The 121,734-nt window shown below is 37.5% G+C and overlaps 4 protein-coding genes across 9 annotated transcripts; 3 read left to right on the top strand and 1 right to left on the bottom strand.

Moving 5' to 3' along the window:
* Positions 1-24,147: 24,147 nt before the first annotated feature.
* cited4b (Cbp/p300-interacting transactivator, with Glu/Asp-rich carboxy-terminal domain, 4b) lies at positions 24,148-26,514 on the top strand. Its single transcript, XM_079895779.1, has 2 exons — positions 24,148-24,311; positions 25,056-26,514. Exon 2 carries the CDS (start codon positions 25,064-25,066, stop codon positions 25,829-25,831), a length of 768 nt encoding a protein of 255 aa, XP_079751905.1. The 5' UTR covers positions 24,148-24,311; positions 25,056-25,063; the 3' UTR covers positions 25,832-26,514.
* Positions 26,515-34,487: 7,973 nt separating this feature from the next.
* Positions 34,488-50,992, bottom strand: LOC307172787 (polycomb protein SCMH1). Of its 6 annotated transcripts, none has more exons than XM_079895391.1 (16): positions 50,888-50,992; positions 49,464-49,510; positions 48,372-48,452; positions 47,250-47,320; positions 46,908-47,142; positions 46,173-46,261; positions 45,743-45,989; positions 43,319-43,563; positions 41,114-41,284; positions 40,899-41,025; positions 40,594-40,794; positions 39,934-40,101; positions 39,708-39,839; positions 38,382-38,522; positions 37,881-38,023; positions 34,488-35,691 (listed from the first exon to the last, which is right to left on the bottom strand). In XM_079895391.1, the coding sequence occupies exons 2-16, from the start codon at positions 49,486-49,488 to the stop codon at positions 35,569-35,571; spliced, it is 2,199 nt and encodes a 732-aa protein (XP_079751517.1). In that variant the 5' UTR covers positions 49,489-49,510; positions 50,888-50,992; the 3' UTR covers positions 34,488-35,568. The 6 variants fall into 6 exon arrangements, with proteins under 6 accessions (XP_079751517.1, XP_079751519.1, XP_079751518.1 ...); XM_079895393.1 differs by having other exon boundaries at positions 48,372-48,449; positions 50,888-50,979; XM_079895392.1 differs by lacking the exon at positions 50,888-50,992 and adding an exon at positions 50,122-50,219.
* A 1,812-nt stretch (positions 50,993-52,804) lies between these two features.
* On the top strand, positions 52,805-70,031 carry LOC307172533 (mitogen-activated protein kinase kinase kinase 5). Its single transcript, XM_079894980.1, has 28 exons — positions 52,805-53,229; positions 53,325-53,464; positions 53,898-54,085; positions 54,188-54,356; positions 54,835-54,941; positions 55,047-55,217; positions 55,796-55,908; positions 56,351-56,510; positions 56,763-56,913; positions 57,274-57,378; positions 57,623-57,672; positions 58,654-58,749; positions 59,172-59,262; positions 60,615-60,748; positions 61,326-61,453; positions 63,159-63,295; positions 63,418-63,523; positions 63,620-63,777; positions 64,131-64,326; positions 65,085-65,247; positions 65,367-65,535; positions 65,671-65,853; positions 65,973-66,078; positions 66,194-66,437; positions 67,206-67,324; positions 67,789-67,874; positions 68,022-68,098; positions 68,670-70,031. Exons 1-28 carry the CDS (start codon positions 52,899-52,901, stop codon positions 68,764-68,766), a joined length of 3,975 nt encoding a protein of 1,324 aa, XP_079751106.1. The 5' UTR covers positions 52,805-52,898; the 3' UTR covers positions 68,767-70,031.
* An 8,511-nt stretch (positions 70,032-78,542) lies between these two features.
* map7d1a (MAP7 domain containing 1a) lies at positions 78,543-116,507 on the top strand. The gene is given in 19 exon segments (XM_079894447.1): positions 78,543-78,981; positions 93,088-93,300; positions 97,918-97,986; positions 98,864-98,884; positions 100,967-101,142; positions 101,464-101,560; positions 103,333-103,437; positions 105,546-105,668; positions 105,883-106,022; positions 106,460-106,581; positions 107,133-107,371; positions 107,530-107,812; positions 109,394-109,574; positions 110,800-110,904; positions 112,785-112,835; positions 112,963-113,023; positions 114,297-114,348; positions 114,436-114,659; positions 116,471-116,507. Coding segments are annotated over 19 exon segments (2,334 nt in total). The 5' UTR covers positions 78,543-78,920; the 3' UTR covers positions 116,482-116,507.
* The last annotated feature ends 5,227 nt before the right edge of the window (positions 116,508-121,734 follow it).

The following is a 121,734-nucleotide window of genomic DNA, read 5'->3' as shown; positions in this document are numbered from 1 at the left end:
GTAAACACAGTTCTGCCTCCTGTACAGTGTTTATGTATTCTAGTCAACATCTCATGACCTTCCGTTCATGTCCTCTAAGACAAAGGCAGGGTTTATATCAGTCTTTCTCAGCTGACCTTTTTGTTGTTTTCCTGTTTGAGTCCTATGAGTATTTAAGTGGACCAAACAAATGGAGGGGTACACATCCCTATTCTTGGATAACAAGAGATAGTCATTGTTTCTCATGACGTTAGCATCTGATTTAGGTAGCTACGGCGGTCTAAATCGAGGAGAGAAACAAACATCTCATTCTGCTCCTCAACCATAATTATCCTTCATAATAGAGATGAGTCTATTAGTCACAGACATTCAGCAGGATTTTACATAACACAGCCAACAGGAAGCACAAAACAACCACTACGGCGGCATTTTAGAGTTTAAAATAATAGTTGTACTTCGAGACTGAGGCACTAGACCATTAGATTGGATGTTCTCGGAAAAACTAAAAAAATAAAAACAGAGAGAGTGGACACAGCGGCTATTATGTAAATTATGTTTGAGCATCTGTGAATATGTCTGGTCTTTCCCTGGAGGAACTCATATAATACTGAAGGAAGGTCACAAAAGAAAGAAGTAAAGTGTTTGAAAGCAGCAGCATAAGCCCAGGGTGTCGCCTGACTCCTTCATGATGTCTCAAATGCACAGCACGTGTGGGCGGAACGATAACCCCCGGTCTAAGTGAATTACAAAAACAAAGAGACGCATGTTCGCTGCCGTGTGTGCTCCCTCTCTTCCTGGTGGATGTCTGTTTTGGTGTTTTAATTGAATTTGCTTCTTGCTTGCGTCCAATGTGACGAAGAAGAAAAGGACGGAATTGTGATCTAATGTTCTTGCCAGTTATGTTGGCAATGATACGGTCGCGCGTTACGTGCTATGCTGTAAATCAACCAGACATTCAGAACATATGGACATCAGCCTGCTCAATCACAGACTTCACATGCAATTTCTTCATCTATATTGTAGATGGGGAGCGTCAAAACTAGGAGGAAGAGGAGGGTGTGAAACTTGTGAGAAAATACATGGCTTTTTACAATATGAATGAAAATGAGCCCAAAACAGGGCAATATCAAAATCTGTAGAAATTTGGCATTCAGTATAGATGATTGGACCTGAAAAATCAGAAAGCATCACCGCAGGTTTTGGGTCTGTGAAACTGAAAAATTCTTGAAAATTTTATTATTTTATTTATTTGATAAAAAATACAGTAAAAACTGTAATATTGTGAAATAGTATTACTTCAGTGTCACACGATCCTTCAGAAATCATTCCAAAGCTGATTTGGTGCTCAAGAAACATTTCTTATCATCAACGTTGAAAACAGTTGTGCATATTTTTGTGGAAACTATTGCAATACATTTTTTTCAGGCTGCTTTGATTTAAGTTGAAAAGAACAGAATTTATGTTTAAAATAGAAATCTTCTGTAAATTGTAATCATCTTTACAACACTTTAGATCAATTTAATGTTTTTTTAAAGAAAATCTTGCTGAGCCGCAAACTTTCCAATGGAATATACAGTATATATGAAAAAAAACTAAATTCTATTTTTCACCAAAATGTTATCATTGTAAAATCTATCATTATTCATACAGGTCTTATATCAGACATTATCAAGCTAAAATGTTGACAGAAAATGTGCAAATATTCAGATCGGTCCATGACCAAATTGTCATGGTGAGATTGCAGCTCTATGGAACCACATTTGTGACAAAACCAATGTAATTTTGTCCACAGAGGAACTGGGTCTGAGTGACTAGCTCAAAGCCAAAGGGGTGAAGAAGAGGGGACAAGATGTATCAAAAAGCAATACTACCCAGGCCATTAAAGAAATAGTTCACCTAAAAAGGAAAACACATTTACTTGTTTTAAGCCTGTATGCTGCATGTTAGTTTTTCTGTGGAAAACAAAAATGGTTTGCATACAGATTTGGAGTTATATAAGAGTGTATAAATGTTGACAGAAGTTTTATTTTTACTCCAACTACTCCAATCTTATACATGTTCCTAAGAACATTTGTTATTAAAACTGGTTCTTCATAATGTAATTATACAAATTCAGCAGGTGGATTCGAAAGTGCATGGTGCATATAAAAAAAAAAACCTGAGGTTCAACGATGACACAGCTAGTCTCTTCTCTCCCAGTCCAGTTGTTTCAAGTGTAAACAGGAAGCGTGTGGCACTTTGTGCAATAGGGGGGGAAGGGCAGGCCAGAAAAACAGAGAAAGCCAGAGCGCAGTCTTTCACGGCTGGCTGAACAGCAAATGAAGTGTCCAACTAAAACACAATAAAAAAATGTGGTTTCACTTTTCTACAAGCATTCAATTGAGCTGTGAAGAAAACAGTATCATACAAAGCGTAAATCTTTAGATCATAGGCAGCTAACACTGTCATATTAACATTTGTTTGATTTGTGGAGTTTAAATGAACAGTGGGTTAATGCTACTGTTTTCTTGACGCAAGACAGCTTTGGGGAGTGACAGATAGAGAGAGGAGGAAGGCCTGACAAAAGATAACATGAGAGAGGAGAGGAGGGGGTGCAGGGAAGAAAAGGGCAGAATGAGAGAGAAAAGTAAGTGGTATGCAGGGAGTGCAACTTGAGCAGAGTTGGGGGTGGGTGGAAGTGAGTTTGGAAGCAGATGAGCAGAAGGAGCTTCTTTTGTTGGGGGGAAAACGCTGACTGACAACAGGCTACTGCCTACGTCTCACTGACTCATTTGTTTATGCGTTTATTGATCGTAAACCTTGTTAAGACTCCGGATGAGCACGAGTTGGACACCTATTCCTCTATTAGCATAAAACTGTGGTCAAGGTATTCACAAAATTAGGTATACTAGTGATGCCATCACTATTATTATTACTCATACTTTGGCTTAATGATCTGAGCAAACTTGCAGTCATATTAGCGAAATTTCAGCGAAATCTTGTGTGCAAAAACAGGTCCACTGTCAGTAAGCACTCCTCACACAGAAGTCGCTTTCAAATCAAGCAGGTTTTAGTTGGTCAACGCAGTGATTTTCGTTTGACTAACTTGAACACGAGCGAAATCTGCGCGGGGAAATCTTTCGCCCTCATGTGAAACTCCCGATTATGTGGATTCACTTTGGAGTGGCTGGTTTTTGCTGTAAATGTGATGGGCATATTTAAAGTCATGATGACACGGAAGTAGCGGCGAACTTTTCTTAGGTATTGTGACATACAGATTATCAGTGCAACAAATTATCAGTAAGAAAAAAATGCAGGACATGGACTTGAGCTGCGTTCACACTGCTAGCAATGTCATATGTTGGAGGTCAGCACGGCGAGTACCATATGTACACAGGAACAAATCAAATTAAGCTATAGGAAAGTTCTTGATCGCTAAAATGAACTTCTCCTCCATCTTGTCGTGACACTCCAGTACAGGATGTAGTGACGGATCACCTGCGCTCCACTGACTTCACTCTTATTGGCCACTTTGTCACGTCGTCTACATACTGTCGTCAACGTTCACTGTTGCTTGCATCGCCGGAAATTGCCAACTCTCTATTGAAATGTAATGTTTCTTTGTCAGTGTGGTGTGAACGGGGCTTTGGTTCTTTAATTCAGTTCTTAATTGGACTTTGAGATGTGGCTGTTTCACAGGAAATTGCATTCAAAATTAGGAGGTCAAAGGAATTTTTAAAAATGAAACATGCACAGACATTCTAAATAAAACTAAAACTAAAAAAAAACTAAATAGGCTTAATTTTTATTTCATGCCGACTAAATGAACAGATCAGGTTGAATGGGCACAGTAACATATCACTATTCTGAACGTCTAAGTTCGTAATTTGAGACAGCAATTTCACTACAACTTGTGAGGGAAGAAAAGTAGTGTATTGGTACCATCAATAAATAAATGAGATCAAAGTTTGCAAACATTTAATCAATAGAAATAAGAGGGAATACAGTCAGGCCAGTAGTTTGGTATGACAAATAAAATGAATATTTCCTCAAACACAGTTCGAAAAGTCTTTTCCTTGTCCTTATATAAAGTCTGATCCTTCCAAAAAAAAAATTGAAGTAGAAGCTGTAATGTGACAGAAGAAAGAAAAATCTACTACCCGAGTAGTTTTAAATTCTGTCTCACTCGAGTTATAAGTGTATGGTGTGTTGTATTCTCTTAAATAGACACTGTTGGCTCACCATTCTATTGTCCAAGGTCAACTCAGGAAGTACGCATCAACGGGAAGCACAAAAAAATTAAATAACAGTTCCTCGAAATGAAAGTATTTACCTGGAAAAGAACTTAAACTCTTCAATCCTCTATTCATTTTTTTTTATGTTCACACTCTAAATCAATATTATTCTCCTCTCTCTCCTTTGCAAAATGGCTTCTTCCTTCGTTCCTAATTATTTCACTCATCAAGGAGAAATGCCCTATAGTGGATAATAGTAATTACACACACACACACACACCCCCAAATTAAGTCTGTTAACTATCTTTAACGTGCATACACAAAAATTGGGCACCCTGCTGATGATGACATTTATATAATGTGCACTAAGCATGAATAATAGCAGAAAATGGAAAAGTATGCTTACAAATGAAAAACCGAAGCATACTTGTACAACTTTGGTTGGTGCTTTGCACATGAATGTTACCTCAAATTGACCAGCCTAGCAAGGATAGATTTATAGAAACTTGAGCCATATCTAGGGACCAGAATATTATATAATCACCCACAACACCATAGCAATCATCTAATACCACCTTAGCAACCTCTCCAAAACAGCTTAGCATCGTGGTGGCGAGTTTACTGGCACATTTCCCACATTTTCTGCAGAATCTCAAATTACTACTGCGATTATGACATGCAAAAAGTGCTGACACTAAAGAGAACATAGAGAACAGCTCCTCTGGTTAGATTATCTCATGTTAACTAGGCTAGGTCTTTACAGGCCAGTGAGGAGTCTCCACTAACAATGACGCATGTAACAATGATGAGAGGCAATGTTACACATGTACATATCATCATACATGGCACGAAAACCCCATCTTCTGGGATGTTTTCAAACTCTAAAACATATCGAACTAAGCTGCATGTGTTTGTTGTTATCTAAGTGAATCCAGTCATTAGCATGACATTAACAGTCTGACCTCTGACACTGACCAGTGATTTGTTGTTCTCATGGGCTGAATGCATACGAGAACTGTGAATAACAGGCGTTGGTGGCGCAACAATAGCACACACTCACACGCACATTCACACAAAGAAGCAGACTCCTTTGTTTGGAGCCAAGGTGATGTCCCAGGTGCAAATGATAGTTGTGTGTGTGACTTCTGTTGTAATTGCTGCCTGTCGGATTCTGCAGGAGTGTATTGTGGGTGTGATGGTGGCCACAAGAATCCGTTTACAGAATTCCAGACATGCAAATTCCAAGGAGTTACTGGAATATCAGTATGTATGAAATGTGGATATGGTACCAAAATTGATCGACACATAGAGAGAAAAAATAATTCAAATACACGGTGAGAGATTTAGGGCAGTGACAAGAAGAGGAAAAAAAAAAAAAAACGTGAATCTGTGAAACCAAGAGAGAATCCAAAAATAGGTTTCTGGGCAGAATCCAGAGCTCCTTTGCATGAATACTTAACACTATTGTCAGGGAAAGAGAAAAATACAATGAACAAGTCTTTAACTAGTGAGGTCCGAACAATGCGCTAGTGAGAAGGACACATATGCTACACAGACTAACTCCTCAAAGCTTAAATGGTCATGAATAATTAGGGCATTCTCTTACAGAGCAGATGTCTTTTTTTGGACCGCACGTTTTCTAAGCAGCAACCCATAGATTATACAACGACGCAGAGAGGAATTGAAGAGACTGGACCGAAAGGACTGACCCTTCAACAATGAACGCTGACCATTACAACCACTGGGTTTGTGTGTGTCTCTCTCACCCTTGAGGGTTTGGGGGGCAAGTATCTTTCAGCTCAGCATTCATTGTATCAGTGAGTCCATAAATTATTCACCAGCTCTCAAATATTGATATGGAAATCACCATCCACACAAGTGACGGCCCACATATAGACAGAGCGTGCTCCCATTCACTGTCTCTCTCTCATCTGGCATCGCTACCTCTCGATTTATTCATGCAGCTCAAATGCTGTCCATTTAACACGTTTATGCTCGGCTTTACGGTCAAAGAGAATTACACAATCACTAAAATTATAACATTAATCTTTCTCAATCTATTTTCAGTACACCTGAAAAGCACTTCAGAACACATCCGCCTCAATTTTCTCCACCGATTTTATTAAAACAGATCATAATGTTAGTTTAACACAGCAATGCAGCTACAAACAGAGGAGAAAATGTGTTCGTACAACAGTTTTCTGTTGTGGAGTTCATTGTCATAAGGCACAGTGTGATTTACTGTACTGTGTAGTGACACGACTGATTCCAGATTCCAAACGGAACAAGGGTACATCAATACATCATTTCACAGGAAGTGGAGAGGAATATGTACCCATCAGTCATTGTATACCACCCCAGTACTAAGTGAAGTGTAGTACACTGTAAAAAGTGAACAGTTGGATCAACTTAAAAAAATTACTTCATTTGGTAACACCTAAAGAAATTAAGTTTTCTCAAATTAAATTATCACGTTTTTCATGATAAAACTTAATTTCTTTAGGTGTTACCAATTGAAGTAATTTTTTAAAGTTGATCCAACTATTCACTTTTTACAGTGTACTAAAATCAGTAAATGTTTAGCCATTAATCACATACTCTCTGAGTAGGTAAATTTTTTTAATAAGTAGGCTACTTCGCGACCATTAAAAAGTGTGATCTTCTTCTGAGTCCACATTTTCTGCTGTGGAGCTCACGAGCTTGGCTAAAGTGTGCATCAAAGGCACATATCGGCCACAAATAGGACACCCTTCTGAAACCTAAAATGACAAATGGGACACCCTACGGTCTTGTGGAATTAACGGACACGCGCAGACGGCGGCCATTGTTAGTCCGCAAGAACGCAAGTGCGCACGAAGTGTGCCATTTGGGACAGGGCCATCGTATGAATGTGCAGTATGAATGTAATTTGGATGTACTACATTCATCATGTTGTCACTGCTATTCACCCTCTCCCGTGGCCTCATGGGATAGAAAAGTGTCCATTTGATGTAAACTTCAGAATTTCGCTGCAAGTATAGGTCATATGTACTTCACATGCTGTTCACTATAACATGGTCTTCATATTCATATTAATAAAAACAATAACAACTTCATATTCATATTAATAATAACAAGCATTTACCACTAAATTCGGGAGTTTTGAGTATGACAAATTAAACTTAATATTATATTTATTTACTGTCACCATACCTGAAACTCGCGCGACTCTCTTTGCGTCCATGTTTGATGATGACGTTGCAGGTTGTTCAGGATGAACGCATGGTGAAGTGAACTTCGACAGACGATGTGAATGGGAACACCGCAAAACTGTGAATGGAAATAGTCACAGATTGGAAATAAGTGGGTGAAAGTGTGAAAATGGTGGTGCGTTCATACCACGTCAAAACAAATGAAAAAATATACATAAATTATGGTGATTTTGCACAAGTGTATCACAGATTACAGTAGCCTACCGTTGCTTTTACTAGGCTACTCCTCACACACGCAAAAAAAAAATCAAAATAATAAAAACACACAGCATAACTTGTGTGGTGTACCGTTTCACAAACAAATTAATCTTATGACTGATTGGTTCTTGCATTGTACAATTCAAAATGACTCACGGCGAACCAGTCCGACGATCCTTCAGTGATTGAACTTCCCTACGTCTCGTGGACTCATATGTGCGTCATTGCTTACGTTGCACAAGTGCCCACTCGTGCATAAGGTTTAAGTGGAAAGCACTAAGCCCTTGATCACTTGGAATTGATTTATTATTTAAACCAGTTTTTACTTATGAATTTGTTTTATTTACCAGTATAAGTTATATATAAAGTCCTATAGGTTTATGAGCTGTTGGAGAAATATAAAATGACACAAATGGAAAAAAAACATCAGTAGTATAAACTTTGACTTTGAACATAACGTAGCTACAAGTATTATGCGATTTAATTTCAACATAATTAATATATTATGCAATGTTATGCGATTAATCCTCAAAATAATTGATATATCATACACTAGCCTACAGTTAAGTGCGATCTGCTGTGACATCACAATCAAGTTGAATTGTGGACTATAGAGCTGCTTGAAGTGTACATCAGAGTAGACTCGCTCCCTCTGTCAAAATCGAAGACTAAATGGCCTATCCACATAAATTTCCCTTGCCCACTTAACAAAGTAAACTCATTTCAAAATGGTGGCAGGGATTCCACCAAGGGGAAGTGTTTAGGGAAGTTTGCGAGTGTATGTCTAAAAGCGAAGTGGAACACACCCCCGGGGTACGTTTCCCAAAAGCATCGTTGGCCAACTATGGTCGCAAGGTCCGTTGAATTGTGTGGGTAATAATGGCTTTGGGAAACTCACCCCAGCATGACTCTCTGAACTACATTCCATGCCCCTGTGCCAAATGGCACCCTAAACACTTGCGGTCTTCCTACAAGTCCGCACTTTCGTGATGTTACGCCGCTTTGACTGTTGGGAAGAAGTTTGCTGCGGAGCTCGCTTCAGTGAAAAAGGATGCATCGAGGGTGCATATTGACCCCACAGGGGGCGCTCACAAGCACCCTTCTGAAACCTCAAATGACAAATGGGACACCCTACAGCCTCATGGACTTAATGGACACAGGCACGCGGCAGCCATTGTAAGTCCACAAGCCCGAAAGTGCATATGAAGTGTGCCATTTGGGACAGAGCCCATCATGTCAGTGAATCATTACTCTTTCAATAAGCTAAAATTGATAAGTAGGTTGACTTTGGTAGAGCGACGTGTTGTTTACTGTATGGTAGTTTAGGATGAAAAGTTGACTGTGGTAATGTGTAGTGTAGTTTATTGAGTATTCAAAGACATGCACATATTGATTGAGGGAGACCTTTACAGCAGAGAGACGCAGACAAACAAATAGTGGAGTGTTTGTGAGGATTGACAAACATGTGTTTGTGCTGCAATGGGGAGGTATCACATGGGCCACGGCCTATGCATTACTGATTCTCCACACCATTCATCCAAACTGTGTGAAGGTCAACTGAGGAAATCATGTGACACTCAATATATTGATTTCGCCATCCAGTATTCTTCAGAAGGAAACTGGCTTGAGCACTCTAACAATGTACGGCTTAAGATCATTGACGCCATAAACCTCTGTGGTCTAACTTTTGGCTATGCCTTGCAATCAATTTTAGCAAATATTTTTGCATGCTTCCCTAATTGATTTTCTCGCCTGAATTATTGGTGATGGTATCGCTTGCGTAACAAACATGTGTGGAATGTAGTGTCAGATTAGTTCAAAATTCATCATTTTGAATCAGAGATGAACAACCCTTTAAGGAAGTCTCTCTCTCTCTTACGTCTCGTCTTGTTCAGCGAGAGGAAGTAACCGCCTCCTGTTTGTTTCCAAATCCTGTTGTGTGTGTGTGTGTGTGTGTGTGTGTGTTTATGAAAATTGAAACCTTGATGTTTCAGCCCACCCCTTTTGACTCAATGTCAGAATTTAAACATTCTGCGTTTCTTCCCTGTGCTGTGCTAGAATGAGTAATTGTGCAATATCACAGGAAATAATAACCATCAGGACAATGTAGGCCCTACACACGCAATAACAATACCAAAAAAAACAAACCGATGGCTTTGTCATGTAGCTGTGTCAATTTTTATGGCCAGACCAGAGGTTAAGTGAGCTACCAGCTACATCCTGTTCCCAAAAGCTCCAGGAAAGCCCAGCAGTACCAGCATGTCAACAAAGCTGCAGCTCATTTTGATGATAATGTCATCATTGTGCACATGGGGCTGAATGCTAATGAAGCATTATCCACTTTGATAGTGCTGAGGTAGATGTCTTTATCGGTTTCCATTGTCATATTCCACTGTCCATGCTGTCTTTGTCTTTTACTTTAGGCTCATGAACATAAAGACAATGTCTAGCATGTAAAAACCATTAAAGGTGACTAATTAAAAGGGCAATTAAAGAGGTGTTTTTCTTTTAACTTAATTGCTAGACAAATTTATTTTCTTTGAATCAAGAACCGGTCAAGTTAGGCAAACAGTTTCTGTTGAATGTACTTAACAAGATGTACAAGAAATGCATGATGATAGTCATGCTTTGCGGTTGGTCACAGTGTTCGTATTCACTTCCTGTGATGCAAGAGCACAAACTTCAATGACGAAGCATGTGAGAACATAGTGTGGGCATTTACATTAATGACTAAAGAGCCAGTCACACCATGGACGGTAGCTAAACTTATAACTCAAACTATAAACTTTTATAATCATTCTCATTCCGATAAGAAATCCACACTACAGCCATAACGATAATGACACAAAGGAACAATATTGTTGGAATTGTTGGATAAAAAACACCCGACCTCAAAGAGCTCGAGCTTTTAAAGCAGGAGACGATATAACTGCAACGCATGCTTATTATAAACAGAACATTATTGTCTGTTGGTGTATCGATGCACTTTTGTTGTTCAGTATTGCCATTATAGTTATCTTTACTTTTATTGTTGTTGGTGTAAACATGCATTAAGACCTGTCGTAAATGTGAACTCAAACATTTCTAGCGAAATATAAATATATTTAAGGTTAATTTTGTACATTGTTGCATTCCAAAATGTGTCGACGGCTATTCATAATGTAACGTAAGTGTGCGCTGAGCAGGTTAGTTAAACTGTCAATATGTTTATAGTAAGCTGCCTGAATGATAACACATTTTTAAAGTTGGCATGAAATGAAAATTCTATTTTCTAAATGCATCTTATTGATCTTATAATGAACGAATCATCCCTTGATGTGTTTCCTTTTTCTTTCTTTTTTTTTTGACCTTGTAATTCTTAATCAAAATGTCATAACTTGATCCTCTGGTGAAACGACAGTAGACTTCTCCAATTATTTAGTCTGCTTGAAGCCCAACCACAATCGACTACAACCCTGCATTCAGACCCGCCTTCATCGTTGAGTGCAACTCCCACTTCTCAAAATGCAATTAACAACTGATGGATGGAAGAATCTGCCCTACATTTTTTACCTTTTTCAATAAGCTGTTACAGATCTGTCGCTACTTCCGTTTCATCGTGAAGTAAAGTAACAATTATGAGCTCAGTGAGATAAATCCACCAGATATGTTGACAAAATTCTTAAACAATACTGAACTGAATTTAACACTTGTTTTAAGAGAATAGCTGCTCCAAAAAGTATTCAAACATGTATGCCTTTAAAACTGTCTGCATGTCATTGCTCTAGGTTCAAAATATCAAACCAATTTGCACCTGGAAAACAAAATCATTTCTCAAAACTAAATTGAGCTTTTTTCCATTAAACCAGTTGTTTCAGTTAACCGCCTGGTCCCAAGGTCATGCTTAGTGGATATATGAAGTCATTTTCCCTTCAAGTTCCCCACAGAGATGTCCTAGCAGAGTAACCACAGGTTAGTTGTGACCACAATGTTTGACATCTAGAAGTTCAGTCCAAATGCCCTTAGTCTTAATTTTGAACAATTTCTTTTATTTATTTTGAAACCTATTTTTGCAAAGAAAGTAAGTATGTCATACACATACTTGGTTTGATATATTGTTATTTAATGACATTCATACACAACAAGACTAAAATTACTGCAGTATGCCCTTCAGTGCTGTTAGATTCTCCAGCCTCCTGTCACTCCTCAGTACTGGAAGTGAAACCCTGCTGGTGGCACCGGCCATCTCCCCCATAGTTTCCTAGCAAAGGATGACAACAGTGGTGTGGGCGAGTAGAATAACAGGATACAAACTTTGCACTTGTGGGCAGCGGACAGGGTTGACTCGACATCCAACGTGAGCTTTGGCTTACATTCAGCTAAGATTTGGGTAACTTGTGGCACAAACACTTGCATGTTTTTGCAATCACACATACAGTCACACTGAGTAATGGTGGAAGGTTTGAGTGTTTTTCTTGTGTGTGTGTGATATTTTGTCTGGTTAGGGGATTTGCTATGTGTGGCATTGCAAAACAAGACAGGGATTTCTTAATACGTGTATGAGAGTGTGTAGGAGTGTATGTGCTTGTTTTTCATGAGGCTCAAGATCTTTGATTATTTTGTAGTTTTCTGATAACAACTGCTGTGACATCATCGGAGCAGATAGAACTGGCCACTATGACGTCATATCACGTTATATGACAGATATTTATCAAGAAACTATATTTTTTATACTTTATGGTTATAATATCTTATGTCAGGCACAAAAAATCCCTTTAAAATAGACGTAGCAAGGTTTCTTTACTCAATAAAACAACAATGGGTGCTCACATTTTCAGTGGCCTTGGATCCAGACGTATTTTTTTTCCATTTAAAAAAATTATATAATGTTAAAAAATGCCATCTCAGGTTGTTTGTTGGTCTGGTTGTTTGGTGTGTCTGTTTGGGTGTGTTTTGGTCTGCATGCATGTGCATGTACGAGGACTGATTGGCTCGCGGTCATGTGCTCATGCTCTGCAAACTCTGTTTGTGCGTTGGATTTATTTATAGCAGAAGAACTGTGCCCTTGACATGGCCATAACAAATTTGTTTGCAGACCATTTTTCATGTATGTGTGGCATAAGTTCACTAAAAGTTAATGTATGGCAGTTCAGATGACGTCACCCAATCTAACAATATGGCCGTATCATAAGTGTAGAATTACAAGAGAGAAAGACAAATACATCACATTGTAACAAAGTTAAGGGTCAGGGAAGGAAGAGGCGGGAATCGGTGAACATTCAAGAAATTTTAATCATAAAATAAACAAACAACAAAACGAAAGTAAAGCGGCAGCCCCTCACAGGCGACTGCCACATATGAACATAACAAAACACAACATAAATAGTCCAGGTCTGGTCCTCCAGCCTGATCTCACAGCAATTCGTACGAATTCTACGAGGTGGCTAATTCGTATGAATTCATACGACCTCACTCGTACGAATTAGTACAATTTTTGCTAAATCGTACATATTTTACGAATTGCCCAATTCCTATGAATTCATACGAATGACCTACCCCTGACCCCGCCCCTAAACCTACCCATCACGTGGGTTTAGACAAATCGTACAAATTGGTACGAGTAAGGTCGTACGAATTCATGCGAATTAAGGTCCTTGCACACTGAATCCGAAATTTTCGTATCCGTCATTCTGTGGCTCTAAACTGTCAAAACACCATTCAAACGCTTGTTACGGATGCGAAAAACGCAGAAAATCGAGCCTGATTCGTTTTTTTTTTTTGACGGACGAAAGTTTCGGAGGCAGTGTACAAGTGTGATTGACATAACGTGAGGTCGTATTTATTTTTTAACGTGTGAAAATTTCGGACGCGAATTTCGGACTCAGTGTGCAAGGGCCTTTAGCCACCTTTTTATCACTCGTACGAATGCGTACGAATTGGTCGTGACTCGTGAGATCATGTTGCGTCCTCTCTCCTCACCTCACCTTTATCCTCCCGGAGCTCCTCCATGAGACTCGAGGCCGCTGTGCCGCGGAGGTCAAGTCAGATCTTAGATGATGATTCTACATAAAAGAAACAAATGACTCAAATAAAGTGAAATGAAGATCTCATAAACTGGTCAAGTGAAGTCCATGTTACACAAAATAATTATTTAAAAATCTGTAAAATTCACACAGTGGCACCCTCTGACTTTGAATGGCTTAAAAATCATAAAAACAATCTGGGACAGTTCACATAAAACTGAAAATTCTGCAATTATTTACTCACCCAAATTGACCTTTTGTAAAACACACACACACACAAAAAGCCCTGCTCACACTTGTCATTTAATGGCAAAGAATGATGACTTTCTTTAAAAGGGGATGCAAACGTGTCATAAAATAATCCCATGCAGCTCGTGCTGTATATTGTTGTGAAGGCGAATGGTAGGGTTTGGCGAGAAACAAACAGAAAATGTTATTTATTATTCTATAGGCCCTTTATTTTATGTATTAATCAGAAATCTTGATCTCCTGTGTACATCCATGCGAGTGTGCAGCGCAACCAGGAAAAGCACACAAGCTCTTCAAAACTCATTTTGAGATATCAATTTTAATCACTGCTAATAAAACATGCGACGAAACATGCGGCCTACAGTATAAACCTCAAAAGACTGTTCGTGTGCTTTCTTCTCTCTGGTGAATGTCTCTGTTCTTCTCCGGTTGTCAGACAGTCAGAATGACAGTTTTTGTTTGAACGAGTTAAGCCAAATAATGTTGGCCTATATATTTAACTGTTCTTTTCTTTTTGTTGCTATTTGATACATTTTTTTTACAACTAATTTAATCATTTGTATCTTGATGTCATATTGTAATTCTTTAGCATTTACCAGGCAACCAAGGTATGGCAGGCGCGATACCCTGCCATGTGCAATTGAGGCCCCTGGTTGCACTGGCACCCCTCTGTCGGCTCATCCTGACATCTGTGAGTCAATTAGCTGTCTAAAGAGAAAACATCCCCCCTCTCCACCTTATACACACACACACACACACACACACACACACACACACACAGACATCGAGGGCAAGCATCGCTGTGAAGCCCGCCCCTGAGAGTCTGTGTGTGTGAACTAAGGCCGGTGTGCTCTCGTGGGGGAGGGGTGTATATTGGTGGGGGAGGGTAATGGGGTTGGGTGTCAAGAATGTGGCTCTTGGCTTGTTCTTTTGTATGTTGTGTGTTTTTGTGTGTTTTAGTGAAACAGTACAGAGATCTTACATTCTTACAACTTGTGCATGAATAAGCACAAGTAATAAGGTGGCAGGTGCCATTTGAGCCTATATTTTAAATGCATTTTTTATTTTTCCACAAATCCTAAATATGTACATTAGTTTCAGCCTTGAAAAGTGCATGCAACTTCATAGGGCCTATTTGATTACTTTGTGTGTCTTGATTGATCAGATTGATGTCTAGTTATGCATATTCCATATACTTACATAAATGTGATTGGATATAAATTCGTTCTACTTTTCCAATGCTATATGTATAACTGCACTCACTTCCGTGATGATGCTGCCGGATATTACATTTTCTGTTGATCACTCTCTTGGCTTCAATTAGTGTTTTAGTTTTGTGGTTTCTCCACCCATGTGTCTCATCCACATTTGGATTGTGTGGCTCCTAAACTTCCGAATGACATATTTCCATTTGGGGGGAGTAAAGTTTACATATGTGGCCTGAACCGAGACGCAATTGAAAATGCATCTGGTTTTGTCTCAAACTACCTCCTGAGGCATCTAGGATGGGTCTTATCCTGACCGAGTTTAAATACTCCCTAAGATCCTCTGGTTTTTCAAAATGAAGTGATCATTGCTCAAGCACACATACAACCTTCTGCACACATACATCTGAAAACACATGTATCTTTCTCTCGCAACTCTGTGTGTGGTTTCCAGCTAGTCTCTGATGCGTCCCACATTCTTCGCAGCGTCCCTGATGCCCTCTGCATCCTTAGGCTCTGCTATGGAAATACGCCTCAGTCTCCCCGCTAATTATTAAAGAAGCACCACCTCATTAACTGGGCTAGGGGATAATAAAAGATTCATGCAGCATTCTTAACGTCGCTGCTCGCTCAACTCATCTCCCTCTCCCTCTCTCTCTCTCTCTCTCTCTCTCTCTCTCTCTCTCTCTCTCTCTCTCTCTCTCTCTCTCTCTCTCTCTCTCTCTCTCTCTCTCCCACCTCGTCTCGTCTCCAGTGGATTCTCACGCAAGATACTTATCTGTTATCCATACAGGTTCCTCTCACTCTCTCAGTTTATTCAGGCTGCCAGCCATCTTTAACCGTGGCTTTATGCCAAATGCCTTCAGATCAGAGATTGGAGGAACGGTTGAGAAATAAAATGATTAACTGTTGACAGCATTCAAATATCTTAAATGTCAGTCAATTCATTCATTTTCAATTCAGTTGAAGTTAATTCATAATAGCAACTATTTAATCGTTAATCGTCAAAATAACTATTATAAGGGTTTCCCAGTCGTGTGGTGGTTTTCATTGCGATTACACAATGGGTAGATATGGCCGTTTTCAAATGTCAACAAACAATGGCTAAAGTAAAATGTCACCATTGTACTCCATTACATCTCATATGCAAATACCCTCCTTTACAGCTCAAAACTCCAGTAATGAAATTCCTGTGAAAAATACCCACAGTTTAATAATCCCTGAATGACACAAAAAAATTGGATATCATCAAACATTTAAAGATCACATCCAGCTCCTGCAGATACGACCATTTCTTGTCATTTTTGGGAAAAAAACATGACACTTACGAGATCGTGGCATTACTGAATGCGAATTGGAGTTTCCAAGGCAAGGAATCACTGCCTTGTTCCTCATAATGCACCATCTAAAGTCGCTCATATACTTTCTATTTCTTGTAATCGTGGTTCTCTTTTATGACACATTGAGCCTAGTTTCAATTTGTAATTCATATGACACTTTAAATCTGTTCCAAAAATTGTATTTTATTTGGCAATTTTTAGTATGACACAAACCCATTCCCTAACAATATTGTTTATGAAACAAGTGTTATTTGTAAAGTCTATTAAAGGGGTTTGTTGATGAATAAATCAAAGTAATAAGGCCCATTCTCAAGCTCCAACGGTTTATAAAAGTATATTTTATTTTATACCAAGTCAGTATTATACCCTGTGCCAAAAAAAAAAACAAAAAAAAAAACAGTTTGCCTTTGCATACATTAATTTGTATTACAGTATAATACTAATAAAGGATGTTTGCAGTTACTTTAATGCTTGGAGAGCGTTTATGGCTTGCTGCTGAGCTTTTGAATATTTTGGAATAAAAACAAACCTATATGACAGCACAATGGCATGTCATTGATCTCCCTACTGGCTTTTGCCCTGTATCCACAGAATGAGAACTGATGGATAGCCCTGTCTCCATAACCCATAAATAATCAAAACTGTCAGTACCTAGTAAACAGTGATTTACTAACCGTGGAAAGGGAATCTCAACACCATTTAACAGTTCACTGTATTTCTGAACAGGTACAGTATAGACCACCATTCTAGATAATTAACAATATTTTATTAATTTGTGTTTTTATCCTGCACTAGTTTGTGATGATCATTCTAGTTTCATTTTCAGGGCTTCTTTCAACAGGATGTGGCAGTCTCTAAAAGGGGTTTAGAGAAGTCAAAAGCTGCTCTTGCTCCCTGAAACAAGACCCTCCCGTGCAAAAGAGAAGGACTCTTCCTCCGAGGCTGTGTATCCACCCACTGTCCTCTCCCATGGCCCTGACTCACCATGTCCAGCAGCCTCCACTTCCCAGTGATGGGGCGTTTTGTTCACCAAGAGGAAGCACTGCATGTATTTATAGACATTTCTCGTATGAGAAGTCTGAACAATAACAAACCCCCACCCCCACAGCCACTTCACCACCTCAACACAAAATAAGGCTCGCAAGTGAGATAGAATCAAAGTTTAGTTTCGCTGTTCGATGATGACAGGAAAATAAAACTGAGAGCACTGCACTCTAGTTTACAAGGTGGTTTTGACATCTAACATAGAATTGGGAGATTTCAGTGTGACAGTAATCAGGGAAAAAACTGGGTTACAATGCAATGGTGCCTGCGTTCTCAGCTCAATTAATAGATTAAAAATATAATAAAACTCAGTTACATATATCAACAACTGTTTATATGTCTCTGAAGAACATTAATAATTAACAGTCGTTCAAACCCTTTCCATGAATATGGTGCACTCAGCTGCCTCGTGACTTTTTAAAGCATTCTAGACACAAACTCATTTATTTTATTAATTTTGTTATTTTTTGAGAACTGTTAGATTATTAACATAAAATTAACCTAGCATGAATAAAGCTATTTTTAAACATTAAATATCTGTATCCTTCCTCATTTTGTCCTGTCACATCTCAATTTTTATTTACTCATCCAAAATATATTCATCTGTCTCACTCACACACAATAAATATATACATATTAGAGGAACTTATTTTTCCCACAAAAATAACTTTCCTTACATGCTCTTTATTTATTCATTATTTACTATTGAATTTTGTTGTCTCTGTTAATAGCTTTGTTATATATATATATAAACAACATTAGGCAAACACAAGATTAGGCAACAAAAAAAAAAACATGTTGTTTAATAGTTTCAAGGACCATCTGGTTGTTGTACATTCAAGGCCGTGGGCACCCACAATGCCTTCTGTCTAATCCCGCTCCACTGTATACAGTGAGAGTCATAAACACTGAGTCACACACCTTTAGAACAACAACAAAATGGGACGTGTATTTACACAGGTTTAACAGCTGCTCCAGTCAGCTGTGCAGTTGAGAGGGTAAGATCATGCAAAAATGGTGCACACATCACAACTGAAACTTTGAAGATTGTTTTGCGTGAACAAAACTGGGTCTGCAGGTGCTGAAACCACCAGAACTGCAGTGGTTCACGAAGGCACTGATGTCTGCATGTAGCAAAATGTCAAGTAGGCTACAACTTTACTGATGAAGCAGTCAACAAAATAAAACATCTTTTCTTTAATTATCTGTAAATGCTCCAACAGACAGCTTGGTGATTATGGGCCAACCACTAAGCTTTAGAAGGTAACGCCTTTGATGGTTCTAGAGCACTGAGATGAACTCCTTCAATGGCCCGTGTCTGGAGTGGGTGGTAACACTCTTTATTTTGTTAAGTGTGTGTGTGTGTGTGTTAAGTCTTGGTGCTTCAGGAGAAGTTGATCTGTAGAATTAGACAAAGCATTATGGATATGCAGGGTCTTGGGGGAAGGGTTGGATGAGTGGGGGTGGGGAGAAGATTCTCTGAAGCCCAGCAGGTGTGTTTCTGTTTTGGTGAAACAGTAGAAGGTCCTGCTCCTGCTGTCATACAGTACAGTCTTGGGAAAATCTGAACTATGCCCTATAATTGTGGCATTGCAAGTTATGGGGACAAGTCACAATCACAATCACAAGATAAAGGTTTTGTTAGATTACAGCCATCATACCTTATGATGAGTCTTGTGTAAGACCCATGTAAAAAAAAAAAAACAAAAAAAAAAAAACATGTCATTGCGTATTTAATACTCTGACTGATTTAGCTGTTTTTAAAGACATTACCAAACATTGGAAGTCAACAACAAATCGCACAGCTAAATTATATTCTAACTGTTGCAACTCATAATTGCGTCATGTATTTACTGGGAGTGCACTTGTATAAGGCAGCCAGCACCCAAACCCTGACCTGATGTGACCTTGTTGACACATATTTCTTTCAAAACTTTATGCCGGGATACTGATGAAAATGAGTTCCCATCCCTTACTAAGAAACCTATTGAAAACAAGGTTGAAAACAACAGCTTTGCACCAATATCCAGCTGCTCAACTCTTGTGAGATAGAGAGAGCAAGAGGTCATTTTGGAGCTAAATAAACAAGGTAGATAGTGAAGTGTTTCTGTAACTGGGTTGGAGGGGGTTGGGGTGGCTGTAACAGAGTCTGATCTTCTCAGGGCAAAGCGTCTGAGTGACAAACAAAAAACTCTTCCATATGCTGTAGCATGCTGTAACATCTATGATTTATTCTTTTTACTTCCACAATGTGATGTACACTATACCGTTCATACATTTGGGGTTGGTAAGATGTTTTGGGAAGACAAAAAAAAAAAAAGAATTATGCTCACCAAGCCTGCATTTATTTGATAAATATAGTAAAAACAGTAATACTGTGAAATATTATTACAATTTAAAACTGTTTTCCATTTTATTATGTTTTAAAATTTTATTTATTACTGTGATGGACATGAATGTACACATGAATCTTTAGAAATCATTCTTATATCCTGATTTGGGACTCAAGAAACTGAAAAACATTTTCGGGATTCTTTGTCTGTGCTGAACATTTTCATTCATTCATTAATTCATTAATTCATTCATTAAAAAAAGAAAGAAAACATCTTACTGACTCCAAACTTTTGGATGGGTGTGTATTTCCAAATTAAACAAGCAATTTAATCCTGTAGGACAGGATTTCAGGAATTACCGTGAAAAGTTGGTGTTGCATACCAGAATATTAGAGTGAGCTACAACAGATATTTGTCTATTGGTTAGCAATATTGGTTATCCAATGGGCCAAAAGGCCTAAAGTGACATCAGCATATAAGGCAAAATCATTTCAGACGAAGAGAACTGTATGAATTTATTATATATAGATTAAAAATGATGATACCAAACTTTATTTATTTGGAATAATGTGGACTGACGAGTCATTCTGAATAAGCACAAGAATGTGAATTTAAAAAAGTAGGCTATGTAATAAGCCTACAGCTTAGCATCTCCACAACAAACAATAATTATTTGGTGAACATGTAAATGAAACCAGTCTGATAAAACTGTCAATTTTACATATACAATCTACAGTCTCGTTATCAACTGTATTTAGCCTCTCTTGAGTCCTCTAGCAGCGGCTCTTGGTGGCAGTTGGCTGGCCCCTCCTCCAGCTTCTTGCCTTTGCTAATCAGGTGTGGGGGAGGACGAGCCCGCGGCTGGCTGGCCAGACACACACACACACACACTGTATGAACAAGCCAGCAAACTAGGTGTATAAGCTGGGCGATAAACCACTAACTGTAGGGCAAGTCTTTAGGGCTGTGGTGCTGCTGATATCCACTGGCATGTCTAAGCTTAATCATATGTTTTGAATTGTTTGTGTGTCAATAGACATTAATCTCCCATGTCTACATCTACACCCTTGCAGAGCTGTGGCATTGTAGGTAAATACGCCGCCACAGCTGAGTTCTCAATGGACTGTGCGTCTGCCCCGAGGAGCGGATGAGGTCTAATGCACAGGTAATTGTGAATATGTGGTGTGATTATTCTCACTAAAATATTGATTCTAACCACAGCTGCTTTATTCCGTTGCAGAATCAGAACACCTGACTCCAGATAAATGATTATTAAAAACAGATCTTACACTGTACAAACAAACAAGCTTGGTGAAAGTCTTTGTGTATTCTTTATTTGGATCCCATTAGCAAAGTTGCCGCTAATTTGACTGGGGTGCAACTCCAAATACAAAAAAAAGACAACAAAAATTTCAAAAAGGAGTAATTAACATTAAAAAGTTAAGAGAAGATAACATGCCATGTGGTGTGACATGCTGTTTTCATGATTTTTATTACTTAAGGGGTACGTTTGCCCAACAATGATGTATTAGAAATGGAGAAGTTTTTCTTTTGTGTTTTTCGTGTATAGATGACAACATTGTCAAAATGATCCCCGTTCACACAGATCTGCAAAAACAAATAAAATGCTGTGTTATGCTGCCAGACAAGTAGTTGGTGATGTCACTTTGTGAAGAAACACTACACGCCTATAGACTGAAACACGTAATATGCATGTGCATGATGTCACTTTTTCACAAATCTTAGTTTTATAGTTTACACGGAGAAGATAACAGTGTCGTTTTCAAAAACGAGCACTTTGAAACCCGTTTTCAAAAGTTCGCATTTTCAGGCCCCCAAAACACGTTTCCCGTTTTTAGTTGAAAACGGTGTCGATTAACGACTTAAAGACTTGTATCAATTAATTAAATATTTATAATATATTGTCTTTTAAAATTCATTTGTCCTCCCTAAAAAAATCGTTCCTCCCTAAAAAAAGTAACTAATTACATTACTTAGTTACTTATTATGGAAAGCAATGCACTACGTTATTTTATTTTTTGCGTTACTTTTTCTTGCCTGGGCTGGACTGTTTGTTTTTAATAACAAAATAACAAAAGTTCTATTTTTGCAAATGTAAAGGCCCTTTCACATCAAAACTGAAATGACTCGGCAGAAGACTCTTACTTCGGGTCAACAGCACAGACATTAATAAAGTGAGATTAAATACATAAATTATGTATTAACATTTTAATTATTGCAGGATTGCGTTTCATTGTTTTTATTCATTTTGAGGAACACTGAATCTGTTTTTGTGGAAATGAGATGAGTAAATGCATGCTCACATTTAGTCTATAAACCATCATGTTCACACAGCGCACACAACGTCTGAACTTTCTCTCAACATGGGGACAGGAGAGCTGGCAGACAATAAATGGGAAAACTAAGTAACTTGCGTTACTTATTTCAAAAAGTAACTCAGATATTTTGTAATCAATTTAAAAGTAATGTGTTATTGTATTAGTTAACTAGAAAAAGTAATCTGATTACAATACGTAACTCACATTACTTGTAACAGCCCAGCACTGCATTTGTCGCACTACAGGACCATATAAAATGAGTGAAGGAAAAGCATGGTGGGAAACTTGAAAGACTTATTTTAACTTTTTTTTTTAAGCTCATGGACATGTCAGCTAAAAATGTATGGAATTTCCTGATGAAATAAGTGATTAAAATACCAAGGACCAAAACAATCAATATAAAACTACAAGAAAATAATATATAGAGCAAATAATTGATGTATTTCTTTGAGCGTGCCTCTATTTAGTAACTGTTTGAAAAGGTAGGCTATGTACTTTATGCTTCAGGTTGCAGAAGCTCGATACAGAGCAGTATTCTTCAAGGAGTTTGGATATGGTGATGCCAGATGATCCATAATCACATGACTAGCATTATAATCATGAGCAAGCCCAATATACTATAAACACAGTTTTCAGCTCTGCTTCAAGATGACCTTTAATTTCCAGATAAACTAGCTGGTCTTGCTGAAGATAATCTTGCTCAGTTCTGTACAAGCTGAATATTTTAGTTGGGCTAGGTGAAAAAAACAAAAAAACATTCTTATCATGATTACTTGTCTTGAGCTATGACGTAAAACTGATGTGACTTCTGTCACATACCTCCTAACACCACAAAATGTGTCTTTAACACTTTAGAAGTGCAGCAAGCTGTTGAAGGTGCTAACAGATTATCATACAAATTACACCCATGATCTTGGCAATAACACGAAACAAAGACACTGGAATTGAGATGTTAATTTGTCAAGAGATAATGCTCTTTAGAGGTGTGAGGTTCTGCTCTGACCAGTGTTGACCTCTGGGTAAACAGAGAGCTATTGTGACCAAACAGAGGATGTTGATTCCCTGTTCTCCCAAACAGACAAGCCCAGTGTTGTTGTGCTTGGAGCAAGTGACCAGGGCCTAGTTTGGGTCTTGCTACATTACAGTATCTTCATTAAGATCCTCAGAACCGAACAGGTAGGAAGCGATCCCACCATTAACCTTGTGATCTGCAACTTCCAATAAATTACATGCAGCCCAGGCCTGCATGCTCACCACCACCACCACTTCAGCCGGTGGCCCAGAATAGCACCAGCATTCCTTTCCCCTCCCCTCTCTCTCACCCAGCACACGGCACAGCAGAGCGCTGGGTCACATGGACTGCCACAGAGCCGCCAGATCACACACACTCACACTAATGTATAAGCACTCACACCGACCATAACAAAAACAGATCTGGAGAACAACATGTAAGGACTTTTACAGATAAACAATAAGATTATTTGTCCAAAACTCATGTTTGCATACCAGATATGTTTATCCAGATTCAGATGCAAGAAGCTTTAATTGCATTGCAACATTATGTACATAATATACATAAAATACACACACACACACACACTCATATATGTGTGAGTGTGTATATATTCAGCTTCAAGATTGTACATATCTATCTATCTATCTATCTATCTATCTATCTATCTATCTATCTATCTATCTATCTATCTATCTATCTATCTATCTACATACCTCAAGTCCCCTCTCTCTAGCTTTACTTAACATCACACAGATCAACTTCTTCTGAAGGGATTTCCTCTTCACTTTAAATCAGAAACAGAAAAACAACCCAAATCTGTGGACAGAAATTGGCCAGTGTTTGACAGAAACCGCTAGGGGTTTCTTTGCACACTGATATTAAGCAGCAGGGCCAATGGCAACAAAGGATAGAGAGTGAACGATAGCTCCACCTCTTCGCTTTTCTCATGTATATAAGCCCGTGGAGTTGACCCAGAAAACACACACTCGTTTGAAGATAGTGAGCAGCGTTCTTTTGTATGTAGGTCCGTTGGAGTATGAAGCTTCACCTTGTGGAATATAAAGTATAAATCTTCAGAGGCTTTTTAACAGATAAAGCTCAATTGTCCTGTCGCGGCGGAGTCACTGATCATAGAACACGGGGTAAGAGATTCAAAACGCTTGAGAAACTCACGGACTGTGTCTCAAAACACATGCTGCCTATCTAGAAAGCATTTTAGTCGTCAAAAGCGCGTGCAGCGTTTGCACGCGACCGTGGTGCCCAAAATGCTATCTAGGTAGGCAGCTCGCTAGATTTTGAGACGCCGCCAGTGCTTTAGAGCTCAGGGTGGCAGATCCATTGTTTGCTTGACTGCACGATGACTTTCTTTGGATTTATGCTTTGCTTTCTTTGATTTTTCTTTGTGTAAAGTACAGGGTTGTATTATAGAATGGGGCGTTTATTTATTTTTTTTCTTCTTCAAACAAAACTAATGGTTTTATTAAAATGCATTTTCAGTTATCCTCATTGTTTAGATCCAGTGTTTAAAAAAATACTTCGCATTTATTTAGATGGCAAATAGATAAGGCTATGTGTGTGGACGGTTTAGAACGGAGAATAATACCCCAGTCAATTTCAAAAGTGTTGTTTGGACGTGCACCATTGGATCTTAAGAGGTTGTAGTGTGTTGAGTGGGTAGTCAGGTGGGCTGGAGGGTTAAAAAAAGTCAAACACCTCTCCTACCTGTCCAATAAGAGGCTGAATAAGATTGCTGAATGTTAACAATTATGTGGCTAATTAAACTGCATACATATATTAATTTGTATCGATTTGGCTGAGTGTAAAATTACTTCTTTCTGTTGTCACCAGTTCAATTCTAAGTCTAATCTCATCTGTTTTAATAAAAGGAAACTCTATGGCAGAGCACATGATGATGCCCATGAACCACGGCCAGGGAAATGGGGGTCTGCATGGCTACCGGATGGGCATGAATGGAGGCCTGCAGGCAGGCCCTCAGCAGCACGCACCCCAGCCCGGCTTGAGAGCCATGCCCAACGGACAGATGATGCACTATGGAGCGGGGCCTCAGGGAAACATGGAGGCCGCCATGCGCCAGAGGGCCAACATGGTGGGGCCTATGAATGGACAGATGGGTCACCACCAAATGCAGTCGAACATGATGTACAACAACCAGGGGCAGCAGCAGCAGCAGCATCATGTTCAGCAGCAGCATCAACAACCGCAGCATCAGCAGCATCAACCACAGCACCACCACATGCATCAGGCGCAGCAGCAACAGCCTCCACCACAGCAACAACAACAACAGTACATGACCGGGGGTCTCACTTCCCAACAGCTCATGGCCAGCATGCACCTTCAGAAACTCAACACGCAGTATCATGGACACCCGCTGGGACACATGAACGGCAACCACATGGGGAATGTGGCACAGTTCCGCATGGGTCAGGCCCAGCTGAGCAACATGCAGCATGTAGCTGGCCCGGCTCTCAGTCTCAACGGCATGGACGCAGATTTGATCGACGAAGAGGTTTTGACATCGCTGGTTATGGAGCTAGGATTGGACAGGGTGCAGGAACTCCCCGAACTCTTCCTGGGACAGAACGAGTTTGACTTTATCTCAGACTTTGTGAGCAAACAACAGCCAAGCACTGTTAGCTGCTGAGACCGGACCGTATGGACGCTTGGAGGCGAGAGAGAAAGTTGCTCTTTTGATGTTTTTTTTTTTTTTTTTTTTTTTTTGTGACTGCCATCACCAAGACAAGAGGTGATCAGATGCCGCTTTGTCCACAGAAACGGGTGGTAAAGCTCCTGTCAGGACTACAGTTCTGTTTCTGGCTGGAATGCTGGGCAGCGTTCCGTGGATGAATGTAACAACGCTTCAGAACTGTGAACTTGGTGCAATGTAAAGACACTCAAACCTTATTTGTCTTCAATGCAGTTTTACATTTAAAAATGTATTTATTTATTGCTTATCAGATGTATTAACATAGAACAAAAGAACAGCCATGACATTAAGAGCCTGTGGTTTATGGAAACTTCCAGAATGGGATTGCTGAATTGTTGTTTATGATCATTTAGACCCAGAACTTTGTCCATCTGACTCAAACTGTAAGTCTAATGTTTTGTTGGACGGTAAAGTTTCAGTAAACCCAAACCACAGCTTGTTTACAATAGTGGTTAATGCCTGTCTTGATACAATGGTCTGTCTAAGCTTTAGAATTGCCTTAAATCAAGTTGCTTTTATTTATTTGTCTCCCACCCCACCCCTAACAGTCCAAGAGGGCTCAAACCTATGTGTGACTTGTAATAAAGATGGCCATGTTTTAACTCTGGCCTAATTTTTCATCAATCTCTTATCTTATTTGTGGAAATTGAAAAGATGCGAGTGAAGGATTCTAAGGAAATTGAGAAGTTACAGAATCTAAAACTTGGCTTAGCTTCATCTGGTTTAACATGTTACTTTTTTTTTTTTTGTTGTTTAATCTAAGATCTTTTCTAATTTTAAAGCAGTTCCTCTGCTAGTTATGTACCGATATCATTAAAGGGCTCATTGTTCCAAAACTTTATGCATTTCTTTAGTGGAACAGAAAAGATTTTTTGAGTGTCTGATAGGTGGGTTTTCCATCTCAAGTCAATAGGGTCCAATGTTGTTTTGGACCCCATTGAATTTCATTGTAAGGACAAAAACATCCTTCAAACTGTCTTTTGTGTTCTGAAAGGTTTGTGTTGTTAAGGTTTGTAAAAGACTGAAGGTGAGTTAACTATCCCTTTAACTGTTAAAACTGAAATGTGCAAAAGTGAGAGAAACCGTGACTATGACTCTTGTTTAAGAGCTGTTTGTCTAGGTTAGCGATAGTTCTAAGAATCGTTGGTGCACCACAGGTTCCACTTACCAACCTTTTTTGGTTTAAAACAAACTAGTTTCATGCTTCAAGTGGTTGAACTGCACTCAAATAACTACTGTCCATTTGTGCATATGCTTTATTAGGTCTTTTATCGGTCTGCTTTTAAAGCAAGAACTTTTTACCTACTTTCAGATGTAAAGGTGTGTATGGGGGAGGTAGTGGAAACTGTCCAGGTTAATCTGTGCTTACCTTGACATTACAAGGCTTTGTGTGAACCCTGGGTCTGTGCATTTTGTCCTGGGAACAGAGGGCAAAATGTTGTCCATTTACGGACATGCTGTGGTGAGGGGGTTCGGGCGGGGGGGAAGGGTGAAGATTGCAGTGACAAGCCGTTAACGCTCCACTGTCACTTCCTGTTCCTCCTCAGCGGAGGAAGGGCTTGAAGAAAGTAAATTGAGGTTACTTGGTAGTAGCACTTGTATTGGGTTCCTCTTTGATTGCTGTGTTATCAAAATAAGCCTTAATAATACAATCTACGAATGCCTGTGAAAGGTAATTTGCAAAGAATGAACAGACACCATTGGAGTGCTTCAGTGTTGGCTCCACCCTGTTTATTTTCAAAAACTACACTGTTTTTTAGTCTCTGGCTTGTTCTTGAGTTGCCCTTTTCCTTAGATGGTCTTTCCTTTAGATGATCTTGATGTGAATCCATTGTGCTTATAGTCCTGGACCAGTAAGCAGCTAAATTAGATGCCTAATGTTGTGCTTGTGGATTAACCTGTAGTGTGTTCAGACTGAAAAAGTACAGATTCTCATTCAGGATGTCATTCTTGTCTGATTTCTCACTGATTGAGTCTTTAGATCTGCATAACAGACTTCTTTCAAAGACAAAGAAAGCCGACCCTAAACTTTTGAATGGTCCTGCACATATTTTAATATTTATTGTTTCTCTTTTATTTTATTTAAGACTTAAATGTCGGAATGTTTAAGGCCTTTTTGAAACACTTAAAACGGGCACCTGTTTCGTAGAATGGCCTGTTTTGATGCTTGTACTGTACATGAGTACAATGTAAACAAGTTGTAAGGGTGACATGTGCCAAGTGACATTTAATCCAACATTTATTGACAGATACAGTTCAAAAGAAACTCTACTGCATGCTTTTGAACGGTGGGGGTTTTCAGTTCAAAGATGTTTCTGTAATCTCACCTCTTCTCTGGGGAATTCAGCTGTCTTCATGAACTTTACAATTTAAAAAGATAAATATAGGTGTATGAGCACAAGAGGGAGAGGGAAGGTGTGTGTGGCTACTTTTTTAGGGAATGGAACATGCAACTATTGTGTGAATGAGAACCGTATAGCAAAATCTCTGGGCGTCCTCCTCGGCCAGGCCCAAGATGGCACCACTGATCCGTCTGTTAGGAACTGGGTGTGACCGATTATTACTTTCAGTTCTTAGTGGATTATTTTGCACAGAGAAAAACGCGACAGAACAGCAATTTATCATAATTAACTTATAATTTTTTGAAAAATACTTGGAATGCTAAAGCCTTTTAGTATTACGCCATCATATTTTGTCAAACACTTGGTGTAAATCCACCTCTGAGAAACCAGACTAGACATACGCTAAGCAGGGTGTGACAGGAGACATTTACTGTTGACTGTTTTTTTGCTGTCTCTCTCTCTCTCTGAGGCCACCCACAATAATCTCTAAACACACACATGAACACACACCTACTGTTCTTTCTGAGTGAGCTCTCTGAACAACCTCAGATTCACTAGAATGAGCAAATGGCAAGGTCGTAAAACAAGAAATGTCTTGTTTAAAATGAAATAAAAAACACTTACTGAAATTGAGATGGGTAGTGTGGGAAATTCTTTAGGGTTTTACCCAGTAGCCATGAGGGATCCTGAAGACCACCCCCTCTTACAGCATGTCACAGAGTCAGCAATCTCTCTTTCTTACACAGGGCTTTCCTGACAACAGTTTGTGGCTAAGGTGTTTACTAATTCAATTCTTTTTCTATGATGTTGTTCCAAGAACAAAATATAGTCAGACATTTTATTAAAATATCTGCAAACAACATCTGACAGCACAGCAAGAGCAGCCTAATGGTTACATCAAACAGTAATTGAAGAAATGACGCTATACAACGCATTGCAGGTCAGTTAATGAGTAGTCAGCAGCTGAATGTGGGTAGCCGATCTGACGGATTCAGTTCATTCAGTTGATTCATCAGAACGATTCGAACTGGTAATTGTGTGTGTTCGTATTTGCGTGCAAAGCCTTGGAAGACATCTAAATACAAGTTATGCCCACCAACGAACTAGTTAGTTGAAGTTTAGAACTTTTATTTTGAATATCTTCTTTGACGTGGCATGGGATTCATATGCACAAATTTATCCTTTGCGGTTCCACTTGGCGTTATCACTTATAACACACTTCCTTAAAGGCCCACTGAAGTGCCTTGGTACGCACAGCTTTGTATGATGCCTAAGGCGGGACATATTGAATGGCTCCACCCCCTTTTCAAATAGCCAATAGCATTTAGGCCGTGTGTTTTAGCCAGCTGAAAATGACAGGCGCTCTGCTGAAAACACCTAGCTAGGGCGCTTGAGAGCGTTTTGGCAGCGCAGCATTTTTTTCAGTCGCTTTGCTTGTTATGATACGGAATATCCGCGAAAGTGTTACTAGTATCTTATTTCACACATATTTTGTTTCTGTGTTGATTCTAAATTAAAATGTCGATACAATGTACCGTATTTTCTCTGGCTCTTGTTTTCAATTATTTTGTTGTTGTCATCTGTTGACATTGTACAAGCAGAATGTGGCGGTTGGTCGGTGTGGTATTAGTCCCGCCTCTCCTCCACTGTGATTGGGCGGTTGGGTAAAAAGTGACAGTGATGAGCGCTGCGTTTTACCCAAAGTTGAACATTCTTCAACTCTCTGTGACTGGTAAAAAACGCCAAGCACTCAGCGCTTCAGCGTGAAAAAAACGCTCAGCGCCTCGTTACGCTCATGGCGTTTAAAAAACGCGGCGCTCCTATTGAAAACAATTGGTAAAATAAGCCAGCCGCGTGAAAAAAACACTTTGGTGGACACACGGCCTTAGTTTACCTCACAGACTGCAAGTCATTGACAGCACCGTGGAAGCGAATCTGAATGCTGATGATACGTTGGATTCAGTAATAGTAGAGGTGTGAATAAATTCTATCCATTTCATTCTTAACCAACATACAGTTGGAAAATTGAATAAAACTCGAGCATTTGAGCAACCGAACACACATCTCCAACCCATATTGTTCCGTGACATGTCAACGCTTGCTTTGGCCAGGTGGTATTTATTGCATAGGCAGTGGGATGCTTTAGATTCTAGAGAGCATTTGATTGGACAGAAGATGTGATGAGAAGCTTAAGTCCGCGGTGATGTCATAAAAATCTGTGATCCATTTTAGCGGAAGTGAGAATCTGTAAGTTTTAAATGCTTATATCTCCTAAATGCAAATTTTGTCATTGTTTTGGAACACACCAGCTTATTCACAACCTTAAGGCCAACATATTCATACTAAAAGCTACACTCTTAAGAAAAATGGTTCTAAACAGTACCAAATGGGGTTCTTCTGCTTGTAACAATAGCAATAGCAGAAGCCTTTTTGGTGCTAAATATAACCCTTTTTATAAGGTTCCATAAAGAACCATGCTTTGAAAGTGCTATATAGGACCTTAAATGGATAGTTCAAGTTGCGTTAGACAAAAGCGGCTGCTAAATGATTAAATGTAAATATAGTTCACCCAAAATTCTGTCATCATTTGGTACTCACCCTCCTGTACAACTGAAGGCCTATTCTTCCTTCCAGAAGATATGAAGAATGTAAACAGATTTGGTTTTTAATTATCAAAATATCTTCTTTTGTGTCCCACAGAAGAAAGAAAAAAATACAGATTTGAAAGGACATGAGTAAATGATGACAGACGTTTAATTTTTCTGTGAACATTGTTTTTCTAGAGTTCCTAATTTTGCTATATGGTTCTTTGGTTCTTTGGATTTAAAAAAAAGTTCTCAAGGTTACATTCAGCATATTAGTGCAAGTTATCATCTGTTAACAGAGAAAAGTGAAGGCCTCATGTTATCTGAAACAGGTTTTCTAAAGAACCACAGAACTTTAAAAGGTTATTTTATAGCACCAGGCTGCAAAAACCATTCAGATTATTTATATGCATGTGATCTAATGAGCCTATTAGCTTCAGATCACCATATCACAAAGAGAAATACAGGAAAAGAGAGATGGTTGAGACACGCATCAACATGTTTTCTCTTCTGTCAACTGACTGTCTTTCAAATAATAACATGTTTTTCGTAGTTCAATTGGTTTTACCCCCCGCCCCACGTGCCATTCATGTGTGAACGTATGCAAGAAATTGATTGTGATGGACCACACTTCCTGCTCTTGTTTCGCTTGACTGCCAGCTAGCAATCCTAATTTGATAAAGCTGGATAAGCTTCAGCTAGACCTAGTTACTTAAGAGAGCTACCATAACCACCTTTATGATCTGATCCATCACAGGTCTTTACACATATTAATATCTTAATTATACATGTGCAAATGATGATGCCACACATGTTTAGGCAGGCCGTGGCACCGAGAGTGTTTGACAGCTAAAATCGCTGGAGATTTCTCTCCTCTCTGCACCCATCGTTCCCCTCCCCTTCCACTGTTTATTGCCTTGGGCTTTTGAAGTTAAGGGCACTGTGTAAATTATTCATTTTCCTGTGTGAAGCATACCTCTCAGCCAGGCCAGCTTCAACAAGCTGATGTAGGAGTGGCAGTGTTTGTTGTTTGTTCAGTGTTGTGCGTGCATGTGTGTGTATGTAGGTGTGGCTTTAAGCTCTTGTGTTATCTTATCGGCGAGTTTTACCGATATCCCCCAGCTCTGAGACCATCAGGCTTTAACATAAACGACCAATGGGCAGATGGACACCACTGAACACGAGCTATCCAGGTGAGGTCATCAAAGTGTGTGCTCCGAATGTTTCCAGAGCACTGTGGCAGAATCACAAGCACATTGTTTTGGCAGGTCGAGAAGGAGCAGACTGAGAAGGCCATGTGGGTTTTGATATTGCCCGCTAGAGATTATCATCACGCTGACAAATGACGTACGACCAAACAACATTTCCGAAACATCAGTGAGCAACATGGTTTCTAAGATGCGCAACAGCACTAGGCAAGCTATAAAGCTGTAAAAACAGAGTGGGGGCTGGAAGTGGTCAAAACCCATATCACAGATGGTAGAAACTAACCCAGCACCCTCTGGCACACAACAGTGTGTCGGCGCTCTAAGCATTCAGAATATTCTAGGAGTCTGACAGACACATTTTTATATTTGTAGCATGTCTGGCTGAGAGAGCACCTGTCTGCTCTTCCGATTGAATACCACTGAATTTGCTGGATGCTCTTGAATTCTAAATCTACTTGCTCTGACCGCAAACACTGAAAATCAGTTTAAATTGACATGTTTCTTGACACATCTTGGCAGTCCTTTGAGGAGTTGATATGAGATGTTCAAGGAATGTATTGGATTCAATACAAATTAAGATACCACAGAAAAGAATTTCAACTTGTCTGTAGGCTTGATTAAAAAAACAAACATATTTGCAGTCAAGCACTTTCAATGGAAGTCTATGAGATGAACATTACAATTCATACCATTTCCAAAGTATAGCTACAAGAATTTATTGCATAAAGTGCAATTTTTTGGTTATGGAATTCAAATTTTTTGGTTATGGATTTCAATTATGAAATCAAATGGAAATTCTCTGACCAGCCCAACATAGCAACAGTGGCTCAACCAATGGTGTGAGTTTGGGTTAGGGCTACCTGTTTTTTCCAACCAATGAAGAATGAGGAGTGTTCAGGAAACCTGTTTGGAAAAAGTACAGGGCGTGAATGGCATAGAAATCACACCCTTTTCACATTTAAACATTGATCTGTTCAAAAACCTAGTAAGGTGGATTTTAAAGCACCTTAGACGCAAAGGCTAATTATGCTGCTTTCCAGATATCTCACATGGATCCTTCACAAAGAAAGCAATCCCAGAATGCAGTGAAATGGTGGATGAGGTGAGAGAAATGTAGATTACAATAAATTTAGTACTGATAACAAATTCAATTTAAATTAATATTTCAGTAACTTTTGGATTGCTTAATAGAATGGCGCAGTTAGCAACATGATAGTATCAGAGAGTCATGAACATGGAATATTCTTTTTTTAAGATATTGATGATACATGAAATCAGTTTTGAAAGTAGACCATGTAAAACACTTAATGATTAATGACAAGGTGGGTGTTTGCTTACAGTTAAACTCCATTTCTCCATAATATATTCATTGAAATAAGACCTTAATGACATCTAGATAGCACAGCCTGAGAAAAAACAGTTTTTTTGTGTGTGTGTGTGTGTTTTGAGGGCACAGAACACTCCAGCAACATTTAATCAAAGTACACAGAGTTTTGAAGATATGATGCAAACACATAATGACTAAAATCTGGACCGGTTGTAATCATGCAGACTGCACACTGAAACTCAGAAATGTTTCTATAGAATGTTGGTACAGCCAGTATGATAGAGAGGGGGTTTCCACACTACAAACTACAGAAGGATTTGTAAGTCACGACTCTGTTATTCGCGTATTGTACTGTGCACACATACCGATTTTGACTGAGGGATTTGGTCAACGTATTGCACCCTGAAAGGCGCCTTCCTGTTTTTTTGATATTGTGGTAAGATTTACAGTATGTGACATCCCCTCCACTCGGCACGTATAGTGCACCCATGTCTGTCAGTGAAAACCGCCACTAGCACTTTCATTATGTGCTGTGGTACTCAGAAATGGAGTAATTCTTGACAACTATTGCTTTAATTTTGGTTTGCTATATTATAACTTTACTGACTAAACATGACGTTCACATGGTTGAAACAAAACATTGTATATTTTATATTAAATCTCTTTAACAGAAATAGTATCTTTCTAAAATTGTTCCAATTGGAGACTCTGGTCTATATGCTCTTCAGCCAGAATGCTTAAAAATAGAACAAAAGAAACAGAAAAGAGCTGTTCTGCCCCCCTGTGGTTGATAAAGGTGTTGAACCAGCATCATACATGACACTTTCCACATACAGTACACAACACTTTCAACAAACTCTTAAACAATTAATTTTTTGTTCTTTTTGAACAAACAAACAGAAAAAAATCTAAGTGTAAGGTTCTAATAAAGCCACTTTTCTTTTGGGTTAAGATATGCAACGTGTGAACTAGCTACTTTTCATGCAAAGTTCCTTTTAGGTTATGTATACAAGTGTCACAGAATTAATTTGTACAGTGTCCCACAAAATATAATATAAACATAGTATGTACTCCATAGAAACTAACCACACATCATTACTCTGAGATCTGAGGCAAAAAAGACAAAAGAAACTGAGGAAAAGCTCCGTATTTTTATTTCAACTTACGGAGAATAACGCTGTCAACATATGCACTCTACCATGTTGTATAAAAAGTACAAGAAAGACAATGTAAACATCAACACAATATAAAATACAGGCAGAGTGTATAATAGCAGTAAAGGTGCAGTCACACTAGACTTCCTTTCATACGCATCTGAAAGTATGAATGCAAGTACATACTAAGAACTCTTGCGCTTTGTTTTTAACCGACAATTGGTATAGCAAAAACACATTTAACTAACGTATCTAAATGTCACAGATTGACCTTTTGGCTCAATGCAATGGAAAGAATAGAGACTTCAAAGCTGTACAGCTTGCAGGGTTCCCGCAAAGTGGACTAGATAATATAACAATTTTAATGTTTTGTTATCTGTCATTTACAATTGATTCAAACAGATGACATAGAGAGTGACATCATTTAATCTTGCCCATATTTGTTCTGAAGTCATTTGACATGCTCAAAAGTCTAGTGTGAACGCATCTTAATTCCTAAATGTGCTGTGTATAAAGTATGGAGGTTCAGTAATGGTTTCTGAGGTGTCAGTCCGGACGGATCCCTGGAATGATTGGGGATCTAGTGTTTATCTGGAGTTAATTGAAGAAAATCAGTCTTGTATAAAAAAAGCCATACAAAACACCCTATTTGATGTAGGGTGAAACAATATACAATTAAACGTATTTCATAAAAATCAAGGCCTAAAAATGGCCTGTATACTGTCCACTTCACTGCTTCAGTCAAGTCTAAACATGTGAAATGTTCCGGAACGGTACAAAAACAACCGTGAATGTAACGTGAGAACAACCGTGAGGATATCCGTCATAAAAACGGTCATGACAGTGCTATAATTCATAACAGAATGCATTTAAACCAGGAGAAAGGAAGTATCGAACAAAGGGGAGGGAAAAGAGATGGGCGGAGCTCGAAAGCTTGCCGACACCTGCAACAGTACTGGGGGGACGTAAGGATCCCAGCATGCAGTGCATCTTGAAATGTGCTTGGAAGGGGTAAAGGGTTGAGGATCAGAGAGAAAACCGTTCAAGTGCTATTAAGGTCAACGACCCTGTTTCAGTCTGTCAATGTGGAAGGTGAGTTTAAGAGCGGGACCCAACTTCAGCCCCATGTATTTCATCATGACGTCACTGCGGAGAAGGAGGAGAGCTTTGCCATCAATTTCCTGTAACAGAAGAGTATCACCCAGACAAGACAATGTTTAGCATTTTATTGCACAAACAATAAGACAGAATATGTGTAAAGGATATCGGACACAAAGGCCACTGTTGCCTTGGCTTTTGGCTTGCTTAGTTGGGGACATTTAATATTCAACAATATTATTGATCTGCCTTACTTAAGGTGGACGATGATGCAATTTTCTTCTAGAAACAAACTTTGTTGTATTATTTTCATGTTTTCACTGTGAAGCTGCTTTGATACAATCTGTATTGTAAAAAGCGCTATATAAATAAAGGTGACTTCTATCTACAATAAAAATGTTACGTATTGTCAAAATGTTTTCTTGTGACACTGTCAGAACTTTGTCAGAGGCTAAGATTCATCGTAAAATGATCAAATCGATCAGCATGCTACATCAAACCAACACAAGACTGCATCCCTTCAACGGATTAAATGTGTTTTGGATGGTGAAATTACTGAAACTGGAAAAAATGTCAGTGTGCGCAGACTTTAAGACTCAAGCTTGAGACTGCGAGTCTTCAACTGTCTAAAAATGGCATCATAGGAGGTAAAAGCTAAAACTAAAGACAAGAGACAGCACTTCAAGTAATCTCTTTATTCCAGGGTATCTGCAGAGTTTTTAAAATCATACTTTTTTTGAGAACTGAACAAAAAATAATACTAATTACAAACCCATAAAATCTAAAAATAAATTATTTATATCAAATTATTTTACTTAATTAAAAAGGCTGGGGCACACATTTAATGAGGATTTAATACTGCTTACCAGTAAAACAGGTTTAAAATACTTAAGACATGTTTTATTCAATCTAAATCCAAGTTTTTATATAATCTTTGAGAGCCTGTTTATAAAAAAGTCTCGCCATGAAAAGCCATGTCTTACAAGCCAAGCACTTCTACATAAATCAAACATATACAGTACAGTAGCCTTGTTTGAACCAGTTTTAAAATTAATTTTACACTCCTATGGCCAACTTTCTTTATCAAAAAAATAATAATCTATTGCCTTACAAATAAATAATACAATGCCTAAATAATGCAAATAAGTCACTGGAAAAACATTTCTTGCATATAAAGAATGCTATGGTTAAATAAAAATGGAATAGCCTCTGCACGTACAATAATGAAATTATTTGAATTAAACCATATTGGTTATGAAAACAATATGAGAAAAATAAAAGTGCTAGTTATTATTATTAATAATGCATTCATGTTTTTGAAAAAGAAACATCTAAAATTAATATTACTTTTTCAAATAAAATCATTGCTGTTTGAGCTGTGCGCTGAAGCTGAAGAGCTGAACGAACAACGGTAAACTGAAGCGCTTTGTTAGAGGGTTAATTAACTCAACGAAACACATCATATATGAGAATAATCATATTTATACATAATATCACAACTTAAATCTGCACAAAACGACGCAAATGCACAAGTTAACTTAAACTAAGTTACGTGCTAGTCAGAATGTGTAACTCCTGTTGTGAATGCACTCTTCCTATAACAACGCGCTGAAACCCAAAAAAGAAACGTTTTGTACAATACTGTTCTCTTTATAATGTTATGTAATATGAAAGTCCCAATCATAGTTATAAATGTCAATGTGCCAATAAACTGTGCCCTTAACAACGCGCTAAAACACGGACACGCAAAGAATTCAAAACCTTCTTTTACAGTAGTGTTCTCATTATAATTTTATGTAACCTATGTGACAGACTTGTGCCGCACATGTGCCACTTAACTGTATTTTCCTTTTCAAAGTGACTCCAATCATATTTCAAGCTATTCAAAACCATCATGGCGAACAGTGCACATCTGAAGTGTCTCAGCTGAAGGAAATAATACATTATTTATCGGCTTTTATATATTGGCCAAATTTTCTTAACGGAAGATATATCGTGCATCCCTAATCATAAGCAATCGCTTGGCTTAAATATGTGGTATTCATTGATTGCAAACTGCTCCGAACACGCAAAAGCACAGCATTTTGACTTTGAATGTGCAGTGGTCAAATTACTTTAAAATAAATTATTGCCTTTTGAAGTTTAAGAAATCACATTAGGCTGAACAGTGATTTTTGTTTTTCTGTCCAAAAATGTAAAACCTCTTAAAATGATAAAGATGTGATATACCACTGAATTTGATCAAACTGAATTCAAGACTTGCTTCACTTACATGTTTGCGGAAGAGGTCTGCGTGTGGTCCGAGCTGAGGGTCGATGTCTCTGATGAACTGCATGACGTCCTCCACCGTCCACAGGTTGGGGTCCTGTCCACTGGGTCGCGGGCTTTCTCTCGAGCTCAGAAAGCGTTCGGACCCTGGGCAGCAGTCAGAAGACAAATCAGTGAAAAATCAAGATCTTCTGAGATTTTGAAGTCCATAATTTGTTCACATAACTGCATTCCCGAATAAGGTTTACAGTGGGGTCCAAAAGTCTGAAACCACGACTGGACTGAAATATTAATACTTGTCCTACTTTTGCTAACAGCAGCACTCAAGCTGCATGAACTACGTAAACCATCCAGAAAGTTAGACTTTTTGTACAGAGGAGTCAGTGTCACAAATCTGCTTACATTTGATTAGTAACCTAGAAATAGTGTAGAAATAAAACTTTCCGTGTTTAAATTAGATTTAAGTCCATGCAAATGATCTTCAACGGTGGGCTAGTTTGTGTACCTGTTGAGCCCAGACGATGTAGTTTCCCCGGTGAGCTGCTATTCTGAGAGAGGGGACGCACTGACAAGCCATGTCCGGGAGACAAATGTGTTTTCTCCAAGACCTCCGAGCCGCCAACCCCATTCTCTATCAGGAAGGGTTCTGATCAAGCGCAAAAATGCACAAACGCACACCATTTAACACTTAGAAAAGGCCATAACACATATAGAGTTTACTGATACAGTTTTTCTTGATCGCTTTGGATCAATTCTCAAATCAGAATTTTTCTCTCTCAAAAAATAAGTTCAGATCTCTGAACAATTGGTTTCTTGTTCACATCAGATTTGAACTTCGGGCAAAGGGCATGTTTTGGCATGTGTTCGCAAAATAGTAAGTATGATTGTCTACAATTTGCAACTAATGAGTTGATTCTCAGTAAAATTGTTTCAGTAACATTCTTTCATCGTATGAGACATCACATGCAAAATTATAAATTCAATTATCAAAATCTGACATGGAATTTTTGTCATATCTGTTAAATTGGCAAATGGCTAGCCATTTTAATGAAACAGGAATTACAAACTTACCAATCATGCAATCAAGTTTGGAATCATATATGTATATATGGAGTTTGCCCAGCACAATCACTACCATTTTTGAACATGGGAGGAATGTCACAACCCTAAACAGCAGCACCTACAGCAGTACTGTATACAGTACATTTATTTTTTGTAGAAATGTGTTACATGTAAACTGAAAAATTCACAGTTGCTTGTTGTGGAGGAGCAATAGGAAGGTATGTAAGAATGTATGGTGGTGGTGGTGTTAGGACAAGACAATAGTGTGTAAAAATGAACAAGCAACTGTAAGTTTACATGTTTACATTTAACACATTTTAACAAAAATAAATGCACTGTATAAATACGTAACAAAAAAAAATCTATAGTACTGACTTTTCCCTGTAAAGTTTTACCTACTGTTGAAATCTGTATCTAAAAAGCTCTAAAAAGAGCTAGACAAAACAGACATCCTTGTGTAGTATATAGAAAGCAGTCAGTGTCATGATGAAAAACTAAACACCAGTGTGGCTCACGTGATGAGAAAAACACTTTTTATTTTGGTGGCATATGCTAATTTATTGACAATAACTAGGTTTTGATAAATGAATAAAATGTTTTGGGTGAGTTACTACATTTTGTAGACATGCAATGGAGTTCTGATGTTCCAGCAAACAGTTGTGACAATTGCACTTGGAGTTTAGAGAATGTTAAGACCGTTTTGGAAAATGTTCAAAGCGATGGAGAAAAACGGCAAACGCTGTTTTAGCAGTGGAACAGTGTGAAATACCTTCTGAGGAGATACGGTGGTTTTTAGCTATTTTGTGCGGTACAGGATTGCTATGGTAGGCGTCATGCTGAAGGAATCTCTTAGTGCCTCGACCAGGTCCAGAACTCAGACTTTCTGCAAAGTTTCTCCTCTCTACAACATATACAAGGCCCTCTTTTTATGTCTACACAACTGTAAGATCAAAAAGGCACAAAAGAGAGTAACGCTTGCACGCATGAGCGCTGACCTGTGTATGTCCGGCTGTCATAGTGAACTCCTCCCAGAGGGACGGGCTGATTGCCGAACAATGGGTCGCAGTGCAGGTTGTGACAGAGTTTCTCCAGGAAGCGCAGCAGATACGTCACACTGTTCACTGCCGGCAGTGTTAGAGTGTGGTGCTGCTGTTCAAAGTAGGCTGTAAAAGTCAATGGGCAAAATTCTGTGGTTATTATTAGTCTATGATCTCTAAACTAAAAACAAGAAGTAAGGCTGCAAGATGGATTTAAATACAACTGAAATCGCAATATGGCTTAGTGTGCTTATCGAATGCAAATGCTGCGATTTTATTAGATAAATATGTACTGCATGTTTCAGAGTTAAGTGCAGCACTGTGGGGTTTTTTCAGTGCGGCTCGGTTTGCAGTAAATGCTGTTCATCAGAGAACACATCTCTGCATGTGCTCTGATTTTGGGTTGTTTATGTGCTTTTGGGAAAGCACATAATGCTTGATGATTTAACATTTGAAAATGAAGGAGTTAGTACTGTAAATTAAAACATATATTATTTTGTTTACCATTTTAAATTGCAATCACAATTTTTATCAGAACATTCCGCCCTAACAAGAAGTCAAAATAGCACTTTAGAGGCTTTTAGTTAATTTCTATTAGGTTTGTGGGTGTGTGCTTACCTGATATGAGCTCTCCTCCATGACCTGGTTTGAGGCAGGAGAAGACTATGCTCTGGTTATGTGCACAGTCAACACAGGCCTGAACACACTGCTGCAGCACAGAGGAAGCTCGGCCAGGCCCAAAGTGATCTGGCAGGGACTGCATACGCCGTGCATCCAGATGGGGACCTACTTTTCCATACTTATTCAAGTACACACATACTGAGACACAAGGAAGTTGTTAGGAAAGACAGCATACAACAAGGACTGAAAATTTCTTTACCATGGCAAACTTTAAATTCAAATATTTAAGACACTTGCGGTACCTGTAGGGGCCTGTAGGGCGGCGCTGGGAATGGTGGCGTTGTCCAGTGGAACTGAGCTGGTGTCTGGCTCTGGAGTGCTACTGCTTGGGGAGGTGGGCATAAGATTGGGTACCAATCGGGGCTTTCTCTGTATACAAAGAATTAAGCACAGTCAGGATAAATTTGCATAAATAACACTGCCTTAGTTTTCGATTCTTCAGCAGACTAAGTCGCACCTTGCTGCCAGGTTTGGGGCCTCTCTTTTTTGGAATCTTGATGGGTTCTGTTGGGTTCTGCTGCACTTTCTGGGCCCAGCTGGCTGGCAGTTTGCCTCTGGGTTTGCTGATAGGTCTACCAGGACCTCCAATTGCTCCTTCAAGCCACGCTGTCCTTTTGGCCCAGCTTAGCTAGAAGACAACGTAAAAAAACAACACATTCAAACTTTCATTTAAAATATTTTGGTAAATATTTTGATCTAAACAAGATCAATTTCACTTTATCACTATCCCAGCAAAACAGATGGAAACTAAATGGATAGTATCTCATTGCATCTCATTCGCATAAAGCATATTTAGCAATCATTGGCCTTTTAAACTTACAGTAAGCATTGTGTTCCCCCCCCCCCCCCCATGCTGTTACTGGTGGATATGAGGATACTCGACAAAGAGGGCATTTTGGCATAATTTTGTGTGTTTCTGTCCGTTAAATCTCGAAAGAGAACTCAGTGTGGCCGGCGCGCTGTCTGAAGTGGCTTTCTGTGCGCATGAGTCGTGTGTGTCTGTCAGGAGATTCAGACAGTGTGCCAGTACAGATTTTGAGTCTTATCACGCTTGAATGGTTTAATAGCACTTTAATGCATTAAACAGTGTAAATATACATCTAAATGCCACTTCTATGACACTTCTGCATTGCAAAGGCAGATTTTGTTGAAGCTGATTTCATTTGATTGCTAACAACTCTATAGTGTCTTATTATTCTAACTAAATTTATGATTAAATGTAAGAATTTTATATAAAAGATGACATTTAATTAGGTTAGAAAAGCCCTTATAAAGGTAAAACTGCCATGAAAGGTAAACATCTATTTAAACTTATAGCTTTTTTGCAGTCACGTGATTTTGATGACCTGTGAAATTCAGAGCAGGAAGTGAAAAGCTGAATGGACGAGATGGAGGAGATTCCATACTGTGCTGGTTTAGTCACTATTACAAGAGAAATGTATATATGTATATTATATTGCGCTGCCTTTCTGCTAGTGAGTTTAGGGCAGTATTTTGATTTTCTATCGTGATTGTGAAAAATGTCACCATTGTAGGTCATTCATGCTGTGTCGAGAATTGCCATAGGAACTCACATCATTGTTCAGGGAGAAAACTGGACAATGTAATACGCTTTTTCGCCTTTTCTACGTGTAAAAACACTAAGAAAAGCAGGTTAAGGAGGTGACGGGAAGACGGCGGATAGCAAATCTAGTAATAATGTCACTGATTAATCCTCCTGCCTATAACTCAGTAAAATAATCACAGTGATGAGTGTTTTTGAAAGTTTTGTATTTTGTTTAGTTTAATAATTAACATTACATTTGTGAGTATGACTCTCACTCGCTGAATGTGACCATCTCTGATTCTCCTCCGTAGCCATATGGGAAAGTGAATGTTTACTATGACAACAATAAAACTTAAGTTACATTACACCTTCCCAAAAAAGAAATGGATTGACTTCTGTCAGCTTGTTGAACACATTTTTATTTGGACATTTCTACCGAATGATGGCTGAAGCAGCAGCGAGTGCCCAGGACGTGACACTGTATTCACGGTAACCAGATCAACATTGTGAAAGGAATTCTTCAAAACTTCAGTGAAAACATCAAATGATCATGCAATGCGATAAAATAGCTTCTCTTCCCTGCAAACGATACCATGAAAAATGTGAATATTTAACTTCAAGTCAAAAACAAAAAAGGTAATCCATATTAATTTCAGTATAAGCAGACACAAAACGCCACTAAAGGCGACAACTTTTTGGTAAACGGTAAAAGCTCCTTGTTGTTTCAAAGTTTGATCGATTTGAGCAACCATAAACGACGCAAAACATAGGCATTTTGAGTTTGTGATAGTGCTTCCCATGTAGAAAATTGCTTCCTGCCCTCCATCTACATTTTGCGCCGTCATGTGCAAACAAGATATTGGAAAATTTTATTTCTGTCACTGCTGCGAACTGTCCACTGGACAGAATATGAGAGAATATCAAAAGCTTTTCAGCTGTTCATGGCAGTCCTAAACCTGCCAAGGAACTAGAACAATAACACATTCAGCAAAACATTGTCTAATTATCGTTATCGACAAAATCCCAGAAGATATCTAGATATATTTTTTTGTCAATACCACAGACCTCTACTTTTGACTACTTTTCATATAATGATGACTCTAAATACTTTTATACCTTGCTTCCTGGTTTGGGGCCTCGTTTTTTGGGGATTTTAATAGATTCCAGTTCCTTTCCAGGCTGACTTGTCTGGGAACCAAGTGTTCCTTTCTGACCCCAGGGCCCGGATAGTTTGGTTTTCTTGCGGCCAGGCTTACGTTTCTTCTGGGGTGGGGGTCGGCCTGGCGTAGGAGGCATGCCTGTCCCCTCTAAGCCACTATCTGGTAGGGCACCAAGTGCACCTAGCGTCTTCGGTAACCCAACTGCAAAAAATAAAAAATAGAGAAAAGAAAAGAAAAGAGAAAAAGAAAATACTGATCATACTGGCCAATGCAACACATCATGCAGCAACAAACAGAGGCAGAAGATGAAGAGAGACCGGCTTTGTGTGCAGAGCTGACCCATTTTTCTTTGAGACATTTTAACAAAGAAACGAGTTGTGTTACACATTTTTGGTGCTGGTGGCCTCTGAGAGAGATGAAAAAAAAAATGCGAGAGAGTGCACAACATGAAAAGAGGAAGGGAGAGAGAGAGATTTTAAGAAACATGATGAGAGAAAGATTCAAACATCTGAATTAAGATTCTTGAAAACAAAAAAAGCAAAACAGATTGAAAAGTCTATAAACTACCCACATTAAAGATTTATCAGACTTAAATTGAGGGGGAAAAACAAACAAAAAAACACCAGAAAAATCTAATTAGCAAATTCAACTAAAAGAGAGCAAACACACACACAAACACTTCAGAGCTTTACAGACCTGTTACTGAGGCCATGATTGCAGTTTGCACTCATCCAATTCAGGGAAATGAAGACTACACGACCTCACAGAACTAGGGTCTGCTCTTGATCTTGCAGTGTGTGTCAATTTGTGGCATCACGTTCTCTCAGTCAATTCACTTCCTTCCTGCCCCTTAGTTTCGATCTTCACTCTAAAGCTTTAAAGTCTGCTCATAGTGACATGATGACCATCTTTCTAGTACTGTTAACCCTGAAAGTCATTTATACACAAAAACGGTGGAGTTTGTTTTGGCTCTATCCCAGGCTGATAAGTTTACACATTTTCCAAGTTTCCTTCAAGCATGAAGACATTCACAAATGAAAAACCATAACTTGCTTACCACGAAGAGCTGTGAAGTTTAGTATGTATTTAGAGGCCTGACAAGGCTTTTCCTCCTCTGCTAAACTAACTGGCCTTGCGTTGTCTCTTTAACCCTCTTCGCTCATCCCACTCAAACAGTCACACCAGCTCTTCAATGCGACGCCAGCTATTGGGCACAGGGTTTGCAGCCGTTCCAGCTGGGTGGATGCCAACCCCTTGTAAACCAAAACTCTCAAGTTCTCTCTGATTTTCTCTCTATCAAATGCCTTTATTACTTAAAGGAACACGTCACCCAAACATTTTAATCCAGACATCATTTCCTCACATTCATGTAGTTCCAAAGGAGGAATGACGACAGTGGAGAATGAGAGAGGACCAGACCTGGACTTTATGTTGTTGTTTTGTTTTAGTTTATGCGGTAGTCATAAGTGAGTGGCTGCCACTTTACTTGCGGTTTATGTTTATTTTGTGATTGAAGTTTTAAGTTGAACGTTTGCCGGTTACCACATTTGTTACAAACATAAATGTACATAATGTAAATTGCATAAAGTTATTTTCCAATATGTCACTGATTCAACTCACTAAAACCACTCTCATTTACAAGACAACAATAGGTAAGAGTCCCAAACTCACAGGTAAGACTGTAAAAGTTTTGTAAACTTTTGTAAAAACATTTTTTTTAACATTGTAAAAGAAGTCTAATAATATTGTGAAATATTTGTACAATTAATATTTTAATATATTTTAAAATATAATTTATTTCTCTGATGGCAGAAATACAGATTACTCCACTCTTCGGTGTCACATGATCCTCCAGAAATCAGGCTAATATGCTGATTAGTGCTCAAGAAACATTTCTTATTATTATCAATGTTGAAACAGTTGTGCTGCTTAATGTTTTTTGGGAAACTTTTGTGATACATTTTATTTCAGTATTCTTTGATTAATAGAAAGTAAAAAAAAAAAAAAAACTGAATTTGTTTGAAATAGAATATGTACAATGTAAAAAGTTTTAGTGACTTTTGATCATTTTAATGCATCCTTGCTGAATAAAAGTATTACTTTTTTTTTTTTTAAATAAAAAAACTGACCCCAAAAAGTTTAGAATGGTAGTGTAAATTGCATAAATGTGCTTTTCCATTACATCACTAATTCAATCTCTAAAACCCCTCTAAAACAATAGGTAATACTCTCACAAATGTGAGAGTGTATTTAGCACTGGCCTCTTTAAATTAGGTCTTTTGTTCCTCAACATCTTAATTCCATCCTTCTCTGTGCATGAATGCGAATGCAAACACTTGTCAGAATACTAGAGTCTGAATTCATTCTAAGTGATCCATACCTTTAGTGCCTGGCGGCTGCAGGTTGTCTCCAGTGAGCGTGCACCAGTTGACGGGGAAGATGTCTCTGGAATCGTAGCGGCAGTAGTAATCAAAAGCGCCCCGCCAGCCGTCAAAGGTGACCAGCACCTCCACACCCCGCAGCGCGCCCACTGTGGCAGGACAGATGAAGTGAGGATTCTTCCTGTCCACCGCTTCCAGCTTCATCCCCACCTCAAAACAGTTCTGCTCTGGGGCAGGTGGCTCTTGCTGGAGGGCCAAAGAGATGCAGGGAAATGTGAGTGAAAGAAAAACATTTCAGACAAAAAATGTGAAAGGCAAACGTATTCATTTAGCATCAAATAACCAGAACATTTTAAAATAATATCTGAACAAAAACAATGAACTTGACTTTGAACCAATTGTGTGTGTTTGTAGGTTTGCAACAGATACCTTGTGAAAGATTCGGGCTGGGGCCATTTCTGCTCCATTGAGTGTTTTTAATAAGAACATGGGCCATGATGATGCGTTCAGACGAAACCCTAGAGAACACAGAACATTTAGAGTCAAATATCACTCCAAATTGATCAAAACACATTTTTATGAAGGCAAGGAAGTTGCTGATTACTTGTGTTGCAAGACGAAACAGCACTTTGACAATCTTATTGTGCTCTGTTTAATTTTCTCTTTGGCATTATTAAAATCATGTAAAGTATTGTGCTTTAGCTAAACTCAAAAGATGGTGCTAATGGGGTAAAATTACTTATCTTCACTTGAATGATTTTTTAAAAAAATCTATCCGCTTGTTACTTCTGACGTCACATGTCACCGTTTCCGGGTCCAAGCGCTCTATCAGAAACCAAAAGTAAACGGTGTGCTGTAATACTACAGAAACGTCATGATCCTAACCTTTTTCTCCATACCAAAATCTCCATTGCATCTTGTACAGTGATGCATCTTTTCAGAATTGTTCAAATATTGTCCAGAGACTGTAGTGTACATTGTGAGTTTTAAAGAGCTATACATAAATATTGCTCATAAATGGCCGTTGGGATAGTATTCTCACTTGAGATGGAGTGGAGGTTTGGACCCGGACACAGTATTTGTTACGTCTTAATGACGTAGTCTTAACAAGCAGATTTCACTGTGAATAGAATCAAGGTTTTAAATTTGTGAGATTCTAGAGACCTAGTGGCGGCTGCAGCATGCCTCCGTTTTTCTCGCAATTGCCAATGGGCTGGATTTCAGCAGAGTCCACCAAGCGCCAGAAATCATTCTTGTTGTCGCTACCGTCCAGTCGCAGGCGGAGGCGAGAACCCGTCAGGCCCACCACTGTAGCAATGCAGGTCGATGTAGTGTTTCTAGGATCCTGAGCTTCCAACTTCATGCCAGCCTTAAACTCATTCACTGGAGGGGTAGTGCTCTGAGAATAAGGGTCATATTTTTATCTTAATGTGGTAGTATGACATTTAAAATAGGTCCAAAATAATGAAGTGTTCCACAGTTGCATGTGTGCATGAAAACACTCACTTGTCTGAAGCAGTGAGGAGGAGCAGCGACTGCTCCTGTCTCTTTCAGGTACTTCTCCCAACTGAAATGCCCTTAAAAATAGCGGTAAACATGTCAGCATCAAACAGCTCTTATAGGCTTTTGTCTTTAGTGTCTACCATTCCATTACATGACTAACAACATAATGGTTTACAGTGAGATATAATCTAAATCTGAATGATTAATGATTGCGATATGATAACGGCATTTTTCATTAAGAATAATAGGCTAATGAACTCACCATTCACGCAATCCGCCCCTGAATTGGCGCTAGTTTGAAAAGCGAAACTAAAATGCGCACGGGCGCGAAGCCAGCAGAACAGAGCTCCATTGGAATAAACTGAAAACGCTCGCTCTGCTCCGCACCATTAAGCCTTGTTTATACTTTCACCTGGCTCCGCAGCGCGAGCATCTGCTGCCTGAGCACGCACCTCCCCAAACAGACGAGGCATTTATACTCGACACGCTCGCCGTTGTACTATTCTTTGGAACGACAGTGCGGACGCGCACATTTTACTTTCGATTTAAATTAGCGATTTAAAAGCCCCTGTCACTGATACCGGTATTACCGGTGTTGTCCTACGTCGATTAACCGGTGGGAAAATATCCTCACCGTCACATCCCTAATCTGTGCATTATGTCTTAAAGTGACAGCAGCCTAATATTCCTGCTGATGTCTGTATTTTTAATGTTCATTATAATGTTAATGTTTTAAAAAAAAGAAAAGAAAAACAATTCACTCAATGCTCTTGACTGAATAACCCCCCCCCAAAAAAAGAATCACTCAATGCTCTTGACTAAATAACTTTTTTTATATTTATGTTTGATATGTTTATGTTATGTTTGATTTATGTTTTTGTTTGATATTTATACTATATTTATGTAAATTTGTTTTAATTTGCATTGTTCTTGCATTCCATGTAAAAAGTCTGGCGAGTAAATGAAAAAATTTACTAGCCAATGGTGAATCGAGTTTCAGTGGGTCCGTAGAGGATTGTAAAGTCTTCCCAGACTACTTTCAGATGTGAATCACTATAATGCTGAATGTGTCCCAATTTAGATATCTGACTCAAAGCAGGTATTTAAGTGTAGTGAGTTTGCTACCTTGGTACTGTGATGGCACACGAGATGGACGGCCACTGCGAGCATGCTTGATCCGTCTGCCATCTTTCCACTCAATAGCTACTGGGAGAGGAAAACACTTCAAAATCAGAAATCACCACATTTTTTATTTAGCCTGATAAGTCAGAATATCTCCCCCGATAACTTTCATTATCGAAATTATGACAAAATGCAAATCTTGGCGAGTATCTTACTATCTTCATAAGCAGTCTGTTATGTCTTAAATGAACGTAAATAATTGATTGAAAATCATACGTGTCAATACATTAGATCAGCGGATTAGGTCAAAGGGAAAGGAAAAGGGGGAAAAAAAGAAAAAAACTTGAACGAGTACATTTTCACTGCTGTTGACTGAGCAAATGTTATTACTTAAATAAGGATGAATCTATATTTAATTTACACAGTGAAGACTTTGCAGTGTTGTTTTACATTTGATTACTTTATTCAATTTCTGCAGTATTTCTTACCTACTTAAAAAAACACTGAAGAAGCACTGTTTATTTCAATTGTATCTTATATTTATATATTGTATATATTATTTTATTATATTGTATTTATTTGTGATCCTGCTTGTAATTTGTTGTTATTTGATCACCGACTGTATACAAGTTTACATGGGTCAAGAACAACGAAAACAACATTTTTTATTTTGATAAATTATACAAATGATGGTTTTATAAATAATATAAAAAATCCTGCATCTTATGTGCCCCACATCTTACATTAATCATGTGTTTATATGTCTTGCAAACTAAACATTGTTGTATGAATTGTAAAAGTAAAATGTTCAAACTGGCTGACATAATAAGGTTTTGTGAAGTATTATTTATATTGAGTTTATATGAATGTGTCAGTGACAATCTGACAAAGTATAATGTGATATTATACATTAATTTATAAACAAATATTTATTTATACATTTATTAAACATGTATGCATTTATTTACATTTGTTTAAAAAAAAAACTTAACATTTAATTAAAATGCCAATATTTTCTATTCAAAAATAATGCTGCAAAATATTAATTTATTAATCAACAAAAATATCAACATACTGAACAAATAAGAGTCTCACCTTTCTGTGGTACAGGTTTCTTCATGATCCAGCTATTCCCAACCTCTCTGCGAAACAAACACAAAACTGAGATTTTAAACCTGTTTTCTTACATTAATGTCTGTTGTGTGTGGTACAATGTGGCATTTCTGTCTCTCAGGCAGTGAATTGTTGTCCTGGTCAGCTGTCACTGCTCTCTCATTCTCAAAATGCTGAACACTGCCAACCAGCTATATTCCCAAAAGGACAATAACATGGACATGGATAAGACAACTAGCTAAAAGGAAATTTTTCTCACACAGATTGACCCCTCTAACATTTTTCTTTCTGGACTGGCACAAAGGGTCGTTGAGTCAGACGCTTAACAACCAGCAATGACCTAAAAGGTCAATGTGAAGTAGTAAACAACAAGCGACATGTTTGGGCAGTGCTGTTAAGAGATACGGAACCCTTCATATTCAAATGAATAATAAGACAACAACAACAAGATAATAATACTATAAACGATAAGATCCCGTTAAACCATCTTTTTTTTTTTAGCAGTCAAATTTTTTTCAGTCAATACTAGTTATTCTGCTCGCGCGCATCTGATATAATTTCTGTGTTCGTAACTTACACCGCTCCTTCATGTCTAAATGCAGATTGAATCAATAAAAACTAACTGTATGCGTACAGATACCTCAAAAGATGGCTCCTTGTCTCCCAGTTTTCCAGTTCTCTGTTCAAATGCAGAGCGCCTTTGAGCGCCAAACACACAGTCCCTCCCTCTCCATAAATGACAGCGCGCAGTAGTGGCAGGGATTTGATTCATCCCAGTGACTCGAGTCTTTTGAATCAGTTCATTAAAAAAGATTCATTCGTGCTACGAAAGGCATGAGAGGAGAAAAATATGAGTCGATCCATGGAAATGGATAATGAATCGTTCACTTAAAAGATTCGTTCACGAACCAAGCATCACTACAGCCTCATTTTACTGGGACGCTACACTCCTCCAGCTCGACAACTCGAACAAAAGCTTATTCTTTCTTTTTTTTGTACATTTAAAATCATGCCAAACTCTCTAGGGATGATTTATGTGCATTTAACGCTATAAAACAATAGACTTTTAAGAACACAGCATACAAAACACCACACTCAACAAAACGCTGCTATGCTACGTAGCATCATGCCATGTTTCGTATCGCATTTCTCAATTGCATATTTCTTTACGCTATTCTGACCTCGATCCTAGGAAACGAACAGTAAAATATACTTATTTGGGTCTTTGTTTTTGTAAGGCAACACCTCCAATGCATATACAACAAGCATTAGCTAAATGCTAACCTCAAGCAACTCTCTTGAGTCACTTTTTGTGTTTTCCCTTTACATTTTCCGAAACTAAAGTTACAAAGTGATGTAATAACTGCTACGCAATTATTACGGACGGTAGGAAGGGGACTGTTTACCTTGCGCGGAAAGGTTTTTGTGTGATTTCTCAAGTGTGAGGGTTAGTGTTTATCCGCCATGTTTTTAGTGCGCGTGTAGTCTTGTGTGTGTCAGTAGCAGCGCGTGGAGAGGGGAGGGGCTGCACTGCACGCGACTGTACGGGACGATTAGACTCCTATCAAAGTGGGTCAATAAGGCAATGCTAGTTATCTATAATGTGTATGTTTGTTCACCAAAATGTTTGGAATAAAAACTCGTTTCTTGTGTCCGTCTGAACAGGTCACTTATCATTTTACATAAAAAAAACCTTACTCTTTATTTATTTCACATTTTTCATTTCACATTTAGCCTATTTATTTATTTACTTACATTTAATTCATTGTAATTTTATTTATTGCAACGTTCTATAGACCCTTTTCACATTTCCGGGTTTCTCAGAAGCGGATTTCGTCATAGTTGGGTAAACTTCTATAGCGGCGGTTATTGAGAGAATACATTAAATATAATTTTGTGTTCCCATTTGCTCAAATAGCAAAAGAAAAACTCCACTGTCACAACTTTCAAAAAAGAAAAAAAGAGAGATATTGATAATGGCAGTCAGAAGAGAGAAAGATGTTAATTTTATTGTCACTCCCACAGCCGCTGTATTAGAAACACCCTCACAGGAGCGTTAACTATTTTTTTGTAATTTGATGCAACGGTAATATACTACTAAGTATAGTGTTATAGGATATATATATATATATATATATATATATATATATATATATATATAGTGTACATGTACATACATAAAAACATTTTTAAAAAACTTTACAGGATTTGTGATGCTGATGACCATTAAAACGTCACAGTCTGTGAAAAAGATCCATTATGTATTTAATTAAATATTAAGTCCCTCCACAATATGTGTGCAACAGAGTGCTTGTAAAAAATAAAATAAATAAAAATCTTCCTGAAGGCATACTTGGCCTTCACATCACATCACTTTCACTGTTATGAGATGAAGACAACAGATTTTTTTATTTGTAGCACTTATTTTGGGTTTATGTAAGAAGAAGAATGCAGGATTGTGAACATTTTCCTTTGTCTCGGAAGTCACATTTTATTTTAAGGTTCATTTTATTGTTAATGGTTTCCAGACCTAGGTGTTTAATTTTAAACTGAAAATTAATTTGTCAACATGAATTATTATATGATTACAAATACAACTATGATGATCTAACTAAAGAGTGTAATAAACAACCATTTACATGATATTGTGTAAAAAATAATATATATTCATGTTTCAAAAATGATGACTGCCTTACAGATGTTGAGTCATTTACAACATTTATGCCTCTATACCAGAGTTTTTTTCAAAGGGTATTTGATACCAAGGAGATGTGATGTTTACTATGAGACATGTGAAGAAACAGAATAATCAAAATAATTTTATTGTGAGCCATTTACATTTAAGCTGTACCTATGTGTCTTAACAATGTAGTTATATATACGGTAGTAGACACTTGTGAAAAATGTGTGTAAGTTTGAATTTGATGTATGTTACTTAACAATGTAGTAAAACACTGTAAACATGCCTACTTTTGGCATATAAAATTACTATATGATATTAATAATAAAATATATTAATAAATAAGCATTCATAATTTAATATATTAAACACTGATTGAACATAAAAGCAATGAATTATTTATATACATTATAATTTTTTATATGTAATCAATATAAATAATATATGTATTCTATTAGTGAAAACGTTTTTGTAATAGAACAATTTTGCATAAAACAAAGACAGGCAAATCGTTATTGAGCAAGCAGCGGTTGTACTTGTAGGCGAGGTCGCACAGCTGTGGACTGAGCGTGACATGAGGAGGGCGGGGCGCAGAAGGAGGGCGCGTCTAAAAGATCCTCCTCAGAGTCTTACCTGAAAAACTACTGGAATACTTGTACGCCATAGTGAAGGTATGTCGAGGACGCGAACACAGGATGGTTTTCTTTATTAACTAGGCACTGCTTTCGAGATACACCATGTATACGACTGAACGCAGGCGCATGAGCCTCCGCGAGACCAAGAGAAAGGATCCCGTGCGAGTTTCAGCTGGAAGTTTATGGCAGGATCCTTTGGCTCTCGAAATAGGCGGCGGGTGTAAAGGCATAATATCCCCGCGGAGTCGAACCAGGGCTTTAAACGTGGTGTATATCGCCGTTGGGGACGGGTCTTTGCCTCAAACTGAGGAGAACCTTTCACATACATGTCTAACAGAAGCCTGCGAGGACGCGCACGCTGTGCTGAAGAGTGTTTCTTTTGAGCGCATTGCGTTGGGGACGACTGAAATCCTGGACACTTTTTACAACGCAGGCAAGTTGTGGGCTTGTGGCACGTACATAACTGGGATTTTAAGGAATATTTCCAAAGTGCACGTGTAAGCGGTTGTTTTTAACTCTGTGTTTTAGATGTTGTCGTGGTGGAGATGAATAACTCTATCTGCCAGCCGTCTCTGTTTTATCACCTGGGTGTCAGAGAGAGTTTCAGTATGACCAATAATGTCATCCTGTACTGTAACAAACAAGAGGAGCATCTTCAAGTTGTTAAGGTGAGACCCACAATAACATGTCCTTCAGATTTGCAAAGTGCAAGGTTGTTTTCGAAAGGCAGCATGAATAGCCTACATTTTTTTATTCCATTGAATATTTCTGTATTTTTCAAAGTCAGTTTCTCTGAAAATACAGTTAGTCTACATCTTCATTAAATAGTTGACTGAATGTATTGTGCGCACTTGTTTACCAACAGATATTCCAAAATATGATGATATTGATATTCTAGATACTATATGGGGATAGTAGAATTCACTAAAATTAATGTAATTTAAGTTTTTTTTATTTCCCAAAAACCTATCTAAAACAAGCATTTGTATAATTTGACTTTTTCTCTGAACCTTATAGAAACTCACTGACCGTCCTTTTGACAACTAGTCCCGGTCCTATATAATGATGCAGTTGTTTGGTCTTCCTTATTCTTCATTCTAGGAACAATGTGGGAGCTATACTTTTATCCCCTACATGGTGTCACCGCAGGGTAAAGTATTTGCCTGTGATGCCACACTGATGAGAGGGATCAAAGATTTCCTTCATTCCAGCTTCAAATTTGAATCCCTGCTGACCCCTTTGGTGGATCGACTGGTCAAGTTGCTGGAAGGTGTTCACATTCATTCAAGGTAGGAAAGTAATTTTGTGCATTTACTTTTCCCTGGATGTCAATTGCTAAATGTTATTTTTATATTGTCTGAATAAAATCTTAAAACATTCTCGCCTTGTAGCGAATACCTCCACGAGGCAATCCGCAGGGAGATCCGCTTGGCTCGAGAGCACTTCTCCGGAGCGGCGCTGAGTCAGGAGCTGGGCCGGATCCAGAAGCGTCTGGACTCGGTGGAGCTTCTGAGTCCAGATGTTGTTATGAGCCTCCTGCTGTCTTACAGAGACATCCCGGTGAGTTACTAGAGTTACATGTGTACAACGCTAAGCTTTCAGTTACAAACACGAATATGAATGATACTCATACATAGAAAAGGGTTTTCAACAAATAAGTACTTGTATCATACTTTTTCCCCATAATGTGTATTTCTTCAATATTTGCTGTTGAATGCATGATTGTATCAGCAATTCTTTGTGTGAATGTTTTGATTGTTGCTGTGATACTCTGCCTGAATCTGTTTAATTATTAATGAGATATAGAAAAGAGATCTCACCGGCTTTGATGTAATAAATCATGCAGTAAATTATTGCTTCCTGTTCTTTAAGATTTTCATGCTACATGCGCTTTTAATTTTATTGTACGAAAAAAATATATAATTTTTTTTCTACCCAGAGGAACAAGCAATAATATTTGACAATGGTTGTGAAATATAAGAAGTGCCATGTGAATAATTTATTGAAACTGAACTCCTCTTTCTCCATGTGATTCAAGGACTACGACTCCATCATAAATCTGTTGGAGACCTTGAATAATTTGCCCATGTGCATGGTGATATCACATCAGAACATTAAGTTTCAGTATATTTTTGCATTGAACAGGTGAGCTTTGTTTTTGTTTTTAATAATACATTACACAAAAACATCAATTTATTGGAGTAAACATTAATTTTATTCCTCACAAAACATTTTGAAATGTGTTTAAAGGAGGAATCACCCTGGTGATCGTGACAAGGCTTTAAAGCTCATTTTGCCCATTGTGGAGTCAGGGAACACCGTGGCCTCAGACGTGTACTGCCTGTGCGGGCGCGTCTACAAGGACATGTTCCTGAGTTCAGGCTTCAAAGACACATACAGCAGAGATCGAGCATGTTACTGGTGAGTCCCGGCCTTTGTCTTCTCGATCGACAGAGCATCACAAGACTGTTGACCGTTAAATCTATTTCACACATTTATATCTATAATGTGCTGTGGTAATCGAACATCTGATCTTAAATAATACAAATATTAATAAGTTAATTAATAATAAGTTAATATAAGTCCAGTGGTCTGCACATCATTCCATTGTATTGTTCAGTAATTTTGTCCTGCTTTACATAAAAAATATGTAAACAACTTTAAAACAAGAAAAGATGCATTTATTGAGAAACTAATTTTCATTAGATAATAAGACTTGAAGACTTGTTGTCTGAGAATATATTTATTTATTTATTTATTTATTTATTTATTTATTTATTTATTTATTTATTTATTTATTTATTCATTTATTTATTTATTTATTTATTCATTTATTTATTCATTTATTTATTTATGTGGCTCAAACTGTGATCCAATCATTAATCATTAAACAGTGATCCAATCAGCTATGTTCAGGTATTTGTGTTAATGCTAATTTCTCTAATATTCATTGTACAGTAATGGTGTCTTGTTTTTCTACCTCTATGTTTGTCCTGCAGGTACGGCAAGGCCTTTGAGATTGAACCCTCTTTGCACTCTGGAATCAATAATGTTGTGCTCCTGATGGCTGCTGGGCATGAATTCGACACCTCTATTGAACTGCGGAAAATCGGTGTGTTTATGTGTCCTTTATTTAGCTTCACTGCTCTGGTTGTGTGCACTTTAAACAGTGAGATGGGTCATGGTTCGGTCTACATATCATGTAGTGCTTTGTTGGATATTGCATGGTATTTTCTCTTTAGCAGGGTAGAAACTATAGAAACTGTATAGAAACTGATACTCAGTGGCCTACTTTTATGATCCAAATGCTTCAGGCTTTGAACTTGAATGCATGAACACAAAGTATGAGTATATAGAATGTGAGAAAATAACAGTTTGAGTTGTTAAACAGGTGTTGCCTTATTTTCACACTTTTGACATGCTGTCCTGTCTCATGCTTTTCATACATACACTGAAGTTGAGATTGATCATGCTATAGCCCAGACTGAGTTTTTATTTATTATAAGGTATTTATTGAGTTTTGGTTTGTGGTGTTCTTTGTGCCTGTTGTGCAGGTGTCACACTCAGTAGCCTGCTGGGCAGGAAGGGCTGTCTTGAGAAGATGCAGGACTACTGGGATGTTGGTTTTTATCTGGGGGCTGGAATCTTGGCCAACGAGCACAAGAAAGTCATAGAAGCTTCCGAGAAACTCTACAGGATCAAAGCGCCAATGTGGTGAGCCAAGGAAATTATTAATTATCTATGTTTTTTTTTAACAAACTAAGTTTTATTTTCAGAACTGTAGTGACCCTCATTAAAATAAATTTAGGCCTGTCAGTTTTTAAAAATTAAAGTACTTCAAGTTTGAATTGGACAGGGTCATGAATAATTCCATTATCGTGTTGAAGTTATCACACTAAATTAACATTTACAACCCCGAATAATACATGTATTATTTACTGCAAGGTAATTTCTCCTTCAAATCAGGTATGTTGCATCCATTATGGAGACGTATATACTATACAAGCAATTTGCCAAACCCAAAGACGCGAATCATCCTAAACAGGAAGCTGTGGACTTTTGGATGGAGTTGATGGTGCAGGCGTGCAAGCCTACAGTTTCCACAGCACGCTGCCCGGTAAGACCACTTCTTTTCTCCTCAACAGTAGGACAGGACAACCTTAAGGCTCCAATATACTCACAGCGACGTAGTTCGAAATAAAAAGAAGTTCGAAATACGAGACCAGTGGTATACTGTTAGCAAGCATCCCAACGCCGCCCACGCTGCTGAGAGCAGCAGTTGGATGAATGTGTAAATATGTGCTGTGCAAACAAGCTTCGTTTTGGCCTGATTTTGTTCGAAATGACGTCACACCAGTTCGTTCTTCGATTTTGCTTGAAGTGTATTGGGACCTTTACCAAATCAGCCTGCTTTACTTAAAGGAAAGCCAAAAAGGTGGAGCATATAAGCAGACCCAAAATATCTTATCTTTTTTAGGTTCTGATTCTGGAGCCCACTAAAGTGTTCCAACCTAGTATAATAAGCATAAGTGAGGAAGATGACAGCCGTACGGTGCAGCTGAGACACGTCACTCCACTCGAGGTAAACACCCTTGACTCTTGGCGCTTTTCATGGCATTTAGGAGTAGCCTAATTGTGCAGGGTGCAGTTACATTGCATTGTGTTGCCACGTAGTTGAGTTTCCATCTTATTAAATAATTTACGTGAAAGATAGGCATCATTTAACATGACAGAAGATGGTGTGAACTTGAGCTGCTTTATGCAGTAAAATTCAACCTTTTCTACATGTCTGTGTGAGTGTAATGTGCTTTATTTGGCTTTCCCAGAAAGGTCTTCATGAGTGGACTTTCCCAGCATCTGCTATTCGTGGAGTAAGGTACTGTGCGCTTATGAGAATACTGTAATTTTCACTTTTTTCTGTTTTCCATTTCCAAGCTTGCAGCAGTTTATGGTCCCACTAGGGCTGCTCTGTTTTGGCCACAGCCCAGCGATTTTTCTCTGAATAGGTCTTTTTTTAAAACTTCCTTGCTGCATGGCCTAGTTGATGCCTGTTATCCTCTTTCCAGCTTTTTAAGCTACAGGTCAATGTCTCTTTCAGTTCTTTTTCTTACTGGTTTTGTTCCTATTTCAAGCCCTTAGGGCAGCGGACATCTTGTTTTGAGCTCAGGTTGTAAAACAAATGAAAATGTATGTTGATAGTAAGATCGACCCATATTAAAAAAAAAATTTTTTTTAGTTATGGATACAAAGTCTCTTAGTGGGATCTCTATTCCTGTTAGAATTAGTATTATCAAACAGATTCTAACAGGAATGTGTTATATTTGTCATGAAATTGTTTATGAGTTGCAAAGAGCTGTTTTATTGCCTGTGGAATTTTCCTGTGGATTTTTATTTGTCTAAAATATGTACTAAAAAAAGTATTCAGTAAAATAAGTGGTTGACATTATTTGAAGAGACTTTTTAACGTTTCATTTTATAACACAAATTACACTTTAACCTAATACTTTGAATTTTGAAGCTGTTGTGTGCTACAAGACTACAGTAGTTGTCAGATTCACGTTGTTGTAATATTAACATTTTAGGCATTAAATGTGTCTCATTCATGTAATAGAACAAAATAACTGTGCACCACAAAAACACTTTATTTTACTTTAATTTTAAAAACAGCCATTCTAAAAACATTCTAAGTATTAGGCTTTAAATTCCCAAGGGAGCGCGTGGAGTTTTAGGAGTACAAACCAGTGTAAAAGAGCTTGTCCCATTTTCTTTGATGTATTATTTTTCTGGCATGTTGGATTGGATTGAGAATACTCATGTTCATTTGTATTGAAAATCTCTTGTTATTCCACTCGTGCAGCATCTCCAAGTTCGACGAACGGAGCTGCTTCCTGTATGTCCTGTACAATTCAGATGACTTCCAGTTGTACTTTCCCAGTGATCTTCATTGTAAAGGGTGAGATCCGCTGGCTGACGCATCGCTCAAACATGCTGCCAAGGACATCATGAGGGAAGAGCTCCAATGTCATGAGTGTTTTTGGCAGAGAATGAGCTCCTAAAAAATAGGTTATGTAAATTAGTTTTAAGAATAATTTGATATTTACTGTTAAATTCATACTTGCTCCAGGCACTATTCACTGAGCCTTTGAAATGCATGCCATATTTACTTACCCTTCTGTTGTATCATGTTCAGGAAGTCACATTTGACCTCATCTTAAGTTATTCTCATTATTCCAATGAAAACATTACATGATTGCGTAATGGCCAAATGATCAAGTGTATGTGCATGTTTGAACATCATGAAGAAATGTGTCACAATTAAAGATTTTTTCCATTGAACATATTCTCAAACCCTATAATCTGTGTGTTGTTTTTCAGGTTCTGTGATTTGGTGAACTCTCTATTGCATCAAACAGAAAGTCCCGTGGAAGATTCCAGTTCAATCAGGGGAGGAGAAGGAGTTCTAGAGGTGAGAGAAATAACCATGAATTGCATATAACCTCTCATTGTTTGTTCAGGCCCAGTAATCATGTTCAGCATGAATGAAAATGTGCACTTGGTTCATTAAGCAGCTATTTCTACCTTATTCTTGATACACAAGCCATAAAAATGACTTTTTTGATGCAGACTAATGTTTTCAGTTAGAATAGGTTTATATTTTTTGTGTAGAATAACCTGAGATGTTTTTCAGGTTGGTTTAGTTTTGATGAACCAATAAGGTTATACATTTCTTTTGGCTTGGACTCTGCCTGTCAGGATATGTAGTGTTACTGCCTTGAACAGATGTCTTGACTTGGCTGTAATGTTTTTATGTTTTTTTTTATGAAATATTTAATCACCATGAAAGAGTTGAGTTGACATTTATGGCCAAATAGTTTTCTTCATTGTGTATCATTCCAAATGCAGTTTCTCATTGCATACTGGGAATATGGTACCACTATTACCAGTACCATAATGCAATTGTGTTGTCAGCCTGTTGGCTTCCTCTTTAACTATCTTTACTATTGACAAGACTGCACATTTAAACGTACTTCCTGCTGTCATGTGTCCTTACTGCCAGTTTAGTGCTTGTTGAATTTAGCAGTTAGGTGTGAAATGTAATGCTGCTTCTTACCAAACTCAGTTTTGCATTTAAAAAAAAAAGCATTGGGAATACAGTGTTCTTTTAAATGTCAAATACTTCACAGAACAGCTCATCTCATAATGCTTCAAAAGCTAGGTTTGAATTTTTAAAGAACATTTTTTGAAAGAAGTCTCTTATGCTCAACAAGGCTGCTTTTATTTGATCAAAATTACAGTAAAACAGTAATATTGTGAAATGTTATTATAATTTAAAATATCTGTTTTCTATGTTAATATATTTGAACAAAACTGAATTTTCAGCACCTATTACGTCAGTCTTCAGTGTCACATGATCCTTCAGAAATCATTCTAATATGCTGATTTGGTGCTCAATAAACATTTTTTATTATTATCAATGTTGAAAACAGTTGTGCTATTTAATATTTTTTTGTGGAAACTGATACATTTCTAAGGCTTCTTTGATGAATATGAACTTCAAAAGAACAGCATTTTTTAAAAATAGAAATCTTTTATAACATTATAAATGTCTTTACTGTCACTTTTGATCATTTTAATGCAACCGTGCCAAATAAAAGTATTTATTTCCTTAAAAAAATAATTGTAGTAACTTTTAACGAGAAATCCATATTAGTGATAAATCTATATTTGTATAGATATATGTATATATGCATCACTGGTCTTCACACATTGGATGAAGTTGGTCCATATGACTCCATTATGGTACTATTTCTCTTTCAGTACATTTATGAGATAAATGAGAATAAAGACAAGGTGGTGCTGGGGAAAGGAACCTATGGAGTGGTGTACGCTGGACGGGACCTCAGCAATCATGTGCGCATCGCAATCAAAGAGATCCCAGAGAAAGACAGCACGTATGAACATATTTTTCAATTGCGTTGATATTTTTTGGTTAAAGGCCTACATTGAGCTTGATGTATGTCACTTAACAACATAGTAAAACATACTTTCATAACACCTAAAACCTGCCCACTTTTGGCATATATATATATATATATATATATATGTGTATATATGTGTATATATGTATGTATGTGTGTATATATGTATGTGTGTATGTGTGTGTGTATGTATGTATGTATGTATGTAGTTTATAGTTTTAGGCCACTTAACTGTGTATTAGGTACATTGTTGATCTGCTTCTGCAAAAATCCAGCACTTGCTTGTTGACCTCTGACCATGTTCAGAGGTCCCCACGGCCCAGTGATGTTTGTCCTCAGGACTAATGCTTGTTTAAACTGTCCTTACATGGACTGCTTGCAGATGTCGTCCTTTCCATGTGATCCAAGATTTGTGTTTAGCTGTTTTACCAAATATGCCTTTAAAACCCTTATGATTGTGGTCAGAACTGTATAGCTTACATCATCATAATAATATTTACTTTTTCTCTTCCATCTTGGTCTTTCTTGTCTTTCTCGTTCTGGCTCTTAGCTATTCTCAGCCGCTCCACGAGGAGATTGCCCTACACAAGAGGCTGAAGCACAGGAATATTGTTCAGTATTTGGGATCAGTCAGTGAGGATGGCTTCATCAAGATCTTCATGGAGGAGGTCCCTGGAGGTGTGGCGTACTTTGCTCATTGTTATCTGATTAAGTTTTCCTCTTTGATGACATGGAGGAATGTTGATTTTTGTGAAGTCTGTTGAGAAATCCTTGGTTCTTAGAATGGGTGTGTTGTGTGTGTGTGATGTGGAAAGATCTAAAGCTGGGAGTGTAATGGTAATGTGCTTTTCTAAACAGCACAGACCAGTTTAGAGAATTCATCTCAAGAGTTATTTATGGCATAGTGACGCAACATGTCTATTAATATGTGTGGTCTTACATTTCCTTTATGATGAGCATTTTGAATAAATATATAAAATATATTTATAATTAACTTATATAATACAACTTTTTGGGGGGGCTGCATATATACAGTATATACTTTTAAAGGGTTAGTTCACCCAAAAATGAAAATTATGTCATTAATGATTCACCCTCATGTCTTTCCAAGCCCGTAAGACCTCCGTTCATCTTCGGAACACAGTTTAAGATATTTTAGATTTAGTCCGAGAGCTTTCTGTCCCTCCATTGAAAATGTATGGACGGTATACTGTCCATGTCCAGAAAGCTAATAAAGACATCATCAAAGTAGTTCAAGTGACTACAGTGGCTCAATCTTAAGTTTATAAAGCGACGAGAATACTTTTTGTGCGCAAAAAACAAACAAAAATAACGACTTTATTCCACTATTAATTTCCTTCTCTCTGGGCCTCAAGTTTTTTCACGTAGTATAACTGCGTAGCGCATCTGTGTTGTACGTCACACGTAGGCTCACTATTGGCCGACGCCGGTCATGTGTGTGATGCGTGTGACGTGCAACACAGATGCGCTGCGCCAAAACACTACATGAAAAGACTCGAGGCCCAGATAGAAGGAAATTAATAGTGGAATAAAGTCGTTATTTTTTTTGTTTGTTTTGCGCACAAAAAGTATTCTCGTCGCTTTATAAACTTAAGATTGAGCCACTGTAGTCACTTGAACTACTTTGATGATGTCTTTATTAGCTTTCTGGACATGGACAGTATACCGTCTATACATTTTCAATGGAGGGACAGAAAGCTCTCGAACTAAATCTAAAATATCTTAAACTGTGTTCCGAAGATGAACGGAGGTCTTACGGGCTTGGAAAGACATGAGGGAGAGACATTAATGACATAATTTTCATTTTTGGGTGAACTAACCCTTTAACTGTTCAGTTAGTCTGTGATAACAAAGCTGAATTTGATCCTTCAGAAATCATTCTAATATGCTTACTTTTAGGAAACATTCTAATATACTGCTCAGGAAACCTTTCCTATTATTGGCAGTGTTGAAAACGGTTGGGCTGCTTAATCTTTTGAATTATTTTTTAATGGATTGAAAGTTCAATAGAACAGCATTTAATAATGTATGTATTTACTGGCCCTTTTTGATCAATTTAATGCATCTGTGCTGAATAAAAGTATTACTTTCTTTCAAAGTAAAACACTTGCTTAACAGTAGTGTATGTTAAACCACTAAAAAGCTAAAATTGTTGTGAATAGAGCATTGAATGAAATCAATATAAAATGCAAAGATTACAATGTTTTTTCAAAAGATTCTTTTCATTTTGTGGTCTATTTTATTGACTTTTCATATGTGTATATGTGCATATTGATTTACAGTCTGTTATCTTAAAATGTATGATTACACAGTTCCTGAATACTAACCATCATGTATTGACTTGTTTTTTCTTCCATTACAGGAAGTTTGTCTTCTCTCTTAAGATCAAAGTGGGGGCCTCTTAAAGATAATGAGGCGACCATTGTTTTCTACACCAAGCAGATTCTGGAAGGGCTGAAATATCTCCATGATAATCAGATTGTCCATAGAGACATTAAGGTATGAATACATCTCAGTGCTGCCATTGCTTTAAAGCTATCTGTTCATCAACATGAACATTTCGGCTGCATTTTTTTTCATCTCTTGTCATACTTAACATTACATACTTTTTATCTCACCAGGGTGATAATGTTTTGATAAATACGTACAGCGGTGTGCTAAAGATATCAGATTTTGGCACCTCTAAGAGACTAGCAGGAATCAACCCATGTACAGAGACGTTCACAGGTGAGTCTCCTAGTGCATACTTGCATGCTTCTCAGGTTACATTATGTACTCTTGTGTGTTTGCTTTTCAAACTCCTCCTGATTTATTTGGCCACAGGCACTCTGCAGTACATGGCTCCAGAGATCATCGACCAAGGTCCTCGTGGATACGGCAAACCGGCTGATATCTGGTCTCTGGGTTGCACCATCATAGAAATGGCCACTGGGAAACCACCTTTTTATGAGCTGGGAAGTCCTCAGGCGGCCATGTTTAAGGTGCTACAGGTTTTTGAAGCAGGAATCCAAGTGTTATTTTAAACTGATGTTATATAATCATGTTAAATCAACTGTGAAGTGTATTTACATTCCATTCTCACATTCCCAATTGACTTCATGCCTCATTGCATATTTATTAGATTAACTGTAAGGCCAGAAAAAAAGCCTCTATGCATGTGCAAATGCAAGAAGAACAGAAGATGGTTTATTCTAATTTATTGTATAGCGCCCCTTGTGGCAAAGACCGATGGTGTAAGACTGGCGGTGTTATGATGGTGTGAAAAGAGTGTGTTTCGGGCCTAAATGTGAATTTCTCCTTCAAAACAGTTTACTGAGTAATTGTCCTCCTGCAGGTGGGCATGTTTAAGATTCACCCCAAAGTGCCAGAGTGCATGTCAGAGCAAGCTAAAGGCTTCATCGTGTGCTGCTTTGAACCCAACCCAGACAAGAGAGCCACAGCTTCAGAGCTCCTGAAGAACAGCTTTCTGAAGGGCAGTCCCAGGAAGAGGACAAAGCCACAGTCCGACAACTCTCTGAAAGAACCTGCCGGTGAGCATGTAGAATCACGTCCATAAATTCTTGACCTTTAACACTTTAAAACCAACAGCTTTAAATGGGTGTTTCTTCAAATTTGTGCACTTTTGTCTGTGTGCACTTTTAGAAAATAAACACTCACTCTTTTTTTATTTGTCCACTAATGTTTATACAGGCATCACACGAGAAATTTGTATTTATTTATTGTTTGTTTGCTTGTTTATTGTTATTTATTTTATCATTAATATCGATTTATTTTATATATTTATACTATATATATATATATATATATATATATATATATATGTATATATATATATATATATATATATATATATATATATATATATATATATATATATATATGTATATATATATCATGTATGTATGTATGTATGTATGTATGTATATATGTATATGTATATGTGTGTGTGTATACTTACATATTTATTCATTTATTTTATAATTTTTTTTTATATATCTTTTTTTTCTTTTTCTACTAAAGTGTCATTTACACTATTGACCACTAATATGAAAAACATTAGAAAAATGGAGGCATGATAAAAGTTCTCAAGACAGTTGAATTATGATCTTTTATATAATAAAAAGATAAAGGTTGAAATATTACATTTTTAATCTAAACTAACCCCTGGGACATAAAAGTGCCCAAAGTTGCAGAAACACCCATTTATGAATAGTGACTTGTACTTCAAAGTAATTTGATAGCAAGTTAATAATTGGATATTTGAGTTTATTTTGACATTATATTGTAGGAGACTTTCACAGGAGCATGTCTGTACCCATTGCACTGCGTGTGGAGAACACAGATGCTGAACACAATGAATTGTCCTGCTCTTTTGATCTGAGAAGGACCACTCCTGCCTTCAAAGGAAATGACATGGCTGAAAGTCCTCCCAGCTCCAGTGGCTTTTTGACGTGAGTCAATGCATCAGATCCCAGATTCTGGGAATTATATGTTGAAATCATGTGAAACATACTTCCAGCTTCTGAAATGACTTATTTGCCTTTATTTTGCATGCATTTGCTGTCGGTAGAGTGCCAGATGAGCCTCAAGGAGACATGACCACAAGTCCAGCTTGTTCTGGAGAGAATCTAGGTTTGTTCATGCTGAGAAAAGACAGCGAACGGAGGGACACGCTACATAGGATCCTTACTGAGTACATCAGCCTTGTAGTTCAAAACATTCAGGAGACACTGCCGCAGGTACATTCCCACACTACTGTGTCACCTGAGATGCTTGATGTGGAATTCTGTCTCACCACCAGCTCCCTTTCTCAAATGCCCTTTCTTGAATGCCTGAATGGTTCTGACACTTGCTGTTTTTTTCCCAACTCGCAGACGGAGCAGCCGTGCATTACCTCAGATCACATCAGCGAACTGATTTGCTGCCTCCGAGAAAACATACGGTCTCCAGACAAAAGGCACCTGAGTAACAGCCTCCTGACTTTGCGCTCCAGTCTGCTGAACTCCTCTGTGCCTCTCAGCAGCCTGCAGGCGGCGCTCTTTAGCTTCCAGGATGCAGTATGTTCTTTGCTTTCAAATAGTTTTAATCTCAATTAAACTATATATATATGAATATATAGAAAAACATGTATAGAAAATATATTTTTCTTTATCAGATGTGACTCTTATGTTTGTAGGTCAAGAAGGTTCTGAAGAAACAGCAGATAAAACCTCATTGGATGTTTGCTTTGGACAACTTGTTGAGGCAGGCTGTACAAGATACTATCACGGTTATACTACCAGGTATGTAAAGGACACCATTTCAAATGCAACAGTGGCCCCACGTGCTTCTATTGCATCTCTAAATCTTCTGTTATGGGCATATCTTCATTGCAATCCATCAAAATCCCTTTTCTAGAGCTCAAGCTTCAGCTACAGTCTTCGTTTGAAAATGAGGAGAGTTCTCAAGAAACCGAGCAACCCACAGAGGCTGATTCTAAACCAATTGACACTCCCCTCGCAAAGGACAAAGAGGAATCGCATATCATCACTCAGAATTCTGAAGAGGGTCATACCAAATGCAACAATCTCCACAGTGATATCATCTCCAGTCACTCTTCACTCGCAAAGGAGCTATCAGAACTTCGCTTTGAGTCTATGAGGTCTCCAAAACTTTATCTCTCTCTGTTGCCCTCAACTTTTAAAAAGTGTTTAATGGATAAAATTATGTACATGTACCAGGGTTATTATAGTTAACTAAAATTAAAACCATAACAAAAAAATTTGTTACTTTTAAGTAAAATAAACTTTAACTGAAATAAAAGATTTTTAAAAAGATTTAATTTCAGCTAGTTGCCAAGGCAACATTTATCCTTTTTGGTTTAACTTAATTTAACCAAAATAACTAACTCAAACTGAAAAAACTATATAGACATATATATATAAAAAAAAGTTTAATCTTTAAAAGTTAACTAATAAAAATGACAAAAAATGTAACTAAAATTCTTAAACTAATTCCAAATATTAGATTTCTATTTCAAATAAATGCCATTCTTTTGAACTTTTTATTTAGCAAAGAATCTTGAAAAAAAAAAACTGCATCATGGTTTCCACAAAAGTATTAAGCAGACAATTTTCAACATTGATAATAATAAGAAATGTTTCTTGAGCACCAAATCAGCATATTACAATGTTTGTGTGTGTGTATATATATATATATATATATATATATATATATATATATATATATATATAAAAAGATCAATCACAATTACAGACAAGCATACAGCAAAGTACAGCAATTATCAGAGCTGTGATGGTGGTGATTTATTGATTTATTAGCCACAAGAGGGCAGTGAATGAGAACAGTTATGCTATGACTGAACCACACTCATTTGTTGCTGATGGGAATTGTTCACACTATGTTCCAGGTTGTTGATTCAGCTGAATGAAAAGGAGAAAGAATTCCAGGAACTTCTGAAGAACTCCATTCATTCCAAACAAAGGCACATCAACGCCCTGGAGGTCGGAGCTGCGCCTGCGGCTACAGGTTGCTCACGTTTTTCCTCTTATTAATTCTGAAGTTGAAGACAGTATTTACCACTGAACAATTGTTTGTGAACTGCTTCTTCCATATGAGAGAAAGTTGTCGCCTGAGGCAGTCAAAAGGTGTGGCCATGGAGCAATGTCACATTTATTCACATCTACTCAACATGCCACTACTTGTCTTTAGTTTTAGGAGGAGTTCTTGATACTCATAAAGAACACGCCCTGTAATCACTTACAACTGTTACCCAATTTCAACCAACCCAAGTTTATGGCTTAACCTCGGGGTACATGTACTTCTATAGAAAAAAATCCCTGAATTTTCTGGAAGTGTTTTCGAAAGAGTGACTTTTTTTGTAATGACCGGTTTAGTATAGGACTGTAACATCACTGTACAAAAGTGCAAATGAATGCATATAAGTATCAGTTTATACAGCCAACGTGTGTTATGTTTATTCTTTCCAACAGATAAACCTTCATCCCATAATTCTCACAATTCTGCTATGGTGCGCTGGTTAAGAGGTGTTCCAGTGGATGAGAAAACCATAGAAATAGTGAGTGGAAATATAGGAAAATATATTCCTTTTGACCACAAGCTTTGATTGCTAATTCATATTTAAAGATTTTAGTAGTGAAATTTAGCTTAAAAACTGAAATAAGTTGAAGTTAATAGTGATTGCTTGTTGTTTGTTTTCTTTAAGCTTGTTTTTCATGAGTTCACATTGGACAGTCTCCTCTACCTCGCCTGCAGAGATGATCTGCAGTACTGTGGCATCAAGTAAGTCCATTAGACATCAATAGCAAACAGGAAAAATGTGGCAAGGTGTTGGAGAGACATATAGTTAAAATGTTATATTTAATGAAAAAAGTCATATGTTGTAAAGGAGTACAATTTTACTCTAAGATACTGTACACTAAGATTTTTTTTTAAATGTTTTTAAGTCTTTTATGCTCACCAAGGCTGTGTTTATATAAAATGGGCAAAGCTGAATCTTCAGCATCATTACTGCAATCTTCAGTGTCACATGATCCTTCGGAAATCATTCTAATTATTATCAATGTCAATATAAATTTCTTATTATTATCATTGTTGAAAACAGTTGTGCTGCTTAATATTTTTGTGAAAGTGGTAATGCAGTGGTAAAAATTCTTTGATGAATTGAAAGTTCAAAAGAACAACATTTATTTGAAATAGAAATATTTTGTTAAAACAAATGTCTTGATTGTCACTTTTGATCAATTTAATGCATCCTTGCTGAATAAAAGTATTAATTTCTTTCAAAAAAATTACTTCTCCAAACTTTTGAACAGTATTGAAGTAAATCTGTTTTTGTGCATTTGTTTCTCAGAGGTGGGATGCTGTGTCGCTTGTGGGCTGCCATCTCCAAGCAGAGGAAGTCTCATCTCAGTCCAGTCAAAGAGGACAGTGAAGATACCATTCTCTGACAGACATGAGTGACTCTCTCTTGTCCAGCTTTTAGATACTATGAGCTCAGTGAGTTTGCGGTGTATAGACTCTGTGCCTTTTGTGCACTATTACTTTGTCTGTGCCTGACACTAAGAGGAAAGAAAACAATTTTAAAGAAATGATACACTACTTTTCAAGAGTTTGGTGTCGTAAGATCTTTTAATGCTTCAAAAGAAGGCCCCTGTGCTCATCCAGGCTGCATTTTTATGACAAAATACAGGCAAAACAGAAATATTGTGAAATATTTTTCTTGATATTGAGCTTTTTTCTGATTTAATATATTTTAAATTGTAATTTATTCCTGTGATGGCAAAGCTGAATTTTCAGCATCATTACTCCAGTCTTCATTGTCACATGATCCTCAGAAACCATTCTAATATGCTGATTTGGTGCTCAAGAAACAGTTGTGCTGCTTATTTTTGTGGAAAGTGTGATATTTTTTTTTTCTACAGGATTTTTCGATGAAAAGAAACTTCAAAAGAGCAGCATTTTCATCAATTTAAAAAATCTAAATGCTAAAAAATCTTAAAATATAATGTCTTATAAATCTAAAAAATATATATGTATATGTGAATATGGGTACCAAAATGCTGTATTTGTATTTATGAATTGTGTGTTCTTATACTAAATACTATATATTAACTACACTTACAACAGAAAACGATACTGACAGCAAAACTAGATTTTTTTAACTACAATTAAAACTAAAACTACAATTTTGTCATTTATCTTAGTTTTTTTTATTTGTACTTTTATTTTATGATGCACAAGTGAAGGGAAACTAACTGATCCAAATTTCTTTCTTGTTCAACAAAAACATTTTTTAAAAGTGCAAGTATTCCAAATAATCCTTCAATTCATACGAGATAATAAAAGCTACATGGAAAAAATGAGTGAATGTTGTTTAAAATAGTTTTAGACGAATTATAGCATGTCCCATCGCAATACATTTGATTTCCAAATGTATTAGTCAGCTGTTGTTGCAAACCTAAGCACACAGTGAATGACTGACACTTGCTAAACGTCTGAGTCAGCACATTAGCAATTCACTTTGTTCTTGGTGCATTTTTAATGAAGCCAGTTTTTTTTTTTTTTTTTATAGACAATCTAGCTTCTTTCAAAACACTACAGTTTTGCTTGCATCCACATAATGCATCTGGACAGTCAGTTTCATTTCTCAAAATATGTTGTATTAATTGTACATGTAACATTTTAGATACATTAAAGGCTGCTGCAGAGGTTGAGTATTTGAATACTTTTTGAACATCTAAATATGTCATTTTATGAGCGTACAGTCCCAAACATCCTCGTACACAAGCAGCAGTAACGTCATTTTCCAGTGAGAAATTTCACTGTCATTATTCACATTCCTCAGATATGTGGCTCAACCCTTCCTGGCAATACAAAGTGTGAGTGTCTAGCCTATGTGTGTTAGGAAGGTGGGTGGTTCTCAGTCCTGTTTGGAAGAAGTGATGCCATGCACTGAAGCTGATCTAACAATTCCAGCTGTGCTTCCTTGTGTTTCTGTTGATGTTGCCTTGGTAACAGCAATTACATCATCCTCTGACCCTTGCTTCCAGGTTGAAGATCACATTGTTTACCACAGGGAAGATTTCTCTTTTTCCCTGACTCTTATGTGGCTGTGATCCACTTTTTTGCTGTGATCAAGCAAGAACATGAAGTGCCTAAACACCCAATTCATAATACAGGATATGAGCTAATCATTGGGCTCAGCTTCAGTAGTCATTCAGCAGCTTGTAGCTTTAATGAGCCATACCTTGCATTTTTTCTATAAAAGGCTGGAATAACTTGACAACTTTTAAGTCTGAACAGATTTTAAAACTCTAGGCATCATATGCTTGTCGACTTTGTAAAAGGTTTTAGATTAAAACTGATCACAAAAGAACAATGTTCTCACCAAAATATGCAATAAATAAAATGTCTATTTATGGAGCTTTTTTCCTGCTGGATGTGTGCACTTTTTGTCTTTTCTTCCAGATTAAAACTGGGCACTAAATGACTGAGGATCACACACTGCCAGAACTTCGTTCCGAACATAATAAACTCATGCAGAAACATTGCTAGCAGATGCAAGAAAAATGAAAACTATATGTGATTAAAAACGGAAAAGTTTTTCCTTTGCTTTTTTCACGTAAAGACGACAACTTTGTCAAAACAATCCCCATTCACAAGGATCCGCGAAAAATGACTAAAACACTTATTCATGCCAGGCATGTATTTGCCAATGTCACTTTGTAAAGAAACATTACGTGCCTATAGACTGAACACGTAATACGCATGCGTGTGACAGCACAATTTTCACAAATTCGTGTTTTTGTTGTTTGCATGGGGACTATAGAGGCATCGTTTTCAAAAACTTGCACTTTGAAACCCAGATTTCAAAAGCTTGCGTTTTCAGGACGTCAAAACGTTGTGTAAATGAACGGCCAAAACGCATTGTTTTTAGTTGAAAACTGTCGCGTAAAAGGCCCAATATTCTGAAGATAAACAAATCTGTGTCCATCATGCACTACCCGATTTTCTTGTGGAATCTGTCAACTTGGTCTGCCCAAAATCTGCAGTCTGGCTCTGACTTTCAGCAACTAGCAATTGACTCGTCCAGTGTAACGGTCATGTTCTGTTCTATTTACCTATCCTGTGTTCCCTGTCCATTGTTTGTTGCTATGGTTTCCATTGAGTTTCACACCTGTTCCTTGTTTAGTTTCTTCACTGTGTATATAAGCCCTCAGTATCTCTCAGTTTTTCGTTTGCCATTGTCTGAGTTATCGTTATATTTAATGTGTAGTTGTTTAATTTCTCAATGTTCATTAAAGGTTGTATCAGCGATTTCAGGCCCAAACATAAATGATCACATTCATCTAATCTTTCCTAACGATCCGCTAGCTGCCCGCCCCATAAGCATGCTGTCATAAAAACGCGTCTCTGTAGGCAGCCTAGGCTCTGAGATCTGCATACAAAAACAATTGCTTTCACCAACCACTCAAAACCAAAATAAATAGTGTTCCAACCAATCACCGACAGGGGTGGGTGTTGTGAGAATTTCGCGTGCAGCCGTCATAGGCAGTCGTGCACGAGCGCAAAACCTCACAACACCCACCCCTGTCGGTGATTGGTTGGAACACTATTTATTTTGGTTTTGAGTGGTTGGTGAAAGCAATTGTTTTTGTGTGCAGATCTCAGAGCCTAGGCTGCCTACAGAGACGCGTTTTTTTGACAGCATGCTTATGGGGCGGGCAGCTAGCGGATCGTTAGGAAAGATTAGATGAATGTGATCATTTATGTTTGGGCCTGAAATCGCTGATACAACCTTTAAGTTTCTTGTATCCCATTTATCTTTTGTGGATTACACACTACACAGTGCAGCATGACATCCAGAATGCAAATCGGGGGAAAAAACTACAAATGTTGTATGTATTCAGGGCATGACAAATTGGGAAGTTGTTGGCATATGTATGCCAGAAAGAAGTCCATATTTTGAAATGATTTTGAACCCATATTAACCCTTTTTTTGTGTTGTTATTAGACTGTTATCTATTATTTTTTTTAAATCCCATTGCAGTAAACAACGAGTTTCGCTAGTCGTTTTTTATTGAGTAGATGTCAATTGCTTTCTAACGACTTGGCCAGAGTAATGGCTAGCAGTGCATAGCTTGCCCTTGAAATCTGGTTGTAGTCCAGGACTCCAATGGAGCTTTGCAGCAGGTGGAGCAGATGTCACTGTGCTTTGGCCAGGTTGTGATACGTTTTGACCAACTAAATATGTTTTGATCTTTCTGACCATATATTTCCTCGTCCTTCCTGCCTTATTTTTTTTTTATGTATGTTATTGAGCTCATTCCTTTTACTGTCCAGACCTGATTATTCGCTCTCCTTGTGAAGGCTTGGTGCATGCAATCCATTAAATATGAAATAACAGGGAACTCTGTTCAGGGATTGGGCTTTTGGACAAACTTCATTCTGTTCATCGTCTGCTGGAGGATGTTCCTTTTTGTCAATGAGATTATCTCAAATCTGTCTTATTAATTCTCTACAGCCTCAAGTTTTCTAACACCGTCCTTTGGTCAGTGGCGGTGTAGGCCAGGGTAGAAATTTGCATAGCACCGTCACAGCCCCCCAAGGATTTCTTAATGATTATTCTGTTTTTTTATTCTCAGTCACTTTCATTAATTAAGCTCTTCATCAACAGCCATCATAATGTAGCGCTATGCACCCATTTCAAAGACTGTGATGACCAGTCACCAGCATCATAAATCCTGCAATACCGCTATAGAAGTTTACCCTACTATGATGACTTCCGCTTCTGAGAAACCCGGAAATGTGAAAAGGGTCAATTAAATATGAAGCAAAAGACCGTGGACTTCAGGCACATCTCAGGATAGCTCAGAAGATAACAAAAGGCGTATTGTCCTCTTGTAATCTGCAATTGGCGAGTAGCTCCTTTGGTGACTGATCGTTAAACGTCAAATAATATAGATTTTAATATTAATTCTTGCCCATTGTTCATCCTATAGCCTGGTGATGATCCTAGCTCCCTATCTGCTCCGGCCAGTAGGTGGGACTGTATATGCATAATAAATATATGATTATATTTCTATGGGACCTTTATGCTTTAAGGTAAAATTGAAAATGAAATAAAATGCAATACAAGTTAATAATGCACTTAAAAAAAAAATCCTTATCGAACTCATAAAAAAATCCTTGAGCCACTGTTAGACACCCTAATGACATGGAATTACAGGATGAATTCTGAAAAAAAAAAAAAACCGGACATTGTTGGGGGATGGAGTTTAATGGGTTGGACAAAATAATGTGAACAGCTTTTGTGGAAACAAAGTCTTCAGGGTGGAATTTAATGTTTTCACTTTTGCTGCAGTAGTTCTGTGTTGTTTGGACACAACCGATGATACCTATCGTTCACTTTTGGGTTTTCGCCCACTGTTCTTCTTCACTGATGAAGTCTTGCCATGTTTTGTGTATAATAATCATAAAGACTATTGTTCTTAAAACACGAAACAATTGTTAAGGTTACAGATGCTCCTTGCCTGATTTGCCCTTTTTGGAAGTCCACCCACAGCTTGTATACTAACCAAAGACAAATTAATTATAATCGCAACTTTGTTTTTTTCCCCACTGTACCATATTAACTCCTAATAATGGGCAGCTGTCAGAACATATAGGCTAGCCACTAGGCCACACTCTTTAGAATAAAGTTTCTTTATTGGCATCTATGGTTCCATGAAGAACCTTGAACATCCATGGAAACTTTCCATTGCACAAAAATGAATATGTTCTTCAAAAAAAATTAAATAAGATATTTTAAGAACTGTTCACTGAAAGGTTTAGGGAACCCAAAACAGTTCCTACTGTATCTGACATCACTGCAAAAAACTTATTTTGGAACCTTTATTTTCAAGAGTGCACATCCATCATCAGATCCAGGAAGTTTTGAATATGCTTGCAACTCAGTAAGTATATAAGTATGGAACAGGTTATAGCTTGGATCCACAGCTGTATTTATTGCATGCAGTGCATAAAAGCTTCACTTGGCTACGACTAAATTCTTTTTTATAAACGTTTTCATTCAAAATGTACCAATAGGCTATATTTCAACAGCGAAGGACATTTTAAAGAGTAATTTAAGCTTTTAAACCGACCCAATAGGGTCACAGTGGGTCATTCACCCACTCTCCCTTTTTCATTCTCTCTTTTTCTTCCTGGTAAGTACAATGTTTGTCATGGTAATGAAAGGGTCTAAGGGCGGATCTTTGGATGGTGGAGAACGGGGTGGGGGCTACATGAAGGTGTAGAAGAGCAAAAAAGGGGGCTGTGGTTTCTGCAGTGCAAGGTTCAATTCATTGCTTTGGAAAGAGGTCTGGAGGTGAGGTGTGGGGGATGAACATCTTTTGCGTGTTCATGTTTGTGTGTGCATGGCTCTTTTACCTTGGGGAAGATGAGGGAAGATGCCCCACTTAAGAACAGTGTGCATTTACTGCTAAATAAAATATGGACAGTTTAGAATGTACAGGATGAAAATATATCCAATCAATTTAAACATTTGCTAAAGATCTGAGGGTGTAATGCATGTAAAATACTAAATCAAATAGAAAATTATGTTTTTTGATAATTTAATTAGTAATATGACAGACAAATCAAATAACAGAATGTCCGAATTACATTATAGAATTCAATGAATCATTTAATTGAAGGGATGTCATAATAGCAATAATCTATTATTTTGGATTGAATAATTGTATTCAACTGCTTTATATGTTATGAGTAATGAAGATGTTTGAAACGTATGTACAATTCATGGAATTATTGAATAATAATTCCACGAATAACAATAATTATTCAATGAAAGAAAGAAAAAAAATCAGCAACAACATGCTTCTTGGAACCTTCTGCCCCATTCTACTAATGCTAGTAAATTAAGTAGCCTGATTGGACAGGTTGTTAATGCAACCTAAATAAGAAATCTCAGAAAGATGAGAATCACAATGAACTTTTGTTTCCAATCTCATTCCAACAATTAAGACCAAATCTGCTAAAACCATATGACTAATAAACTAAAATCTGATATGGTGCCCCAATCATATTGTCACTCAAAGAAACATTAATTAAACTGTATACAGTACAACATTCAGATGAATGACAGAAGCTTTTGTAGTGCAGTTCATCTTGGCCTAATGTGCCTTTGTTACATATTCATAGAATTGGTTTAGACTTTCTTGGTTGACTTGAATTTCTAAATGTGATTTTGGCTAAAAGCAAATGGTAGCAGTATATGTTTCACCATGCAAAATTATATTTATGTTGGCTCACCATAGTATTTCACCCAACAGGTTATAGACATTTTGTGAGGCACATTTATGAAAATGTACCTAATTATCAGTATAGTTATAAAAAAAAAAAGAACTGTTACGTTTAAATAAGATTAATAGGAACAACTTTGTGGTTGTCTTTGCCCACATTTTACAAAATAAATAACTAAAACAATTCCCCAACCTTATTTATTTTGTCAAAACACAATCACATTGTGTGTTGTTTAATATTGGTTTACATTGCCTCACTTACAATATCTTATGGTACGCATTATGATCTCTAATTTAAAAAAAAAAAAAAAGTAGCCTGATTTATTTGATACCACATTGTTTTATTTATGATTATGATGTGTCAACCCCATCCTCTTGCTTCCCATCTGAACTCTAGAAGGCAGGACAGTTTGGCAGAAATGTTTCAAACAATGAACAGATGAGACTGCCCAGACATCTTCTCAATACGTCATTCTCTCTCTAACATTGTTCTAAAGTTGGCTGATACCACGTTCCTCACATAAAAACAAGACTAGGAAGACTGAAGGTCTATCTGGGTGCATTCTGGGCATTCTTGTTATTGTGATTTTATTAAGGGGCCACTAATGACCCTGCACCATGCAGAGATGCTGACCCTTGGGTTCTTTAGGACAATAGACAGGCTTCTTGAGACTGACACTGTTGAACCTGAGCCTCACCGAGAATATAAAACTGTTTTAAGCCCAGTGTTAAGAATGGTAGCAATGGAACAAACTGCTAGATGTCAAATAGCAATCGAACTGAATTGTATTGCAAATAAAACATGTTTAGATATTTGATAGTAATCTAAAAGTCGTTAGAAGGCATGAAGACAAATTTGCATTGTAGACATTTGGATTTTCTCTTGAGAAATTTCTCGTTTCCAAATTTCTCTTGTTTTATATATATACTGTTTATATATATATATATCAATCACTTTCTTCTCTTGACAATGAAAATAGTTAAACCAGACTTGTTTCTCACTCAGAACCCGTGGTTGGATATCCCTCACGGTCCAGCCTCTATTCAGCTATCAAATTCAACAAAGCCATCAGAAAATATTGCATGTGTTTAAGTTTGTGTACGCCCACAGAGACATAAATATTGTGTGTGTTCACATCTTTAGTTCACAATGCCTTTTTTGTGAATGGCATTGGGTTTTTTTTTTTCTATAATGAAATGCTGTTTACAATTACATTATCAGTGTAATCACAAAATTGTCCTCAATTAAACAAATCTGCACCTCATTTATTCTCAAATCAGTTTCTGAGTGAGTCTTTCCATTAGCGCCATGCTTGAACAGTGCAAGTGAAGAACATGAGGTTATTGAATAGAGGGATTTGTGAATGCATTAGCAGATTTGCAGCTAATTTTAGTATCTTTTCATTTGAGCTCATTTTAATATTTACATAAAGCTTTGCAGGAAGAGTTTAGTTCAGAATGAGGTCTGTTCATACTGTAATTATAAGTATCATGTATGATCTAGAAATTATTATAAATGGTTTCCATATAACTTGAACATGGTTGTTCGGCATTTAACAATGAATTGTGAATGTTGTTTAAATTCAAATTCAATTTCCGAAGGTGATTTGAATTTAAAATTCGAATGTAAGGAAGTATTTAAAATGAACTGAGATTAAAAGAATTTATGCAACTAACTTTAAGCAAAGTTCGTCACAGTTGCCTTGCCAAACCCTTGCCTTGACTGTAGGGCCCTTACAGATAGACGGGCAGACGGACGGATGGATAGTGTTTATTGGGGCTCCTCAGCCCCTGCCCCAAGTTTCTAACCCCCCCAGATCACTCTTTCCAGTTGCAGTGACAGGTGGCTCTTGGGGGGTTTGTGTTAACAGAGGCCAACAGCTGCACAAAGGAGTCCCACTGGTCTTTTCGGGGGACGGGATGTCCCCTCTCAAGCGTGCCATTTGCACCCCCCAATCTCACTCCAACACCAACCCCCTCTCCCCTCAATAGCGTCCACTCTTATCCTCTCTTGAGCAGATGCCAGCTGGGCTCTACAGGTGGCGAGCAGCTTCGTAATTCATATGGATTCAGTAAAACATCTTTTCCCCCTGTTATCATTGTTTTGTCCCTCAGAATATATTAGATTATGTTGAACTGAAAAGAAGACACAATGATGGAAAAGAGAAACTTATTTCTTCTGATTCAATATAACATACTTTGATCTTTCATTAAAACAATTACACTGAAGTTGTGCAATATGCTATTTTGCTTTATGTTAGCTAATCTAAGCACCAATAATAATAACTTATAACAAACACCATCAAGCAAGCCAACAAGCATGACCTGCTGGTCATTTTATCATCTGATTGAGTCTTATTTGGGCATAAGCACCATATAGGCCAAGGTGGTGGAGTGATGTTCTCCTAGAGAGCATTTGATTGGGTAAAATAAGTGAGTGCAGTATGAGTCATCAATATTTTTTGCGTTTTTACAGTTTTGATTTCATGGGTGTTTATGGCAAAAGTGTGACATGAAATTTCTACTTTTCACTCACATTTTTTGGTGGTGGGGGGTGGGGGTAGTCTCAGACACTGTACAACATGGGCTCATAGAGAGAAAACACCTCTCTAAATAGTCATTACACCATCATCCTTCTATGATGAAATTATTGGTTCAGTCCATTGAGTCACACTAGGCAGTTTGAACATTTTGGAGACGCAGGCAGACGAAACCTTCTGATGTAAAACAGGTTGGACAGGTAACATAGGTAACAGTATTTAAAAGGTGTGAGCTTGTAAACGTAAAAAAACCCCAAATCATTTATATCCTACTTCTTCTGATTAGATTTGACATTTCCAAACCGTATTAACAAACCATCGCGGGTAATTAGGGATTACTTTAATTCTACATCCACCCCTACGTATAATGTGGTACATTCCACACTGGAGGCCGAGTTGGGACGGTCTTCAGCTCACAATGAGCCGCATGCCATCACCTTCAGAGCGGCAGAGGGAGCACACAGGCGTCCGCTGTGTGTCAGAAAGTTTATTGAATCTCACCGCTTCATGAGGCCGTGACAAATCTACGGTTTTATGACTGGACTTTAATCACGGGCTCTACATGCGTCCATCGTATCCATAATATTTTACCAAGACACTTCAGTTTATTGTTTTGGGGATTTTTTTTGTGCGCTGAGCAGAAACAGGGATCGGTTTCGTGTGCCTGTGGAAATCCGGCGATTGAAGAAAGTTTCTCCCTGTCTCACGGAAGGAATGAATACATTTTAGAGAGAATTTTTTTTATCTTTATCGAAAAACATGGAATTCAACCATCTTGACACACAACCGGGGATAAATCAGTTGACACCATCAGGAACACGTAAGTCGGCGTTTATGTTAAATCTGTGTTTCTCCTCGTGATCATGTGAATGCAGCCTTGCTTAGCTACCTTCCACCGACAATATCCGTTCAAAATATATATTAGTTGCGGAACAATACGAAAACTGCAGGTACGCGTTGACCTCAGATGCAATTACACATTCCTAAGCAAGTTTATTAAAATGAAATAATAATAACACTAAATAATGCTAGGACTTCCCCCAGATAGCACACGTACGTCTCCAATACGTCTTTTAAATAGCGGTTCATCTGGAAAGCATCTGCTGTGTACAGACACCTTTTAAAAAAATCAGTTTTACATACATTCTAAATCATAAACATCTTAAAAACGTTTTCTAAATGTTTAACACCGGACAGGAAATGGCTTAGAGACGTATTGCAGAGTTGTTCTATAGTGGTAGCCTATTTTTTAACATTTATTTTGCATTTACTTATAACGTAACGTGCTTATTTAAGAATAGACAGATAAACGTATTTTTATTAATTTCTTTTGTCTATGTCATACTATACAAGTTACTATAGCATCTTTTTTATCTAATGCATGACGTGTTTATGGTGGTATGTGACGTGTTCCAGTGATTCAAGCTCAATCATGAGACATTCACGAAGGAAATTCAAAGTTCAAGTCAAAGTTTTTCACACAATACTAGTTATGAGTTAGAAGTTTATGTTGCAATGGTCTGCGAACTAGCATGGTGTTTTGCTGTCATTATCTGCGATTATTATGACGATTGATTATTGCACCGGCTTCTTTCTGTGACGTCACTCATGATGTCTTTAACTATGGATATAAAATGATTAAAGACGAATTTCCAGTTGATCACAATGATTGATTCGTCATCAAACACTTAAAAAGCTGCAGATCATATGCAAGTGATTTCTAATGAATCTGTTGACTAAGTCATCTTGGCAATGACGCCATAGTTACCAAATAAATAGAAGTTAGAACCATATGATCTTCATGATTTGGATGATAGCCTACTTTCCATGGTAACAGCTAGAGAGATCAGCCATTAAGATACACCCTGCAATTATGCATGTCTGGATAAGCATGAATATACTGTAACATGGCAGTTAATCCATTTCTCAATTCAAATTACAGTCATTTAATGGAGCTCACGAGAAGATGGAGGTTTTGAGGTTTGGCTGCTGCTTTTAATTAGGATAGTTTGTGTAACATGAAGACCTTTTTGCAGCAACATTGCTTTTTTCTGGCTTTGGGCTTATAATGGAGGTAAAACTATGGCTACCTCAGATCTGTTTCTCTTTTCTGTCTTTGCTGAATATTAAGTTAGTATGTAGGCTAACTCCTTGCAGATATAGGCCTACTGGATTTTAATCCATCTTTTTGCCTGTTTTGCACTGGTGATCCTCTGAAGTTTTATGATTAGTGATGAATATCATCCAGAACTAATTGGACTTGGTCATCCTTTTATTGCAGATGAGTCATTACTCTTGAGACTAGGTTAAAACACTCAATGACCTGATAGTCACTTGCAAAAATGTACATTTTGAACAGAACATTTTGTCATAAAGTGAGCTTGAATTTCTTTCTCTGTAGAACCTGAACAAAAAGGGTCTTTTGTGTTTAAGTCCTTTGCATTTAGGACTCCATTCACTGTTGACTGTTACTCATTAACTTTCTATTTTATCCTTTATAAGAGAGCTCTGTTTGTGTCTTTAGACTGATTAATCTCCTTTCGTTGTCCTTTCATTTTATACCAAAGACACATTGCATGCTAGTGCACACTTAGGAGCCCATTATTCTATTGTTTGAGAGAAAATACAAAGTAAATTTAAGTTGTCAATGTTAAAGGCATGGCCTGAATGGGAGCTGAGGCGTTCTCAGTCTGACGAGGTCTGCTCTGTTGAGTTTTGCCCTGTCAGGACTTTTGAAGAGCATCTTCTAATCTCTCTTTTCTTTAGGTCTGCATTCAGGCATGAGTGTCGCTCAGTTCCCCCGGCCTTCCGTTTTACATCCCCAACTGTCTGCACTGTTTGGTCCTCTTTCTTTATAGTCTCCCTTTGCTAACCTGAGAATCTGTCTTTTAGATAGATTGCAATGTTTCCATCCAAAGCTGTGAATTTAACTTACGAGCAAAAGTGGAATATCGGATAAAATGTTTATGAATAAAGCCCCGTTTTCATCCAATCTGTTCTGCCAGTTATCCAATCATGTCCACTGTTGTGGCAAAGTCACGTGAGTTTTTTGTTGTGCTTCGAGGCATTTATTCGGTAAATGTGTTTCTTGCACATGTCTACTTATCTGATAAAAAATGTATCTGGCTTATTTGAGAGCATATGTTTTTTAATGCACATTTTTAGAATTTATGCCCATCTTGGCATTTCCATCCAGTGTTTTTTAAATGTAATATCCCAAAATACGTTAATTTGTTTTTGCAGGTTCAATGAAATCTAATAGCAAACTAATGACAATTGAGAGTAGTGATTGACTGAAATCTAATCATTTACTGACTGCAAATGAGATGTATTTACATTTGGGGAATTTAAATTGTGGTCAATAAATGATGGCTGCTGTTAGTAAGCGGATATCCATTTGAAATAGTATATTTGTCAAAACAAGTCCTTTAGCATTCTGTATTAGACAAGTCTTATGTTAATAATCTAGAACTCTTTTGCTGTAAGGCTATATGATATTATAAGTTATTCCTCCACCCCAGTTTGATCAGGCTGTTTTTTTTTCCTCAAAAAAGGTTCCCTTTGGGGGCACAATCCATGATATCTTTTTTGCTTAATGAGTATTATTTGGAATTCGATATTTGGTGTCACAACAAAACTGGTTTAATCAATTGTCAGCTCTGTGAAGGGAGGCTAAAGAGATTGTCAGACTGACAGGGGCCAGTTTCTGTTGTGTAACATGTAACAACCCCCAAAACACATTTGTATACACACACCCTTCTCTGTCACGCCCGAGAAACAATATTCAGTTTCACAACCTTGAACCAAATGGCTATTATGTAATGAGCAGAAAATTACCCCTTTTTTAGAATGACACCATTAATGACTTTGTAACAGAAGGAAGAAACTATGCTATGACTTTGCAAAATTTATTGTGCAATTAAGATAAAATGCTGTTCCATTTGGCACATTATTTTGTTCCTTTATTAGAAGGGTGGGAAATTTTTGACCTTGGATGTCATTAAATGAGTGCCGACAGCCTACTGGGGAAATGTTTAATTGGCATACAATCAAATGATCCAATTTATCCTGACCACCAACTTTAATACTGACACTCATGCACATATGCAGTTATGCACCAGTGATAAATGAAGCACATTTAGCCTGAGGATTAGTTTTGGTTCTCCACTGCATCAAATCTGACCTAGAAAGTATGTCTCAGGCGTAATTAATCGTCTCTTAAGATTTGAATATTGTCAGACCTAGAAAATGGCAAGGAAGTGTAAAGGAAAGGGATTTTGAAAGCCATATACTCCAGATTCTGTTACTGGTTAATTGTTTTTCTTTCTTTTTTTCTTTGTATTCATAATAGGAAGGCTTGACTCTTGATAATCCAATTTGCACAACTTCAAAAATATTGCATGTCAAATAAGTTTACATAAGCCCCTTTCACACAGCGCGTTGATCCCGGGAAATTGCCGTAAAATTGCTAGAGTGCCTTCTGTGCGAACGCAAACACGTCCTGGGATTGATGCCGGGATCGATGTCGGGATGGGGACCTAGTAACATTGCCGGGATCAGTCCCGGAACGCACCCTGTGTGAACAAAAGCCAGGACCAATGCCGTAAGGGGTGTGTGATGACGCACGTGCCATCCCACGGGCCTTTCGACTACAACCTATACAGCATATGGGGAATGAGCCACTCGGCAAACCCAGTGGCGCTACTGGGGATAATGGACTCGTCTTCGTGTAGAAATGACGAAGAGGAGTTATCAGCAGAACTGGCATCTGACAGGAGTTATCACATCCTGACGTCACGTGCTGTCTTTACGGGATCATTACAGGATGTGTGTGAACGCACTCACAGTTTCGGAAAATCACTGGCAGTGTGAATGAACCAAAATCAAACGATCCCGGGACAAATCCCGGGACACACTATCCGTTTATTTTTCGGAATCTCTGTGTGAAAGGGGCTTGAATGTATTAATCCGTTTTGCTTGCCACAATGCATACAAGAGTTTTTATTGAATAAAGGATCTGGTAATTCCTGTGTAGTTGTGTAATCTTTTGCCTCTACATAACAAATATGCTGTAGCCTCCAGTTTACAGTTGTTAGAAAAAGGGTTAGTTTATCCAAAAATGAGCATTCTGTAACAATTTACTCACTTTCATGTCATTTCAAAGCTATGGAGACCCTAAGGGGACATGATCATGGAAAAAATATATTTAAATATTTTTGCATTCTCTCACAAAACTTTTGCTTTCCTTCTTAACACTATTGCATGCCCCTGAGAAACTAAGCACCATTAGGCGGAACGTAATACTTTTGCAAGAAAAGCTTTGCAACGGCTCACAAAATGTTTTGCGTTCTCTTGCAAAGCTATTGCGTTCCCCTGAAAACTTTGCATTGACTTGCAAACGTTTTGTGCTCTCTCGCAAACGTTCACTAGAAACTTTGCGTTCTCTCACAAAAGCACTGAAGTATTGTTTTTCCTCCTACCTCATATGATTTCCATCACAAAAGTATTGTCAACACTGTAAAACATTTACGTGAAATTTATGACAAAAACACTGGCAGCTGTTTAACACACGAGAACGAACCTCATTGGTTACGCAGCACGTTTGAGCTTCTGGAAGAGCTCATTCAGGTTCTTTGAGCTTCTGCTTATGTTCGCTGATCAATGCTTATATGTGAGTAAAAGCCTAAATTAAATCTGTTCATCATAAAAAACAATCAAATGTCTTCAGAAAATTTGGACTAAACCACTCAATTCATGGATAAGTTTTTCCTGATTTCCTCCATGATTTTCCTTTATGAACTTTTTGAACTCTCAAAGTTGCAATTGCGTAGGCTGTCTATGGAAGGACAGAAAGCTCTCAGATTTCATCAAAAAGTTCTTCATTTGTTTCCGAAGATGAACTGGTTTGGAACGACATGAGGGTGAGAAATTAATGACAGATTTTACATTTTTTGGGTGAACTAAGCCTTTAAAACTGCAGACATGTGATTTATTTGTAATATGGACAAACATCGAGCTACCTCAGTATGGAGACAGCATTCATATTTGTCATTTACAGCAGACGCTGTGTTTTCTGGTGTGGCCGCTGAGTGCTAGGAATGCTAAACATTCCTCACTGAATGTGTGTCTTCTGTTCAGCTGAGGAGAGAGAGAGAGAGAAACGAGGGAAGTGAGAGCGGACGAGGAGGGAACGGTGTGACAAGATTTCAGAGCTCATGCCTGCATGCATACAGATGGAATCACGTCAGGTCTCCTTTCCCGTGTAGCACCCAGATGGTGTAAATCACTCATGAAGCGCTTGCGGGACAGAGCCTTTCCATCTTCCCCTTTCCCAATCTGATTGGATAAAGGCATCCATCCGCACCAGAATATGACAGAGGACACCTTCATCAAATGCACTGCCATAATCATCATCTCTTGCAGTAAATGCTGTGATGTATTTTTTTTAAGGAAAATGGTTGATCGGTTAAAATGCTTTATTTGGAAGACCACATATAAAAAGTCATTACTTTCTAACTGAATACACTGAAATGGGGGTCTTGTGAAATCAAATTGATTTCTGTGGCACTTGTATTATCCAATCAGAAAACTTGGAGGCGGCTCAGTTACGGGAGGGACTACTTGTCAAAAAGGCTAACATTGCTGAAATTGCAGAGTGGCTTTAAGGTGGGAAAAAAATTGTTATGCAAGAAATTTTGGAAAAAGGAGAATGTGATAAACTGGGAGAACCACTCTAGAATTGTAAGGAATTACTGAGATTTAAAATTCATAATCTGTCCCTGCTGAAAAATGCTATCTTAAACTATGGGGTTTGCTGGTCTTACATGTTGCTGGTTTTCGCTGGCCTCCAAGCCTGACTGCCTGAAAAGTGCCCGAAACCCCTTTTAAAACCAGCCAACGGACTAGCGAAGACCAGAATACCAGCTTAAACTAATATAAGATTGTTTTTTTTTTTCAGGCCTTTTAATACTGTGGCCTAAATTTTTTAATAATGAATGAATTGAACGATGTTCCTGATTTTAATGAGCTCTTCAGAGTGCTGTAAAGCACTTGTGCATATTATTTAGTGATTCACTACACACTTCATTAGTCTCAGCTTTTAAGATGCATAAGATACAGCATATCACGTGTTGGTTCTTTAAAGTCTTCACTGTTTTTAAGTCCCTGAAAAGTTATAAATGTTTTGGTTATAAACGTGAGCATATTAGTTACATCATCAACCAAAACATTAGATTAGTGAGCTGTTTTGCTTTCTGTTGCCTACATAGGTATCCACCTTCTAAAGGTGGTGATACACAGGGCAACTTTTTGAGCAATGTTGCTGGGCAATCTTGCCAAGCGATTGTTGCTTGGGCACTTTCCCATTAAAAATGGGCAATAAATTTCTATCTGGATAATTTAGATTGGTCGTGGGCGCTGTGTCTCATCTGGTTGCCCACTGATGGCAACATTGCTCAAAAAGTTGCCCTGTGTATCATCACCTTCAGACAGCATCCTATCTAAAATGGACCCTCATAAGTGACTGATTTGAAATGCCCTTCACACACAGGCAGCAACTCTCTGCGGCATACGTTAGCAAAGTGCACTGGAAACTTGACCCTCAATTGATTGTGATAGATTTTGACCGAAGTTTAAGACACGTTAGTTCACTCTGCGGCCATTTTGGTAGCTAGGGACCTTATGTGGGTAATAGGCGTACAAGTATAGATTCTATCTACTTGGGGAAAGACTGAAATCTCTTATGCCGTATCTTCCTGGTTTGATGTTAACATGTTGCTAAACATTTCATACGTGTAAACCTTAAAATGTTTTCTAGGTAGTCTGCTTGTTAGATTTTGAAACAGAGCCGTTATCTTTCAAAGTTGCAATGAAAAGGAGGTAGCGACAGATATTTTCTTCTGAATTATGACGTGCATCTAAGTGAAAAAGATTATTAAAAAAGAAAAAAAAGTAAAGCGAGAACTTTGTTCTGATATCGTTTGTTTATTGGATGGAGGCAGATCTGAATATGTGCTGCTGTTTATTGTAAAAAAGGGGCAGGGTTTTATTTGCAGACTGATTGGAGAAGTCCAGCAAACATCACCAGAGAGAAGTCGTTTTCAATGGAAGATTGATTATTTTATTTAAAGTGATAGTTCACCCAAAAATGTTATCATCAAAATTTTGTCATCATTTACTCACCCTTAAGTTGTTCCAAACCTGTATGAATTTCTTTCTTTTGCGTTTCATTGTGAAGAATTGTTCACAATAACATGCATTTAAAAATAGATGCTGGGTTTTATTTTCATTTGGAATCTTTACAGCCACGTTGTCATATCTCATAGGTGGTGTAAAGGTCAAAAGACAGGAAGCCTTGGAATGGCGTCAGAGACTTTCCTGTCCGTCACTCTTTTGCTCGTTTTACATTCCCTGTGTGGGGATTTAACGTTTTGACGTCTTGATGTGTCCTAATTTTAACAGCTGAACAACTGGGAAAACAGCTGTACTCTGCTTTGAGCCCTGCTGTATGTTGTAAAAGGCTGGATTTACAGTCTGTTTCTTCTGGAGGTGGGAAGATCATATCAGGGAGAAGTCGGAATGCAGTGACAGTCAGCTGATCTGTGCTGTAATGTCGGTCTGACGCAACTAAATGCCAGTGGTCTGAGTTTCAATTTTGTTTCTTGGTTTTTTTTCTCACATGCAGGTTTTCTATTGTCATTTCTTTAGTGAATCAGATACTCATCATAACTGATATGCCGATAATAATTTTCATGTTATGGCCAATAGTAAAGTTTTTTTTTAAATTTTTTAAACTATTTTATCCTAATTGCCATAAAATAAAACCAATCATTTTAAATGCTATAAGTGAATTTATGCATCACAACATTATAATGCTCAGTATGAAAAATAGATACTCATTTTGAACTTTACTAAAATAATACATTTAACATCGTTATTAAATTTGTAGCATTTTTAAAGACTTTAACTTTAAAAACCTTTAGACGGCAGCATGGGGGAAATGAGAATATCCAGAATCGGCTGAGATCAATTGACCAACAGCAATAAATTAATATATTAATATGTAACAAATAACCGATGTGTTACCGGTTAGTGTTGTCAAAAATATCGGTATTTCAGTATTGTATCTGAAACGGTTCCAATACTCCTTTTCTGCAGTATCAATACACCAATACCATTTGCACATTCTTTCTTGCTTCTCTCCAATGCCGAATTGACACACACCCGCCTCCTCTCACAAACTCATATGACTGACCATTTTGTCTGGCCAAACCAAAATTGTCTCCATGTTGAGGTTGAACATTGATTTAATGAAATGTGTAAATGTTTATATAAGGCCTTGTGTTTTTATTTTCCCATGTGATAGTTTAGCTCTCAGTTTGCAGATCTTGTTCTTGGCTCTGGTTTCCTCCTGCTTTAGTGTGAGTGAGTTCACTGTACATGAAATTGCTTTAGGACAAGATTGGTTCCCATAATAGGCTTCTGCTGCAGGAATGGCTGTCAGATTGTTGGGTGGAGTTGGAAACCCAAACACTGAATTTAGCAGAATCTCCAGACTGTTTTGAATTGATGTTTAGGACTTCGCTGGTTTAAAATTAACCGGTTGAAGGTTTTTAATAGATGTTTTTCCATCAAAACCATGCTCTTTCTCATGCCAGAGCTCAATAAAATAATTAAAATAAATTACATTTTACAATTTATTCAGTTTTGAATATTAACACACTGCACATGAGTGCTTTCATGATGACAGAGCAGGAAGTTATTAATGGCATGGCATACATCATTTCATTCAGTTGTGGCCTGCCACATACTGTATGTCCTTGTCACTTCCTCTGAGAATCGTCCTTTAGACGAAAACATGCTGGGGCATTCTGGGTACAGACCCAAGAGAACGCCTGCTGAGTTCAAACCACATGCTGCCATCTTACCTCACTGTCTGTGGTTTTGTAGAGGGATACTGGTATTTAGCAACGAATGTGGTTTTGAATGTGATATCATTGCCATCGCACAACAGAGATACATTTTTTTATTGTTGCTGTCTTGCCGAACAACATTGCAACTTGTTGCATTAATAGCATTTTGTTTTTTACTCAAATGTTACGTCAGTTTTTCACTGACGGCAGATTCTTCTTTAATTTTATGAACATTTGTTGTCTCTTTTAAATCTTTTTTTGGGTTACATCCCATCATATTCCACTTTTATAAGAAATCTATAATCAAATAAGATGAGAAATGGGCTACTTTTCATATCATTGTTGTTTATTACATCCACTTAAAATATAGTGTGTGTGCAATTAAAAAAATATCTAATATTGTAATTTTCTTAAGTAAAGTGTATGTTATTTCCCTTTAACATAACAATTGCATGAAGCTGAAAAACATAATGCAATCCTGAGCTACTGCTACAGCTCACCCAAATCTTTCCTTTCCTCTTTCAAGACACTCCCTCACACACAAACACACACAGAAACTAGTTTGAGCTTCGATGTTAGCCATTCAAATCCTAAGTGCATTCGTCAGGCATGCAGTGAGCCAGTCGTTCACTTGTGCGGTGCTCTGGGTCGCCCGCCTCAAGCTTGAGTCTGAGATGCTTAATACATTTATTTTGACGCATCACATTTAACAACTCCAGACAGTCAGAACTTTGGAGCACCATTACAGATCATAGTCTCTCTCTCTCTCTCTTTGGCTCTGTCCCAGCAGCTGGTGTTTACTCTGGGCTTCCAGTGAGTCTGCTCCTTTCCCTCACACTCCCCCCAGAAGAGGCGCCCTGCCTGCTTACATCATCCATCCGGGGTGAGGGGCGAGGGGCCGGGGGGTTGAGGATGAGGTAATTCATTAGGCCTCAAATGAGATGCAGATCCATTCTCAGTCGGCCTCTCGGTTCTTCTGTTCTCCCCCCAACCCCCCACTCACCTCTTCCGATCTTTGATTCAACGGTCGCTGCTTGCTTCCACTTCCGGCTCCCTGTTTGTCTCATTTCCATATTTGAAAAAGAGCATTGCTCAAGCTCTCTTCCCTTCAGGATCAATGCACACTTTTGGCAAGACTGATCTGCTCTCTTCATGTAATGGGTTTTCTGTGGTTTTAGGGCAACGTAATGACACAATGTCCTTGAAAAAGAGCAACAGATTTGCTGGAAGTAAAATGTATTTATTTTTACAGATAAACACAATTTTATACTGTTTTATAGTCCTCATCCTTTAGAAATAGGATAGCTAATTCATAGCTTTTTTTTAAGATTTTAAGATTTAAGATTTTAAATCTAAAGATTTTAAATCTTAAAATTTAAGATTTTAAGATTTAAGATTTTTTTAAGATTTAGCTCATTCATTGATATTTGTTTTTATGCACTTTTTTTGGTTTAAGCATTTTCATGTCAGTTAAGCTGTTGAAAAATGGCAGATGTTGTCTTAAGAATATGTTTGCCTGTAGTTTTTTTTATGACTATGATACTATAACCAGGGATGCACTGATAGTAAAATTCTGGCACAAGATGTGTCCCCTTTTGGCCCCTCCAAATCAGTCCCTCAGTCCACACTTATGTCAGACAGTATTAACTTTAACCATTAAGCATTGCTACCACATATAGAAATTGGAGTCATTAAATTTGGAGTAATTTACTGTTTGAGAAATCTTCCTTTCTATGTGTCAGTTGCTTGTTTGATTGACAGCATGGTGCATTTCTATAGTGTCAGTCTATTTTTCCAGACATGATAATGAGTACCAAGCAAATGCATAATGCAACAGAAATCAGCAGCCACATTACAGATTTAAATTTAACCTGGGATGATTTCATGACAAAGTACAGCTACTCTCCGACTCCTAGTTTAAATCTCAACCTTTTATGCATGCAACGACCCAGATCTTTTCTTGTGTCTAATGTCTTTTTTTATCATTTCATGTCTGGTGGTAATGGTATTTTTAGCTCAACATGAATAATGCAGTGCATGGCAGCGTTTGCTCAGTTTGTCCATGGTCACAGCGTGCAGTGCCAGTGGCAAGAGGAAAAGGGATGCAAGGGTGGATCAAAAAGAGTCATATCTCGACTCAAGCACACCTGAGGGTAAAGAAGAACCTTAGCTGAAGTTGCCTGCTCAAATCTCCAAATATTAGTCCCTGTAAAACTCTCAAACCCCCGTTCATTCATTGCCATACCGTTCAATCTCCCAGGAATAAAACAGGCCACCACTGATGTGTGTTTTTTGTTGTTGTTAGAATAACTCTTCCGCCTCACGGCAGCTGAATAGAGAATAGAGACAACACAGGCGTCCCTCTGAGTAAAAGCAGGATGTTTTCATATTTGCTCGACCAAGCTGATTTTTTAGAATGTAGTATAGGGCTAGATGATATGTTGAATATGAATCCATAATATATTTGTGTTGTATCTGTTTTGCTGGCTATGTAATTTTACACAACATAGACATTAGGTGACCCTCTAATGAAGTACTAAAAAACCCAATTGTTTAAAAAATGTCTCTGATTAAAATCTTCATCTTCATAGAGGTTTCAGTAAATTGATTCTGAGCTTTGATTGATTTGTTTTGTTTACATCCTGAAAGTTGATATGGGATATTCTTCATTTATGATGTGAAGAAAATTTTTATAAAAATGTGAAGAAAATATAAATGGTTTGGTAATAAACAACAGTATTTAACAATAACAATCAACAGTTTGGAAAAATGTACTATTAAGTCTCTTATGCTGCATTTATTTGAAAAAAAAAAATCAGAAAAAACAGTAATATTATGAAATATTATTACAATTTAGAATAGTGGGTTTAAAATATAATGTATTCCTGTGATCAAAGCTGAATTTTCAACATCATTACTCCAGTCTCCAGTGTCACATGATCCTTCAGAAATCATGCTAATATGCTAATTTATTATCAATGTTGGAAACAGTTGTGCTGCTTAATATTTTTTTTATAACCTGTGATACTTTTTCAGGATTCTTTGATCAATAAAAAGTTTTAAATAACTGCATTTATTTAAATGTAGATTTGCCATCACAGAATATTTTAAAGTATATTAAAGGTATAGCGGAGGATTTTCTTTTTCCGGGTGGATCATCAAGACTATTGGTCCTCCTAAGTGTCAATCATTCTGGTGATATGTTTACGTAAGGCCATCGTACGTGCTCGTGCACACGATTCACACGATGGCGTGCGCTCAAATCACAGGTTGGGCTTCCCACTGATGCCTCAGTCGCGAAGTTTCTACTTGACAGGTAAAGTTTGGCATGCTATTTGGAGAAATCCATTTAAAATCACTGCTAGTAAAAGTTAATGTAAGCTATGATTAGCTCGTGCATGCTCTCTCGTGCATATGTTTAATAGGCGTTCCCTCTCGGGAGCAGGTAGAGTGTTGCGCATGTGCATTTTTTCAAAAAGTGGAGAGGGCGGTTCTTTTCTAAAATTCGGGAAAATCCTCCGCTATACCTTTAAAATAGAAAAACATTATTTTTAATTGTAATAATATTTCACAATATTACTGTTTTTTTTTTCTGTTTTTTTTTTAATCAAATAAATGCAGGCTTGACGAGCAAGAGTCTTATTAAAAAATGTTACCGGTGTTCTGACGATTTGCTCTACCCGCTCAGGTTCTCCCATTAAAACAGATAGGTAGCACAAATTGATCGCATAAAATACTCCCTTTTATATTGTGCTACCAGCATCATATTCATGTGGTTTGAGGCTTTTTTTTTTTACCCCTATCCTAAACCTACCCTTAAAACAATCAGATATATTGTTGGTAGCACAATCTGATAGGTTGCATGTTTTCGTCACACCGGTACTGTATATATTTGTTATGCTTTGTTATATGCATAACCAAAATTATTATTAAATTATTAAAAATTAATTAAGTTAAAAAATTTAGTTTTTTTAGTTAAAAGCAGTGTGGACAATTAGGCTTAATTTTTAGTGTGTTTTACATCTAATTGGCACCAAAAATAAATGTGTGCGTGCGTGTGTGTGTGTTTATACATAGATGCTTTACTTAGTCTTTAATGTTGGCCAACTTCACATTGGACTCTAACCCAGGTCACACTCTTATCAGTGAAAAACATGTGATCTGTTGAACCCCTTCCCTTTGTGTTTACTGTCTCGACATGACATCATGAGTTTAAGGCCTCAGAAGCCCAGCACTTGCTATCTTGCTCGTTTTCTTGGACGAAAATGTTCAATTTAGACTTTTAGACTGTTCAAGTAGCCTAAGCAACAAGCTTATCAACAGCGGTTGGAATCTTTAGCTCCTTACAATTCGCTTCAATTGAATTTTGATTTAGGAAGTTATGATCTGTTGCGGTTTAAGGCAGCTCATTGCCAAATTCTATTAAATTAAGATTCTGCAGAACATACTGCATAAATTAACCACCATTAGAAATAAAAAAACCTAGAATCTGATATATACACTGACATTAACTGCAGGGAATGTTAATGAAACTCTCAGATTGTGGCATTTTTGAATGGTCTAGTATCCATGATTTGGCAGTTGTTGGGAATGTTTTCCATTTGCAGGAAGTATTTCATATGGTTTAGCCTTGAGTGTCTTGAAGATGCTGATCATCAGTAATAGAGATTGTGTTTGCCCTATTCACTAAATTGATGTTCTTGAGGGAAGAGACAGTACAATCCTTCAAACTACCAATAATCAATTCACTGGAGTGCAGTTAAGGTTCATATCGAGCCGTCTGGATGTGACTCTTACTCATTTAGTCTTTGAAATATTCTTATATGGATCGTGTGCAAATCAAACAAATCGATCTGGATTTAATCTCTACAGAATGTAACTTTGAATGACTCTTCTGTGTAATCACACATCAAGTAGACAAATACACTTGAGTGTTTGCTGTTGTTTTGGAATGAAGTTCAACTGGTCCTCATCTCTCGGTTGAAGTTTCTCACTCTTTTTGTCTTCTGTCTCAGATCCCCCAGCTGTTCCCGAGGCAAATCCCAGTGATCCCAGCTCAGAGGAAGTCAACACCCCTTCAAAAACAGAAACAGGCCTTGAAGCCAGTAGGCCTACAAAGATGGACACCGCAAGGAAGTCAGTTACCCCGACACGACCAGACCTCATTCCAAAGTCGCCTAAGTCGACACCTACTCCGAGGTCAAGTTGTAGCCCTCAACCCAAGAAAGGTGGGTATCCTGAAGATTATCTGCCATTTATCTTAAGACAAGATCAATATTTGGTTTTGATACTCTTCATTATATACAGTCCTCTTTATTACCTTTTTACCCCAAAAGATCAGAATGTAAGTAGCATTATCAGTGCCAGGTCATTGGGTTTACATGGTTTCTAGTTAGTTGAAGCTGGTCTTTAGTTGATTTATAAGGTTGATCAGCTGCACTACCAGCTAATAGTGCCCAGATCAGCCATTTTGGTCAAGCCGGGTTGGGTTGGATACCATCTTGAGGTGCTTAAGGTGTTCTAACACAAAACTTGTTGACTTGTTTGACCTCCATAATCTGGTATATCCATTTAACATCCAACATAACATTGATCAGATTCAGAATCAGAATGAGCTTTATTCCTTCTGTTTGCGCAGACACTTGGCGAATAAAGAATCATTTTGATTCTTATTCGGTAATAAACCTTTTAAGTACTTTATATTCGCTTAACACAATTCAAAACAATTTCCCTTCCATGAGAAGCATTCAGGAAATCTCTTGAGAAAGGAGCCAGTCATTGAGGGTTTTCCTTTGTCCAAATCTTGAAAGCTTACAGAGGCATTTGTTTAATGTCCAACAAAGAATTTCCATAGTCAGGCCTCTGTAAATGCTCCCAGACTTATCACATTAATGTAGAATCAGATCCGTTTAGTGAGGTAAATGTTGATGCTAATACTGATTTGTGGAGGCTGGCGACAGGCAGTTCCTAATCGCCTGTGGTCCATCAGCTGAGGTGAAGCAATGAAACCTGACTGGGCATCACATTTCACAGAGCTGTGCCAACTGGAGGGATTTAACCCTCCTCCTTGGTTCAGTCACGTTCATAGTATAATGACTTTACTTGTACAAGAACATGTAGACACATGTTAATGGGAGAGTTGTTTGGGTTTGAGAAAGTAAGCAGCTTTTCTTTGCCTACTTCATTGTTGCCTCTTTATATAACTGAGGATGTGGTTGTAGAGTGATTGGTGGGTAATTATGTGGGAAAAGCTGGTTCAGCTGTGTTTGATATTCTTACTGTATTTGATACTGTAAATGCAATTGTAATTTTGCACTTGTTCAATTCACAATTTTTTTTTCTTTTTTATATGGTTCCTTGTACTGATTTAAACAGCATTTGTAAGTAATTCAACTGGAAATGTTTGGGAGGAAAACTGTGTGGTGAGTTGACATTAGAATCACTTTAACCATGCTAAAGTATATATATATATATATATATATATATATATATATATATATATATATATATATATATATATATATATATATATATATATATTATATATATATATATATATATATATATATATATATATATATATTTGTTTTTGTTTTTTCCTATAAACTTTAATACATTTCTATTAAATTCATAGTAATAAAAATGCATTAAAATACAGTATTAAAATGACTATTAGAAGGAAAATATCAGTTAAATTTATTCAGTTTGTTTACTTAATTTGTCATTAATAGTGTTTAGCTTTTCATTTTAACTTCATTTTAAAGTCAAGTTTTGTCATCATTTCGCCTCTGACGGTTTTATGTTATTAGACTTCTTTATACCACCGGTTGTGCACAGTTCAGCTTATCCCATCATAAAATATATTACTGCTGTCAAGCAGCGGTCGAGCTGAACTTCTTGTAAAACCGAACACTCTGTTCAACAGAATATGGACATATATTGATCCTGGGCTGCTGCTGCCTCACTCATAATACATTTGTTATGTGGAAGAACATAAAGAGACCTGAAGGAAGGGAAGAGCTGAAGATCAGACATTGACTCATACTGTATGCTCTATGCTGAGTCATATATCTTTTTTTTTTCTCACCTAGCCGTTTGCAGTTCACCTTTATTCTGGTTGTCTGGAAAATGCAACTTAAATTAACATAGTAAAAGTTTGGGGAAGATTGTAAAGTATAGCTGGCACTGACAGCATTAAAAAAATAACATATAATTTACAAGTACCATAGGAAGTATTAAGATTTGCTCCCTCCCATTTATGATTACTATTAGATTTATAGTTTTGAAGGCTTACACACCCCTAGTAAATTATAATCATAACTGCACCTCTGTCATTAAGGTGATGAATCGACAATTAGTAAGTCATTTTTCTCAGGCTTGTTGAATTTTAATTTTTTTTTACCATATTTTCATTTTACTTTACAATTTTATATGAGCAAAATCACACGAGCACTGTAGCCGTGTGATATCGCTCTATATCAGCACGGCTGTGATTCCGCTGTAGGCAATCACAGCCGTGATGATATACAGCCATATCGCACGGCTAAGAGTGTGATATTGTTTATACAACAGTTTGATGGCACAAGTGTGTAAATAAATAAGAAATAACAACAGAGTGTCTTTTAAAAACCCTCTTTTGTGCAGAACTACGTCCTTCCGCCACAAATTCAAATCTCAAGTTGACAGTTTGACATCTTTGTCCTTTTAACAGTTAAGGAGATTTCCCATGACAGCGCTAGTCAATGCATTTGTAAGTTGCATCTTATAATATTGTTTAGAGTAAAAACAACGTCCTTGTTTACAACCTTGTTTCAGTCCCTTTCAATATAAAAGTCTTTGCTACTCACTCATAAAGACTGTCTTTGCTGCCATCTAATGGTGCAATAATCAATCAATAATCAAAAATCACTGAAGTCGAAATCACAATCTCTAACAGACTCTTTCTCAATACCAAATACAGCATGTTATTTATATAAAATATGATTTATTGAAAAATAATATTTAAATAAACAATATTAACCATTATAAAAGAATAAGAAGTTTGGACAATAGGAAATAAACATAAGAAAATATTTCATTCAAAAGTACAAAAGCAGCACTAGTTATAGTACAGGATTTCATTTAAATAAAAATATAAAGTTATGAATCTTAACTTTGCCCTTAGCCAAATCGATTTGCTCTGGAACAAGTAATATATTAACTAGGCCAAATAATTAATTATACTTAAAAGCCACTTGTAATGAGCGCTGCTGGCCTTTCATTGTTTGCATATTTATATATCTATTTCTTACTGTAGGGTATGATGCTGTTAGTGCCAGGATCCATTACCATTAGACTTCACCACCGTTCGAAGGGAGCAGAGAGAATGTTGTCAGTTGTGTTCAGCGGTTTTATTGAGAGAATGAAAAGCCTTTGTAATTGCTGTTTGTACTTTGATTTTGATATAGATTTTATGCCATTTAAAATGGATAGTAAGGGTCTTGAATTGGTCAATTGGTCAATACAGCTTTCCAGCCATGGTAAAATCATTTTGGTTCATCCAGATTGTGTTTTTTTAGCGCTTCAGGAGATGGTACGGTCAATGATTATGCTCCACTCCGCTGCCTCAGACCCTCTGGAGTCCCTTTCTGGGTCAGTCTTCTGCTTTTTCTGTCTCTGCCCGGTGACTCATCAATGGGAACATGGGCTGCTCATAAGGGCCCACAAGACTCTGCGCATCAGCTTCCCGTGCTCTATAAATACTCAAAGTGGAGCACAAGTCATGAAGAGGAACACTGCTGGTGTCTTATGATTATTATTAATGAGTTTTTAGTTCATCAGATAAAAGTTTTACTAGACTTTGGGTCATAAGACGCCAACACAAAGATTACATGGTGTCAGTTCTGAGGTTTTATATTGGAGTGCTGATGAATGATGAACTCTGAGTGAACTAGTTTGAATGTGTAATTGGAACAAAGCTGCTTTCTTTGCTTTGTTCTACACTACAGGTCCTGTGGAAGGCGTAACAATAGGAAACTGTGACTGTAGTAGTCTAAAGTCTTAATGTGCATAATAAATCATGTGCACACTGCACAGGGATCAGAACGTGTAGACAAAAATCTATGAAGCAGGTGCTGTCAAATCGGTTAATTTGCGATGTAATCGATTCTAACATAAAAGTTTGTGTTTAAATAATATGTATGTATATATGTGTGTGTATATATATATATATATATATATATATATATATATATATATATATATATATATATATATATATATATATATATATATATATATATATATATATAATGCATGCATACATACATGCATACATACATATATACACGCATGCATACATACACACATGCATACATATATTATATTACTTGTATACTTTTATTTTCGAATCGATAAGTCCATTTATCCCACCTCAGTTTTGGATCAAAGACATCCCCACACATGATATATATGTATACAGTATGTATGCGTGTGTTTCTGCCATCATGGCATGGTGTCTTTTTAGCCCAGGTAAAGTTTCCCTTCAGATGAATGTTAATTTGTGGCGTTGGGTTGATTGTATCTGTACTGCGAGTCCTCAGCCGGAGCGTGTGAATGCTGCCAGTCTCTGTGTCTGCCAGCTTCCAGTGCTTTATAGCGCCGCAGATGTGAACATGGCCTCTACCACACAATAACCTCTCTCATTCACGGCACCCTGCTGTCTGACTGTCTCTGTCTCTCTGTATCTCTGTCCAGGAGAGCTTTAGTGGGTAGAATGACAACCTCACATTTTTTTTCAAGCAACAATGTGGCAATTTCAGAACATTTCACCAAAACTAAACATTTGCTTCTGCCTCTTTTCTCAGATGGAATGAAGTTGGATGAGAGACTGAAACATGCGAAGGAGAGGAGGGAGGAGAGGGCCAAATATCTCGGTAAGATAACACAAGGCAGACAGTGAGACAGCACCCCCTGCTGTCTGGGGTCTAGATGTGTTCACACAAAAAACACTTCATATCATTCATGGGTCAAACTCCTGAGGCTTGTGCAACAGTAAAGAATGACTGTAAATAAATACATGTTAACAGAGGTTCTGTGGTTTTTATAGATTTTAATTAGTTATAGGTTTGACATTTGTCACAGGCTTTTGAGACTAACATGCATGTGCATGCAGTTTACATTTTTGCATATTTATATTTTCCCCCACATTTGTTCTTGTTTTCCATTCTATATGCCTTTGTTTTAATTTTTTTTCTTAATAGAAATTCATATTAATTTATTATTTTATTATATAGATATAGATATATAAATATAACTAAATATGTAATAGCTAATTTAATTTAAAATTCATTTATATATGTTATATATATACAGTATGTTTGTATATATAACAACATAGGTAATGGCTAATTTAAAATATAAAATTACTTATATTTACATACTCAAATGCATGTCAGGAACACTTTAAATCACCTCTGGCTTGGTTACTTATACCAAGTTCTTCTGACTATAGTATTTAGTATTTAGTATTCTAGGATCCCATCTAGTATTATTATTTAAAAACGTTTTTCCTAGTTTTAGCAATTATGACTATGATGATAATAACTTCTAAATGTGTTGCTGCTTCTGTGTGTGTACTAAACCAGCACTGTGAGAGTTTCTCCTCTTCAGAGAATTATAAATATCTCACATGCTCTGTTTTGTTCGTCCGTCATACCACTGTGCTTGTCATGGCTGCTGAGATTGCTGTGCTGCTCTGCTTTGCATGATTGACAGAACGTTTTTGTCTTCTTTTTCACTTTCCCTCCCCAGAACAGCATAGCCAGACTCAAGGTAAGCCACTCCCCCGTCTCTGGTGGTGTTGGTGACTGATGCGCTCTTGGATCTTCATCCCTTTCTCTTTCAGTTACTTCTTCTCTTGTAGAGCTGCTTTTCATTTCCGTCGCCTCTCACTCATAATCATAATTAGTGACAGGTTGTCGGGTGTCTTAAATCTGAGTGAAAGCTGCCAGGCTAGGTTTGTTACACTTCCCTGCTGGAAAAACCAGCTTCTAAGTACCTCTTTCTACATAGATGGTCAAAACTGGAAATTGATGGTCATTAGGTGGTTCGAATTGGACCACACAGTGGCTTCATTATATGTTTAGTTTGGAGCATTGGAGTATACATTTTGTTTTGTTTTTTTCTAGCAGGGTCAGCTATCTTTCTGATTTTACCCTAACACTTTGCTTTTACAATTGACCAAATGTGAATTTCATACAATGATGAACGTGACAAGGCTTGTCTGTAAATTAGTAAAAGGAAAAGAAATGTGACGATGAACTAATCAACACTTCGATTTTTAGGTTATCTCAAAAATCAAATGCATGAATCTTTTTCTTATTTTGGGTTCATATCCTTCATATCCAATTTTTCAGTGCATCTTTCAAGACATATAGGTCATTTTATTGTTTACTTATGACAATAAGCTGACCCTATTTTGGTTAATGTAGACAAATTCTTGTTGTTTAGCTCTGGGGTCAGTTATAGTTCAATGGTGCACCAAATTTGAGCTTTTTGACCGCTAAACCTCACCTCTCAGTGTATTTGTTTTTCTCGAATCTTGTTTTCATAACATGTTTTACAAGTTTCGCATAATTACAAACTGCAGGATCCATTCAGACCCAGAAATAACATCTGCTGCTGTTTTCACATCTACTGTGACTGAACTGTGAATAAATCATGATCGATGTGAATGTAATCATGATAAACACACGTCCTGCTACATTCCAGCCACACGAGTGCGATGCGTGTCATTTAAACCTAACTTCTCAGGCTGTAGTCAATCGAACTCATCAGTCCATCTCTTCTGCTATCACCATGGACTTTCACATTAGTGTGTAATATTTGTGTGGGCTGCATTGAGTGAGTCAAATGTTCATTGTAGGACATAGTGTCTTTGTTCTCTCAGACTGTGGGTCGTCTTCCATCTCATCTATCTGTCAGCAGGATTATGAAAGTTTGATGAAGAGTGTCAACCTGGCGCCTTCAGGCCATCACTATTTTATAACTGTGGAGCTCAGAGAAAAAGGCTCAAAACCTCCAGCCTCAGTAGAGATGAAGGCTCTCAGCGGAGAGTCTTTTCATGTCAAGCCTTGCGTTCACTTTTTCTTTTTCTTTTTCTTTTTTTGCACTGACAGTAGATATTCCCCATTCTGTAAATTATTTTATCAGCATTAGTCTAAAAGCCTTGTGTTAGTATTTACTCTGATTTGACAGTTTACCTGACCGTTAATAGACAACTTGATTTTGTTAACATTATCATCTCTCTACATAATGAAGGCGAAGAGTGGAGCTTGTAACATATTAATGACTCTGTCATCATCACTTATGTTTGTTTGAAGTGACGTCATTGTCATTTGAAGTGTCACAAGTCAAAACACCATAACCATAAGAACAAGATATTAAAAGCTTTAAAGCCACAAACCACCCTCTTTAATTCAAATCCCAAAAGGATATTTTGACTTTATTTCCTTAAGACACCAAACCTGCAGATTTTGATTTATCTCTATAAAAGTAATTGCATAATTGCAAAAACATTACAAAAATCTTACCGACCCCAAACTTTTGAATGATATTAAAAGGATAGTTCACCCAAAAATAAATATTCTTTCATTTTTTCACTTCTGTCATTCCAAACTCAGACAATTAGTGTAATTTAATATGGTAAAATAGACCTAAGAGTTATGCACTCTTTTTGATAGCCAAATACTTCACATTTGATCAAATATCTAATAAATGAAAATGCATTGGGATCTGTTGAAATGTTTGAATGATGGGTGTTTGAATCCTGTTCTTGGAGGAAGAGGTGAATGAAGGTCAAGATGCTGGCCTGGTTTTGGTAGCTCACAGGCTCTTCCTCTCTCTCTCATGTAGCTGCTAAAAAGTCTCAGTGGCTGGAGAAGGAGGACCGGGCACGGAAGGTGCGGGAACAGCAGCTGGAGGAGCGGAGGAGGAAGCTGGAAGAGCAGCGGCTGAAGGCAGAGAGACGCCGCTCAGAGCTGGAGGAGAGACAGAGACAGAAACTTGAGAAGAACAAGGTGAGAGAGCAGTGGTGGTCAGTGCAAACCCACATAACACAATCTGTTACATCCTCTAATTGTACACACTCAGAGAGTTTGTGAGGTTTCTGCCAACTCGGCAGGCATTGTTTTCTTGGAGTAATGCTAGATGAGTTATTTATTAGTGAAAGTGGAGCACAGGGCTATAAGATTTCAAATTTGAAAGATCAATATAGAGCTGGTTCCTCTGTTCCTCCCAGTGCCCATTATAAATGTACAATATAAAGTGTTTGCTGCACTTCTGTTACCCTTTAAAGTGATATTCATATTGGAATTGATTTGGGGTTTTTTTCAGGAGCGGTATGAGGCAGAGCCATTCAGAGGTCTGGTAAGAAGACATGGGCAGAGATTCGGCAGCAGAGATGGTCCTGGGCCGGAGGCTTGAGCGGCAACTCCAGCCAAAGCCAGAGTGAGTTACACAAACGGCACATACATAAACACATCCGGCTTAGATGTGATATAGGAAAACATGCAGATTTTACTGAGACTTATGCTTCTAATATTGTTCTATCTCTCTTTTTGTCATCATTAAGTGCTTAAGAATTCCCACAAAATTACAAATGTATATTTTCCATTTCTAAAGGAAAAGTAGCGGTTTCTCTATCTTCTTTGATTTTTCACATGTGAGATGGTTTCTTATGTGAAACGTAAAAGAGCCTCACAACCTTCTGCTTAAGCCCAATTAAACACTTCCTAATGCGATAACAATCGCTTCACTTCTGGGGATCATCTGGGGATTTTATGTGCTACTTGGAAACACTGACTGCAAATACTGACTGAGATCTGCAAACGCTTTTCCATTTTTACACAGTATATTTCCATAGCTTAAGTTTCGGTGAGCTTCACGCCTCACAAGATTCTACACACACTGAAGGTGAACGTTCCAACTATATTCATGACAACCTTGTTACCATCAATATATCATCCCTTTTCAGTGACTATATATATATATATATATATATATATATATATATATATATATATATATACATACATACATACATACATACATACATACATACATACACACACACACACACACACACACACACACACACACACACACACACACACACACACACACACACACACACACACACACACACACACACACACACACACACACACACACACTACCTTTCAGTAATATTGTGAAATAATATTACAATTTAAAACAACAAATAAATAAAAATGTATTTTATTTCTGTGATGGCAAAGCTGAATTATCAGCAGACATTACTCTTCAGTCTTCAGTGTCAAATGATCCATCAAAAATCATTTGACTATGCTGATTTCATGCTCAAGACACAATTTTTATTGTTATTACCGATGTTGGTTGTGATGCTTAATAATAATTTTTTTGTGGAATTAGTGATGGAATGGAAATCTTTTGTAACATTATACATGTTAAACCAAGATAATTTCCATTGACATCACAATCACATGAATGCTGCATTTTCTCCATTTCAATGTTGCTGTTATCAAATTTTAAAGCAACAGAATTTAGGCCTGTTTTTCCGTTTGGCCGGAAACCAAATATGGCCTTTTATCTGGCTGAAAATGTACAAAAACTCAAAAGGTGATGGAAAAACATCTTCATAATCTTCAGTTACTTGCCTTTGTGTATTTGATGGGTCTACAGGAGGTGAGAATGACTTGCTGAGAATGCTGGGAAACATGGTAATGAACTTCAGCTCAGCTTTGTACCACCTCCCCCAGGACACAAGACCTCAATTTATAGGCTAACCAGTGCTGTTTCTCCAAGGATCTTATTTTCTAACCGACTTAATTTAGTTTTTCCTCTCCCAAAAGTTGTGCACAGTCATTGTATTCCCTGATGGTGTCTCAAGAGGAGAAGTGGAGGCAGTGACCCCATTACAAAGCCTGTAGACTCCATAATAATGAACTTTGAGCAGCACAACTCATAAAAATAGCAGTTGAGTTAATATTCAGACACAGCAAACATTATCCAGGTTATCCAGAGCAAAAAGAACCATCTTTGGCTGTTCAAAAAATAGCTTTAAGATATATTTTGACCAATATATATTTACTTGTCCTTAATATCATTGCCTGTTTTTCTCAGTTTGAGGGATTCTTATTTAACTATTTCACTGCCACCTTTCGTGTCGTCTTGGTCCCCTCAGCATTGTGTATATATTCGGTGTTCTGTGAATTTTGCAGGCAGATGCTCAATATCAGCGGTCAACCTGCCCAAACATGTGGACTCAGTCATAAACAAGAGGCTCTCCAAATCCTCTGCCACTCTTTGGAAGTCCCCTAGCAGAAGTAAGGACATGCCTCCAGATCTAGCCCCTCCCCCTCGTCTTCACAGGCTCCTCCCTTCGCATATGAGTTTCCATTTGATCCCCCCACCTTTGATTTCTCTCTTGAGACCAATCACCTGCTCGTCCACCGTGATCACTCAATCACTCCCTCCTTTCAATCCGCCTGCTCGTCAGTGTCTTCATTTAATGTGTTCAAATATGAATTTTGAAATCTTCGTCTTTCACCGTCGTCGACCATCCTTAGTGGTGCTCTTTTTTTTTATTTTTTTTATTTTTGGTGGTGGCTTTTTCTGTTCCTTATTCTTTGTTCTTGATGTAACAGTCTTCAGAAGTGTACTCAAGAATTCTTGCATACTTTTCCATACCTTCATCTGCATATGATGCATGATAATCCAGTGGCCCCAGAAAGTATATGGACACTTTGGCCACTCTTAAAATGTTTATTAGAAAATGAAAAATCAAACAAATGATGCTGGAGCTTTTCTCAGAACAAACTTTTTTTCTAAGCCAACAAAGTGTCCAAATACTTATCTATTTGAACAATATATGTATTGTTTTATCGATGACACCATACAATATGGTTCAATTCATTAATGTTCGTTAAAGCATTAGGTATCATGAACTCATTTTTACATCCATTTGTTAATCTAGAATTAATTTCATATATAATTCAAATTTAATTACTAGCTGTTTCAATGATATTAATAAATACATATTAATAAATGAAAATGTAAAAAAATGTCATTATTCGTTCATGTTACCTAATGTATTAACTATGTTAATGAATTGACGCTTATTGTGTTACTGTTTTATCATTTAAAAACATCTTTTTGTGCAATGTTTAAAGTGTGCTTGTGCCATATTTCTTTGAATTAAATGTCATGCCAAATGATGTTTTGTTGATATGCATACATTATAAGTGTTCAAACACTTTTTCACTTAATCTTTAACACTTAATTTGCTGCCATATTTAAAATGAGAAATGTGTTGATGGATGTACGTTCCACAAAGAAGGGTCATTTATCAGTGAATTGAGGTGAAGTTATGCTAGTTGATTGTGGTGCTTCTTTTATTGGGTGTACTGAGTTGTAAGTAGGGCACACTCTATTTTTGAGTGCTCCCTACAACAGTAGATAGAGTAGAGCAGAAAGTATACGTCATGCTCAGTGCTCAGACAGCTAATCGAATCTGGGAAGTTTTCCATGAGGAGAGACATTACTGCAGAGTGCTGATGAATGTTCAGCTATAGGCATTAACTCTCTATCTGTCTCTCTTTCTGTTTCTAAAATGCTCCCCCTCATTTTTCTTGTGATCTTGTGTTTCACATCTTACCATGCATTTACCTGTGGTTCTTCCTTTTTCCCCACTTCTTCTTTTCTCATCTCTTCTTGAAGATAACATAAGTTTAGATTGTGAATTCTCAGAATTAGCAATTGAGTTTGAAGGTTTTTTTTTTTTTTTTTTCATTTTTATTGTAACATTTATCATTGTTATTTTTTTTTTGTTCATTGTTATTTTTATTTGTTTTTTTATTCTGTTGTTAGTCCTTTTGTATTTATAAGTTCACCCAAAAAAATTCTGTCATTATTTACTTGTAGCAAACCTGTATTGACTTCTTTTTTCTGTGGAAGACAATTAGATACATTGGTGAATCTTCACACAGTTCATAGTGACCACTGCAAAAAAACCAAAAACAAAACCTTGGCGAAAAAAGGAACATAAATGTAGTCCATGTGTCTCACATTTGGAGCAACACGAGGGTGACCAAATGAGGGCAGTTGAATTCAGAATTTTTGGATTGATTATTTTTAAAATGTGTTTCAAACTTGTTAATTCTCACAAAAGTAATTTTTTGGACTTTCGCTTTTCTAGCATGTAGCAGGGTTGTGAAATCCATTATCCATGTTGACAGCAAGGGAGACAAACACAGTTGTTTGTAATTGCCATGATTTTATCATTATAAAAACAAATATTACAACGATTGTATATATTGTATTTATTCAGCCTTGAATACTAGCAAACATAATTTCAACAATCAAATGAAGTTCAGAATGAGATAAGGTAAGTGATTGTTGCTCATAACTACTAACGGTAGTTGTTTTCTTGCAGCTCGTAGCATGCAGCTGAGTCCATTGGAGAGCAGCATTGTGGACAGGCTGATGACGCCCACTCTCTCCTTCCTGGCTCGCAGTCGCAGTGCTGCCAGTGTGCTGAACAACACCAGAGATGCCCGTGAGTGACTGAATACCATCATAGGATCTTTTATCTCGGTGTTTAGCATCAGATAAAGTAGCTTAGGAAGAAGTTTAAGATTTTTGGAAAGTCTTTTTAAATGCTAATTTGCTGTATTCTTCCGTTTTTATGGCCTGTGCAGGTTAGAAATAACAGCAGGACATTTTGTTTCTGCTCTATATGTTGCAAAATGAAATGTGTTTTGTTCATGCAGAGTCTCCATTGTGCCCACGCTCCGCGTCTGCCAGCCCTCTCACAGTGTGTTCACATCGGCCACATCACCGCTGCTCTGAGCGCTGGAGGGTCACCACCAGCACGCCCAATATCGCCCAGCGCAGGCGAGACTCCACACCTGTGAGTTATTGAAGGCTCCCTTTCACTCTTTCCGTCTTTCTTATATTTTTATCTCTCCCTCCCTGTTATATCATATTTTGCTTTTATATAGGAGGAGGTGAGAAATTCATGCACAAGTTCACGAGTCCAAGCCTTTAAAGAGGGTGTGGAAATTTCTTGTTTAGTTGTGTTACCCCCACAGCCCCTTCGATATGACCTAATAACCATTTATCATGAAACATGCTAATGTTATCATTAATGTTATTCAAGTGGCCATTATTACAATAATTCATGTTTAAACTACAGAAACTGCATATACTCTACTGTAAAATATCATTCATGTGTCAATCAAATTTTAGTGAAAAATTGTAAATTAGAGATAGCAAAGACCCCTGGCTTTGAGTCTCTGTCTTCGAGGAATGAGGATGTTTATTTTTTGTTACATTATTTCTCAAAAGATGAGTAAGGATAAGAAGGACAAGGAGAGAGAAAATGAAAAGGAGAAGAGTACCATCACCAAAGAGAAGGTGCTGAAAAAGAGACAGTCCATGCCATCAATGAAAACCAGAATAGAGTCCAGGTAAGATTTTAACGATCAAATTGGATTCGTTTTTGCCTTATAGGTGAATATATGGATTATTATTTTATATTTATTTTCATTAAAATGGAAATTCTCATTAATCATAAATAATCCTAAATTCTCAGTCTAATCGAAGTAAACATTTAAAATGCTTATATTCTGGAAGCACTGCCTTGCATGTGCAAGAGGAAAATACAATAGAAGCTTTTTAATGGACCTTTTTGCTTCGAGCGTCATCTAATTCTGTAAGACCAATGCTTTGTTATGTAATGCTGTCTCTGACCAAATGTTTCTCCTTCTGGTTGTAGTCAGATGCCCTAGTTTAGGTTCATGGTACGCTAAATAGATACGTAGTTTAGCTGTAGTTTTAAAGATACTTTTATCTGCTGAATTGGTTTAATCAGTATTTTGTCTTTTTCTAGGACATAATGAAATGTCAGATTCAGGCCACATTATAGGTCTAGTTTATGTCTATCCCATGATCATTTGTAGTTCTTGCCCCTACTATGAACAGCTCAGCCATTAAATTAAGTTTCTCTTCATTTTTCCAGTCCGAGTCCATTGTCCAAACTAAGATCTGCATCTCCTGTGACGCCCAAAGGCCGCGCGTCCTCCCCCAGTCCTGCAGTATCTCCCAAACCTCCATCAGCACGAGCGAGCCCCAGTACTCCTAAAGCCCGACCCAAGAGGGCCAGGACCCCTGCCCGCGTGGAGACCCGCACCGCCTCGCCTGTCGCCATAGAGAGGGTTCGAGAGACCCACAGGCCCGCTACGCCTGAAGAACCAAAGAGTGAGTGTGGTGATGATGAGTGTTGCCATACAGGCTTTTCTTTATTGAAAGGAGTTATAGATATGTTCTCCTAAAACAAAATATCTGTCATTTTAAGCTTTTTGTCCTCCCTCCAGTCCTCATTTTCCCCCCGCTCCGTTTCTCTGTGTTTTCTCTAGCCTCGTCTCCCGTCCCCTCCATTTTCGTGTCATCAGTTCCGGACACGTCCCCTGTTGAAAGTTCACCAGTCATGTCGGTTTCCGCACCCTCTGTCCCTGAGGAGTCCCCTGTTGTCCCCGCCCTCCCACAGGTGGCTTCTCCAGCTCCCTCTCCAGGCAAGCCCATGGCTGGCACCAACAACCCAGAGGAAGCCACCCGCATCCTGGCTGAGAAAAGACGACAGGCCCGTGAACAGAGAGAGAAGGAAGAGCAAGAACGGAGAGAACAGCTTGAGAGAGAGAGGTTACCTATTTTACTGTTATTTATTTTTAGTTTAATTCGGCATGAAACAGAAGTTGTGATAGTCTTTTCTTCCCTATTGTGACGCATATCCAAGTGAAACGGCTTCTTGAACAAGAAACAATGTTGGATGGGACTTTATTTTGTCCATCAGGAATTGATTGGATCGATTGATTTCATGTGAATGACAGGTTGTCTCGCCCTTGCACAGAAAAACACGTCGTAAGAGGAGAGATGCCATTGCAAGAGGGAGGGGGAATTATTTTGAATAAAGATTACGAGGACACATTTGCGTATGAAATTGATAACACTTTATTTTGAAGTCCCGTAGTTACATGTTACTACATGTACTTATATAGTATTAACAGTAAATTATCCATGATCACAAGGAACTAACCCTAAACCAACACCTAATTCTAACCGTAACTCTATAGTAAGTACATGACATGTAGTTACTTAGTATTACTCAGCACTTATTTGAGTAAGTACAATGTAACTATGTCACCTTAAAATAAATTGTAACCAAAAATTTATGTGCATGAATCATTTATAATAAATATTCCAATATTCTATAAAAAACAAGAATTGTTCATTAAAATTTCATGGTGAATTTAATTGTATTTCTTATTGAGTTTTTGTTTTATTTTATAATATATATTTATATATTATTTTATATGCATTTTTATTTTAAAAGTTTTAATTTTTTTTGTATGAAATATATCTTAGCCTTTTTTTTTGACACTTCACTGGCCTTTTTAAGTCGCCACTCCGCATCCGTCCTCATTTTTACACAAAATTTAAATGGACTGTCTGTTCCTCAAAGCAAACTCCGTAATGCAGCAGTTAGCGCACATGTGCTCATGTGGCAGACCCAGGTTTGAGTCCAGCTTGCAACATGTGCTGATTCCATTCCACCTTTGTCTCACCAATAACTGTCTGTCATTCTCCACTATATCTTTCTAATAAAGAGGCAGAATAACAATTTAATTAAATTTAATTTAATAATATCTATTCAATTTCAACTTGTTAAACTTTTCACCCTTTGTATCCCTGCCATCAAAGCCAAACTCCACCTCAGCTAACACACGTTTTTGGTATGCTTTTAAACATGTCGTGCTCCACCAGGCCGTGTGCGGTGTGAGCTCCAGGAATAGCCTTGGCGGTGTGGAGCTGTTGACGTCTGGAGTTCTCTGTGACAGTTTATGAGTTTAACACGTTTATGAGCCAAAAGGGACTTTGGCAACAAAGTAATGAGAGTTCCACACTGTTTATGCTCCAGTGCCGCTGGTAACTATGGGTGCAGATATTTTGGTCACCACTAAAAAGATTCACTTTCCGTCCACTTTGCATTTGTCACTTTATAATGCATGGACCATGTCTGCAATTTAAAGTATTATGTTATGTTACCAGCCGCAGCAAATTTCAATTTTGCAAGAGACACCGAAGTCCACTTGCATTCACATGTCCTTTTTTTCTTTAATAATTCAAAAACTTCAGTGGTTAATAGTACCTATCTGGAGGAGTTTTCTTTTTAAATCTTATGTGTATACTGTGTACAATGACTGACTGTCCTCTTTCACACAGGCTTCAGCACGAGGAGAGGTTAGCACAGGAGGCAGAGGAGAGCAGGCGCAGGGAGGAGGAGGCGCGCCTCATGGCGGAGCAGGAGAGGTTAAGAGAGGAGGCCCAGCGCCTGCAGGATGAGAAGGAGGCGCAGGAAAGGGCCAAAATCGAACAAGAAGAGAACGAACGGCTTCAGAAACAGGTCAGAAATGCAACTTCATTTCTCAGAATCCTTAGTGACACACTTCACTGTATAAATACATGTACTGACTGTACATTTATAGACTTTCCAGCACTGAATTTTCAGGAATTGCTCAGTTTTGTCAGAGCCGTGGCCTGGAAGTAACCGCACACGCTCCAGACATGTTGAGCCTACTGGACACATGGGTTCAAATCTGGCATCGGTTGTGTCCTGAATGGTGTCATTTAGTATTACTTACTAGTGTATTATCTATTAATATTTGGAAGTTGCTTTTATTTTTATATTTTCATTTTTCTCAATTTAAGTTTTAGTAATTTTTTTATGTGCTTTTGTAATTTTTATTAGGTTTTTATGTAATATTTATATATAGCATTCATTTTTATTAGTAATTTTACTACTTCAACCACCTTCTTTTTTCAGTTAGTTGCCAAAACAAAATGTATATTTTTAAAGTTTTTCTTGTAATATTTATATTTTATTGCAGCTTTATTTAGATTGCCAACATTTATTTTTAATAGTTTGTTTTAGTTAACAATAACAACCCTGGTCCATAGGGTCCATCTTCCTCTTTCCAAATTCCCAATTTTTTGTCTGCTTTCTACTTCCTTTGTTTTTAACAGAGGCATGCCAATGCAATTCAGTAAATTTTCTGTTTAATGCTGTAAAATACAAGCATGCAATTCTATCTTCAATTTTAAAGCAATTGAAGAGGTATAATGAGTCAAATTTTAGCCAAGTAAGTTAAGTTCTTACAAATCCGTTCTTTCCTCTTCTGTGAATGGATGTATATCAAGAGTGCTAATTGGCGCAGTAGCATTTTTGAGGTTTTACCACCACCTGGTTGTATTTAAGTAGATATTAAGTAGGTGTCAGGGTTTTCACAGTCATGGAATACATAGACATATAAAGGAATTTTAAAATTGTGAATCCAACACCTGAAAAAGACATCCTAAAAAAAAGGAAATTTCTGTGGTGATCATAGATTTTTCTAGTTATACTTAGTTACTGTTTCATGCTAGAATTTGTTATTTAATAAAATTTTTGGAAAAAAAAATTCAAAAGTCTAGGTATTATATGCTGTTGTTTTGTACACGGGATGTGATCTGTCCTGTCACTGGAACTGAATGCCCATCAGCTTCAGATGAATGAATGACTGCAGAGGAAGCTGTTATTTTTATTGCCCTGGATGTTGAGTGTCAATCTGATCATTTGATTGTGTCTGTAGAAAGAGGAGGCTGAAGCAAAGGCCCGAGAGGAGGCCGAGAAACAGCGGCTGGAGAGAGAGAAACACTTCCAGAAGGAGGAGCAGGAGAGGCTGGAGAGAAAGAAGGCAAGAAGGGTTTCCAACTCGCATTTATATTTTTCTTCAAAAGGTCACTTTGAAATCATCCTGCATCTTTAAAACCTGTATTACAGGCAATTGTATGCATACATGTCTACGCAAACTTTAGTTGAAGTCTAGTGAAATCCTTTCATTTCCTCTCCTAACTAATCACACATGCCCACAATAGCTTTCAGGCACAGAATGTGGTAGTAGGGCGAAATAAAATAACTTTTAAAGGTAAAAAGCAAGCTCTCAAGATTAATGCACGTGCCATAAATCATACAACACCTTGACATTCACCCCCTGATCCCTTTCTGTGAATGCTTTTGTAACGGAGGATGGCCACTCTGTTCAAGTGGTATTACACCAGCAGGACACTATGCTGTACCTCTACAAGTCAGTTTAGCAGGGTCGTGTATCAGATCCCCGACCCAACTGTCCTCAGCTCTTGGTGTGTTTTTTGGAAGACATGGTGTCCGTGGAGCTTGACAAACTGCAGTGTTTTTTTTTTAATTCAGAACATAGCGTTGGCCTTAAACACCTACCACTGACTTTTAGTATGATTAAAGGGATAGCTCACCCAAAATGAAAATTACCCCATGATCAAAATTACTCACCCTCAAGCCATCCTAGGTGTATATGACATACTTCTTTCAGACAAATACAGTCGGAGTTATATTAAAAAATGTCCTGGCTAATCCAAGCTATATAATGGGAGTGAATGGCTGGTGAAAATTTGAAGTCCAAAAAAGCTTCCATCCATTATAAAAATACTCCACACGGCTCCGGGGGGTTAATAAAGGCCTTCTGAAGAGAAGCCATGGGTTTTTGATAGAAAAATATTAATATTTATAACTTTATAATGTAAAATAACTAGCTTCCGCCAGACGACCGTACGCATACTACTCAACTTGCGCCACAAGAGTAACCCGTGACGCGTGTATGACTTACGATGTAGGAGTATCATAAGCTTAGACGCCTCTCGCGTTTTAAACAAATAGGGCTGTGCAACAAACTGAAGCTCCTCTTCTATTATATAGAAAATCCAACATTTTTCTTCAAAATTTCTAATTTGCGACTGGTGTTTTGTTTTTGTTCCTCTGAGCTTCCGCGTTCGTCATTACATACATTGTGTGTGGAGTCAGGAGTTAGTCTTCCACCGTAAATCGATGTGTATGGCCGTCTGTCGGAAGCCAGTGATTATAGTTTATAAAGTTTTTCTTACACAAATGCATGGCTTCACTTCAGAAGGCCTTTATTAACCACCTGGATGCACTTTTTTGGGCTTCAAATTTTCACCAGCCATTCACTCCCATTATAAAGCTTGGAAGAGCCAGGACATTTTTTTTATTTTAACTCCGATTGTATTCGTCTGAAAGAAGAATGTCATATACCTAGGATGGCTTCATTCATGGGGTAAATGTCATTTTTGGGTGAAATATCCCTTTAAAGCTGCAAGACGCAGTTTATGCTTCTGAAACTTTGATAAATAGAGGAACGTAAAGATAAACAATACAAATCATCTTTTGTAATTGAGAATAATAAAGAATCATCGTAAAATAAAATGAAATGACACTGTGAAACTGTTCCCTTTTTATTTAAATGAACCCCTCAAGTTTGTGTGAAACTTGATGATCATGTTTTCCAGTATGATTTGAGAATGAAATAAAAAAGCATCGTTTGCTTCATGATCAATGAGATGTATGATCAATGTCACAATGTTGGCTTATTTGATTAGTAACCTAGAAATAGCGCAGAATCTTAAATATTTCTTGTTTCCTTTGTTTTACATTTTTCAAATTTCTAAAATTATTTCCAGGTTTTATTTTGATTTGTGAAACTCTTGAAACATGTTTTCTTTTGTCTCTTCTGTGCATTGTTTTTAGCGTCTGGATGAGATTATGAAAAGAACACGCAAAACAGATGCAGGAGACAAGGTACGGCGCCATTCTCATTTAAAACGGCCTTACTGTGGCAGTAGCACGGCTCCAATTTCCTCTTGCGGATCAAGAGCTCAGAATCTAATTGTTTCCTTTCCTTTTCTTTTTTTATCTTTTCATGCAGAAAGACACAAAATCTCCATCGCAAGTCAATGGAAAAGACTCAGATTCTGACGTGAATAAAGGTATTAAACTGTTTAAGAATGTCACTACTCTACTACACTACTGGATCATTTTTAATTAGATATGGGATTCAGTACACATTTAGTTCTATTTGAACCTTCTATGTAGATCTGTTTGAATCAGCAACATGTTACGTCAGACTCGCACAACACTTAAATGTCATTGAACATGTACCATTTTATTGATCAATTTTTGAGTCAACTTTTCTTTAAGAACTGTGTAAATAAAAGTACCCACATCTCCACCCTCTCCAAAACTCCTTTAAGATTAAGCTTGTATTAATCTGGGAGATGGCTGGGAAATGGATTTGTTTCTCCTTGTAGTCAATCGGAGAACACTGCACACTACTGCTTGTTACTTGCGTCACTGTCGAAGATCTGTTGCTGTTCCCTTTATTTTCTGTAATGGAGTATGAAAATGGGCATAGCAGCATGGTAAATCATCACACTCCATTTACATAGCGCTAGATGCTTAGCAGCTGTTTTTTCTAATTAGATAACTGGATGAAGGCCTTTAACGAGTCTACTTTTATTCAGCAGCCAGTATTGTTCCCATTAGCCCCTTGAAATACATTGAGTATTGTTCATTGTTTGGAGTCTGTAAGAGATTTCTTAATGTTTTTGAAAGAAATCTCTCCTGCTCACAAAGGCTGCATTTATTTGATCAAAAATACAGTAAAACAGTGATATTATTGCAATTTAAAATAGCTTTTTTCTATGGTTAAGCTGAATTTTCAGCATCTTTACTCCAGTCTTCAGTGTCACATGATCCTTCAGAAATCATTGAAATTTGCTGATATTTTTTGAAAACAGTTCATATTTTTGTGCATACATTTTTCCAGGATTCTTTGATGGGAAAAAAAGGTTCAGAAGAGCAGCATTTATTTGAAATAGAATGTTTTTGTAACATGATTAATGTCTTTACTGTCACTTTTGTTCAGTATAATGCATCCTTGCTGAACGAAAGCATTCACTTTAAAAAAAGAAAATCTTACTGACCCCAAACATTTGAATGGTAGTGTAAATGCATTTACAAAAGAACACACATTTTCAGAGCAAACTCCTATTATGTATTAAAATATAACAAATAGCTGATGTAAACACAATGAGCACTGGGAATCAGGGAAACAATTCCAGATGAACTGCTGAAATGTTTATTCTGTCAGTTGTACAACCATCTGGGAATGGAACATTGATTTGGCAAAGGAACGCTAAAACAAACAAGATTGCCATTTTAAGAAACTATTAGCATGACATTCTGTCTTTTTCCTAGCAGCTGCTGACTACCAGCCAAGCACTGCATTGAAACAAGATGGTGTGAACGAAAGGTAAGTCCTGTGTTCAGGACTACTTCCATTTTTGTTTTCTGTCAATTTCCCCATTTTTTTCTCTTGAACGTCTGTTTTCTATTGCAGTCTGTCCGTTCTTGTGGTGAACGGCGTTCAGCCTACCAAACACGAGAATGGCCTGTCAGCAAAAGGGGAGGCGTCTCACTTCGAAGAGATCCTTCAGCTGTCCAATCACAACAATGGACGGGAGAAGTCAGAGACTGAAAGACCCGACGAGCCAATCATGTCGTTTGAGAGAGATGAATCATTCCTTAAGAAAACAGGCCCCATTAAGCCTCAGCATGTGGCAGGTGAGCGTCTAAAGAATCTCTCATGTTTCAGTGTCAATCTCTCATCAGATAGCAGTGAGAACGACAATAAATCTGAACATTATTAGCTTTTCACGGTCCTGCCTTAAAGGAGTTGTTCACTTTCAAATGAAAATTAGCCCATGATTTACTCACCCTCAAGCCATCCTAGGTGTATATGACATTCTTCTTTCAAGTTATACTAAAAAATATTCTGGCTCTTCAAGTTCTTCCAAGTTTTTTCCAAGTCTTCCAAGTTATATGATCATAAAATCATATAAATTATTCACATTTCTTTTGTCGGGGAAGAGTCGTTGTCCTTGTCTTTCTGGCTTTTTTTTTTTGCACCTGGAGGGTTAATGTTGTCTCAGTTGCGGGTGTCATAGTGGCCGTACATCGCCCTGCGGGTGCGACAGGCGGGGGTAACGGGGTGAAGAGCCTGGTAGGTCTTGGCACAAAGCCGAATTCCTGAAATGGTGTCAGGAAGACCTGATCCGGCCTTGCTGGCACCCAAGACTGGAAACAGGACCCCTTGGCTTAGCTCTTCAACCCCTGTTCCCTCAGCCTGGGCAGCATTACTTGGTCCCGCTCCCCTCAGCACGTACCTCCACCTGTCCTCCTGCAGACAGCCCTCCAGCCATAAATCATCTGCAAAGAAAACACAAGGGGGTTCACCTCATGCCGTGCCAGCTCTTGTAAACTGAGATGAACGTTTTTAATCCAGGATCTTTTATCCGGGATCTTTGCGTTGCCATATCTGGAGCGCTACTCTTGTAGCGTTAAGTATAGAATTATCACTGACGTATCATGTGACTACACAGATAGATATGTCAATGTTCTCAACACAGATACAGTGGGGTTTTTTGTGCACTTTGCTGGGCAAAGCATGGTGTACCATTCTAAGTTGGTTCAAATATGCTAATCCAGTTAAAACTGGCCAGTACCAGCAAACCAAGTTGACTGGCTGGTAGTCTAAATCAGTAATTTCTTGAGCAGGTTACAGGGGGTAGGCGAAAATATATAGATTTTGCTTAGTTTGTTCTGCTTAGGTTGTATAGTGGTAATTTCCTGTCTTTTTTATTTTTAAATAAGTGTTTGTTTTCCATCAAATGTTGGATTGAAAATATTAAAATATGTGCATTTTGTCCAGTCTTTTTTACCCACAACATTGATTCTTTGGATTAATGTCGATTAAGATGCCTTAAAAGGTTGGGAACCATTGGTCTAACTGATCATTTGAACTAACTTGGACCAGCTATGATGAAATAATGACCTACTTCAACCAGCTAAAAGTAGGGATGGGCACGGGTTTCCGATTATTGATCATGAAGAATCATTCATGATCAAGAAAAATTGATTTTTAAATGTTTTTTTATATGCTCACTAAGTTTTATTTGATGAAAAATACAGTAAAAACGATAAGTTGAATTTCAGCAGTGTCACGTGATCCAAGAAATATCGAGCTCAAGAATTTTTTCTGTTGAAAATGGTTGTGCTGCTTAATATTTTTGTTAAAAAGACCAGCATTTTTTTTTTTTTGTAACATCATAAATGTCTTTAATGTAACTTTTGAGCAATTTAGTGCATCCTTGATGAATAAAAGTAATTAAATCGTTTACAAAAAAATCTTACCCCAAACTTTTGTAACTTCAAAATATTTCACACCAAATTAAATGATTCATCATGATTTCGTTCAAATTCAAATGATCTTTAAGATTTTTACTATTTAAAAAGCCCTAAATGCTATTTATTTAATTTTGTCATGCATTAAACACTTACATTTCTAATCTCCATGTTCTTCCTGTGTTCTCCAGAGGTCCTCTGAGGGCATAAACTGATGGATGAAGCCTTAAATCTGCGAGTCCCTCAACACCGTCTGCCTGAGGGACCGGTGGAAAGAAGCACAGCATGAAAGAGACCTGTGCCAAACCCAAAAAACTGTCTTCTGTTTAGACTGTACAGAGCAACCCCACTATCAGAGCCTCTCTTATGGTTCATGATGGAAATTACAAGGACGCTACAAAACAATCAAGCTGAGCTAAACGCTAACATTCACAAGAATCACCATTCATCAAGACCCTGACCTCACCCATTCTTTCTGATCACCACAGAAAGAGTTTTTTTTTTTTTTTTAAAGGTTGTGACAAACATTAATTAATCCTTGTCGTTATTCATGCTGTTATGGGTTGAATGCAGAAGTGTTTTGGGTGTTTTATTTTTTAATGTTTAGTTATTTAACTTGAAAAGAATTGTAACTACTGGGTACAATTGTATGTGAATAATGTAAATTGGATCATGGGAGGAGACGATCTGTGAATAAACAGAATGAAAGGGACTGCCATGCCTGAACTCCACTGTTTCAGAGTTTTTAATGTTAGAGATGTTTTCATTTTGTCTTATAGTAAAATATTTTTAATACCAGTTACACCAGATTAGTGCTTACTGCTAAGTTACCTACTTACATAAGAAATGTGTAATATCCAAAACATTCACCATGCATGCACATGCAACTGCAATGATAAAGTTTGCAACTCTAAAGATGACTGCAAAGAATTGTGTTGTCACTAGAGTCTTACCATAATATTCCTGGTTTTCTTGTTGATAAAATGCCTGGGTCTCAAGTTTATGCCTATTTATAAACCAGAACAGATCGCCGATACCCAAAGGCGTCCTGTTTAACTCCAAATGATGGCAATTTATAGCCACTCTGGGACTTTGTTATACCGTGAGAGCGCAAACTCTTGGCGTAATCATTATTTGTAGTGTTTCCAATCATGGCCAACTCTTGAGGAGCTGAAGCTGTGTGCATATTAATACAGGGTGGTTCTGAAGTAATTTTTCCTGAAAAAAAGAGAATATTGATGCCTTTATTTATGTGCTATAAATATTTGGTTTACTCTATCAAAGAGGGAATTTATGTTGTGAAAATTTCCCTTTAATTTCATTCAGCATAATTATTTGTGCTGCAAAAATTATTTTCATAATTAGTATTTTAGCTTTTACTAAACATCCTTAAAAGTATGGATGCACGACATATCGGCCATGTTCATTTTTAATGTTATCGCAGTAAGAAATTTTTGCCGATATATTAAAGCAGATAAATAATGGGTTATTTCCTTCAGTTGAGACACTTCAGATGCACTTTTGAATAGCTTGAAATATGATTGGAATCACTTCAAAAAAGAAAAGAAAATGCATTTAAGTACAACATGTGCAGTGCAAGTCTGTCATATAATCTACATAAAATTATAATGAGAACTTTAGAATTGTGTGCTTGGGACATGACTTTTAATGGTGAGATTTTTGTATTTGTAATCAGGCTCTCAAAAATTATAGAAAAATTTGGATTTAGATTTATCGGCTTTTCAAGGATTATTTATCGGTATTGGCCAAAATGTTCATATTGGTGCATCCCTACTTAAAAGGAGATCAAATTATATTATTATCGATTATTGTGTACGATAGTACATTTTTTATTCAAAATTGGATCTTGAATTAAATGTATTTGTATATGCCATTGGCATTTTTCCTTATTGCAAAGAAAAAACTATTTTTTTTATGCTTAAAACAAACAAAAACAATTCAAGATATATTCTCTGAAAACAAGTCCTAATGTCTGATGGAATTTTAAAGTGATTGATTATTTTATTTTTTTTATAAGGAAAAAAAAACCCTACTACGTTTGATTGCTTTATTTGCAGCTTAAATCTGAGTGATATTGAGATGATGATCTGTGTTATAGAGGTAATGCATATCCTTTTGGGAAATCTAAACAGGTCCAGGATGGCTCAGCTGTCCCTACTTATGCTTTTCCAGAAGGCCATCAAGCAATGAGTTAAATGCCTGTTCCAGACTCCTGGCCAAGATCACATCCCTGTGACCTTTGTGCACATGCTTTGGCACTCTTACCATCTGTATAGCATGACATCTAAAACCATCACGATACATGTCTCTCTCTTTCTCCCTCCCCCTAAAGCTTGCTCTCAGAACTCACTTAACCGAAGATTTTGCATTGTGAAGCAAAGGTTCTTGTTGGCACTTTTTGATTTGTAAGGTCAAACTCTCAGTCCTGTTCGTTACTTTACTCTCATTTGGTGGGTGTTTGTAAGCTGATAAACAGACTTCAGCAAACAGTGACCCTGATCTTTGTAGGAGTTTGGTTTGGTTTAGTATTGTTTATTATGAGACATCCGCCATATTCATACACAGCAGAGGGCAGCAAATCAACACGTATGTATGGACCCATCGATCAGATTTCTCTCACCCGAAGACATTCAGACTGGTTGCCAACATTTACTTTTCTTTGCTGCCTCTGTTTCAAAGAAGAATGTGAAGAATGGGACTGGCTATATTTTCCAGCCCATCGTTCCTTGTAACTTAAGATGGACCCATAAATGACGGGTTTGTTTCAACATTGTGTTGTTGCTGTGGGGATTGCTCCAATTGCGGGAACCGCTTGTGTTGTCGTGCAGGGGAAAATAAAAGTCTATTTTTAGGCCGATGTCAGTGGCTAGAGAGTTATTATAGCATAAAGGCAAAGCCAAGGTGATTAATTCACAAAGGATGAGGAACAGTGGAAGGATACAACTGGCATAAATGCAATAGAAATGAGAAGACAGAGGTTCTTAGTAAGGCACTGTATGTCACTGCTGGGAATGGCTTGGGTGTGAGATGAGTAAATGCATCATAAAGATTTTGACATGTTGATTTATAGCCTGTTATCTCTTCAGGGCCATTCTGGAGTTCCTCTGCTAACACCCAGTGATGATAGGTCAATCTAACCCATGAGATTTACTTCTCAGATGAAAGCTGTTTTAAACAGGTTGGTTAAGCTTTCTCTTTTGTTATCTTTAAGGAAGGCCATTAACTTGCTATTTGTTATCCATCCAACTTTATTAAGTTTAGCTGAGATGTGTCCATCTATAGCTAAGAGTTAAAGGGTTCGCCAAAAAATTTAAATTCTGTCATCATTACTCACCCTCAAGTTGTTCCAAACCTGTATGAGTTTCTTTCTTCTTCCGAACACAAAGACAAATATTTTGAAGAATGTCGGTAACCAGACAGTTGATGTGCCACATTGATAGCATAGTATATTTCTTCCATATATGGAAGTCAATGGGGAAAAACTGTAAGAGCACCATGCTTTTCTGCATCCAGTCAGTCAATTGTTTTGTTTCTGAATTTTAGATTGATTCGCTTGAGTGATTAAGTCAAATCACTCACTCACTCACTAATACAGTATGCGTGCTCAGTGCCGATTCATTTTCCACTAACATTCACAATTTTGTGAATCGGAATGTGTGCAAAGGATTGTGGGTGATTGTATAGGAAGGATACTCCTGATGCATCCTTCAAAATAAGGTGAATGAAGGGCCGAAAGGAAGGCATCAAATTGGGAAGAACTCAGTCACGTTTTTCATTTCTGAAAGAATCATTGTTTTAGAACGAAGTGGATGAAGGATGATTCAATGACTCAATCATACCGACCTTCACTGGTTGCGCTCAGGAGTGAATCATTGTTTTTGAACGAATCTCTTGAGAGAATAATTCAAAATCACTCACTCATAAAGATAGTCACTGGTCACTATACTGATGTAACAATGTAACCTGCATAAAGGTTCACTGAAAAATCCACACCACATCAATCAGATTGACACAAACAGTGACGCTCAAAACACAGCCAACATTGGAATTTGGTATTTGTAGCCGTTTATTGGGAAAATTAGTTGAACTAGTCTTAAACAATAAATGTTGCTGAAAGACAAACATGCCATATGTACTGCCACTTTTCATGAAGTATAAGGGTTATCGAGCGGTCAAGCTCTGTGGTGAGTGAACATCCACTGCTCCACACTGTGAGTTTCTACACTTCAAACAAACTGCTGTCCCCAGCCCTATTGCTCTCACTCACACTCACTCTCAGCTGTCTTATCTCCCAGGCAACATGTCCCCTTCCCACAGCTGTTATCGTACAATGGCATATTGACGCGAAGGAGCACAATGACTGGTGCTCAAAATAAGCCCATTGGAAATTGTTTTTGGCGTTTGAGTGCCGAGGACTTTCCAAACAGGCCTGTTTTGCAGTTCTCCAGAGAGATGAGTTGAGTCTTTCACTACAATTTTGGACTTTCTGGTGTTCTCACTCTAATTCATATGATCTTTGAGGTGTTTGGCGAAAGGGCCACAATAGTAGGAGGTCAAAATCTTGGGGGTGGCGAAATTTGTGGTAACGAGCAGCTGGAGGTAAATGGGCAGCAGCTGGATAATCTGTACTTTTGTTTTCTTCATGCATTCAGGCGTTGGTTGGCTTTGTAATCAAGAGCCTTTGATCGACACCAGTGTGGCTTGCCCTCGGGAACAACAGTAGATCTATTCTGCCTTTGGGAATCCACATTCTTATTTTCATAAGTCATTGAGCCTTTTCATGAGTGAAAGACATATGACTCATACATTTTATTTATTGACTTTTTCCTTTTTACTAAGAGTATAATAAAGAGCAGACATGAAAGTGGAGAAACTGTTTTTTGAAAGAAGTCTCTTATCCTCACCAAGTCCATATTTGATCAAAAATACAGTAAAAATACTGTGAAACATTATTACAATTTAAAAGAACAGATTTTAATTGAATAGATTGTAAAATGTAATTTATTCCTGTGATGGTACAGCTGAATTTTCAGAAGCTATAACTCCAATCTTCAGCGTCACATGATCCTTCGGAGATCATTTGGTTGGATTTGGTGTGTGTGTGTGTGTATATATATATATATATATTATATATATATATATATATGTATATGTATATGTATTGTATATGTATATATGTATATGTATATACTGTATGAATATATATATATATATAATGATTGTTTATAACTTATTAATCAAAGTAAGAAAGAGTTACGAGGTAGAAACAGTAGGACTGTACCATGTGTTTTCCCCGCTCTCACATCCTGAATGATTTGCATGCAGTGATGTGATTTGAATGCAAAGGATCCGTGTCTTGAACATGCACCATACCTCAAATACATCAGTGTCTTCAACTCTGGATTCAGTGTTAAGTAGCATTAAGGAGCAATCA

The sequence above is a fragment of the Squalius cephalus genome (genome assembly GCF_949319135.1).
Source record: "Squalius cephalus genome assembly, chromosome: 15".
NCBI lineage: Eukaryota > Metazoa > Chordata > Actinopteri > Cypriniformes > Leuciscidae > Squalius > Squalius cephalus.
Note: the sequence above shows the minus strand (reverse complement) of the source record. Positions and strands in the feature narration are given on the sequence as shown.

Excerpts from the sequence above, each read along its gene's own strand:
- cited4b (XM_079895779.1), top strand. The coding sequence starts at position 25,064 with ATGGCAGAGCACATGATGATGCCCATGAACCACGGCCAGGGAAATGGG.
- LOC307172533 (XM_079894980.1), top strand. The coding sequence starts at position 52,899 with ATGTATACGACTGAACGCAGGCGCATGAGCCTCCGCGAGACCAAGAGA. Across the intron at positions 54,942-55,046 it reads TATATTTTTGCATTGAACAG|GAGGAATCACCCTGGTGATC; the intron begins GTGAGCTTTGTT and ends ATGTGTTTAAAG. Across the intron at positions 60,749-61,325 it reads ATCCCAGAGAAAGACAGCAC|CTATTCTCAGCCGCTCCACG; the intron begins GTATGAACATAT and ends TCTGGCTCTTAG.
- LOC307172787 (XM_079895391.1), bottom strand. The coding sequence starts at position 49,488 with ATGAAGAAACCTGTACCACAGAAAG. Across the intron at positions 48,453-49,463 it reads GAAACCTGTACCACAGAAAG|TAGCTATTGAGTGGAAAGAT; the intron begins GTGAGACTCTTA and ends TTCCTCTCCCAG. Across the intron at positions 41,026-41,113 it reads GCCCCAAACCTGGCAGCAAG|AGAAAGCCCCGATTGGTACC; the intron begins GTGCGACTTAGT and ends CTTTGTATACAG.